General features: G+C 35.7%; 1 protein-coding gene and 1 long non-coding RNA gene across 6 annotated transcripts in view; one reads left to right on the top strand and one right to left on the bottom strand.

Moving 5' to 3' along the window:
• Positions 1 to 17,254: 17,254 nt before the first annotated feature.
• Positions 17,255 to 106,661, bottom strand: LOC110824378 (Zinc finger, C3HC4 type (RING finger) family protein). 5 transcript variants are annotated; one of them, XM_088222070.1, is made up of 13 exons: positions 105,991 to 106,661; positions 99,006 to 99,738; positions 83,477 to 89,442; positions 72,890 to 74,397; positions 58,319 to 58,582; positions 50,172 to 50,392; positions 44,549 to 44,820; positions 28,069 to 31,093; positions 27,864 to 27,996; positions 20,729 to 21,246; positions 19,717 to 20,625; positions 18,595 to 18,780; positions 17,255 to 17,843 (listed from the first exon to the last, which is right to left on the bottom strand). In XM_088222070.1, exons 1-13 carry the CDS (start codon positions 106,332 to 106,334, stop codon positions 17,646 to 17,648), a joined length of 14,277 nt encoding a protein of 4,758 aa, XP_088078196.1. In that variant the 5' UTR covers positions 106,335 to 106,661; the 3' UTR covers positions 17,255 to 17,645. The 5 variants fall into 5 exon arrangements, with proteins under 5 accessions (XP_088078196.1, XP_088078197.1, XP_088078198.1 ...); XM_088222071.1 differs by having other exon boundaries at positions 50,172 to 50,317; XM_088222072.1 differs by lacking the exons at positions 99,006 to 99,738; positions 105,991 to 106,661 and adding an exon at positions 96,806 to 96,871.
• Positions 106,662 to 117,542: 10,881 nt separating this feature from the next.
• LOC148253393 (uncharacterized) overlaps positions 117,543 to 122,936 on the top strand; it is a 6,369-nt gene continuing 975 nt past the window's right edge. The window contains exon 1 of the long non-coding RNA XR_015821801.1: positions 117,543 to 118,085. This is a non-coding gene — a long non-coding RNA (uncharacterized LOC148253393). The remainder of the gene's footprint in view (positions 118,086 to 122,936) is intronic.

Here is a 122,936-nt window from a genome sequence, read left to right as displayed (position 1 = left end):
ATTTGTTATTTGATAAAATAAATTGCATAGTCTTTCTAATTTCTTTGAACAAAAATATATAATTTCAAAATATTTTTAAAGAATACACTTAATTTTGGAAAAGAAGATTTTATCTCCGTTATATTTTTTTTATTAAAAAAAATGCAATGAATCTAAAATCTAAAATATTAAAAAATTCTTTTGGTATCGAAATAGATATTCTCATAAAATATTTTTTCAAAGAAGACTGAGAAAAATATAAAAAAAAGTGTAAACAAAAAACAAAGTGGGAGATAATTGTGTACAAATAAAAGAGCCACCACAATTTTTTCCTTTCATCTGAATACAACAATGTAGGTCTGCTTCTTCTTCTTTCCTATTTCTAACATAGTCGATTGACAACTCAAAATAATAATTAAACTTTGTGAATACTCTATCTATTCTCTCTTCTAAAAATACTTTCCAAGCAATGATAAAAGAAAACTTACCAAAAATCTGACGAGTTTTAAGGAGTTCTTTTTGTTATTTTCTGATTCGGGGGGTATGATCACCATGGTTAAAATCATCATTCACATGCAGAGTAAGTACTCTAGCATTAGTTAGGTTGCATTTAGGATAAATTTTGATTTTGGCTTTGCCTTTTGCATTTCAAAAACAATTTTGCAACCAACAAGAAAAAATAAAAATTATTTTTTGGGGAAGCTAAAGTAAAAATACATTTTTGATAGATTTGAACATAAAATCTATAATTTTTAGTTTTTTAAAAATAACTTTGACATTTAATCTCAACAGTTACTTTAAGCAAACACACAACTTTTTATTTTTTAAAATAATAATACTTTCTATAGTTATTTTTACTAAATACCAAACAACTTTTCATTAAAAACGTCTTCAATGAATATCTATTTTAGAAACTTCTTCAAAACTTACCGCACAAATTATATATAATGGTCCCGGAAATTTAAATTGAATATATGTATTAAAAATCTCAAATGCGGAAGCGTAATAAAAATTTTGATTAACATCTCTTACACAATAACCAAAACGTACTCAAAACATGAAGGAATAAACTAATTAAAAGAGATACTTGAAATAAGAACTATAAATATAACTATGAAGTCTTTAGGCGTCCCCTTCGCCGTCTTCCTGCGGAACGGACTCGGGAACAACGTCTTCCTGATATGAAATGGTTAAATAAGGAATGAGCTACACCAGCCCAGTAAAAACATTACACTATCTCACTGCCACGGAAGTAAATGTGGGTAAAAAACAAAAATGACCAATGAAGCATAATTTATAACGAACTCGTTTATTAACATAAAAACGTTTACTGTCCACTTACCTCGGTGAGGTCCATGGAAACAACATATGAAAATGATAACCTTATAATATTATGAAATCATACACACTTTATAATATAACACATATAATACATTTACATTTCAATCATCAGAAAACAGATTTCCTCTTTTACCAGCCTATTAGTATCCATGGGGATCCATAGAGGGACCCCACTACACGTGAACCATTAATATTTACAACATGATTTCAGAGCCGCCCCCATACCCCGTCCGGTATGGGCGCCAAAACCATGAACCTCAATACCCCGTCCGGTATGAGGGTGAAACGGGCCGTCCCCATACCCCATCCGGTATGGGCGCCAAAACACATAAGGTCTCCATACCCCGTCTGATATGAGAGACCACGTTCCTGGGTTCCTTACGGACCCGGTCCGTCCACCATCTCCCAGAATATGTAGTCAGACTGTCCACATTATCCACTCATCAATTCACATAACCTTTTTGCCATTTTTCTTGGTCTCACTCATCCAATCATACACAAACATATAAACCAGTAATTGACACCAAACAAGACAACACAGTATCGGGTTCACCATAGTACCAACCATAATAAAAGAAACCACGATTCATGCATAGCAGACCATAAAATAAATACATCAGACATCATGCTGCATTTAATACTGAAAAATAGATTAAAAAATAACAGACCAACATTGTATCAGACTCGGGCTCCATTGGTAACCTCAATCAATTATACATCTATAAAGTCTCAAAATACCATTTAATTATTTATTAAGCTTTAATACCATGATAGGAAATAGAGTGAGAGATTCTTACTTATTTCAGAGTCTGAATTCGACTCTACAGTGCGCCTACAGGCTATCCCTAATTTTTCTAAATATTTTTTGGAAAACTGAAACGCACTACCAGTACCTGCACGTGTCCCCAAAATTCCTAAATCAGACCTAGGACCCCTTTCGGCCAATATCGAAATTCTGGCACGGCGGCTCCGCCGTGCTTTGGCGACGACGATTCATCTCGAGTTGGTCATTTTCGGTCGAATTCGGCCACACTTGCATCGGTCCCTGTGATAAAACAACCATAGGGCCCTCGGTGGGCCAAAAAATCACAAAAAACCAAAACTTACCGGCGGCGGCTCCTCCAGCGTGAGTCGCGTTTTGATGTTTGGCTCTGATCAACCTGTAGAGAAAAGAACGATGATCACAGTGGTATAAAATTTGCATCGAACGGAGGCCAGAAGGGCCTCATCGGAGGCAAAAACAGAGGGGGGGCGTGGTGCCGCCGCTGGGCTTTGGCTAGATTTTTTGGGCGTTTGGCTCCAGTTTGGCCATAGGCGGACTCAGCATCGAAAAACGAGCCAAGAGGAGAAAATTTACCTCGATCGGCGGTCGGAAACTTTCCCGATGCGGCGGTGGGTGGCGGCGGCCGGCTCCTCCTGCGTCTGGTTCTTCTTCTCCGGCGAGGCGCTGGCGGCTAGGGTTTTGTGGTCAGGTGTGGGTGGGGTTATTTATACCCTTTGCCTTTTAATCTCAACCGTCCATCAAGATTAAATCTAGACCGTTCGATCGCGATTTAATTGGGATTAAATCTGGACCGTCCATCGCGATGCAATCTGGGCCGTCCGTGCCTGATTGAATCTGGGCCGTCTGTACGCGTGAATCTGGACCGTCTGTGCTCACGTTTGATCTGGGGCGTCCGTGCGCGTGGGAACGGATCTGGATCGTCCGATCGCGCGCACGCAGATCGCCCACGTGGCCCGTCCCGTGTCAGCGCTTTCTTGCCACACGACGTGTCCTAGTTGGCTGGGGCTGCTGACCGGGCTGCTGACGTGGCACAACTTTTTTAAATTGCGTTTTGACCCCCCGATTTTCGATTTTCTTTTCAAAAATACCCACAGAATTTAAATTTTCACCCCCTTTTTCCCAAAATCAATTTCAATTAAATCCAAATAATATTTTTACATAATTTTATCATTATTATTATTTTTATTTTTATTAAATTAAATTGAATTAAATCAAATTAAATTAATTAAAAATCTAAAAAAATTCAAATACAAAAAAAGGAAAATAAAAAATAATAATAATAATAATAAAATCAAGATTAAAATACTTGGGTGTTACATTATAACTATTTCAAATGGTCACTTAAGATTGAACCAAATTCATTAAATGGAGTAATATGTAAATATATGGATACATAAATGTTGGCCCAAATAAAATTTAACTAATAGGAATTATAGCAATATTTAGACAATTAGTGCAACATAAAAAGTGACTAATTCTTGAGAAAAATAACATAAGAGATGTTTACGCTCTTAAGTTAAGTGCTCTTAAATTTATGATGAGATGAACAATTATCAAATACTTTCAATGAATATAATTTAAGTTATGATAATAAATGCAAAAATAAGAACAATTCGAAGTACTAAGTATATTCAATAAATAAATAAAGTAAAGTAAACAAACACATAATCAAATTAATTGCCCAAAAAATTAATCTAGAATTTGTAAATTTAGGAAATAAAGGAAGAGAAAATGCAAACTTGATTTTTATAACGATTATATCAGCCACGGGTACATACTATCTCCTCAAGTCAATCATTCAAGTATTTCTACTATCTTCTTAAACTCTTACAAATGGTTGTTTTTACATGTGCTTAGTTTAAGGTGTTGAGCTTCACAACTCAAGTTGTTTTCTCTTAGTACTCAGCTTACTAGAGTAATATTATCACACCTTTTTTTTTTTTTAACAAACCTCTAAGGATGGAATGAAATATTTAGACATTATTCTCGCAAGATAAAAATTACAAGATGAAACTCAACAAGCTATATAAAGATTTTTTGTTTTCAACACGATTTGATTTTTCATTTATTTAGCTCAAAAAGATTCTTTTAAAATAAATTTTCATTTTCAACCTTCAAGTACTTGGAAGAATAGGATTCATAACAACATCTTACAAAAATTAGATTTTTAAATTGAATCTTAATGAGAGGAAAATATTTATCAAATAATTAAATTAAATTGAATTAAATTTTATCTTTAAAATCTCTCAAAAATTTCTTAGAAAATGAATATGGAACAATATCTAAAAACTTAAAAAAGTTTTTAAATATTGAAATAATTTTTTACATAGCCTCAAGAATAAAATTTAAAAACTTCATATTGAATTTTTCAATATTCTTCAAAGGATCTTGAGATAAAAAAAATAAAAATACTTATTTATATTTAAGGATATTGTTATAAAGACTTACATTTTCAATTTTTTTTCTTTCAAATATATCCATAGAATCTCCAAGTATTACATCATCCACTTCCTTTGTTTTTTTTTCCATATCCAAGGGATCTTAAGCTCTATTTCTATTGCATTAGGTTTCTTACAAATATTCTTGCAAAAACTTATTTAAAGTAATGTTAGTATAAATTAAAGCTTATTCAAAGTATAATTATTCTTCAACATCAATATGTGTACTCCAACAATCTCCCCCTTTTTGGTTGATAGCAAAACTTAATTTATTCTTTTAGCTAATCATTAAATAATAAAAGGCAATAGGGAAAATAAAGATATTCCTCCTAAATGTATGCTTCATTTTTTAAATGACACTCACATTGTGAGAACTCATCATCATGTTAAATAATCAAATACAAACATTGCACATATCAAGGTTATTATCAATCAAATACCCTTAACTTTCTCCCCATTTTTTAATCATCAATAAAAAAGGTGCAAAAAATTCTCTTAAAATACAACAGATACTGAAGACAACTACTGACTACATTTATGATATTACTGTCATTTTAAAATATTTCAAGCATAAATGTGACCAACTACATACTAGATTTTTTTAAAAGAATCTTCTTAAATCATTAATCACAAGTCCCTTTAATATATAGAAGAGAAATAAATCTAAAATATATTTACTATTAATCTTTATTTCTCTTTTTTTGTAATACCCTAAATTAATTTTTTGTAATTTAGGATTTAATTATAAATATAATTTCTTAATTTTTCAATTTTTAAATTTTAATTTAGAGTAAAAATGAAGTAAAATTGATGTAGAGTTAAAATGAAAATAATTTTGGGAAAAAGGGGTGAAAATTTGAGTTCTGACGGTATTTTTGAAAGAAAAATAAGAAACTAGGGATCAAAATATAATTTAGAAAAGTTCTACCAGGTGGGACTTCCCGGTCAGCAGCTCCAGTGAATAAGGACGTGTCGCGTGGCAGCGGACGCTGACACGGTGCCACTTGGGGGGGGGGGGGGGTGGGGAGGGGGACCACGCGGACGATTCGCGTGCCCGCGATTGAATGGCTCAGATCTGTTCCCGCGCGCACAAATGACCTGGATGCGTTTCCTCCCCAAACGTGATCGGACAGTCAGATTTGAACGCGATCAGATGGTTCAGATTAAATGCGATGGACGACCCAGATAAAAAACAAACGGATATAAATAACCTCAATCCACACGAAACCCTAACCCTAGCCGCCAGACCTCTTCGCTGGAGAAGAAGATCCGACTGCCGCCACCTGCTGCTGCACCGGAGCTCTTTCCGACCGCCAAACAAAGTAAAAATTTCTCATTTTGCTTGGATTCAATTTTAAACACACCCATGGCCAAATCAGAGCAAAATGACCGGTCAATTGGCTGAAAAATGCCGGCGAAGCCCAGTGGTGCCGCCGTGGGGAGTTTCACAAAATGCCTCCGGTGAGGCCCTTTCCGATTCCCATTATGTGTAATTTTTTCATCGTTGTGATCATGTGTCCTTCTCTACAGGTTTAATAGAGCAAAACACCCAACCACAATGTGAGCCAGAGAAGCCGCTGCACCGGAAAGCCTCTCCGACAGTGAGTTTTAATTTTTGTATTTTTTCGGCCAACCGATGCCCTTTAACGTATTTTCTTGTAGGGATCGATGCAGAAGCGGTTGAAAATAGCCGACCCGAGGTAGATCACCGCCTCGGGCGGCGGCGCCGTTGTTGGAGCACAGCGGAGCCGCTGTGCCGGAATTTCAAAATTAGTCAAGTGGGCCCTTGGACTGATTTTGAGTTTGTTTGGGACATTTGTAGGTACTATTAGTACGTTTTGATTCCCGAAGAAAAATTCAAGCAACCCGGGAGTCGCCCGTAGGCGCAGTCGAACAGTTTAGCTTTTCGAACATCAAATCGAGTAAAGATCCCTTACCTTATTCCCTATTATAAAATTGAAGTCTAAATAAATAATAATACGATATTTTGTGTGAATTTAGAAAATGTACATAATTAATTATGGATTACTAAAGGAGCCAACAGAAAAAAATGAAGGTTAAACGGTAAAAATTGTGTGATAAAATGAATAGATGAAACAACAGCCTTACTGGATATCCTGGAAGATGGTGGGCGAATTGGGTACATAAGGAACCCTACCGTGAACGTTGTCTCATACTGGACGGGGTATGAAGACTAGATAATTTGACGTTCATACCGGACAGAGTATGGGGACGGCTCACTTCGACATCATACTGAACGGGGTATTGAGGTTTGGTAAATTGATGTTCATACCAGACAGGGTATGGGACGGCCCGTAATTGAGAATGTTGAATGAAAGGGTTCACGTGTAGCAGAGATATCCCTATAAACCTCCATGAATACCAACGACTGATAAAAAGAGCAATAGTTATTGTGGATTTATTGATAATGAACATAGATTTATAATGTGTGCTATGGTTGCTGATTATACATGAAATCATGATCTGTATAATATTATTATTTGTATAGATTGTTTTTATGAATTCCACTACGATAAGTGAACGGTAAATAGTTTTATTTTTAATAAATATATTAGTTTAAATTAAGTGCTCCATTAGTTGTTTTGATTTTATATCAACATTTACTTTTGTGTTGGTGATATAGTGTGATATCTTTACTAGGCTAGTGTAGCTCATCCCTTATTTAACCATTTCATATTAAGAGAACCAAGTTCCAGAGCCTTAACCGCAAGAGAATTGCGAGTAGATGCTAGTTTTCTTTATTTTCCGTTTATTACCTTATTTCTTGTATTATTTTTTCTTAGACTGAATTACGTAGCTCCATTTGATTCTTTAAATTATCGTATAAGGAATGTAAATCTTGAACATTTATTTCATTTTCGCACTTAAGTTAAAATTTATTTTCTTTGGATATTTCTGGAGTGGTTATATTTTTTGTTGATGTACTCATAATTTTTCTTGATTTGATCCTTTTTCTTGAATCATGCTTCCCATGCTAACTAAAAAGCTCAAACTACATCTTTAATATGAAAATAAGTGTCATTTTCCAAAATCAATAATTTACTTTATTTTGTTCAACAATCTTCCCATTTTTTATGGATGACAAAACTTTATTTTTTTTTAAAGATAAATATATTATATAAGAAACATAAAGATAAAAATATAAGATCTCCCCTAATAATAGGAAATCTTACTCTTAGTAAGTGCTCTTTGAATGTAGTTTTTTAAAGCGCACATAATCAACATTTATCAAATGCTTTTAAAATAAAGCAAATTTCTCCAGAAGAGGGTTTAAGACAATCAACATTTATCAAGTATCTCAAGAAAATAGTTTAGAGTAATTGTTTCAATTTATCGAGAAAAAAAAGAAACTCAACAATTATCTCAAAAGTTCTAATAAGGGAGATAGCTTCTATTCCTCATGATATTTTTTTTTTTTTGAAAATAGAAGTATAGAAGTGTATTATTCACGTTGGTATCAATGGGGTACATGTATACATATTATTTACAAGTCAATAAAATGATCAATGACATTTCTAAAATCATCCATCCTATTAATGTCATGATCTAAAAGTATAAAAGAAAAAACATGGATCCATCTTTAATATTACCCATCTCCCTTTTAATACTCTCAAAAGCTCTAGCATCCATTCTTTCAATACAACCCAAAAGATAGAGAGATAAATCAATAATAAATAACGTTTCTTTTCACATAAGCCTGCCCAAACACACAACTCATCCTTAATCGACCCGCCCATTACCCAATTAATTCCTATAAGGTTATACACCATAGTCCAAATATTAAAAACTATAGGGCACCAAAGCAGGATGTGATTGCAAGATTCCTCATGCATTTTACATAAAACACATCTATTAACCATTGGTATACTCCTCCTCTTCATCTTATCAATTGTCAAAATGCAATTCTTGCTCACTTCCCAAGCAAATAAAGCAACTCTAAGAGGGGCCCTTCATCTTCTAGATCTGTTTTGTCGGAAAAAGACATCCTCATTGCCATTCCCACTAGTTAAGTGCTTCTAGAAATTCTTAACAAAAAAAAAAATTTATTTTTACTCATTTTCCACATCAACCGATAATTACAATTCTCAAGTGGGATATGAGATAACATAAGCAACAGTTTTTCATATCCCTCAACCTCCTAATCGTTCAAGTTTCTGATTACATTCACGACCCATTCCCCTTACCACTCACCTCCTCATAAGCCTCCACCACCACCATATTTCTAGAAATATTAAAGGCACAAATATTTGGAAATTGATCCTTTAACCTATCCACATCCATCCAATCATCCAACCAAAATCGAATTTTGTCACCTTTTCCCACCTTCCATTTTGTAAAATCAAAATTTTTTTGGCTCTCCATGTTGATTTTTTTCCATAAGCTCATGCCATGTGGTTTGTACATATTTATGAGTTCCCCTTGCCCATCCACTTTACCCTATCGAGCTTCCACCACTCTTCTCCACAGTCTACCTTCTTCTCTAATGAATCTCCACAACCATTTTTCTTAAAGAGAAGTGTTCATCTCAACAACTGATCTCACTCACCCCAAGACCACCTTTTTGCAATGGTTTCTTTACATTTTCCCAATTCACATGGTGAAATTTTCTATTACCTCCATCATCAACCCAAAGAAATCTGTATTGAATATTTTCTAACTTTCTAGCAATCTTAATCGACACTGTTAAGATAGATAGATAATAAATAGCAAGGTTAAATAATGTACTCTTTATCAATGTTAATATGTCACTTTTAGATAAGTAGTTCCTCTTCCATTAAGCTAATCTTCTATCAACCAACTCAATCACAGGATTCTAAGTCTTCAAGTCTTTATATCTAGCTCCCAAAGGAATCTTAAGGTACTTAATAGGGAATTGTACCACTATACATCCCAACACTCCCGCAAGTTCCTCCTCATTCCTCCTATCATCAATTCTCACCAACTCTGATTTATTGAAATTAATCTTCAGCCTCGACACCACTTGAAAGCATAAAAGCACACTTTAGAGATGAAGCATCATATTTACCCCAAGTTTATAAAAAATGAGTGAATCATCAGCAAAAAAACAGATGAGAAATCTCCACTCTCCCGTCACCTTTGCCAACCTAAATCCCCTTAATCATATTTCCGTCCCTAACCTTTTTTAATAACTCGTTAAATGCTTCCATAACAATAATAAATAAGGGTGGAAAAAGAGGATCTCCCTGTCGCAACCCTCTACTCCCCTTGAAAAAAGAAGAAAGTCCACCATATGCCATCACAATAAATGAAGTAGTAGAAATGCATCTCATCACCACCTTCTCCACTTAACCCTAAAACCGAGAGTAGAAATGCATCTCATCACCACCTTCTCCACTTAACCCTAAAACCGAGCCTCCTCATAATGTACTCCACGAACTCCTAATTCATGTAATCATACATCTTCTTCATATCTAAATTACACATAATACCTTAATCTTTTGTTGCTAACCAACTCATTAGCCACCACAACCGCATCAAGAATCTGTCTCCTACCCACAAATACATGTTGACTCTCAGCAATCACCTTCCCAAGCACTTTTGTAAGTCGTCTAGCCAACACTTTAGAGATAAGTTTATAGATGCACCTCACTAAACTGATAGGTCAAAAATCTTTAATGTCTTTTGCACCTTCCGCTTTGGCAATGAGAACCAAAAAAGTGAAATTGAGTGATTTCATAAAACTCTGTAAAAACAGTACATAAATCCTTTTTCAGAACCTCTCAAAACTCCCACAAAAACACACATTATAACCATAAGGGCCCAGAGCCTTGTCACCTTTGCACTCTTTAAGGCTATCGAGGATCTCTTCTTCCATAAAGACTCTTTCAAGGTCAGTCTTAGTGTTCTCACTTAATTGCTTGAATGATAAATTATCAAGTCTTGGTCTATTGCTCTCATTTTCATCATACAAGTATTGAAAGAATCCTCTGGTTTGATCCCTCATATTCTTATTCCCCTAAATGTGCTGATTGTTGATGAGAAGTTCAACATAATTACATTTTTTTCCTGTGGTTAGTCAAACAATGAAAATATTTAGTATTACGGTCTCCTTCCTTCACTCATCTCTCCCTTGCCTTTTGTCTCCAAAAAACTTCATCCATGTGCATAAAGCTTGCTACCTCCTCCCTCAAAATCTCCGTCCTATTTTTATCAACTTCCATAATCTCCCGCTCCCCTTGTCATATGTCAATGTTATCAATTTTGCTCAATCTATTATTGATACCCCCCCCTCAAATTTTTTCTCGTCCACTTTCACCCATCTCCTAATAACTTCCTTTAATGCCTTAATTTTTTTAGCAATCTTTTAACTCCCACTCCCTTCCACCGTCATACCCCTCCATACACTCTCCACCATGCTCCTAAAGTCATCCATATGTAGCCATTTATTGTCCAATTTGAAAGGGACCAGTCCCCATTTAATATCATCAGGAACCAGACATATCAAGAAATGGTTAGATATAAACATCTACAAAATTTTTTTAGCTCACCCCTGCAAGCTGCATAAGAAAACTGTAAGATATAAAAAAAGATCGATTCTCGAGCATGATGAATCGCTTCTTGGATTAGACCACGTCCACCTTCTTCTTTTCAACGGTAAATCTACCAAACTAAACCTATCCACTACTTCAATATCTCACGACCTCTCCAATCTCCTTAGGACCACATTAAAGTCTTTTCTAATCACCCATCTTTCTCTCCATTTATTTTTGCACACCTCCAACTTTTCCCATAACATATTTTTCTCTTCACTATTTTCTCTACAATACACTCTTGTAAAAGCCTACTCTCTTTCCCTCGAATTATTCAGAAACACACAAGACTTTGTCACCTTACCAATGAACACCTCCTTACATAACAACCGGTCTCCCCTCCAAAGACTTAAAATACCACTTGTCACTCCTGCTGCCGGAAGAACCTGCCACTCCAACTCTCTCATATTCTGAAGACTTTTTGTAATCTTATCCCCAACCTTCTCAAGTTTAGTTTCTTGAATATGTACTAAGTCAGGGTTCCATATTTTCAAGCATCCTTTGACCATATTTCTCTGTTTTCTGTCATTTAACCCCTCACATTTCAAGATATAATTTTTCCTATCATAATCTAGTCTTATACCCCATCCCTCCTCCTTTTTTACTGTTCTTCTTTTTACATCGTAATTAATGGATGATTGTAGCCCTTTTAGTTCTCTATAGCTCCCCTGGTTTCCTCTTCGTTCTCACCACCAACAGCTCCCCTGGTTTTTTCTCCCTTTCTCTCACCTCACTCTCCCTAATTAATCTCAATAAATTTTCCCTCCATCCCCACAAAATATACCCCTAAAAATCTATTGATTTCTTGAATGTTGTTCAAAATCCAGGCATATTGAGATTTACCCCTTAACATCCTTTTAGATTCCACTCTAGCCAAAGCCCCCATTTCCTCTCTTGATTGAACCACCACCATATCTAACGCTTTGTTTGCCTTTTTTACGTCCTTGAAGTCATTGTACAACCAGTTCTCTCCCAATATCTTCTGACGCTGACTGAACTAGGCTGTTAAGGAGCGACTCCTCTTTTTTGGGACTCCCAACCTCTGCCCTATTAGTCAACAAGCCATTTACATTTCCGCTTCTTGAACCTCCATTCCCGCCATCGCCTTTCTCTTATCTGGATATCATACTCTAAATCTTCATTTTCTCTCTCTTCCTGATCTTCTCCCCTAACCTGTTCACACCTTTGAGTACGGGTTCACCGATTTTCAATTCAAATTTTTCTATTTTTATCTTCTGATTATTTGGCTGGGTTAAACCCGATTTCTTAGGCCTCCAGTACCATTTAACACGCTGACTCAATTTTTGCCTCATAACTCTACTCGGCCTGAGTTGGCCAACCCATTTGCCCTTTTCAACCCAAGTGAATCTTCTTCCCCCTTTTAGCCCAATACTCACACCCTTCCTCGGCTCATACCCGTCAAGTCCACCTTTAGCAACAATTCCCCCATCCCTCATATGCTTCTCACGTGATTTATTTAAAATTCAAACTGAACCCGACCTGTATGCCTCCCAAACCTCTTGTTTTCTACTTGACTCCCCTCAACCCTATTATCATAAGCTACCTTCCTTCCAGCTCCCACCACATCCGTAATAGACAATTTGTCGACCACCTCCACTATGACATCCCGAATACCTATGGTTAAAAGGGAGCCAACTACTTAAATAGTTACGAATGCTAAAACAAAAATTTGACATTGAAGTAGAAATAGAAAACCTCTTACAAAACAATCTAAAGTTTAATTCTTACATCAAGCCCATAAGGTGGCAATCTTAAGTATAAAATACAAAGTAGAGTCCTTACGAAATTTTATATCAAAGTACAAAATAACTATTGCACTCAAATTATATCCTAAACAATTATCAAAGATCTGTAAATGGGTCTAGTTGAACTCCAAGGGGTGACTCGAGAAGCAAACCCTCAACTTTCTCAACAGTTTGGGGGAGGGGGGGGGGGAGGGGAAGGGGGGCACGAATTAGGGATGAGTTCCATGTAAACTCAGTAAGGGAAACAATATTTAAAATTACACGACTAAGGTTTAAAAAGTAACGACATGAATAATACTTTTTAAACCTCTTACCATGGAGAATCATCACAGAATGAAATAATTTAATCATTCAAAAAACCCTTGTCTTTATTAGGAAATTCAGTGAAACAATTGTACAATCATGCTAACAACGCCATTACTCAACATTTATGCAGACATATTACATCACATATGATCAAACAGATAGTATCCTTGATAAACAGAGGAATCAATCATACAAATCACCATAGAGATACCAGTAACACAAGCAGCACACTTTGCAAACAGAAGAACCATCATACAAATCATTATTAGTATTCTAAACTATATCTAGGTTGTATTAAGTCTTTTACTGACTTTCACGTAAAGCCATTACAACATATATCATCTAAGGGAAAAAAAGATCCTCGGCTACCCTGTGAATCATCGACCCATTTTCGCGTTATTCTCATTTTTCTATCTAAACTATAACCATGGCCGTACTTCATCATTGTGACCCTACATATGTACCTAATGTGTATTATCTCTCGTCAGAGAAATTATAGATTATCATAGGGAGCAGTTCACCAACACCTTTTTGGAGGGGGGAGAAACAAAAACCCCTTAGAGTTAACAGTTGAATGAATTTTTTCATTATGTTCATTTTTTTATTTCATGCTCACAACAATTTCATACCATATGCATGCCACATGTTCAACGCAACCATACCCGAATCTATCAGGATTCCATAACTTATCCGGTCTGAAGACCCATTTTTACATGTCCAGCTTGTAAGCCTATTTCACGTATCCAGCCCGAAGGCCTATTTACTCGGACTTGACTTTCGGGTCATCATTTTGAACCAAAATCCACTAAAATAACAATTTTCACCATTACTAAGGTAAGGCGAAGGGTCCAGCCCGCATGCAATTTTCAATCATCATGTCTTTGCGCATTATGCGAAATATGTTATGGATTAAACTGTATCAAATATTAAGGGAACTCATGCACTAATCATCATGTTCATCAATGCCGTATACATAAATAAGCATCCATCATAGCAGGAATCTATGCATCGCAGTCACATGGCACGATCATCATATATTATACCGCAAATAATCATAGTATGTTGAGTTTCACTTGAGGAACTCAGCAGGGCTCATTAACATTTTGGGCCAAAGGTCCCATGTACTCGGATTTGACGATTCGGGCTGTTCTTTAAAGCTGGAGCTCCTTAGAATAACCTTTTTTTGTCATTACCAAAAGTAAGACAAAGGGTTAAACCCATGTGCTTCCCAAGCCGTCATTTAAAATATTTTTATCATGATTAATTATCAAATTAAGTCATTAAATAAGTATAAGAACCTATTTCAACAAATATATAATTTCACTAAATTAATTAACTAAAAAAAGGCACTTATAAGCGTAAATAAAAATACTAAAAAATTTCTTACCGTAACCGAAGCTAAGTCTTTAGAGAATGAAGAAAGAGACTTTTGGAGACTCCTGAACAACTTGTAAGTTTCCAACTTTTTCTTCTACTTCTAGCCTTTTTTCCTCTTCAAATTCTCTCTTTCTCTCTTAAGGTTTTTATATCGAAGAAGTAGAGAATGGAAGGAAAAAACGAAGTGCCAAGATGAGTGAAAAATAGAAAGCAAGAGGGAGTGTGAAAGGAGGTAGAAAAAAGGAGCCATTAAATAGGCAAAAGAGGTGATTCGGATGTGCGACAAGTGGCAAAATTGGAGGAGCCAAGTGAAGCAAAGTGGGTGGCCATTGGGCCCACTTGACATGGCTAATCATGCCCGACGAGACAAGGCAACCGCACCGTCAGCTGTTGGTTGTCAACATGCAGGAGCGCACTGTGCGCGCTCAGGCTGCCTGCCATGCGCACAGGTACAACCATGTCATGCACTGTGCGCGCATACCATGCACACAGTTGCGTGCGTACCACGCCCACAGTTGTGCGCAGGGCGTGCGCAATGTGCACTCGCGGGTTTGCCCGCACGGGCTAACTGCGTGTCGGACCGCGGGCTCGTGAGCCGTGGACTTTACTTCCCTTTCGTTGATTTTTTCCCCCGACACTCGCTATTTCTTGAAAATTAAATTAAAAAATAATTTGGGTAAAATTATATAAATTATTGTAAGGCAAAATATCATTAAATTTAAATATTAGTGGAAGTTTAAATGGTCATGAGGCCCAAAATAACAGAGTCCAACGCGCGTTAAATGTAAAGAATTTTCGGGGTGTTACATCTACCATTATATGAAGGTTGATTCCACAGTGAGGACATGGGATGATCTCTTTTCTTCATATGTTTTCATTGCATTCATCAATCACTGATGCCGCCGCCCCCCCCTCCCCCAATCTGCTTCCTTCCTCATCTTTTTGTCAGGGTTTATGAGTGGTTGACCCGTCAGTTCAAACACCATTTTCATCATTTTCAACTAGCCTCCTGCTTCATGTCATTCAAGAATAAAAATGTGTTTTCTATTCTTTCCCTTCTCCTTTGTCAAAACAAGAAACCGGTCATACCTATTCCTACCCAGAGCCACCCACAGCTTATGATCGCTATCAAAAGAGTGCTTCCCCCACGTTCCCCCTCTCTTACGCTAGTAAAAATCAACGAATAAGTCCATCAGCTAATTGATACCACCACTTACCAACATTATCGACGCCCTAAATCCCCTTCAATTCTCGCTAATCCTAATCCTCTCATTTTCCTTTCCCTCATAGATCATGTCAAAAGACTTATGGTCTACGAAATTTTTTTTTTTCCATTTTGACACTATCCCTTACGCTCCTTGGTCAACTTCACTAGGCAACCCTTCCACACCTACCACCTCTACTTCTTTTCTTCCTATGAATGAGATGAATCGCTCCTCCTCTCACTAGAACTTATTCCAACAACTCTTTGGTTAGAAAGACAACAACGAAGAATCCTCGATATCTCTCTTTCCCTCTAAAACTATTGAAGGTGATAATGTTCCTGAAAATTCATTCGAATAGAATCCTAAAGCTGCCCTCCAATCCTTGTTCTCTAGCCTAGACTTGCCATTAATCACCCTACAGGAAAAATTTCCCTCATCAAACATATATATCCATAAACAATTCCTCCTCCTTTCAAAAGCTCCACTCCCCCTTATGATGAGATTACTTCTCTTATTATTCTTTTTATATATTATTTCTCTCTTTATCGTTATCAATCAATAAAGAACATAATCGTTTTGTTACAAGCATAGGGGATCAAGAGAAGGAAACAAGAAAAGGAAAGGATTGACAATTCAAAGGTTTTCCAAATATATTCAAGATGCATAGAAATCACAAAACAGACACAATCCAAATATTGATAAGCATCTATATCATTAAGAAGGATTGCATAAACAAATAGTAAGGTCAAATCTACAAGCAACTTTCCAAACAAAATATTACAACCCATATTAATAAGTATTCAACAAGTAGCTAATCAATGAGACGTGGCTTAAGCATGTGATATTGACTAACAATGGATTAACTACCATTAGTACTTATTTAGAAACATTTTAAAGGCATAAGAACTTGTACAGAGTAAAAACAAAAAGGTGCTAAGGGTTTGTTTAAACAAAAACAATTACCAATAGTAGATTTTCAACCAATAATAAATTTTAAAAAATATACAAGATTTACAAATATAAAAATATACTCAAAACCTAAATCGAAATATTTACTGGTAGAGTATTCACTAAACAAAGTTTCGTCCAAATTCCTAACTGGAGAGCAGTATGATTGGAGCTCACTGGAGAGCAGTATGATTGGAGCTCATGACTCTTGCCTACCATTAACTTCTAACTAGCACTTCAAATCATTATTCCAGAAAAAAAAAATAGCACTTAAAAATCCCGTGACAAACAATTAAATCTTTATTATTTAACTATAATAAATTATTTGATTTAAAATAAATTTTATATTTCAAAGTTATCTTTTCTTAATAAATTTATACTTGCATAGTTTTTGCATTGCCACCGAAATCATAAATCTTCTTAGTTATTTTACAGAAAACATCAGCTCTAGATACTAACACCTCTATAACAATAACTAACATTAACAGAAAGTTAGGGTATAAAATATAAAAATAGGACATATATTAAGGACAAAGCATAAAATATAAACAGCTTCATTTTTCTTCCCTTCTCAATATATACGAACCCGTATATACATCACTACAATATAAACAAGAACAATGAAAATAATGGATGACACATCTCTATAACAGTAACTAACATTAACAAAATTCAGATTCTCACTGTGCTTATGAGTTCCAAAAATCCATTTCTTTTTCCATATTGTTTTGTTACTTCTTCATCCCTCCCATTTGCAACTACCACTATTTCTTCTTTATACCAAGGGAAAAAAACACCTCTATTACCTGGCAAAATGAGGATGGCAACAAGGAGGAGAATATACATGACAGCAATAAAGCTGATACACAAATCTGCAAGCACTGCGTAGAACAGTAAATGCTTGACGATAGAATGAACTCCTGAGGCCCTCATGGTCGGAAGATTCTCATGGTTTTGCTCACTTGAAGCCGACAGAACGGGCACCTTGAGACAGCAGACGAGCATTTCCGACAAAGTACATGGCCACAAGGAATTATGGTCATATCGACTTCATTGCTCAAACAGACACGGCAGATCCATGCCACTTTTGCTGTGTCCGCGTCTTTTGCAGCTACATCTGCCTTTTCCTGCAGATTTATTTGTAAGATTAAAGCTAATATTTTAGAAAGGGAAAAAAAAGTAGACAGAGGAAAGAGCAAAATCAAGAGCACAGTGGGCACAGAGAATGAAAATTTTATTACTTACAAGATATTATAAATCATTAATTCTTTAATCTGTTGTGAATAAAACATACTGAAAAAGAATCATTGTAACATGACAGACCGTGCATAAACAAAGATATCTACTGCTTGTTTTTATCAATAAGACCATCACAACAAAAAATTTCCCAAAACCATATTTGAAAAGCTTGTATTCTTTCACCTCAAACAAAACAAGCTTCTCAATATGTTACCTCAAACATTCCTGCAACCAATCTTTAATTTCTTAATTATCCCTATTTGTGCGCATGGTTGTGCGGTGTATGGGTGTGTGCGCATGCGGACATGGGCATGGGTGGTTTCTGGTGTGTGTGCTTGTAAATGTGTGTGTGTGTGTGTGTGAGAGAGAGAGAGAGATAGATAGATAGCTATATATATATATATAGAGAGAGAGAGAGAGAGAATAAAATGTCTCCTTATTGAAAACAAAAGAGGAAATGACTGTTCATACAACCAATGGTGATAGCTGCCTTGGTAAATAATGGGATCAGAAATCACTATACGATCTATAGTGCTAAGCCAGAAAAATTAAATCACAAAGCACTGGACTGTTGTTATAAAACAATATAATAATGGTCAAAATAATTGTACATTACAATGTCGAATCACAAAAACAAACCTGCTCAAGCAACAATGCTGCTTGTGACTCCTTGAGTTCTTCTTGAAGAGTTAAGTTTCTATGTAGTAGAGATTGCTTATCCACTTCCATGCTAATCCCAGCTGCAGAAAGCATCTCGTGAACTGCCTGAACCAGTTCTGCAGCTGAGACTGGAGCAGCATACTGAAGCTCCTTAACAGGTGGCAGCTATATTTGAAGAATGCCAGTCAAGATATTATCATTACTTTGTCTACAAAGTGCAGTATGCTAGAATAAAACATAATACTGAACTTAAAAGCAATGAACATCAGATTATTGGAAAGAATAGTGAGAATGACCCTACAAAGAAACACTAAATTAGAAAAATGTTAGGACCTATGTGAACACATTAGCTTAGCTAAGTGATGAATTCAGGAATTACACACAAATTTAGCATGCACAGAGAACAGAAGAAGGCAGAAGTAAGAGAGATGTCAAAAAGCAAGGAAAACTGAGAGAAGAACTTTTTGAAACTTGCATTATACATGAAAAGTGAAACTACTAAAAATTCAACATTACAGCTCTCTTAGCATACACAAAGCTAACAACTCTAGTAACTGCACAACTTTTTCAATGACTGGCAACTAATTAAGAACACCCGTTATTGCTAACAATTACTAATCCCTTTTTAGCAGCAAAAATAGTAGATACAAACAAAAGTAAGCATCAGAAAAAGAAAATACTGAGCTTAATAGCCAGAAGTTAACACTGAGTTCAGCATCAAAATCTGGTACAACTCTTAAAGCAAGTCATCTTGAAGAAGACAGTAATAGTAGGCAATCTACCAGAAGAATAGATTGAAAATACTAAAATAATAAGGCGGATACGGGGATATGAACAGAATTATAGTATAGGTGGGTTAATATTTTTGGGTCTTTAATACTCGGACATGACCTTAACGGGTGAGATTATTTGGGAAAAATCATTGATGTTCTAACCGAAATGTAAATATTTTAGACATGGGTGGCACCCCTTGGTGTCGTATATTTAAAACGCTTATTCTTTTTATCTCAAAAAATATAAGATGGCGTTTATGGAGTAGATTGTATGCACATATGTAATTAACCAAAAAACACATATTTAAAAGTTTACAGAGGTCAAAACCTGATAAGTTCTTGGTTTGGCTTCTCTAGAACTTTCCGGTGCCTTGACCTGAGACCTATTATTAATTACTGTAGGAGACACGTCCAGCAGAGATGCTGAGGTACCTTCATTTTCCATCGATACACTTCTGAATGAGAACACTTGGGAAGAAAGAAGAAGCTCAGTCATTGCCGGTGAAGTTTCCACCTTGAATCTGTAGAGAGCTTGGCCAGCTGAAGGTCTGACATTCTCTGGAACTCTCCCATATTTCAACTTGTTCCCATGTTGAGTCCGCCAAGCAACAATTTCTCCTCTATAGAAAGGTCTTGATGGATGAATTTGCACTTGGAGGGCATCTTGAGGCAGTATTTCTTTCCCTACAAAGCTAGTAGGTGTGGCTTCAATTACTCGCTTGACAGGACATAGTCCCATGAAGGTAACAATTGCGGATTCAGAGCCTTCAGGGCAAGAAAACAAAAATCCAATAGGTAAAGGAGCGGGAGAGCCTAAAACCTGGCTCACTACAGTGGCAACAACATCAAGCACAGCTAGGTAACTTGGTGGTTCTGCCACTAAAAACCGCGTCTTTGACTGATTGATGAAGTACAGTGTTCTATGTCTACATCCATCCTCCCACTCTGGAATAATAGAATCCTTAGATACTAGAGTTATATCCACAGAACTTTGGAGAAGCAGAAATCTAGTATATATGCAGTTAACAAACTGTAATTCTGCTGCAACAGAGCGTAGCGAGGTTTCTATGGTTTCCAAAGGTATATTGTTGATAGAAGGAATGTACCCAGCTACGCTATTCAGAAGAATCCAAACAGCTGCCTGAAGAGACCTGCTTCGCAGCTTCTCTCGAATAAGTTCTACCGCAACAGACCCAATGTAATCTAAAGGTTGGATATCTTGTTCACAATCAAGTTCCTGCATGTTCATGGAAAGGTTTCCCAAATGAGCAGACAACATCATATCAGAATCATCTAAAAACTAAATCATAAAGCACTAAGAAGTTACAGAAACAAAATACCTCCATAACAACATCAGAAATTTTTCTGATACCCAAGTCTATGCATATTCTCTCTGGAAGATCTGGGTGCACAAATCTTAATCTAGAAGTGTCAATATATTTAACACAGCGAGATCCGTAAGGATCAACATATACACAAGATTGCGCATGAACAAGTCTGCAGCCATCGTCTGGGATTATTGCATCTGATCTCCAATTGAGTCCATCAGATACATCTAACTCGGCATTACAAACAAAATACAAAATCTCCATCACAGCACGGAGTTCATTTGGATTTAGACGCTGATACCCACATGCCTTCTGGAGAGTCAAAAGAAGATCCTTTGCTGATGCAACTGATAACATGTCCTGAAGCCCTAAATCTTTGAGAATTTTCACAAAAGGAAGATATAGACTAGGAAGTTCAAATGCAAATGGAGATAGATTTATTGTAAGGCGAACAAAAAGGGCATTTGCTATCACCAAGCGTGTTCCATTTGCAGCTGGTATAAATGCTACTCTCTGTAACTCCGATATATCTGAACAAACGAAAATAAAAGCGTAGAATTTTTAATTTGAATAATTATTATTAAGAATATAAATATAAAGTTAGCCACAATCAATTATTTTACATGGTACCAGAATAAGAGGTTTACAGTTTGAATATTGACTATCACCCTATTTGTTTGTCAAAAAAAAAAAAAATCACTATCACCCTATTTCTAATAATTAAATTTCAACTTATAATAGGTTTATGTTTCAACCTCATTTTTTGCCTAGCAGACTTGTTCGTGAAAGAATGTTTGAAGTGTAAATAACATATTATGTTATTTAATATCGGTTTCAGTTTTTTAGATAATTGGTCGTGTACAAAGGTGCATATATATATATATATGTAACAATTTTGTAAAAGGGTATGTTAGAAAATATGCCTATATAATTAAGTGTTCGGATAAGATTAGATTTTCTTTTTCTTTTTTCTCTTTTCTCCTAAAGCTGTATATATAGTGGCAGATTATTCAATAGATTACCACATTTTATTTTCCCTCATGTTATCAGACATATAGAAAAAATATCTTAATTTTTTTTTTTTCACAAACCTGAAATCAGTCTTTATTGCCAGAATTAAATGAAAGAAACCCTAAACATGTAACTGGCCTTTATAGCCAAAGCTCTGTAGCTATCCTACTACTGCATAGCTAGCCTTCATAATCGAAAAACACCCAGCCACGTCTCTTTTTCAAAAGCTGGCCTTCATGGGATGAAGAAGATTGTACGATTATAGCTTGGTTCCAGAACTCAATACAACCAGAAATCCGTATACTTGCATGGTTTTGCCAACTACCAAAGACATTTGGGAGGCTATAAGACAAGTTTTATACTTCAAAGTTCGAGATACAGCCTAAATTTAGAATCAAAGGTCAAAACCACAATAGAAGGAAGTAAATCTATTACAGAATTTGCCAATCTCCTGAAAGATTGGTGGCAAGAGAGAGATCAATATTACTGCACAGACATTAAATTTTTTTTTAAATTATGTATCTGTCTTAAAATCTTGTATCTGTCTTAATATAGTGAGGATAGGTACTCTCTGAAAATCTTGTATCTGTCTTAATATAGTGAGGATACATATTCTCTGAAAATCTTTATTGAGAAAGACAAAGTCTATAAGTTTTTTGGCAAGTCTCAACATGGAATTACATCAAGTTATGTTTCAAATACTGAGGAAAGAAGAATTATCCTTTCTGAATGAGGTAGTCTATACTGTTGTAGTAAAAGAAAGTAGAATGCAGATCATGCTAGAAACCCGATCAAATGAGGGCTTAAGAATGCTGCCCAACAGACCAAAAGTCCGCTGGCAGACCAATAAGGAGCATAGCCACACAAAAGCAACCAAAGCAAGTGTAAAGAATTGAGATAATCTATGGTTCACTCTTTGCCAAAAAAAAAATGGAGACACAACATGAAAAGTGTTGAAAACTACATAAAAGGCCTCTCATCTCCAGCAAAGACAGCAGACATAAGAATGCCCCAAAGAGAAACCATGGATAGACTCATTTGACAAATCAACAAGTGAAAGACAAGACTCCAAACTACAGGGGGTTTAAATAGGAAATTGAAAGATTGAGAACTTGCTCTGAATATGTAGAAAATCCCACAAGTACTAGTCTATTGGCACATTCAGGTAAGTTTCCTATTTCACATAGTTTAAATGCCTCATATAGATCTGTTTGTACATTCTTGGATTATAGACTATTGTATTCACTGATTCTATGAAATATTCCTCCTACTATTAGTACATATATTTCTTGTCCTAATAGCAGAAAAATAACCACTGCAGATGGCTCACTAACCACTATGACAAGAGTTGGGAATGTCAAGATTAGTCTTACCTTTACTTTTAATGATGTATATGTTAAGAATGGTTTGATGTGTATTTGTTGAGTAACATATTTTATTATTTAATTATTTTACTTTATTGTTTAATTAGTTGATATTATATAATTAGAATTTTATGAGAATGATAATCTCATATAATTAAAAATTAGTAAAATAAGAATTTTCTTATTAATAGTATAAAAATTCTGTAAATAATTTAAGTGTAACAATCTAAAAAATGATAAATAAAATTATTTTTTATCCTAAAGCAACATGGCATTAGAGCCAAATAAAGCTATTTATGGTCTTAATAAACCCTAAAATAGCACAATAAATTAGGTTGGTACCTACTTATCCAGAGTTACCCTCTTCACCCCTCTATTTTGGGGTTCTAATTTCAGGATCTTTCCAAACCCTAAAACAACAAAAATAAGCTGAGTAGAAAGAGCGCTAAATCAGAAGAAGAGAGGAAGCAGCCAATCTGGTCACATTTGCTGCAGGGATGAACAGATGCACACAGACATCTCGCCGATCTGATCGCATATGGTGCAGATCTGCCTCGCCATGCCACTGCCAAGATCTGCGCAATCTGGTCGCATCTGGTGCAGGGACAGACAGACACACACAGATGTCTCACCAATCTGGTCGCATCTGGTGCAGATCCGCTTCGTTGTGCCACTGCCAAGATCCGCGCACAGAGCTGCTAGCCGCAACTCACCAGCCTCCGCGTCGCACAAACTCACGCTCCGGCCATCTGCGTCACATAGACGCACAGATGCACCGCCATCTTCTTCCGCCGCGCGTGGGAAGCTTTTCTGGACGCGATCTGCTTCCCTTAGCAGACGCGTCGTTTGCTGTGCCTTCATACACGATTGCAGACACGATCTGCTTCACTTTTCTGGCTGTGCTGTGTCCTGCGGATCTGCCTGAGCTGAGGAAGCAAAACCACGAGCCGAGCTACTTGTGACGAGCCATTTTGGAGCCGAGTTCGAGCTGTTTTTATGCCAAATTCAAGCCTTTTTCGATTCGATTTTGAGTAGTTTTTGAGCCGACATCGAGCCATTTTTGAGCCGAACCCGAGCCAGTTTTTGAGACAAACCGAGCTAAACTGCTACCTGAAAGATCTGGTTTCAGTTTGCAACTTGGTTTGCAAGTTAGACTTATGTAATATACTTGCACCAACTTCAGGGAGGGTGTTAAGTAACATATTTTAATATTTAATTATTTTATTTTATTTTAATTAGTTGGTATTATGTAATTTACATTTTATAAGAATAATAATTTCATATAATTATAAATTTAGTAAAATAAGAATTTTCTTATCAATAGGATAGGAATTCTACAAATATCTTAAGTGTAACAATGTAAAAGATGAGAAATAAAATTATTTTTTCTTCTAAAATCAACAATATTCTATTAATTATTACAACCCTATATATATAGATTTTTTAGAACTGAAAATAAAATAGATACTTAATTATCAATAATGTAATTTACCTTTACACCACTTAATCTAATTTACCATCTCTTTAACATTCTCCCTCAAACTGGAGAGTAAATATAATCTGTCCTAGTTTGTCAATAAGTGTTTGGAGTGCCAGGTTGGTTATGCCTTTAGTTAACACATGCTAGTTGAGAATTAACAGGCATATGTAGGGTACATATTAGGTCACCATCAAGATTTTCTTTGATAAAATGTTTTTCGATCTCGATGTGTTTGGTTGAATCGTGTTACATCGGATAGTGAGCGGTACTTATGACAAACTTATTGTTACAGTATAGGCGTATAGGGTTTTTCTACTTGATTTAAAACTCTTCCAAAATTCTTTTTATCCATGCTAGTATACATACTTCTTGTGTTACTATCCAACTTTGATTTTACACTTGATCTTACAACTATATTTTATTTCTTACTTCTTTAGGTGACTAGATTACCCATAAGGAAGATAGAGTAGCTTATAGTAGATCTTCTGCTTACAGTTGACCTTGTATAATTTGTACAGGATAATTTTCTAAGAGCAATTTGTCATTCTTCTTTAACCTAATTTATTTTTCTAATGATGCTTTTAAGTATTGGAGTACTCTGTAGGCTGCTTGTAGGCACACTTCTTTCAGATTATGCATAAATTAACTTATAACACTTAATGCATAGGCGATATCTAGTATAGTGTGAGATATGTAGATCAATATTCTAACTAATTTATGATATATTTTCTTGTTTACTAACATATATTTCTCTGCAATTTCTATTTTGTGATTAAAATCAATAGGATTGTTAATTAGTTTGCATGCTAATTTGATAGTGCCTTTTACTATATCATGAATGTATTTTTATTGAGAAATAAAAATTTTATATTTGGAGCAAACAACTTTAATTCCCAGAAAATACTTCAGCCTACTTAGTTCTTTAATTTCAAACACTGTTTTAGTGTTCGTTGTTCCTTCTCATAATTTTCTATTACAATAATTTTATCAATATATACTAAGATAGTTGTAACTCTAACTGTCTTTGAGTATTTAATGAACAGAGTGTGATCCCCTTGAACTTGCTTGAATCCCAGATCTATCATCACCCTTATAAACCTGTCAAACCATGCTATTGGCGACTACTTGAGTTCATACAATGCCTTTTTTAGTTTATATACCTTATTTATTCATGTTTATTTAACAAAGTCCGGTGGAATATTCAGGTAGATTTCTTCTTTTAAATCTCCATATAGGAAAACATTTTTTACATCAATCTGTTGTAACTGCCAATTAAAGTGGGCAACTAATGATAACAAGTTTCACATAATGTTTATCTTGATTACTACGTTAATGACTACTGGTAGTCTATCTCATATGACTATATATGCTTTTTTCCCACCAGTCATGTTTTACATCTCTTAATTGTCCCATCTGCTTTATATTTGATTGAGAAAACTCATTTACGTCCCACAGATTTCTTACTTTTGAATAGATACACCATTTTCTAAGTATGATTTTTTTTTCAAATGTTTGCATTTCCATACTCATAGCATTTTCTTATTTTTCACTTGACAATACCTTAGGTACTGCATAGGGATATGCTCATTATTTTAACTTATAAGGAAATTTTTATGGATTGAGTACTTACCAAATTACACAAATTTTGAGATAGTATACAATGTGTGTTTAGTATGTTCTCTTGTACCTTTACGACGTGCAATAGATATCTATCATTATCAGAGACTGTATAAGTTTCGGAACTTATCCTTTCCAGGATCAAATTTGGATTCTTGGACCGATTTTGGCTCAGTACTCGAAATCATCTTTCTACTCGTATACACCTAAGAAAACTTAAGGTCTGGTATGATATTTTGAGATAACAACCCTACAAACTCAAGTAGCGCATTCTCTTTCTTGTTATGTTCATCAACAGTGAAATAAGCAAGTTCGTCAGTCTCAGTGTTGTTCTCACCTCTTTTAGACTCACGCACCACTTTGAGAGCAGCCATATTTTCACTGTAATCTTCATAAGTAGTGATTGTAGAGAATAGAAATAAAAATGGAAATGGAAACTTGAAGAAACTAAGTCCCTCTTTACTGACACTAACCCTAACTCCAAATTAAATGCTATTTTCGAAGCTTGAGGAGAGAGAGAGAGAGAGAGTTGAGCTGCATAAAGAAGCTTGTGGCGCGAGAATTTCAATAAAACTATAAGCTTTCTTCTTGCTTAATATAATTGCAAGGAGTTTTGCTTTCTTTTTGTGCTTTTTTATTTTTGTTTGATGGCTTAGAAGAGGAAATTGGAGATCTTGCGCCAAAAAGGAGATGTATCAAAGAATAGTTAAGAAACTTACTTTAAGTCACATATAAGGTCATACGACGCATATGTATAGAGCATAATAAGTCAATCCCAAAAAAGACCTCCGAGCAGCTTATAGAGCTGTTAGATTACCTAAAATGATCCCCAAGAAAAGGTATATTCTTCAAACGACACCGAATTAATCTTGAAAGCCTATACTGATGTTGACTATGTTGAGTAAGTAGTGGATAGAAGATCTAACATAGGTTACTGCATATTCTTAGTGGAAGTCTTGTTACATGAAAAAGCAAAAAACAAAATTCGATGGCATGATCGAGTGTATAATCTGGATTTGGAGCAATAACACAAGGGGTATGCAAACTGTTATGACTAAAGAATCTTAAAAGATCTGAAGATTAAGTAGGATAGACTAACGAGACTTTATCGTGACAACAAATCTACGATTAGCATTACCAACAATCAAGTAAAATATGACAAAATTAAACACATTAAAATCGAACAGAAATTTTATTAAGAAGGAAAACCAAACAGTGGCTAGATCTGCACATCCTATGTGTTCATCAATTATCAATTTGGAGAGTCGCTCACTAAAACATGAGCAATCCAGTATTTTAAGCTATTGTTTCAAACTGCAAATGGACAATATCTATTCATAAACTTGAGGGGTAATGTTGGAAAGTATATATATATTACTTTTGAAAAAGGTATATTAGAATTTTTTTTTTTGAAATAATTGTTGAACAAATAAATGGTATATTAGTAAATATGCCTACATAATTAAGTTATTTAATAATAAACACAGGTCAGAATTAATTCTTCACAATTATCAAAAAAGCAATTAATTGTGTTTGTGATCTTTTTCAAATGAAAAGAAGGGCAGTGGAACTTATACACCACGAAATTAATAGATTTTGCCATTTAGGGGCGTTATTGATGAGAACAACAAATAGAAGACAAGATGTAAATGGCAGAGGAACAAGGTAGAGTAACCTGAAGCAGAGAGGGAATCCCAAACATTAGCAAGATATTTCAGAACTTCACAACAAGTTTCGTCAATGGTCATCATGCCTGATGCAATGGGCCAGTGAGCAAGTGTGTCTTCACCTCCATTTCTTCCAATTACCTGAGGCAAAATTTAGTTAAATAATCTTCTCTAATAATTGCAGGAGCGTGAAAGCAAGTTATAGCCTCTTACCTGTAAATGTCTCAGGACTGTAGAAAAAGCAGGAGGGCTCCTAAGCTGGAGCGCAGCCCATGAATATTCAGGTGGAATAACATTCTGTCTGGAGAGAATAGGAGCAGAACTCCAAGCTAGAGGCCAATCTTTTGACAGAATAGCTTCACTGTATGAGGTAAGCACTCTCCTGCCACCCTTCTTGCCACCAACATTTTGGGGGCCAAATTCAGCAGGCACAAAAGCAATCTTGCCAAGACTACTACAGAAGCTATTGCTATAAAGGACGGCAAAATTTGAGAATACAGCCTCAACAACAGATCCAGCCAACATCCATATTTCTTTAGAAACTTGATCTTGATAGTGTGTAAACTGACTCCCAAAATCATCAGTTGTAGTTGACCTCATCGACTCAACTCCAAGAAATGCTACTCTTTTCGCGCATTCAAGCATAACATCAGCCTCCACAGTTGTTCGAAGACCAAGTTTCTTTAGAATGCGAAGCCATCCATCTGTAGTAAACCTTTCTCCAGGAAATCTTTTCCTCTCACCAGAGAAAACAGATGTTAGCAAAGCATCACAAGGATCAAACAAATCCTTTGGCTTAAACAGATCTGGGGAAAATTCATCTGTATTTCTCACAAATTTAGCCTCCCTTAAAGCTTCAACAACAGTAGAGTCAGCTTGGAGGTCTTCCCAGTTAGCATATAGATAAATTAATATATCCTCCTGCTCAGCCTGAGACTTGCTTTCAAACCCAGGCAAACCAAATCTAACAAAAATCTGTTGATCTTGCAACTCAGGGACTCCAAGTGCTCTAAGGAAAGAGTATTCAATTGAATTTGTGGGATATGAAAAGCAAGCCTCATCATGTGGCTTAAGGAATGAATTTGCAGAGACTATACATAGATCTTGATTCTCCAATTGTGTGTACGACCCCACAGCAGTTTTATATATTGGAAGTGAACGTAATACTTCAAGCTCTTCTCTTTTATATCTAGAGTTATTGGAAAGGAAATCATTTGCAAAAAGAGAAAAAAGTCCATCTCGAACTGAAGATGAGAAATAAGTAACTTCAGCAAAGTAGCCAGCTTGTTTAGCTGCAAGAAGTTTGGATGCAATTACTTGCCCTAATGACTGACCAGGTGACGGATAACAATTGCAAGGAGCAGCACAGTCCATAAAAGAAACATCAAAAATAGGAATATTGTACTGGTTCAGCAGTGATAACAACCAAGGATACCTATTTCTGACTGCATCAAATGCTGATGCATAAGTTTCGATTGAGTCAGATGTGAAAGTTGGATTGGCTTCTGTATCACCTACATTCCTAACATCATTGCCAGAGGTTGGATCTAGAAATGGAGGTGGAATGAAGACCAAATGGCGCTCCCTTACACGGCATAAAACTGGCCTTCCAAGAAAGGCAGGAATTAATGGCCATTCAGAAAAGACTGAAAGGTCTTCTGATGACCCACTAAAATTTTTCCAGAACAGTTTTATCCACTCAGGTGACGGACAACCTTCACTGCCAGAACTGGATGTGCTCTCCCATGAAAACCATGGAGCCATATTTGATCCCATCACATGATTTACCCAGTTATCTTGAAAAAGTAACCTCATATTGTCAGCCAATAAGCTAAGGGAGAAAGTCTTTACTTTTAATAACATGTGAGTAGCACATTTTGAAAAAATATCAACCAGAATTAATCTATCCAATACTGCTGGGTCTATAAACTTTGCTGCTAAAGGTGACATCAACATCTGCTGCTCCCTCTTTCCAAACCAAAGTTCATTAACACCTAATCGAGCTAGATGATTTGCAGCAGTTGGACATGGTAAGCCTTTCAACTCTCTAGTTACGTATAGTAGCATGTGGTCTCCATTTTGTATGCCACTTCTACTGCCACCAGCAACACTGCTTCTTTGAACTACTGGCCCTCCAGCCCGACCAATGTCTTCAACAACCCCTCTGCCAAAATCAAATAAAGCCTTACCCAAGCTTGTCATCATTTCGAGAGCATCACCTGAACTTGTCACACTCTGTGAAGCTGAATCGTGGAGACTCCTTGTACTAGATACTGATACAGAGGCAGAATCATTGCCCACTTCAGTTGTTGCTCTGTCAATAGAACTAGAATTTATTGACTCCCTTAACGCATCATTTCCATGAAAATTTGTTGATCCAGGGAACTGAATATCAGACAAGCAATACTCAAGAACATCAACATAAGTAGCAACTGATCGCATAACAATAGATGTCGATGAAATCCGAAGAAGATCTCTAACCATCTTAGGTTTGACTTCTTGAACCGATACTCCCACTGCCTGGATTTCAGCTAACAACTCCCAAGGCACTGAAAACACCGGATAATGCTCCTTAACAAAGCTACAAACTGTATCTGGAAGCAAATTTCCAGCTACTGAATTCCCAGGTTGCGAAAGGAACATCCCTTCTTCAGCCTTGACTAAATTTCCCGAATACAGCTGCCATAAAGGAAGGTCAGCAACACGAGCATAAAAAGGCCTTATAACTTGTTCAATCAGGCATTTCCAATCTGCCTTAAACATTTCTGATGCTAAGTTATTGGCATCACCAGGCTGATTAATTGAAGCATGTCCATCAGACCTTGGCCAGAAAGAGTAAAGTTGGCTACTGCAAGGCTTCAAAGACAAAGCAACTGAAGTTGACTCAATTGGAGAAGTCAAAGACTCTCTTCTTAACTTCTGCATTTCTAGCGCCATTTCAATGTAGGAATCACGAACGCAAGACATTAACTCTCTGTTCCACGCTTCCATCAACTCATCTACAGCATCAAGTTGTGCCTCAAACAAAATTTGGATATCCTGGTACTTGAAAAGAAAACGACCACCATTATGACGGACAAGGAAACATCCAAGGACAGTAACAGGTAGGATTACAGCACCAGAGAGAGGCAGAGGGGACATGATGGAGCTTGGTGGATGATCATCAGTTGGGTGGCCATTGCGGGATATATGTGCTGCCACTCCAGCTACAGGTGTCAAGTTGTATGCAACATACCGCCTGCCAATAAGTGAGCAATATCATGTCAATGACACATCGGTTCATAAAATACCACAATGCTAGGAGGAAGCTAGAGGGATACTGAAATACAAGCCATTACCTTGATTTCTCTAGAAAATTAATCGAGTTGGACCAAATTATATGCATACAACTTTTTCAAATCTTTATTTTCAATATTAGTATATGCTTATGCATAAAAACATGTGTAGCAGTTGAAAATTAAAACACTAGCTAGAAAATAAAGTGATCCTTAGATAAGATAGTGATCCTTAAAAAGAAAAACCCTAGATAAGACAGTGATCCTTAGCCAAAGAGTTTGAAGAGAACAAAATTTTCTTTCTTGAGATTGCTCTTCATTTCTACTTCTTTATGCGGCTTCAGCCTTCCAAGAGGGGCTATTTCGCAGGTTTATGACTCCTTTTTTTGGAGAGAAATAGGAGAGAATCTTTAAGCAACAGTCTGTTTCAGTCAATCTTTGAAACGTAGCAGTGTTCTTTTTCCTCTTTTGACGCTAAAGTCTGTCCTTTTATACAATTTCCTTTTTATTTTCTACACAAAGGGATTGGAATGAGCTTGTTTTGAAGTAGATTGTTATCCTCCTGTCACCCTCCACCCACTTTTTTCTACTTTGTCCTCTTTCTCTAGGATAGGTTATCCTCTAAAGCATTTGTTTCTTTAGGGGATTCCTCTTTCTATGCTCCACGATTGGCTCTTTTTTCCTGCTTGCATTTCCCATTTCTTCATCTAATAAATTTTTTAATAAAAAATATACTTCTACTCCAAAAAAGATTTTGGTTAACATACAAACACATAGAAGTTGTTATGCATAAACATCCATATATATATATATATAAGAATAAGAACTAGAAAATACTGTTGTGAAACAAATTGAATGTCAAATTATTATTAAAAAATATATTTTCTTCAGATAAAGAGAAATAGGTGTTTCAATACTAAAAAATATGAGTAATAAAATCAGCTAAGGATCACATTAGTTGAAGTCTCTCTAAAATTTCATACAGACCTCAATTGAATCATAAAATAAATAACAGTGAGTAACATTGTAACAGATGGCCATCACAAAGTAACTCGATCAATTTAACCACTTTTTCTATATTTCTTGTTATGGTCAAGTGGAAAACGGGATTAAGAAAAAGACCAAGACACGAAAATGGATCATACAGCATATGAAAAATTACTTCAGAATGATATATAGTAGAAGAGATGATACACAAAATTATACAGCAAACTAAATGCATATTTTAAACATATTTTAAACCTCATATATACAGGTTTTCTATGATGAAAAAAGTAGATAGTTCATTACAATTAATTACATAGAGTGCAATCTGCTCTTATAACTTTTAACCTAATTCACTAAATAGAGTATAATAGACTCTATACCTTTTAACCTAGTTCCTCATTTCTCCAACAATGAATAGAAAAGATGAAGGTGGGTCTCCTTGCGTCAAACACCAAATAACTTAACCCACTCCTGAAGTTTCCCATTCATAATTGCTAAGAAAAAGGTAGAGAACATGACGTGACCGTAAGAAGGCATCCTAGTTACCCGGTAAGTAACAATCAGAATTCGTGCCAACCCAGAAACAAAATCTGGAAGAAACCTATACCAAGAAAATGAAGTTGAGATTCGACGACAAGCCCCAATCCTGTGAAGCCCGAAGATCCAGTTCGTGCAAGATTAGATTGGATAAGGTGGATCATTAATGCCATCAAGACCAGGAAACCTTATGAGCCACCAAGACAATCAGCCCAAGAAAGTATTGAAGATGATGAGTTGTGAGCTTTCAGTTGATTCAGGAAGACGAAGGTGGCGCATCCGAGGCCGCACATGGAGCGGAAGCATCCGTGGGTGGGTGGGCGACTCGAGTTACCTGACAACCCCACGGCCCGCTTGGCCTAGCCCGCAGGCTAGCAGGTTCCACACCAGAGGAGAACAAATGGCCCATGCCGCATGTCCATGTAAGTGGGCCGATGGGGGCCTAGTGAGGCGACCTGAGGGCCGGCCCTTATCCCAAGGCTCGACCCAACGAGTCCGCACTCAATGGAGAAGCCACCGAGCCGATCGAACGGCCCAGTAAGTAGGCCGCCGCAACCGGTCCAACAGCAATTGCGGCCCTTATCCCAAGGCTCGACCCAACGAGTCCGCACTCAATGGAGAAGCCACCGAGCCGATCGAACGGCCCAGCAAGTAGGCCGCCGCAACCGGCCCAACAGCAATTGCGGCCCTTATCCCAAGGCTCGACCCAACGAGTCCGCACTCAATGGAGAAGCCACCGAGCCGATCGAACGGCCCAGTAAGTAGGCCGCCGCAACCGGCCCAACAGCAATTGCGGACCTAGCTGAGGAAAAGGTCGAGCGGGCCGCGGAGCCGTAAGGCCCAAGGGCTGCACACGCACGGGGCCCGGTCCAAGCTGCATGCACGCAAGCGGGCTTCCCTAGCCCGCACGAGTGGTATGTGTGTGACGTGTGTGGGGAAGGGGAAGAGATGGCATGCTTTTGGACTTCTTTTTACCATATGCTCCATGTGAGTTTTAAGACCAAATTCAACAAATTCACATGATAAGTATCTTTTATTATTTAATATATTTAAAATTTTAAATCTATCCAGGAATTAAATTATATAATATTTTAATTTTAGAGTTATCCCAAGATATTATTTTATTATGTAATTTTAATCCTAAAACCTTATCCTATTATTATTTTAACGTAAATTATATTCCTATGATTATTTAATTAATTATCTTATATTTAATTAGAACAAAATAAATATTTTATTATGTAATTATTCTAAAATTAGATAAAATTTTATATAAGATATTATTTTATTAATTTTTTCAAGAGATTGTAATCATCTAAAATTATCCCGATGAAGGTTAAAAATAGGTCTTTACCCATAGGTTGTAAACACATTCAATTACAATCAATTTGAGAGAAATTCTTGAAAGTTTAAACTTTTCTTCAATTAGCATTTTACTAATTTTTAGCTTCTTCAAGTTCTTTAAGAAGCATAAATCTTCAAAAGTCTTATTAAGCTAAGAAATGGGGATCAATTTATCGGTAAGTCCGTAGTGTTTCTCCTTTCCTTATTTTATTTTTTCTAATATTTATTTTTACATTCCTTTTAAAATTGTAGATTTAATTAAATGGATGGATTTTCTAAACGGTTAAGTTTCGGTATTGCATACATTGAGTGGGTTATAAAAGTTGATTTAATCCTCCCTATATCCTCTCACATCAGGAAAAATAGCTTGGATCTATCTCCTCCATCTTGACCCGAACCCCTTTTCCTCCATGACTATCCAAGAATCTGCAGCTCACTGGTATTGGCATTCCCTTCCTTAACCCATTTGAGTTTAATTTTTTGTCTAGAACCTATTTCCTCATAAACTAAGACCAATTCTAGTTCGTTCCTCAACTCTACAAGTCTCCTTTGTTCATAATAAATGTTGCCCTCTAGATCTAATTTATTTAAGCTATTCAATTCATCCAAAATACTTGTCTTTTCACAAAGATATTGCCGATTTCCTCCTTTCCATTTTTTAATGATTTCTTTCAAACTTTGTAGCTTGCTCATAAACCTAAAGCCTTGCTAATTGAGACCATCATTCTGCACCTACCCTACCCCCACCAAGTTTTTGAACCCCGGGTGATTCAACTACATATTCCAAACCTAAAAGGTGAGGTACCCAAATTAATGCACTGAGATTCCAAGAGAATTGGGAAATGATTAAAAACTGGCCTAAGAAGAGTTTCTTGTATTAGCCTTGGGAATGTTGTCCTCCCAATTGTAGAGACTAGAAAGCAATCCAAACTTGATGACACAATGCTCCGTCTATCAACTAATCAAGTGAACAATGCATTACTTAATGATAGGTTTCTAAGACCATTTTCATAAATGAAGTTATTGAAATTATGCATAGTTTTAGTCATGCCTCATCAACCTCCCACCTTTTCCTGCAAAAACCTACAAGCATTGAAATCCCCTCCTAAGCACCAAAATTTGTTGCAAAATCTTGCGAAATACGATAACTCCTCCAAAAAAGAAGACCTCTCTATACATAATTGGCTCATAGACACTGATGAACCACCAACATACCTTTCCTTTTATGTTTAAGAGAATTGGGAGTGAATAGCTTCCCTCGACTGTGTCTATGTTGGTGGCTATCATAGTATCCCAAGTAATCATAATTCCTCCCGAAGCCTCAACAGAGGGTATATATGCCCAATCCTTAAACCTACCATCTCGTATGCTCTTAATGTGATAACTATCAACCTTTTCTCTTTTAGTATCCTAGATCATAACTACTACAGGGGTAGCTATCGCTAGGATTTCTCCAATCTTCTTCTCTTCATCTAGCTTCCTAATTTAAAATATCTTTATTGGATTGTATATTTACTACCTTTGTCCCTATATCACAGAAGAAACAGTGAGGTTAGAGGTACAAGACAAGAAAGGAAATTTATTGTTAAATTCTGTGAAGTTGCCCTCAGGATTCTGGTTAGGATCCTTTCCCATTTTCAATATCTACCTTCCACTTCCTGCCCTACACTAGCAATCTGACCCTCTTCCACTTCCGTGTCACTCTCTTTCCTTCTTTTACTCGTGATAGGAATTGGAGCTCCTTGCATCTTGATTTAGGTTTTCCAAGCTTGCTCTAGCTCTTTTTCTTCTTCAACAGCAAGAGAATTGGAATATGAACAAACATTGTTTGTCTCTATTATGAGATCAAGGTTGTTATCAAGCTTTCTGTCACTGTTTTTCATTGTTTCTAGATGCTTCTGACTGCACAAACCCTTCAATTCCACTACCGTTTCCTCCACTCACTTCCTAAGTTCAGAAAAGTCTAAATTTTCTAAGGTTCAATCGACAATCATTGCCCTCCCCCAAGTGTCGATGGAGGAACTAGTTATTGATATTTCTGACAAACAATGATCGACTTCAATCTTTCTTTTCCCTTCATTCATTGTTGAGAATCTGTCTAGTTCCCTTTGGCATCGGCTTCAACCGTACGATTCAGATGCTCAACCATTGATGGGGGGCTCGCTCGAGAGGCTGGGTTGGGAACTGATTTTTTTGGGTACCCATCTCCTAACAATTCTCTCTTCAACCCACAATGGTCTGGCCTGTCTCAGCTAGATCTAGGTTTGGGCGCCTGGCCTTATGCCAGGGTTCCACCCTAGCCCCTTATAAATGGCCTCGCTATAACTCAAATGTGTGGTATATGCATTGTGGAGCTACCTCACCGAGTGTTTTCTTCTTAAATCAACCAGTATGAGTAATGAGTAGTTTTCTACAACTTTTTTCTTTGTTGCAATATCCTCTTCCCTCATAATCGACAAGCTACATCTCTGTAGCAAATGACATGGCAATATGCTTGGCAATTTGAAAATTAAATTCGGTTTGTTAGAATATTAAAAAATATTCCATGTATATAATAGTATGATTATCTTTCCAAATATGTTAGCATAATTAATAAGCTGTTTTATGTTGGTTACTATATCTGAATCCATCTACATGTATATATATCCCTATTCTCATTTCAATAAGAGATATGCAAATATTCAGTATTTTTCCTTCACTACCTTTTTACATGGTATCAGAGTTAAAGTTAGGGTTAGGGTTTTAGGAGTCAAATTTTATCAGATCAAAAAAAGGGTTAAACAACCCGTTCCCGACGTCGGAGGAAGTCGACCAGCAATCTCCGGCCAGTTTAGAGTATGGCCATCATGTTGATGTACACAGGAGAAGCCGAAACGGTGGTTTGCGTAGCGGAGTAAGGCTATGCGTGTCGAGTTTGCCGGAGGAGTGTATTTTGGGCATTTTGCTTTCCCGTTCAAGGATAGAAGCAACGAAACGGCTCGGTCAACTGGCTCGATGCACGAAACCAAAAGGCCTAAGAAAGAAAAGGCGCAGCGAAGTAAATTGCGCAACAGAAAGCGATTCTCTGCTCTCCGGCCCGATTTCAGCTATTTCTACGAGTGTCATTCCAGATTAGGGCTGGTATTAAAGTTCTCCGGTGATTTCCAGCCGAAAGGAGGCTGTTTGGTAGTTTCAAACGATGGTGTGTGTAACTCCAGCGGCGGCACGTTGTTCTCTGACGACGGCGCGTGCAGCGGCGCAGATCTCTGGTGGTTGACAATGAGGTTCTGGTAGGGTTGTTGATACCCGCACGTGAAGAGATACTCTGTTTTCTCAGATTTTCTGGTATATTTGCAGTGATTTTTTTAGTATTTCTACTTATTGTGTTTTTGGTATTTTGAATGGCATTTTTTCGTAATTTCTGAATTGAAATGGATGATAATATTATCTGTTATTACTGTTGTGAACAAAAACATATAAAGGAGTATTGTAAGAAATTGTAAAATCGTAATCGGATAACACAGGCCGCTAATATTGTTGTTGCTACTGATAGCTCATCTTTTAAGAGAACTGTTATGATTTCAGCTAACGAATATGTTAAATTTACTCAGTATCAAGAATTTATGAATAAATTTTCTACTCTTATTGAATTAGAGAAAAAATGTTTTATCTCCTCCTTGAACAGATGGGTGATTAATTTTGGTACTATAAATTACATGACAGGTAATCCTAAAATTTTTCTAGATTTCGACCACACAAAGTATCTTGTCCTATAATTATTGCTGATGGGTTGATCTATAACATTGTGTGATCGGAGACTATGAAACCAATATCATCTATTACCCTGTCATCTCTGTTAAATCTACCTAAACTTGCCTTCTAATCTCTGTGAATAAGTTTATTAAACATTTGAATTGTTATATTACATGTTTTCCTGATCACTGTATTCTTCAAGATTTTATGACAAAGTAGATTATTGGTAAAGAAAATGTATCAGATAGTCTCTACATTCTTAACACTTGGGTACTTCGATCAGTTGTCTACTCTAGTGCTATCTCTCCATTTACAGCACATTACTAATTGGGACATCCTTCTCTAATTGTGTTGAAAAAGTTATGTTCTCAGTTTTACGATGTACTCTCACTGGATTGTGAGTCATATCAGTTTGCAGAACATCACAGAAGTCTGTCAGGTCTAAAAGTCAATGGATGAGCTGAGTCTGCTTTTGAGTTATTTCACTCTGATGTTTGGGGCTCTTGTCCTATTTCATCCAAAACTGGGTTTAAGTATTTCGCTACTTTGGTGGATGATTTTTCTCGAATGACATAAATGTATTTTACAAAGAATCGCTCTGAAGTATTTTCTCAGTTTTGTGCCCTTTGTGCTAAAGTCAAGACAATTCAAAGTTTATGTCCATGTATTGAGAACTTAATAATACCAAAAAATATATATTAGACTCATTTCAAAACTATATGACTCAACACGGGATCCTTCACCAATTCTCCTGTGTAGATACACCATCTTAAAATGGAGTTACTAAGAGAAAGAACAGCTATTTACTTGAGACAGTTCGAGCCCTCTTGTTCCAAATGTAAGTCCTCAAGCAGTTCTGGGCTGATGCTGTTTCAACGGCATGTTCTTAATTAATCATATGTCATCTACAGTACTTAATGGAGATGCTTCTTACAGTCTTCTTTTTCCAACCAAATCTTTGATTCGGTGTAACTTAAGATATTTGATAGCACCTATTATCTTCGAGATGTGTGATGTATTGAGACAAAATTGAATCCAAAGTTCTTGAAATATGTACTTTTAGGATATTCTTGCCTTCAAAAAGGATACTGGTGCTACTCTCCATATCTCAATAAAATTTGATATCAACTAATGTAGTCTTTTCAAAGAATACACCGCTCTTTTCCTCATTGTCTAAATCTACAAATCAGATGATAGACGATGAGTGGCTCATCTATAGTTTCACACCAGGTATCTCTACTGAGCAAACAAATAACTGTACTTCTCCAGATGATGTGTCTCCATCCCTACTTGAGCAAGTTGATGATAGTGTTCGTGTGCCTCTGATCCAAGTACCACCATCAATTGTTCATGTTTATTGCAGAACACAATAGACTAATAATACATGTCTTGCACCAGATCGGTCGTCATCTGAGTCTATCTAACAGGATCTTGACCTTCCCATTAGTCTTCGTAAAGGTAAACGTCAGTGCACCATTCCTACGTCAACTTATCCCATTGCTATAATTATCTCATATGACCATCTGTCTCCTTTGTTTAGTGCTTTAATTATTTCTATATATTCAACTTCTATACCCAAGACAGTTAAGGAGGCTCTAAATTACCCTGATTGGCGTAATGTCATGCTTGAGAAGATAAATGCTCTTGATAACAATCATACCTGGGATATGGTTGATTTACCCAAAAAAAAAGGTTGTAGGGTGCAAATGGGTATTTGCAGTCAAAGTGAATTTAGATGGCTCTCTGGCAAGACTTAAAGCTCGACTGGTAGCGTAAGGTTATGCTCAGACTTATGGGATGGATTATTCTTATACATTCTCTCCAATTGTCAAACTTACTTCTATCCGTTTATTCATATTTATTGCAGTCTCCTGCGATTGGCCCTTACACCAGCTGAACATTAAAAATGCATTTCATAGTAATCTCTTAGAAGAAATGTATATGGAGCAGCCACCTGAGTTTGTTGTTTAGGAGGAATACGGAAAAATCTGTTATTTAAAAATATCTTTGTATGGTCTGAAATAGAATCCCCGTGCGCGTGATTTGGCAAGTTTAGTGAGGTAGTCTGTGAATTTGGATTGAAAAAGAGCAAATGTGATCATTCAGTCTTTTATAAACAATCAACAACTAGTATCATACTTCTTGTTGTTTATACTGATGATATTGTGATTACAGGAAATGACCATGCAGAAATGTCCTCTCTCAAGTCATTCTTGCATACCAAATTTAATACTAAAGACTTGAAACAATTAAAATACGTCTTGAGGATAGAAGTAACAATTATTATAATATTATCTACATAGACAATTAGAATAGTGACCATATCCTAATGATATTTAATAAACAGGATATAATCAACATTATTTTGTTGATATCTAAAAAATATCATAACTTTTCTAAACCTTTCAAACCATGCTTTTGAAACTGTTTCAACTCGTATAAGCTCTTTTTTAATTTGAAAACCTTCTCTTGTATTCTTTCATCTTCACATTCAATGAAAATTTTCATGTGTACTTCATTTAAATCTTCATGGAGGAAAATATTTTTCACATCAAACTGTTGTAAATTCCAATTAACGTTAGCTGCACAAGATAGTAGTATTCTTATTGTGTTAATCTTCGCGACAGACACAGGTTTTCTAATAGTGAACTCCATAAGTCTGAGTAAACCCTTTAGCCACTAATCTAACTCTATACCTTTCAATCGACCCGTCTACTTTCTGTTTCACAGTAAACACCTATATGCAATAAGCTATCTTTTTTCCCAGTGGAGGTGAAACAAGCTCCCAAGTTTGATTCTTTGTTAAAACTTTCATTTCTTCAATCATAATTTTCTTCCATTTAAGATCTCGAAGAACTTCTCTCTAATCTTGTGAAATAGAACAGAGAAAACAGACAAAACAAATACTCTGTAGGAGGCAGATAAAGAGTCATAAAAAATAAAATTAGATATAAGTGTTTAGTACAATACCGAACTCATGCAGCAATGAGTTTATCCACATCATCAGATAAATAACAAAATAAATGTAACTCATTAGTAATTCAGGAACTGAGGAAGATTCTTGACCTAGGTCAGACTGCACAATGACCTATGTTTTATTCTTCCTTCAATATCTCTTCAAGTCTGATTTATCTATGTGCCCCACATTACCTCTTAAATGAAACCTTCCGAACTAAAAATCTCCTCCTGAATATAACTGTCAAGAGTTAACAAAATGGGTATAACCTCTTCTTTCTCAGTCCCCCTGAAAAGGTGTTGGATTTGGATTTAAAGAGCGCTCAGATTTTCTAAAAATAACATTCATAATCACAAAGTATCTTCTAGATGAAAGATGATAACATTTGTAACCTTTTTAAGTAGGGAAATATCCAACAAATACACATTTAAGAGACTTGGATTCGAACTTGTCCACATTTCTAGCATAGACAAAAACAAACACATCCAAACATTTTTGGAGGAACAGTTCATGATTTTTTTCCGTCCAAAACCTCTAAAAGACTTCTAAAATCAAGAACTCCTACAAGCATTCTGTTGATAAGATAAGTAACCACAAAAACTGCATCTCGTAGTAACTTTTGGATAGATTCATGATAAACATAAGAGACCGAGTTACCTCCAATACGTGTGTTATTTTTTTCAGCAACACCATTTTGTTCACTAATATAGGCACAACTCATCTGATGGATTATCTAATTTAACTCCAAGTAGGCACGGAAACTCACCATCCATATATTCTATACCGTTATCTTTTCTTAAAATCATAACTTTAGCATCAAAGTGCATACATATCATTTTATGAAATAAACAAAAACATGAGAATACATCACTTTTTACTTTGAACAGATAAATTCATGTTAATTTAGTATAATAGTCAATAAATTAACAAATCATTTATGACCAGATAAAGAGATATTCTGAATAGATCCCCAAACATAAGAGTAAATAATTATAAAAAGGATAAACCTTCAATGATTACTCACATAATAAGAACTACTTCTATGTTTAGCTAAGTTCATATACATTACAAAATAAAGATTTCATGAAAGTTTTTTTAAACAAACTGCTATAGAACTTTTCTAAAATAAAAAAAGATGGATGTCCCAATTGTCGATGCAACTATACAATTTCTTGATTGACCTCCGTGTTGTCAAAGGTAGCTTGGTTCCCAATTATACTTTGACTTTTATCCAAGATATATACATCATTCTGCAGTTTACTAATATCAATCGTATTCTTTGTTTGAAGATCTGAAAGATATAATAATTTGGAAAAAATTCAATTTTCCAGTTAAAATCTCTAGTGATGGCACTAATGTATAAGAGACTGTTATAAAAACAAAACACATAAAAGACTGAAAATAGAGTAATGGTTGGAGTACATTTATTCGAATCTATTCCAAATACAGCAATATATGATCTATCTGTTTTACGAATATTTTCCCGGTTAGTACAAGGAAAATAGGCTAGGAAATCCTTAAAAAAACTTGTCATGTGTTTGTTAGTTTTAGAATCTATTATCTAAGTATTAGAATTGAAAATAGCAGGGAGATAAGCAATACCTGATTTTACCATTTTTGACATACCAATAACTGATGAATTGTTGAATTGAGATATGAGACGCTTCAGGTTTTGAATCTCCTCATTTGAAAAAGCTCCAATAGTTGATGAAGGGTTACTTAAACTAGGAACAACCAATTTTTTTACTCCTATCATTATTTAAAGCAACTTAAGATAGAAAAAGAATAATTACCAACAGCTAATCTCAATGAGATAAAAAAGACCCTTTTATCAGCATCAATACAAGTCGAAAAAACAGAGCAACCTTGAAGAAGATGATCGAAAATAGATCTTTCTAACAAGGCAGTGGCTTGGATCAGCTCAAATCGGCCCAGCTCAAGCACACGAATGGCTTGGCGAGAGCTGGACGTCTCTGTGCGCAGAAGGCTGGAATGGCGCGGCGGAATGCGGCGAAACTCAGCAATGGAACGCGCGGCAGCCACGTGAATGAATGCTGAAAATGCGCAATTTGAGCCGTAACGCGTGTGAAAAATGCTAGATCTATCCCAATCGAGAATTTTTGGCGGCCTTCCGACGATTTTTGGGCCGAATGGAGTTTTACTGGCAGCATGTGTGGCTCACACACATGAAAAGCAGTGACCGGATTCTAGGAGGGCAGCCCGGCACTGAGCTGTAACTTCGTCTAGGTGGATGGTGAGATTAAATCTTAATAGGTGGGTACCAACTTAGCCTATTTGTGCTATTTTAGAGTTTGAAAAAAACTATGAACTTATAACTCTAAAATAAACTTATTATGGCTCTGATACCATCATATAGATTTTTGGAGTAAAAGAAATATTCATTGTTATTTCTGATACACTTTATATTGTTATACCTAGGGAATATATAGAGAATTTATATTTATAGATAAAGAAATTACTTTTCTAGTAGGATTCTAATTAACTACACAATCTCAACTAATTAAGCAACAAAATATTCTAGTCAACAGATTGCAACCATCTTCTTCCACCCACTCCCTTCCCTTCCATTCCCCCTGGGATCCAAGTCCTCAAAATTGCCCTCTAAATTCTACTACTCCATATGCCTCTCCTGCACATTTGTGTTGAGAGCTATCATCAAGTACCCATCCTCCATGCTATACATTGGGCTGTACAGGAGTCCTTCCTCCACTAAGGATATTTAGACAATTCCTCAACCAATCGAATTTTCGCAACCAAAGGTGAATAACAAAGTGATAACGCTTTCTTTCCTCTTTGATTGTCACTGCCCCCTCTTCCCCCTGTTCAAGGTCTCTCCATTTCGTGAATAATTTTCTTTCCACCAAGAATACCACTTGTTGGTACCCTAGCGTCACATTTGCATCCTGGAATTCTCACCAAAACAGCTATAACTAATTAATTCTAATGAGAAACATGAACTAATTGATGATTGTCTTGAGTCTAGCATAATTGATCAGTACACTTTTCATCTCCATAGATAACTCTTCCTTTGTGCAAGATTGCATAATGTTTAGCTAACAAAATCTAGAAAGATATCCACCTAGACCGGCAAAATCAAGAAATAAAAAGTAATTCAATACCATGTCTATCAGCTTCAAATTGCAATGACATGTATTGAAATACATATTAATAATCTTCTTTAAAAAAAAAAAAAGATTAGTGTTCTATTTACAAGAAGCTATCTATAGATTTATAAATCTGACTCTTACTTATATAATTATAGGAGCATAATCTTGGCTGATTAGAGACAAAATCACACAAACCCCTTATAGGCTTGTTTGACATTTACCTAATGTTAAATGAAATCCATTCTTTTTATGACCTCTTTAAATACTGCTTCTGTGTTCTGTTTCACTAAACTCATGATTAAAGTCATGTTGGCAAAATCTGCAGTTGGCATAACAAAGAGCCAGGCAACAGACAGAAGATAACTTAAGGTAACAATTTTGCGCTCTAGAAACCATCCAATGGATGTATGGGAACTGCAACCATTCTCCTGCTACAAGAAAAAAAAATAACACTTAACTTAATTTCAACTGCCTTTCACAAATAAGAAAAATTTACCCCATTGGCTAAATATTTTAAGAGCCAAGTTCGCTGCTCAAAACCATTCACTTTCCTCAGCTTAAGACATTAATATGGTTCCAAGGAGAAAATATTTTTCTTTATTAGAGAAACATAAATTTCAACTGCAAGCCACAAAGTAATTTAAGATAGAAGCCCAAAAATACTTGAGATTTGTATCCTCATTTTCAAAATGCAACATGAATCAAAGAAATATGTCCATTAGTTTCCAACATACCTATCAAGAGCCATATTTCTTGTTTGACCAGAACCGAGGCTGAGCACAACAAGCCATCTGTCTATTACTCTACGGTCTCCCAAACACAAATTCACATCTATTACATGTGATTTTGTGGCAGAACTTGAGCTACTAAAGAGCCTTGATATTTGAAACTTCCTCCACTTCTTTTCTGAAAAAGGATTCCTCATAATAGCAGTTGATGAATCAACAGAAACTGAATAATCCTGACATGGCTGTAGAGATCCTTGCTCCCATGTTGAAAATGAGACCTGGTTTTAGAAATATTGTTATATGTTAGGTTTATAGTTTTCCACAGAAAAAGTTTCCCAGAATTAACAAAACAAAAAAATGGACTAATATATATTTCAAATTTTCAAGTAAGGTGCTGAAGAATATGGACCATTAATGAGTTTGAAAATCTAGCGTGCACTTATTGAGAAAACTAAATAGAAGAATGAGAGAGAGTATGAAGAAAGACTAGTGGATAGAGTTCCGGTAGGGAGAAGGGGAAGTCAATAGGAAATTGAAGACGTCAGAATTTCCTGGTTATAACAAGAGGGCAAGATATTAAGATTACGCGAAGGGTAGAGAACAGTGACGAGGAAAGGAAAGGGAATAGCAACCATGATGGCTCAGGAACCGAACAGTGATGAGGAAGGGAAAGGTAATAGTAACCATGATAACTCAAGAACACAGTTCTAATATCTTGGCCATCTATCTTTAAAATCACGCGAATCAATTGCATTCATTCTATGATAAATCAAAAACCGGATCAATGTCCTTAGTAAAACTCATTTATGATTAGATTCCTATAGGTAAAATGAAATAAAGGTGAGAATCTCATATGAAGTGCAGAAGTATGAACTACTATGTATCTTATTGAATATTAGAGTCCATTATATATATTAATAAATATAATAACAAAAGGAAACAATATTAATTACAAAGATTACAAGAGTCAGGATATATTATCAATATAACCTCTACCCTAATGAAACCCTTTAGTCAAAGTAATGCTCTCCCTTAAGTTAGTGAATAGGTACTATTCATTCCTACCTGGAAATAATTGCCAAAAATATAATGTTACCTAATCTTTTAGTCAAAATATCAGCAAGTTGTGAAGTGGTTAGTACGTATAGAGTACACATCAATCCACCATCCAACTTTGATTTGATGAAGTGTCTGTCTACTTCAATGTATTTAATTTTTTCATGTTGTACTAGATTATAAGCGATACTAATTGCTGACCTATTGTCACAGTAGAGCTTCGTAGGTTCATCCTATTAGATCTTTAAGTCTTCAAAAATCATTTTCAACCATGAAACCTCACAGACCCCTTGAGCCATAGCCTTTAACTTTGATATTGTACTAAATTAGGCTACTATATTCACATCTTATTTCTCCAATTTATTAGATTCCTTGTGAGAAAAATACAATACCCAAAAGTAGATCTCCAGTCAACTAGTGGTCCAACATAGTTCGTATCTATATGCTTCAAGATTATGTCTTCTAAACATAATTCCCTCCATGGAGTACCTTGCAAGTAATGGAGTATTCTGTATAGGTTCACTTCTTTGAACTTGTGCATGAACTGCCTCACCACACTTACTACACATGCAATGTTTGCACTTTTATGTGACAAATATATTAATTTCTCCACTAGTCCCTCGTACTTTTTCATGCCCACATCTAGGTCTTCTTCTACCAATCCCAACTTATGATTTAGATAAATGTGGTTGCTAACAGACTTACATACTAGTTTGCAAGTTTCCTTTAAAAGATCATGACATAGTTTTGTTAGGAGCTAAATATACCTAACATTGAATAGGTCACCTTTGTCCTAAGGAAATATTTTAACTTCTCAAATTTTTTAATCTCGAACTCCCTAACCAAGTATTGCTTGAGAGCTACTTTTTCACCTTCATCATTTTCTTTAACAATTATGTCCTACATATACCAAGAGGGTTTGGATTACCTTTAACTCTGATTGCTTAATAAACAAGGTATGATCTCATTTACTCTGTCTATACCCTATGGATGGCATTACCTTCACATCTCTTCCAAACCATGCAGGAGGAGGTTGTTTGCATATTTTGTTTGTAGTTACTCCCTTTGTGAACTCGAGGAGAATCTCCATATAAATTTTTTCTTCTAATTTCCCATAAAAGAAGGCATTTTTCACATCAAATTGTTGTAATTTTCATTTGATGTTAGCAACTTATGATAGTAAGGTACGTACCGTATTCATCTTTTCAATGGGTGCAAATGTCTATTGGTAGTCAATTTCGTAGGTCCGGGAAAACCTTTAAACCAACAATCTCTTCTTATATATTTCAATTACTCCGTCAGACTTATATTTGATAGTAAATATCCATTTATAACCTACCACTCTTTTTCTTTTGGATAGATCCACTATTTCCCATGTCTAATTTTTTTTTAAGACATATCAACATTTATGATATTTTTCCATTCATCACTAGTTAACACTTGGAATAATATTATGGAAATAGATAATGTATTCATATTCATAACAAACTTGTTATTTTCAAGGGATATGAAATTTAAATGATAGAGAGGATGTTTAGTGCACTCTTTTGTCCCTTTTTAAGTGCAATAGGTATGTAAGCAATCATAAAAAATAGTGGTATTAGAGTTTACCTCATTTCCAACATTCGACTCAGATTCTTGACTTATTTTGATTGGATTCTAGGTTCTTATGTCTTGAATAAACCTAGAGAACCGTGAGTCTAGTTTGGGCTAAGGTTCAGACTCATTCCTTAGAGGTATGAGGTTAGGTTTGCATTATGGGCACTGGGTTTTGTGTAAGATAGTTATTATAGATGATGTATTGCCTAAAGATAAAGGAAGATCAAAAGAAAGTTGATCCTTCTTATCTTCCAGTGTAGTAGTCTGCTCTAGAAGATAAGATTTATTAAAGAAAGATTATGCCCAACAAATATGATATTAGTGGATACAAAGGATTTTCGGTCATAGGATAGTAACATTTATATCCTTTTTAGGTGAACAAGTATCCCACAGAAACACATTGAATGGCTCTAAGGTCAAGTTTCCTCTTCGTGACTAATGCATATGGACATAAGCAATACACCCAAAGACCCGAGGGTACAACATTATTGGAAACTCTTACCTCAGAGAAGGAGGCAAGAACTTCCATGAAACTGCACAGATTTAATACCCGTGATGGTAATTAGTTTTTTAGCTAGATCGCAGTTAATACAACTTTCCCTTAGTATTGCTTAGGAACATGGCCTTGAAATAAAAAAGTTACAATAGCAGTAAGCAAGTGGTTGTTTTTTCGTTTTACTACTCCATTTTATTGTCGAGAATAAACATAGTAAAACCTACGAACAATTCTTTATTTTTGAAAGGATGATAATTTTTTGCTAAAATAATCTCGAACATTATTAGTTCTAAAGTATTTAATTTTATCCCAAATTGTGTGTGGATCATAGTATAAAACTGGGGAAGAGTATGACTAAGTTCATCTTTAGACTTCAATAGAAAACCAAGTTTACTAGAGCACAATCATCAATAAATGAGAGAAACCATCAAGCCTCAAAAATATTAGCAATATTTGAGAGACCCAAATATCACTATGCATCAAAGTAAAAGGAAAGTTATTTTTTTTATTATTAGGGGAAAAGTTACGTCAGTGTTTTGCCAATTCACATACACTGCAATGTATGTTCGTTATTAAAATAAAGAAATAAAAAAGGAAACATAATTGAAAATAGAGAAAGGAGAGTGTCTCAATCTTCTGCAAAGTGTATCTATCTAGTGTACTGATTAAGAGGGCACTACGTGATATTTCATGTGTATCCAGGAGGTATAACTTGTCCCAAATCTCAGCACATCCAATTATCCTCTCCAAGGCTTGATCCTTAAAGTCTCAATAAGGAGAAAAGATTACTTTAAAATTAAGGTTTTGTTAGTTACTGATATAAAATTTGTGCACAGTCGAGTAACATGAACAACATCAGTAAGAATAAAGGAAATGGTGAGTTCTATGCCCTTCACTCCAGAGTTTTTCCTTCTCCCTGTGAATGGTTTGTGCGTGTACTTGAGTTTTCTGGGAATTATTCTTGTATTTTCATTTTTTACCGGAGGTACTACATTTCCCATGTAATTTGCAACACTTTTCTTTAGTGTTTAGTTTTTTCATGGAAGGTAAAGATTGCTCATGTTTTCCCCTCTAGAGGATGAGTTATCAGTGGGACTGTGACTTTTTTTCTGCTAGCATCACTTGAGGCTTTTGAAAATCAAGGCCAAACTATCATTGGAGTAGGATTTTAGCATGACCTTTCTCCTGCTTTTTTCTGCAGTAACAATAGAGATTACCTCATTATCAGCAATGAGTAATTCCTTTTTTTCCACAATTTGAACTCTAACTTGATCAATTCTAGGTTGAGTCCTGCCATAAACTCGTAGGCACAATCCTTTTCCACGAACTGCTTTCAAGCGGGCTGCATTCTTGCTGCACTCCATAGTGAGGGAGTAGTACTAGAACAACTCCTACAAACAATTCTTCAACATTTTAGAATACTCAGTGGCCTATTTCCTTACTTGATGGACAATATCTTGACGGTCATGTCATAAATTTGGGTCACATTCTTGACTCTAGAATAGATCTCTCTGATCATGTCATACACTTCCTTTGTAATAGGCAGGAACACCACGGTTTTACTTATTTCTATCTGCATGGAAATCCACATTCAGGTCATAATCATTGAGTCTTTTTCATCAAAGCATCAAAGGTTGGATCTCTTGGCTTTGTTCCAGTTCCAAGAAGTTGGTTGAGTTTTCCTTTTCCCTTGAAAGTGGTACAGATTAATTGTGACCAAATTAAATGTGAGTCTTCACAGTAGATCAGTAAGTCATTTGAATTGGGGGATATTCGTCATTAGTTTGTGATGTAACCTCAGACATATTTTAAAAATTTTAGAGCAATTAAGGCTGAAAAAAAAAATCAGAAGAAGGTTGAAGGCAGCATGCAGCGAATTAGTGGCTCGTCTGTGTGGCTGGTATGATTGGCTAGTGTCTAGTGGAGCAACTGCATCTGGAGCGGCAGAGCAACAGGGGCAATTTACACAGGATCTTGGCAACTTGGACAAAGACGCAGCAGCAAGCTGTGCGACAAAGGAAGCAGAGCGCGTGGCTGTGGTTGGTCTGGGCAGAAAATGGTCGTGATACCATGTGGAAAAATTAGTTGTTGTGTATTTTATTAAATATTAGCGCCATCTACATACAAGTGATAGTAACAACAAAAAGAAATAGTATAATTACAAAGATTATAAAGATCTTAGATATATTACCAATATATATTTTACTCTAATTATAGCCTCATGCACACTTCTTAACAGTAAGCAATGTCATCTTTCAAATTGATTACTTTAAGCTATTTAAACACAAAGTGAATTTTGACACAATCTTCTTCCTCTATAGCAATATATCAAAGAGATCTATTTAAAATTATTTGAACTCTACATAGACCAATACTTATCTCCTGTCACAAGGAAAGGTTGGGAATAATATATGCCAATACTATAATCTCCAAAAGATACACAGATGCAATATAAAAAATAACTTGCACCAATTATACCTGCAAAACTGACTTCAGATAAATAAGCATTCTAGATGCATGCTCCAAAAATCTATCAGATATTTGCTTTATTTTCTTATATCCCAACTGAAGTCCATCTTTCAAGCATTCTGATGATAGAGGCATGCGTATTATAGTAGAATCCACTGGCAACCATGACATATTCTGATTAATTAGCATAGGGTAAAACTGATCATGAAATCGCTCCATCAAATTATTACCTGAGAAGACATCAAGAATTAAAACAAGAACAACAATGATAATATCTTAGGCAAGTATCCAATTTAGTCCCCCCTAACTATGACCAATACTAAATTTTCGCCCTAACTTTTTTCTATTTCGAAAAAGTCCACGAAATTTCTGAAGAGTGTTCAAGCTTTAAGTCGTTAATTTTTAGATGGAAAAACCGGTAGACTCAAGGTATGTTTGGAAAGAGAAAAAAGGCTCATAGTCCAATTTTTTTTGTTTTTTTTCTCAACTTTTTACAACTTTTTTAACTTAAAAATAATAATAATCAAATTCTTTTGAGATAGAATAATAGTTACATTTAAAATTAATTTTAATTAAAGTTTTTCATCTTCTTTAGTTGACCTCTTGCTCATCTTCTCCTTCTCTGATTAAGCATGATGGAAATGAAGTTTCAGTTATGCAAAGGGAAGTTTCAGATTTCAAATCCAAAAATACAAAATCAAAATCATAAATTAAAAATAAAAGCCAATTTCTCCATCCTTCCTCAACAACTTCGGTAAAATCTCCATTTACTTTTGCTCTCAATTTCAACACCAGAAAAGAAACAAAAATAAAAGAAAAACGACGTAGAGATCCTCTCTTAAACCCTTCGTAGTTCAAGTATTCCACCAAATCACTCTCAGAATCACCTGTGTTCCAGCCAATTTCTCCTCCTTCACTCTCTGTTCCGTAAACCATAGCAAAGAAGAAGAAAGGAATCTCGATTTAGGAACTGTCAAAACTCTCCTTTTAGCTCTTTTTGTTTCCTTATCTCCCTCAAAATTGATTATAACCCCCTCCTCTTTCTTGACCCTACAGGACGAACAAATCTGAAACTTCCTTTTGCATAACGTTTCTCTCTCTCTCTTTTCCATTTTCTCTCTGCCTATCTATGGATCTCTCTCTATCTCTCTTTGTTGTAAACTATTATATATATTTATAAACATGTATATCAGAAAGTATATATCACATGCAAGTAGGGTTAAATTAGATTAAAGGATTTACTAGTGAAACATACTCTTATGTAATTCATTGTAGATTTCATTTCCTACTCTCAAGAACTTGTATATATAAGGTCATGCTGATGAAGATCAACATAGCACAGGCCATAATGGGCAACATGGAGGACTATCATGGTGTCTAGTGGACCAATCACATGATTGTGAGCCAAGAAACTCAAGCAAACCTTTCAAATTTATATCCAAGAGTGGATTAATGAACAAGAAAGGCTTAGGTTAAACTTGGAAGCTAGTAAAGGAAGGAGACTAAATCCATTAGGCCAAGGGCAGAGGCAACAAATCAATGTCCTACAAATTAGGGACACCCAGTCAACTCATTCATGAGAATTCTTAATCTTCTCCAATTCATCATAACCAAGGCCAACAAGGAGTTCTTAAAGTCTAGACAATCAGCCATCAGGATCCTACAAACTACAGAGTCCTTAAAGTCTTGAACTCTTAGGTACTTCACACTTGGAAGCCGTTCATTCTTCTTGGAAAACTCCTTGCCAATAACTTCTCTCCTAAAGCATATGCAACATGTGAAAATTAAGGATCCTTATCTCATAATATCATGGCCGGTTCTCATCTTTAATCTAATGAATAAAAAGAGTCCTTACTCGACAAAGTTGTGGCCGGATTTCATCTTATTCTTCAAGCAATATTGACTAGAATATTTCATTGCTCAATTAGTCAACATAGCACAGGCCATATTGGGCAACATGGAGGACTATCATGGTGTCTAGTGGACCAATCACACGATCGTGGGCCAAGAAACTCAAGCAAACCTTTCAAATTTATATCCAAGAGTGGATTAATGAACAAGAAAGGCTTAGGTTAAACTTGGAAGCTAGTAAAGGAAGGAGACTAAATCCATTAGGCCGAGGGCAGAGGCAACAAATCAATGTCCTACAAATTAGGGACACCCGGTCAACTCATTCATGAGAATTCTTAATCTTCTCCAATTCATCATAACCAAGGCCAACAAGGAGTTCTTAAAGTCTAGACAATCAGCCATCAGGATCCTACAAACTAAAGAGTCCTTAAAGTCTTGAACTCTTAGGTACTTCACACTTGGAAGCCGTTCATTCTTCTTGGAAAACTCCTTGCCAATAACTTCTCTCCTAAAGCATATGTAACATGTGAAAATTAAGGATCCTTATCTCATAATATCATGACCGATTCTCATCTTTAATCTAATGAATAAAAAGAGTCCTTACTCGACAAAGTTGTGGCCGGATTTCATCTTATTCTTCAAGCAATATTGACTAGAATATTTCATTGCTCAATTAGTCGAAATATTTTTTTCTTTACAGTCTTTTTTATAAGAATATAATTAATAAATAGAATCAATTAGAATCTTTACAATAATGTAAATTTTCTTACTCGTAAATAGAAATTTTGTATATATATCTCAATTGTAATATCACAAGTGGTATGAGAAAATAAAGTAAAAATTTCTTCATGTAAAACTCCTACACGGTATCAGAGTCAAATAAAGCTAATTTAAGATTCTAATTTTAAGGATTTTCTCAAACCCTAAATAGCACAAAAAACTGAGTTGATACTCTCCTATCAAGGTTTCATTTTGCCACCATCCCAAATGGAGTTGCTACCTCACTGCTAGCTTGTCGCCTTGCTCTGGTGACCATTTTTCCGAGCGCATGAGCCACACGCACCACCAAATAATGGCCTTCTTCCAATGGATGAGCCAAATCAACCATTGGTTAACCGAGTTAAAACCTCATACGACACATCGCACTACTACCAGACACACAGATCTGGCCTATTTCAGTGTATTACACGTGTCCTCGGCTCGCATCACACTTGTTTTCGTCTCTATCTTCAAGTGGCTGCTAATCACAAGACACATTCACTGCCGTGCAAGCCGTCCTGAGCCGCCACTGTGAGTCATGCTGGTCAGCGAACTCCGTCACGCGCAGAGCCCTCACACAAATCCATCTCTTCTGCGCAAAACCATCCAGCCTCCTTTGGTCGCGCAGATCTGTTTTTGCCGCCAGTTCCACCATCGTTTCTGACCTACCAACCTCATCTGCCAGTTGATCGCTCTAGTCGCAAGCTGTCGCCATTTTCCAGCCTAGTCAGCCTCTTTTGGTTCCTGAGCATATAGCCGCCATTTTTCCCGATCTAGTTTTGCCTCCATTGGTATTGATTAGAAGGTGTGTTCTATCCCTATAAGATTAGCAAGTAGGTATTACTCTTTCTATGTCTCTATTTATTTTAAACAATGAAATAAATAAAAAAATTGGTTGTTCCTATTTCAAATAACTCTTCATCAACTATTGGGGTCCAAACAAGAAGATTTAAAGCCTAAAGCATATCCTGTCTCAACTCAACTATTCATCAACTAGTGATGCATCAAAAATAGTAAAATCAGATATTGCTCATCTCCCTATTATTTCCAATTTGATACTTAGATTATAGATTTTAAAAATAACAGACACATGATAAACTTTTCTAAAAACTTCCTAACCTATTCTCCTTGAAATACAAAGGAAAATTGTCCGAATGGTAGACGGATCATATACTTTTATATCTGCAACAGATTTCATTAATTATGCTTCCATTATGACTATGTTTTCAATCCTTCATATACTAAATTTTTCTGATAATCTTTTATCTATTAGTGTTCTCACAAGAGATCTTAACTGTAAAATTAAATTTTTTTCTGATTATTGTATCTTTCAAAATCTTCAAAAAGGGAAGAGAATTGGCACTGTTAGACGGCAGGATGGCGCATATGTCTTGAACAAAAGTCAAAACATAACTGGGAATCAAGTTGCCTTTGACAATATGAAGGTCAATCAGAAAATTCTACAGTTGCATCAACGGTTGGAACATCTATCTTTCTTTACTTTAAGTAAAGTTATATCCTAGTTTGTTTAAAATAACTTTTATAAATTTTTTATTTTGTAATGCATATGAACTATATAATAAAAGGAGTTCTTATCATGTGAATAACCATAGAAGTTCTATGACTTTTATGACTATTCACTCTGATGTTTGGATACTTACTCAGAATACTTTTTTATCTGTTCATAAATTTTTTGTTAATTTTATTGTTTATTATACTAAATTAACATAGATTTATCTGTTGAAAGCAAAAAGTGATGTGTTATCATGCTTTCAGTCACTTCATAAAATGATATGTACACAATTTGATGCTAAACTTAATATTCTAAAAATAGATAATGGTATAAAACATATGGACAGTGGATTATATGTCTACTTTGAGCCTAATACGATAATTCATCAGACAAGTTGTACCTACACCAGTGAACAAAATAATGTTACTAAAATAATGCAATTCTTTTAGTCACTTATCTTATCAACAGAATACCCCTAAAAACTATTGATTTTAGGAGTCCTTTGTAGATTTTGCAAAGAATAAATTCTTATATTATTCTCCCAAAAGTGTTTGAATGTGTTTATTTTGTCCATATTAGCAATCCGTAAAAGTTGGAGCCCAAGGCTCTTAAATATGCATTTGTTAGTTGTTTCCCTACTTAAAAAGATTATAAGTATCACCGTCTTCTGTCTAGAAGATATTTTGTAACTATGAATGTTACTTTTAAGAAATCCGAGCTTTATTTTGGTTAAAGCCAACACCATTTCAGGGGAGAGTGAGAAGGAAGAGGGTATGCCTAATTCATTAACTCTTAACAGTTATATTAAAGGGTTCTACTTTGGAAAGTTTCATTCAAGAAGATAGCGTTGGGCAACTGAAAAGACCAGACTTGAAGAGGTCTTAAAGGAAGAATAAGACAAAGAAAGTCACATGCATTCTATTTCAAGTCAAGAATCTTCCTCAGTTCCTGAAAATACTGGTGAGTTACCTTTATTTTGTTATTTATCTAATAATATAGATAAACTCATTGTTCTTAAAAAAGGAGTCAAGTCTTGCACTAAGTACCATATGCCTAACTTTATTTCTTATAACTCCCCCTCTTATAGAGTTTTTGTCTTATTTGTTTTGTCTGTGTCTATTCCACAGGATTGGAAAGAAGCTCTATAGGATCCCAAATGAAAAAAAGTCATAACTGAAAAAATGAAAGTTTTAGCAAAGAATAAAACTTGAGATCTTATTTTACCTCCATCAAAAAAAAAAGATGGTCGGTTGCAAATGGATGTGTATTATGAAACACAAAACATACAAGTTGATTGAAAGGTAAAAAGTTATATTAGTAGTTAAAGGGTTTACTCAGACCTATAGAGTAGACTATCAGAAGATATTCGCATCTGTCGCGAAAATGAATACAATCAAAATATTGTTATCTTGTGCAGCCAACTATGATTGTAACTTATAACAGTTTGATGTGAAAAACATATTCCTCTATGGAGATTTAGAGAAGAGGTATACATGGGGATTTTCCCTGAATTTGAAGATGAATAAACACAAGGGAACGTTTGCAAATTAAAGTCCCTATACGGGTTGAAACAGTCTCAAAGAGGATGATTTAAAAATTTTAAAAAGAGTTATGATCTCTTTTGGATATCAATAAAGCAATGTTGATCATACTTATTTATCAAACATTGCGATAATAAGATCACTTTTCTCATTATTTATGTAAATGATATTATTATAACTAGAGATAATACAAGGAAAATGCCTCGATTGATGAACATCTTACTCAAGAGTTTGAAATAAAAGACGTAGGAAAACTGTAGTACTTCTTGGAAATTGAAATTGTCATATCTAATAAAACAATTTTTATTTCTCAAAGAAAATATATCATATACTTATTAGAAGAGACTGTTATGATGGACTGCAAGCCGGCAGAGTCTCCTATTGAAAGCAATCACAAATTATAAGCGAGAATTGGTACATCAGTAGACTTGGATAGATATCAGAAATTAGTAGGAAAACTTATTTATCTCTCACATACCGAACCTAATTTAGCATATACAATTAGCCTGGTGATTTCGCACGTGCATGATCCTCGCGAGCCTCGTTTACATACCTTTTTTCATATATTATGATATTTAAAATCTACATCAGGAAAAAGTATGTTCTTCTTCAAAAATAGTCACTGTAAGATAGAAACATTTACAGATGTTGATTGGGCTGGATCTACAGACGTTGATTGGGTTGGATCTTCAGATGTAGGAGATTAACTATTATTCATTGCACGCTCGTAGGAAGCAACCTGGTTACTTGGAGAAGCAAGAAGCAGAATGTAATTTTTTATCATTACATTGCAACACTTCCATAAGTTTTTGCTTAATCACCAAGTCATTCACTCTTTCATCATTTTCTTGTTCTTCACATGCTATTAAAGTTTAAGATATGTTCGGTTCCTGTGTAATTGCATATTCGAGAGTTTCTTTATTTTTTTATCTTAATTTCATATACATCAATCTTATCACTTAAATTCTAGATAACTAGTTTTATATCTTTCAGCCATTTATAACAATAAGTATCATGTTGCTCCTGTGACTTCTTGTTTACTGCAGAGAAAACACATTCTTTCACTATTTTAGATATTGAGAAATAATTTTCAATTTCATTTGATAACATTTATCATATACATAATGTCCTTGGGGGGAATGTAGATCCTAAATAACATCTTCTACAAAATTCATAGGTTACCAAAACTCGCAACCTTGCAGAATGTTGATAATTTTAATTTTCTCAACATATCCATATCAATCAAAAGTTTCGTATAAAGTATATTGTAAATCATTATTCGTAATTGAACTATCTACTCCATATAATGTAACTAAAAAAACTCAACTTATATTTCAAATCAATTCAATGCTCCTCTAACACCAAACACATTTTATCCAATATCAACTTGCAAAGTGAATAAAAAATTAAAATATGAGTCAATTAACCTCCGAAAGTGAAAGAGCACATCTATAAACCTCAAGAATCATTATAAAAATACTTAAGACAAGTCTAGAGGTGACTGAACCAAACAAATTGAACTAACTCGAGTCAAACCGATTCGAACCAATCAACAAATTACTTCAGAATATCAAAAGTCACGTGCATTGGTCACATGTGAGAGTCACGCTCTGACTTCTACCAAGTCTTTAGTGACAGTCTACTAACAAAAAACTCAACTGGATACACCAATGTCAGGTCTTGAGTCAGTGGAAGGGTCATTTTTGACAAAAAAGTGACAAGGACAACTTCAAGTGGAGAGTGTAGCCATTTCCAACGTTGGTGACTGTTGAAATTTGGTGGAGGACTTGACCTGAACTCCTCTAAGGTGAACATAACCAGCAGTATGCATCACCGCCTAATGGTGGCTGAAAATTATGTTGGCCGACAGTTGTTGTCTTCTCTCTCCTGTTGCTCTCGGCAGTTGTGGTAGTATTTTAAGGTTTTTTTGTTTCTTTATTTCTTTTTGGGGGGCGCAAGAAGGTCGAGATGAGAAAATTTGGGAAGCATGGTTTGCTGATTTTAGGTTCTAATACCAACTGATATAGGACAAGGAGAGCTTAAAAACAAAACTTCGAAAATTTTATTAAGAATAAAATCTGGAGATTTTCGATCTCAATAAATAAAACAATATCTCAATATTTAAATAATAATTATAGGTAATCTACTTAAAAACTAAACTAGTAACCTCATTTATGGGCACCAAAAACATTCAAAATAGGAAATCTAGAACATCTAGTAATAGGAAAATAAGTTAAATAAAAAGAATTATAGAAATAAGAAATCTAAGAAATGGAAAAATAAATCTTTCTATTTTCTTATTTTAAAACTTTCCAATACATAGAAAATGAAATTAAATTCATATCCTTTTAGTTAACTTCCCAAAAATTTTATGTTCTTTTACTGGTTCTACCTCATATCTCCTATTACTGGAATATGCAAACTTTAGAAGCTTCCTATTCTGCATCAGAAATACTAATGGATGATGACATATAGTTAAATCACAAGAGTACCTATCAAAGAAAACATTTTTGCTGCAGGAGACTGGCTTGAAGGTGCAGAAAGTGCAAACCCACGAGGATCAAACATATAAAAATAGCCAGCAGAAGCAATTGACAGGAGATCACAAATGAAGTAACAACTAAGCAGTCCAAGACCATAGTTGAGAGTCTCATCTCGAAGTCTCCATGGCGGAAGGAGCTGAAGACTGCTTACCTCCTCTATGCTCAAGCTGGCCCCTTCCATAATGGCAACTAGTGCTGGCCCTTGAAATTCACCTATATCAGAAGACAAGTTCAGAATGACTGTTCAATGCACTACAGGAAAAAAGCTAGACAATGAAGCAATCCAAATAATAAAAAATGAATTAATATCAAACAATAGATAAAGGACAAAATATTTTCACATAGACCCAAAAAGATGTTTACATTATATGTATATATATGTACATAATGAAAAAGAAGAACTCTATTGAAGAGACAAAGATGTTACAGAAGAGAAGGGGAAGATATGACATCCTACAATGATAGAAAGAAAATTAGAAAAACATACAGCAAGGATTGCAAGATGTTTAAGATAATAGGTGTGTGTATATACATGTGTGTATGTCCCAACTTATGTACATATACATCAAAACTCATACGTATGTATATATGTACTTGCGTGCGTAATTATGTATGTAATGTATCTATATATGTACTAAAATGGATGACATACGTATGCATCTAGATATGTAAGAGTGTATTATTTCACAAAATAAGTTATTTTATTAAAGATAAAGGACTTTAACAAAGAGAAGAGACAAGATATCCTCTAATCACCCAAAAAAAAGGCAAAAAAAGAAGCAGCAAAATAATACAAAAATAGAGATCCAACCCCTTTGTAGAGTAGATAAAATAAAATTTATGCATCCATTTGGGGCAACTGTTAGTTTTAACTTTTGCATTTCAAAAATACTTTTACAACCAAACAGGAAAGATAAAAAGTGTTTTTTGCAAAAATCAATGCCAAAATCTACTTTTATTAGGTCTAAATGAAAACTACATTTGAAACTTCAAAAAATAGTTTTGATTTTTAAAAGCTACAATTTGAAACTCTTTTAAAACCCATAAGTTACAGCAGTCCTAAACACTAACTTGAAAAGAAAGATTTTCACATAAATTTGTATCGTATGTTTCAACTTTCAAGAATACAATGTATACACAATTCCATTCTAAAGGAAAGGAAACTAGCAATCCGAGAAGCTAAGGCAAAAAGGCTGATACATACAAAATAAGGAAAGAATACATCAACTATCCTTAAAAGAGTAATTTGGCATCAAATTACCATTTAATACTGGATACCAAATCACCTTTTAATACTGGGTATCAAATCACACTTTGTTACGAAGGACTCCAATAAAGACCATCTAATATTTGGTATCAAATCACCTTGCAATATTCGGTATCAAATCACACTTTATTACCAACAATTCGAAGATAAAGGCATCCTCTAAAAGAAACATGGGCAAAGAAGATGATCTTTCTAAACAATTGAAGGCAACTGAAAATCAGTGCTTAAAAATTCTTGCATTCATTCCAACCAAATGACCTAAAGTCCAGCAAACACCCCTCAGCCGCCCATAACATCTAATGATCCCCGTCCTCCCTATTCAACACATTGCAGTAGTGATCCAAGTTAGGTCAAGATACTCTTGCACAACCCCAAACATAGAAAACAATCTATTTCACAACTTTCACACCATACAACAGTGAAGACCTAGATGATAATTTCCCAGTGAACAATAAAAACACATCAAACAACTGTTGGAGCTTTATGAGATCTCCACTTCAAAAAAAGTCATTTGTTATGAAAGCTCCAACCTTGAAGAGTGTTTTCACCTTCAAAAAATTATAAGAAAAAAGTTTGATGTGGATATAATGGTTGTCAATACAATACTTAGCAACCTGGAAAAAGAAATTTTTATCCAAAGGGAGAAGGCTTACTCTCATCAAGAGCACACTCTCCAACTTGCCTATTTATTATCTTTCGGTGTTCAATATTCCAACTAAGGTCGTGAAAAAATTAGAAACAATACAATGCAACTTCATACGGGGAGATGTGGATAGTGAAAGGAAAAAATGCCACCTTTTCAACTGAACTGAAGTCAAAAAACGGGTGTGGGATGGCAGTTTGGGACTGAGAACTCTTGTCAAATTAAACAAAACTCTCCTTGGGAAATGGATTTGGAGATACTGGAATGAAAAAGAATGTCTATGGAAAAAGGTTATTGATTGCAAATGGTTTCGTGGTGATCAAAGGAACTTATCACATATCAAAAAATATAAATATGGCATAAGTCACTGGAAGAACATCATGAATATCTGCCCAGCTTTTCTAAATTGTACTGTCTTGGATCATTGGAAATGGTTACAAAGTTCAATTTTGGAACGACATTTGGTGCGGGTCAGCGTCTCTCAAGACAGATTTCCACAAATTTATGCCATCTCTAGCTTCAAAAATGCTCTTGTTGGAGATGTTGTCCCTCCTAGCAGCCTTGACAGTTGGAATGTTACTGTAATGAGGAATTTACATGATTGAGAAATTGAAGAATATGAAGCTTTCCTTCTAACTTTGTCACACACTCAACTAAAACATCAAGATGACAAGTTGCGCTGGAAATATAAGAGTAACGGCCAATTCACTGTCAGTTCATTTTATGATTTTTTGGATGACCGAATAAATTGCAATCAAAAAAGTTCCCAGCCAAAATCATCTGGAAATCGGGTGCCTCACCCGGGATATCTTTTTCACATGGAAAGCAGTTAAGAAAAAAATTCTAACTTTGGATAATCTCATGAAAAGAGGAATACCCATTGCAAACAGATGTTACCTTTGTAAAATGGGTCTGGAATCATGCAACCATCTTCTTCATTGGTGCCCAATCTCTCACAAACTTTAGACAATGGTTCTTGGCCTACTGGGGCTATGTTGGGTCACGGCAAACACTGTCTCCGGTGAATTATTTTGGGAAGGTATCGGCAAAAGAAATAAGTTTTTCAAACTCATCCCTCTCACTATATTTTAAATCATTTGGAAAGAAAGAAACAAGCGTGTTTTTTATGGAAAAAAACTTGACATCAATACCTTAAAAGACATTGGTTCCATTATTTTGGTACTACTATAATAGGACACGATATTGATAGTAAGAAATTTTTTAGAAAAAATAAATTTTTAATTTTTATTACTTATATTTTGTTTACATTTAAAAAATATATATAAACTGGTTATTTTTATTTTATTTAAACTCTAATTATAAGATATAATTATACTATTAGAACTCTAACTAATATAATATTCTATTTAGCATAAAATCCTTATCAACACTCCCTCTCAAATTGGCGTAAAAATATCACACATGCCTAACTTGCAAATTAGGTTCTGAAGAGATTTGTTGCATAGTCATTTACTAAAAATGTCAACCACCTGATTACCATAAGATACATAATATAAGCATAGAGAGTCAACAACCACCTTCTCTTTTATGAAATGTCGATCAATATCAATGTGTTTTCTCATGTCATATTGAACTGGATTATGAGCAATGTTAATTGCTGCTTTATTATCACAAAACAGGGATAGTTTCTCATCTTCAAATAGTTTTAACTCCTTCATTAGCTTTTGCAAGCATAGTACTTCACATATTCAAGTACTCTTTCGGCCATTGCTCTATATTCTGCCTCAGTACTGGAGCGAGCAACCACACTTTGTTTCTTACTTTTCCATGCGACTAAGTTGCCTCCTACAAGTGTGCAGTAACCTATAGTTGATCTTCTATTATTTAGGGATCTAACACAATCAACATCTGTAAATGCTTCTATTTTAAAGTGACCATAGTTAGAAAAGAGCAGACCTTTTCCTGATGTAGATTTCAGGTATCGTAATATGCGGAATACAGCATGTAAATGAGTCTCACGAGAATCATGCATGTACTGCCTTACAAGACTAACTACATATGCTATATCAGATCTGGTATGTGAGAGATAAATGAGTTTTTCAACAAGTCTCTAGTATCTTCCCTCAACTGATGTATCACTACTTGCTTGTAATTTGTGGTTACTCTCAATAAGTGATTCTGTCGGTTTGCAATCCATCATACCAGTCTCTTCTAGTAAGTTTAGAATATACTTCTTTTGAGAAATGAAAATCCTTTTATTGGATCTGACAACTTCAATCCCAAGAAATATTGTAATTTCCTAAATCTTTTATTTCAAACTCTTAAACAAGAAGTTTTTTCAACCGAACCATCTCTTTTGTATCATCTCCAGTCATCACAATATCATCCACATAAATAATGAGAAGAGTGACCTTACCCTCACGATATTTGATAAATAAGATATGATCCGCATTGTTTTATTTATATCCAAAAGAGATCATAACTCTTCTAAACCGTTCAAACCATACTCTTGAAGACTGCTTCAATCCATATAAGGCTTTTTTTAATTGGTGAACTTTTCTTTGCGTCCTCTCATATTCAAATCCAAGTGAAACATGTACACCTCTTCCTCTAAGTCTCCATGGAAAAATGCATTTTTTACATCAAACTGCTGTAAATCTAAATCAAGATTAGCTACGCAAGACAAAAATATCCTAATTGTGTTTATCTTCACAGCACGTGCAAATGTCTCCTGATAGTCAATCTCATAGGTGTGAGTAAATCCTTTAGCCACCAATTTAACTTTGTACCTTTCGATTGATCCGTTTTCTTTGTGTTTTACGGTGAATACCCATTTGTAACTATCTTCTTTCCATGTGGAGGTGAAACAAATTCTTATGTTTCATTCTTTCTCAGTGCTCTCATTTCTTCAATCATGTCTTTCTTCCACTTGAGATCTCCTAGAGTTTCTCTTCAATCCTGTGGAATAGACACAGAGAAAACAGATAAAAAATAAATCCTATAGAAGGGAGATAGAGAGTCGTAATAAACAAAATTAGATATAGGGTGTTTAGTGCAAGTTCTCGTTCTCTTTCAAATACCAATAGGTTTATCTGATAAATCACGAGAAAGATATCTTTTCAAGTCTGATTTATCTATATGTACAGCATTATCTTCTTGACTAAAACTTTCTGTAATAGAATTCTCCTCCTAAAGATGATTCTTAATTGTTACCCAATTAGGTTGATCTTCCTTCTCAATCTCCCCCTGCAGAGATGTTGGATTTAAGTTGAACTAAGACCCATTCTCCCTAAAGGTAACATCCATAATTACAAAATATTTTATAAATGGTGGATGATAAGATTTGTAGCCTTTTTAGATAGAAGAATATCCAACAAATAAACACTTAAGAGCTCTAAATTCTAACTTATCCACATTTCTAGTATGAACAAAACACACACATCCAAACACTTTTGGAGAAACAATGTAGAAATTTTTTTCTTTCAAAACCTCCATAGGACTTTTAAAATTCAAGACCCGCAAAAGCATTCTATTAATAAGATAGACAATTGAGAGAACTGCATCTTCTCAGTAACTCTTTGGTAGATTCATTGTAAACATTAGTGGCCGAACTACCTCTACTATATATCTATTTTTTCTTTCAACAAACTCATTTTGTTCACTTGTATAAACACAACTTGTCTGATGAATTATCCTATTTAACTCCAAGTAGGCACGGAATCCACTATCTATATATTCTGCACCATTCTCAATTCGCAAAATTTTAATTTTAGCACCAAACTGTGTACATATTATTTTGTTGAAAGATTGAAAACATGAAAATATATCACATTTTGCTTTTAACAAATAAACCTATATTAATTTAGTACAACAGTTAATAAAAGTAACAAACCATCTATGACCAAAAAGAGAGGTATTCTGAGTAGATACCCGCATATCAGAGTAAATAGTCATAAAAGAATCAGTACTTATATTATTACTTAAATGATAAAAGCTCCTCTTATGTTTAATAAGTTCACATGCATCATAAAATAAAAACTCTATAGAAGTTCTTTTAAATAATTTATAATATGATTTTTCTAAAACAAAAAAAGAAAGATGTCCCAATTGTCGATGCCATTGTAGTATCTACATATTGACTTCTTTATTCCCAATGGTTGCTTGATTTCCAAGTAAGTTAAGATGTCTATCCAAAACATATAAGTCATCTTACAGTCTACCAATGTCAATCTTTTTCCTGGTTTGAAGATCCTAAAAAATGCAATGATCAGGAAAAAATTCAATTTTACAGTTGAAATATCTAGCTATAACACTAATAGATAAAATATTATTAAAAAAACTAGACATAGGTAAAACTAAAGACAGTATAATAGTAGGAGTACAATTAATGGAACCTGTTCCCGACACAGGGGTGTATAACTCATCTACTATACAGACATTATCCCTTTCAGAACAAAAAGAATAGGTTAAGAATTCTTTAGAACAGTCTGTCATTTGTTTATTAGCTCCAGAGTCTATGATCCAATTATTATGAGTGGAAATAAGATGAACAATACCTAATTTTATCATTTTTTATACGGCAATAATTGATGAAGAGTTAAGTTGACTCAAAATGCGTTTCAAATTTTGAATTTCTTCTCTGAAAAAGACTCCAACGGATGGTGAACCAGGTGTTACCCAGTTTCAACAAAATTAACTTGATCTCTTGTGGTTCCACCTCTTCTTCCTCCCCGACCTCTAATTGGTCTTCCATACAACTTCCAACAAGTTTCCCTAATGTGTCTTGCCTTGCCACAATAGTTACACTTCCATATATCTCTGGATTCACCAGACTGAGCAACTAATGTAGCTTTCTCAACTAGTGCAATGTAAAGCATGGCATTTTTTCTACTCTCTTCTCGCTGAACATAAACATAAGTTTGTTCCAATGAAGGAAAGGAATCCTTACCAAGCACTTGGACCCGTATTTGATCATAATCGATGTTCCCAACTAAAAAATTATAAATTTGTTTTTTTCTATCAATTTCTGAAATTTGACTGCATTTACAAGACACTCTGTTTGAAAATCTTGATAGTAATCTAACTTCTGTCATAATTCGTTTAATTCAGAAAAATACTGAGAAATAGTTCTCTCTCCTTATTTTGTGTCATGAACTTTATTCTGGAATTCATAAATATAGACATCGTCACCCATCTATGAATATGTAACAGATGCTGCATTTCATCTTCTTTCGGCAATGTTAAGCAACAGATATCTTCTAACAATATGGGGTTGTATGGAATTTATGAGCCATGACATTACCAATGAGCTCTTAGAGTCTCATCTATTATATTCTAAACTACCAACATCTGATTTCTTCATCACATCAGTAATGTAATCCTGCAATCCTCTAGATTTGATGAACAATAAATAAAATCTCAACCAACTAAGATAATTAGTATCATCAATTTTTACGAGATTGATTTATAATGAAAGATTATTAAAACTAGTAACACTCACCTTTTTTATTTCTACCATCTTAAAATGCTAAAAATAAGAAAAAAAAATACCCAGTAATGAAAAACAAACCTCCTATTTGCACCAAAGAGCTAAAAAATGCCAAAAAAAAAAAGAAAAAATGACAAAAAAGGGAACCAGATCTGGTTCGGCTCTAAATGGCTCGGGTTTAGTTTTAAAACGGCTCTAAGTCAGCTTGGCTCGTCTTCTTCGGACATATCTCTGAACGTACGCAGAAAAAGGTAATGGTGTGGCCTTTTTTACAGGCGTCTGTTGATGTGCAGCTGTAATTTTTTACTAGCACTTGCGGATGTGCAGCTTTAACTTTTTACCAGCATATTTGGATGTGTGGCTGCACCTTTTTACTGGCGTTTCAGATGTGCGACATTTTTTACCAGCGCGTGAGGATGTATGGCTGCAGTTTTTTTACCGTCGCCTCCAGTGTGCTGTTGTACCTTTTTAGCGTATATGAATGTGCACCTGTTACTTTTTATCGACGCTTCTAGAGTGCGGCTACACTTTTTACCAGCGCTTCTAGAGTGCGTCTGCACTTTTCATCGACGCTTACAGAGTGCAACTGCACCAATTTACCGGCATCTCTAGAATGCGGCTACACCTTTTTACCAGTGTCTCCACTGCCGCTTAAAATCACCGTAAATACCATAGAACACATCGGCAGGATCAAATCCGTTTTGGGTGGTGATGAGAGTATATCTGGATAAAAAAATATCAACCCAGTATATTGTGCTATTTTACGGTTTGGAAAGAATTCTAAAATTATTTTATTTAACTCTGATACCATGAAGTTTTTTAGAGAAAATAAATTTCTAATTTTTATTACTTATGATTTGTTTGCATTTAAAATATATATATAAACTGGTTATTTTTATTTTATTTAAACTCTAATTATAGAATATAATGATACCATTAGAACTCTAATTAATAAAGTATTACATTTAGCATGAAATCCTTATCAACAGATAGTAAGGTAGACTTTGCTTCTATTGTAGATATACTTATTGATATGTAAATTTTGTACATGTGCGATGCCCCATTGCCACCTATCATTAATACACTTCCACATTTTTCTTTCAAAAAAAATAGTAATAGTGGTTGCCAATGAGAAATTAAAAAAAAAATGATTTGGAGGTGTAAAACTTTGAGGATGAAAGACTCCAAGTAACATCACAAGTCTGAGTAGGATAAAAGTTTTCAAAGAAAGTTAATCAAGGACACCAACTTTGTTGTTCCCTATCGTTAAGATAACAAAAAAAATGCCAAGGTCTATCAAGCTAATCCATAAAAATGGAGGTAGGTGTAAAATGTCTAAAAGGGAAACTATAAGCAAGGAAAATGTGTGGAAAAGCTATAGGTCGGCCACTCACTCAACCACTTTGGGAAAAAATTTCTGTTTCCCCAATTAGTGCGAAACTCTATTTTTCCTAATCAGTGGAATTCCTATGTTTTAGATATGAGTTTACGAAAGTCATCATTTTACTTAAAGTTTACAACATGTTACATAAATATCTTCCATGTTGTTCACAATCATAATAATCTATTCTCCCAATTTTCCTCAAAACGAATAGCAAAAGGGCAACTCTCCCCTCCAACGATCCTTCCAAAAGATGAAATAGGAAGTCACTGCCTACCTTGTGATAAAGGGGAAAAAGAATCACAATCACAAACTAACATTCAACTAAGACCACCTGCCATGATCATGAAAAAAAATAATGGGGAGAGAAGATCCCTCTATTTTACTCCCCTCTACCGAGAAAACCTAGATTTAGGATCACCTTTGACAATAGCCACTAGGGGTGTTCACCAGTCCAGATTGGATCGCCTGAGCCCAATCAAAAACCGAATTAAGAAATGGTTCAGTCTTGTCCGATCGCAGACGGAACCAACCAACCTTTTCTTTTCTATATCTATTTTAGTAAAAAATTGAACAAAAAATAATTAAAAATTAATATACATACACATTAGTATATGTATATATGTAATCTAATATATATGAATTTCTTTATTAAAACAAGAATAAAAGTAGATATAGATATTTATATATAGCCATTGCTATAAACACATGTGAGTCTTTTGTGTATATATATGTACACACACTGCGACATGCATGCATGTTTGCAATGTGTGTGTATATATATATTAATTTTTTACTTTTATTAAAACAAAACAAAAATAGAAATTAATATATATTTTAATTTACCACCTAGAGCCTTGGGATTAAAGAGTTCAACGGACATTCTCTCCACATACTAACCTAATCTATACATAATAAATCATTTTGTCCCCAGGATATTTAGGTGCGTATCAGTCATCCATATTCACAGTCCAACTTGCAGAAAATTCAATCCAAGAGCATTAAAGTGTGTATGTGAGGGTTATTCATGAACTCAAAAAGGATATAGGGGTTACTATCATCAAAAGAGTTCTATGTTTTGGTGGATGTTACTTTCCATAAGCATGACTCTAACTTCATCACTCCTTATCTTCAAGGAGTGAATTTGATAATGGACGATAAGAATCTTTTACTAAACTTGCCAATATTACCTGTAATTAATCAAGAGTCTTTACTTCATTCCTCTGTGTCAACTCCTATGTCTGAGCCAGAACATGACATTCCTCAAGAAACAACAGGCAGGGGCCCTGCCTTTGAAATGTGAGATTTGGCAAAGATAAGGTGTTAAAAAGGAGGAAGATGATGATCCTAGAATCTATGGACTCTCCAACTCCAACCCAGATCCTGAGAATAAGGTAACAATTTTCTAATCCTTCATAGCAAGATGAAACTGAATCTCGTGTGAGCAATAATGCACAGGACCTTCGCTTGCTATGAGGAAAGGGACTAGAGAGTGAATAGAACAACATTTATACCACCTCTCACATTTATTATCATTTAAAAAAATTTCCATCATCTCATAAGACCTTCCTTGTTTGCCTGAACACAATTGTAAATTTCACTACCTTATCTTACGCTTTGTCCTGTGAGAAATAGGAACAATCTACTGAATGTGGAAATGGAGGTATTAGATTAAAAAAAGTATAGGATGAAGTTGTCGGCAGCAAAAAAACCAGTAAGTAGTAGGTAGGCATATATAGTAATGTATAGAGTAGATGAATCGATAGAAATATACAAGGCAAGACTTATGACCGAAAGATATACTCAAATTTATGGAATTGACTATCTAAAGACCTCTGCTCTGGTTACAAAGTGAAATACTGCCAGAATATTATTGTCATTAGCAGCTAATTTTGGTTGGAAATTGTAGTTGTTTGGTGCTAAAAATGCATTGATGCATAGAGAACTAGAGGACGAAACTCATATGGAGGTCCCACCAGGTTATAGACACAATTTGGCACCTATTTTCTCCAAAGTCAAAGAAGGCCTTGTACGGACTTAAGCAATTAGGTATAATGATCATGGGATATAAGGAAAGCCAAGGGGACCATAAAATATTAAGTAAACACTCACCCTCAAGTGATTATGACAGGAAGAGACAACATCAAAATCAGCACTTGGCTAAAGAGTTTGAGATCAAGGCATCAGGCCAGTTGAAATATTTTCTTGGAATGAGGCAGCTCACTCTAGATAAGGCATTTTATGTCCCCACAGAAGTATGTTACTGATCTTCTCAAAGAAACGACCAAGACAACATGCAAACCAGTAAGTACTCTAATAGACCCAAATCTTAAACTGACAAATGTAGAAGAGGATTTAGCAGTAGAGAGAGAAATGTGTCAATGCCTGGTAGGAAGACTCCTATATCTATGTTACACGCGATCAAATATAGCACATACAGTAAGTGCGATCAGTTAGTTTATGCACAGCCCTAAAGAAGTCCATTTATAGGCAACTAGCCAAGTGTTGCAGTATCTTAAAGGTACACCAAGAAAAGGCATTCTCCTCAAAAGAAATAGAGGTTTAGTTCTTGAGGAATATATAGGCAATAGTTATGCTGGATCAATTATTGACAAGAGGTCAACCACCTCATATTGCACTTTTCTTGCCAATAATCTAGTACTACAGATGAGTAAAATACAGAATATGGTAGCAGGGTCAAGTGTAGAAATAGAATTTTGGACAATGGCAAAGGGTGCAGGTGAACTGCTTTAGATAAAGATCATTTTAGAAGATTTAGACATTACATGTGATGGTACAATGAAACTCTATTATGATCATAAGTTTGCCATCAGCATAACTCATAATCTGATATAGTATGATCGAACAAAATATATTGAAGTTGACAAACACTTCATCGAAGAAAAATTAGGGAGTGGATTGATTTGTACACCTTATGCATCCACACATCACCAACTTGCTAATGTACTTAACAAAGAATTAAATAGTCTAGTTTCAGAGTATTATTTTCAAACTGAGAATAGAAAACACTTATGTGAAGGTTGAGGGAGAGTGGGAAAAAACAACTAATTGCATGTATATAATTTTTTCCTTTTGTAATAGATTATATCCCTAGAATTAGATTTATTTAATTAGATTCTTATGGTAGAATATTTCATAAATCATTAGATCTTAAAATAATTAAGTTTCTTTTTCTATAGTTAGGGCTGCAGTATATATATGTGTAACTTTTGTGTATTATCCAATGAACAAGACAATCGAATTCTCCCAAACCTTCTATTCCCTCTCATCGACTCGATAGCACAATTTGAACTTTGAACTTTAGACACTTGTGAGCTTCCTTAACTGTCTTACTAAAAGTCTGGCTGCCACAATGAGATTTTCACTCGCATTTTCTGGAAGGCCAAAGTCTCAAAGATTAAGCTATTTTTCTGGACTATTTTCCAAATTGACTCAATACTAATGATCTGTTGCAGGTTCGCTAAACTAGTCGGACTATTTTTTTATGTATGTGTTATGTGTTACACAAAAGTTGAGGGCTTTGGTGCAAATTGTCTGCTAAACTTTGGCTACATGGGAATGGTTCCTTCTTCCCTTGAGGATTTTCTTTTCGTGAACCTTAAGGGAGGTAGTTTGTCCAGTGGAAAAAAAAATAAACAAATAAATAAATAACAGAGAGAGAGGTAGTTTGAAGAGATGCTTCAAAGAGGTGCTCTCTTTGCTAGTCTGCAGATGTTTTGGTTAGAGTGTGATGTTAGGTTGTCCAAAAACTATTATTTACCTCAATCTTTCCTTTCAGACAGGTTGATCTTCTTTGCATCTTTGGGCCAAAGCTCAAGGATTCTCTAAGGACATCTCCTTAGTCACTTTTCAGTGAGATTGGGAAGTTGTCTTGTGCTAATACTTTTGCTTTTCCCCTTTCCTTTTTGGTTTCTTTTTTATGAAGGATTCCTTGTCCTTTGTTGTAAGAGTTAATCTATTCTTTTTAATAACATTTCATTTTCTATTTAAAAAATTCAAATATATACAAAGAAAGCCCATCTTTCTCAAATTAACAAAAAGATGAGACATGATTTTTAAAGAACCTAGAATTTCTCCCCGACCAGGTTGCTTCACCCATAGGCCACAACCTAACAAACAACTCCTCTGCAACACTCTATCCTCTTGTTTCTTACTAACACCGGTAAGAAAAGTAAAAGAGGCTTCAATTTCTAGAGGAGAAATCCAAGAAACAATAATAAGTACCAAATAAAAAATATTAAAGTTTCCAAGCCATATCAAAATGCAAAAAGATATGAGGCTTAGCATCATGAAAACATATGGCACACAACCCAGGAGGCTGAAGCACAATTCAGCCTGCGAACTTGGAGAAAATCATTCATATTAATCTTACTAGAACCATAATCCAGAATAAAAACCCCAATCTTAGAGGGAGCAATAACCTTCGCAAACCATTTATCAAAGGAATCATCATAATTAGAAAGTACGAGTCAAGAAGCCAAAAGAAAAGATTTACCCGATGATTCCAGAGACCAAACTCTATAGTTGGATAAGGAAAAAAAAACTGAAGCAGATAAAGATAAATAAACTGAAGCAGATAAAGAATCAGCAATTTCCAATAAATTAGTAAAGGTTGTGCACCTAAAGAAGACAAATACCTGAAGCGGATAAAGATAAATAAACGGATCATAAACTAATCACAAATTTGTCAGTACATGCAGACTACAAGTCATTGATATGTGTGAATGTTGTAATGAGAATACTCTCATCTATTGTTTTATTTTTTTATAGACCACGATAGTGTATAAGGAAAGCCATGAAAACATTTTTACTCATGTACAATATATCATGGCAGAAATGTACAAAATGTCCAGACAGATTACCAGTTCCTTTTTTTTCCCGGGCGAAACGGCAAGTCCAATAAGCAGAAAGTAGATAAGAATAAATGAATTCTTAGATTTCCTCACCTGATGCCATACCTAAGGAAAGTGATTTCTTTTGTCTGCAGAGACGGCTGACATAGGGTGTGTTTTTGTTAGATTTTTAAAGTATTAGCATTACTATTCTTCTAATCTTTTTGGGGCATGAAATGGCAGGATCTTCCATGCGCATATTCACACCACGTTTTAACTTTGAGGTAGAGGGGTGTTCTTGGCCTCGTAGTGGGCAAAAGATCATGCCAGTTTTCCATGGGCTGAAACTCTCTTCTCTTTGTTTCTTCTCTATGTTCTCTGTTCTCTATCTTCAAGGAGGATGTCTTATCTCCGTCTTTGAATTCCCCTCTATCTCATGAAATTTTCCTTTTCCTCTTGTTGATCTTTCTAAGAAAACTTTATTCTCCTTCCATTTACCCAAAAAAAAAATTTAAACATTGACCTGTCCAGTATTATGATTGGATCACTCTATAACACGACAGACATATTGTACCTGCTATCATAATTGCATATCTTAGAGCCTCTTATTACTTCCTTTCTAACGTAATTTGAACCATCAACTCACTGAAGTATTGGGATCTAAAAGAAAATGGATTAAGATAAACATGAAGATGGCTACATGTTGCTGATCAAACATTCGCAAAACCTGAAAATGCACACATAGATGTGCCAGCAGCTAAAATAAATGTAGCATAGACACCTCCAAATAATATAAGGATCATCACCCACTGCTTACCTTAACATCCTTTTGACCTTCCAAGTGGCAAAAAGAACATGAGAATGACCTATATTTTATATCACTGATTATCTAAACAAACAAGAAACTGTAAAACTAGTACCAGTTACCTAAATTGTGCTGCAGCAACGTCTGGCGAGCATGTTCTCTCTTGTCAAAGATTAGGTGGAGCTTTTTAGCCTTACAGCAATCTGCCAGCTCAAGGAGGTCAAACAACAAGAAATCACTGTTCCCATAAAATTGCAAAAGCTCCTTCACTCGTTCAGAGTCCATGCATGGAAGATTTTTTGTCATCTCTTCATCTACCAAAGAGATGCAGCGAAGCGACTTTACACCTAACCTGTTAGCCAAATCATTGCCAATACTTGAATGCACAAAATGTTTCCCAAGGACAGTGCTTTCTACCCATGGTGCATCCTTATAAACAAGATCCTCCACTGGCACCAAAATTCCAGAAAAATCTGGAATTAACAATGAAATGTTATAGGCATCAAAAGATGGCTTTTCTGAATAACAGTCAGCAACTGCTTCAAGAACACGGTGGACAAAGCTTAACTGATCAGATGAAAGTGGGAACCCTTTCATATCGTCCTCTAAGTGCTTTAAAACATGCAGGTAGTCATGAACATCAAAACTAAATCTAACACCTAATTCAGTGAGCAACTCTCTAAATTCTGATAACTCAGACGGGACAACATATAGATAAGGTGTAAATTTCACAGGCGAATCAAAGGCTAGAGCATCAGCAGATACAAAATCATCCCCAATCCACACCCAAGAAACACCATTAAGAGCTGATCTTAACACCAAAAAATCATCAGTACCAAGAAATTCCTGCAATTTTGAATAAAGATTAGGAATTCCCTTTTGCATAATGCCATCAAAATCAGGTCGCATTGTAGAATGTAATTTACACTGTCCATAGGATTTGGATAGCTCAATTAATTGTGTGGATAAACCATCAATATTTATGCGATCCATCCAACCAAGTTTTTGCAGTAGATATAAGGAGCTACATTCACCGTCTAATATATGCATTGTGGCAGACACCACAAGCATCTGTGATTTTGGTCTTATATTATCCGGACATGCCACCAGGGTACAAGATTTTAACCACGGCAATCCCTCTAGAGGCGGATCAGGACAAATAGGGCACCAAGAAATGGCCTTCATATGGGACCAAAACTCATCTTCAGTTTCACCATCAATCAAGTTGCCTACAAGATAATCAATATCGACATCTTTGCTCCGGTCTTCATCTTTAATTAAAGAGTTATCGCAGAAAGTATTGCCATCTAAAACATCAGTTCTCCAACCAATAATGCCGTATGTATATTCATCATGATCTCCCACATGTTCCTTTGCAGAGAGCTTGACTGAAAGAGCATCTAAAAGTGCAAGCAATTTTCTCCCATAATGTGGTGCTTTTAAGTCCCTAGAATCATTCAAAATTGACACTGATCTAGCACAATCAAGGAAGCCCGAAAAGTCCAAATTTCTTTTGAGACCAAGGCTAACTAATGTATCTAAAATCTTGGGATCAGAGAATTTTTCAGACGGAAAGTAAACTTCTCTATGAAGCACCTGCAGTAGTTCGGGAACACGAGGATCATAAAGCCTGCCAAAAACATAATAGTGAGATAAACAATAAAGCAACTTTTTTTAACAGAGAAACAACAATGCAATGTTCTTTTTTAAATAAGAAAAGAAGCTCCATTAGAAAGAAATGAGAAAACACAAACATAGAGAATAAGGCATCCTTCTCAACACTTAAAATTCAGAAAACTACACCTCGCTGGACACTCACAAAAAATGGATTTTCACAGTAAAATCCTGGTACAAAGGGCTTTTACAGAGTGCTAATAACGATGGTACATTCCCGTATAAACAAATTTGGACGGATTTCCTTTTTTTCTTGAGAGGCAAGTAGAGAGTGCATTCTAACAACTGATAAACTGAGGAGGGGCTTAGTTCTGGTTAGTGCGTGCTATATCTGCAAGCAGGCGGAGGAGAGTTGTAATCACTTACTACTATGGTGCCCTATGGTGTATATGTTGTGGACCATGGTGTATAATTCGCTTGGGATAAGCTGGGTGATGGCTGGCTCTGTCAGGGAAGAGTTATGGGCTTGAGAATATCTAAGAGACAGGTGTATTTTTGCTGATTTGATCCTACTTACACTTATATGGACTGTTTGAAAGGAAAGGAATAGAAGGGCATTTGATGGCATAGATGATGTAAAAGGTTATGATGTTTTTAAAAATAGATGGCTTAACATCCTAGAATTTTTGTTGTTGGGTCATCCTCCTATGTTTTTTGAGGCTCTTAGAGTCTATTTTTGTTCTGAGAACTGAACTGTAATAATTGTACATGGTTTGCAACCCTTGGTGCTTATAGTAATATACATTTACACTTTCTATTTCAAAAAACCAAATTACTGTTAGAATAATTTCATCAACATATATTAAAGGAGCTGTAACATTTTTTGTCTCTAAGCACTTGATAACCAGAGTGTGTTCTCCCTGAGGCTGTTTATATCCCAAACTTATCATCACTCTTGTGAATCTGCTAATCCAAACTCTTGGTGATTGCTTGAATTCATAAAGTATCTTCTTCAATTTACATATTTTTTTAATCCTACTTCTGCAGCAAAACCTGGTGGAATCTCCATGCAGTAAGGCATTTTTCACATCATATTGTCGTAATTTCCAAACAATGTAGGCAACTAACGGCAACAAGATTCGCACTAAGCGCATCTTTGATACCGGTGCAAATGTTTCCTAGTATTCTATCCGATAAGTCCATTATAGACCTTTGCCACCAATCTTACTTTATACTTCTCAATTGCCTCATCTACTTTATATTTGATTGTAAACACTCACTTGTATCCCACATTTTTTTCCCTTAAGTAGGTTCACCAATTCCTTTAGGTAGTGACTTCATTTCCACTTCAATATCATTTTTTCATTTCTCACAAGATAATATTTTTGATACAGTATCAGAAACAGACTCAGCATTCAAACTTGTAAAAAAAATTTTGTAGGAATGTAATTACTTATAAATGACACAAAGTAGATAAAGAGGATGTTTAATGCATTCCTTGGTACCTTTATGGAGTGCAATAGGTACATCAATATCCAATAGTATAGATTTTCCAAGACTTACCTCAGTTTCAGTACCAAGGTTGGATGCTTGGATCAGTTTAGTCTTCAGATTCTTTCTCCATGTATACACTTAAGTAAAGCTATGATCAAGAATGGTCGCTCGAGTGGATAAGTTTTTCGATGGGTACTGAATACTTTTGGTATAAACGCATTTGTAAGACATAAATATAGAAGGCAAGACAACGAGTAAATAAGAAGTTGGAATTCAATTAAAGATGGAATCCTAATTAGTATTAAATTCCTAAATAGTTAGAATCCTAATTAGTATTAAACTCCTAAATAATATGTAATTTTCCATTAGTATTAGATTTCTAAATAGTATAAGATTTTCAATATTTTAGTAGAATATTCTTAATTAGATTTAGATTCCTAATTATATTAAAATTCTTAAATAAGAATTGTAACCTTTATATAAAGGGGTATGTTTGTTATTAATAAAAATAAATCAAAATATTATTTAAATTACGAGATTAGAGTTCTTTCTAATGAGATCAAAGATAGAAGCTCCCTTTGATGAGTTGTAATCTACTTTCACAAAATATGTCGCTCTCATAATAAGAACAAGAGTATTAACCCTTTGTTAGAAGACGACTTTATTATTAACCGCCAACTGATAAGATCCTGATTTCAAAATCATAACAAATTGATATCAGAGCCTAACACAATAGTGACTCTGCAACAAAAGATGATTTGCGATTGATGCTCCAAGAAGTCCTTATACCACAAATGAGGCACGGACCCCAGAGACTGCAAACAGCAACCAGCCCCAAGAACAGCCACCTCAAGCGCTTCACTACGGAAGTCAGTCGTAGAATGCAAACAATCCTCCAAGTAACGAAGTTGTTCCTCGCTACACTAAATTAGACTTTCCAACGTTTGACGGATCTGAAGATCCCCTAATATAGCTGCATCAGTGTGAAAAAATTTTTACCAACCAACACACGCCAGAATGGGATAAGGTGGGATTAGGTGCCTTCCATATGCTTGGAGAGGCGCATTTGCGATACCAACAATTAGAATATGAACAACCTACACTCAACTGGACTGCATTCAAACATTATTGTTCTCTGATATTTGGGCCGCCAGCCGAAAGTAACCAGTTAGAGGAATTGGTAAACTAGAAACAGATGAAATCAATTGATGACTGCCAACAGCAGTTCCAATAAAAACTGACAAAACCAAACAAGTTCGCTCGAGTTGATCAGCATGTAAGTTTGTTCATAGCACGACTAATTGATTGTCTCCGCTTAGAGGTCGAGATACAATCACCCACCACTTGTGCACGCAATGAATATGGTCAGAGCTTTTAAAAGGAAACAACAGTTGTGAATTATGACCAAACACAATAATAATCCGTGACCAAGCCTAACAATTCAATTCAGAAAATATTAGTTCTACATGGCAGCAACATTACAACACAATCTGATAATGTTTTCTCTCCGATTATAAAGAAACTAACAATGGTAGAAATGGCAGAAAGGAAGCTGAAGGGGTTGTTTTATAACTGTGATGAGTCGTTTGTTTCGAGTCACCAATGTAAAAAGTTAATCTAACTGAGGATTGAATGCGACACTGGATAACAAGTTAATCTGACCCAAAATGTTATGAACGCATTTATAGAGCATAAATATAGAAGGCAAGACAACGACTAAATAAGAAATTAAAGTTCAATTAAAGATGAAATCTTAATTAATTTAAATTCATAAATAGTTGAAAGTCTAATTAGAATTAAATTCTTAAATAATATATAATTTCTCATTAGTATTGAATTCCTAAATAGTATAGAATTTTCAATATTTTAGTAAAAATATTCCTAATTAGATTTAGATTCCTAACTAAATTAGAATTTCTAAATAAGAATTGTAATCTTTATATAAAGAGGTGTGTTTGCTATTAATAAATAAGTTAGAGTATTATTTTAAGTTACGAGATTGGACTTTCTCTAATGAGATTTACGGTACCAGCTCTTTTTGATAAGCTGTAATCTATTTTCACAAAATAATTCGCTCTCGCATTAATAATAAGAGTGTTAACCTTTTGTTAGAAAACAATTTTGTTGTTAACCGCCCAATGACAACATCCTGATCCCAGATTAAATTTTTCTCTTTGATGGGAATTAGTTTGAACAAAATTCAATACATCTAAATATCTAAACAACCAGATAATTTGACAATTATTTTTAGGTACAAATTGGAGAGAGCTTCATAGGATAACCACAAGTTGTGGTCCGCTGCGCTCGGATTGGTTGGTCTATCTTGGGTTAGGAATGAATCTATTTTATCTGAACTTTTTGCTTGGGAAGTCTTTGGCAACAGCAAGAAAAAGTTCAAACTCATTCCTCTCACCATTTTTTGGGTCATTTGGAAAGAAAGAAACAATCGATCTTTTGAAGGAAAAGAAGTTGATTTTAACGTCATTTTAGACAATTGGTTTCATTACTTTGCTTCAATTATTTTAGATCATACCATTGACTGTCTAGATGACTTAGGCTATATTGTTGATATGTTAACTAATCTGTAAATCTTTGTATACGGATGGTGCCCCCTTGGCACCATTACTCAATACTAATCTTACACTTTTATTTAAAAAAAAAAAAAAAAAACAGCTTGCTTGTGGTATTTATGTTGGAGTGTTTGGCAAAGGTAGTAGGGTAAAGTCAGCGAAGAAATATATATACTTATTTTCCAATATAAGCTTTCTTAGAAGATAAGACTAGATAAAATATGATTCTTGTTCAATAAATGTAATATACACAGACAAATAGAATTTTGTATCGGCAGATGGTAACATTTATACTCCTTTTTAAAAGAGTAGCACACAAACATACATTTCAGAGCCCGGGGATTAAATTTTCCTCTTTGATGGGAATAAGTATGAACAAATGCAATATACCTAAATATCCAAATGACCAAATAGTTTGTGACAGTTATTTCTAGGTACAACTCGGAGAGTGCTTCATAGGGTTTTTAAGTCTAAAACACTAGAAGATAAGAGGTTAATCATCTAGGTGACTGTAAGGACTACTTTGCCCCAATATTATTTTGGAAGAAGAAGACTCTAATAGTGCCTAGAAGGTGACTATTCTTGCATTTTACCATTTTATTTTGTTGTAAAATGTGGACGCAAGATGATTCATAAAGAATTCTCTTGGTGGAAGAATGATAAAAGTATATAATCAAAAAAGCCTTTAATGTTGTTAGTGCAAAATCTTTTTATGCAAGTTTCAAATCGGATTTTTATCATCTTGCAAAAGTAGGGTGTTATATGTCTAACATCATATTTGCCTTTTAGTAAGCAAAGTCAAGTGACTCTAGTTCAATCATCAATAAATGACACAACCCGTTGAGTTTTAAAATATTAGGTACGTATCAGTAAACAAATATCACTACGAATTAATAAAAATGAACTAAACCTCTTCTATTGCTAATTGGAAACATTACACACTTATATTTGGAAAACTAACATATATCGCAATATAAATTTCTATTATCTAAATTCTTAAAAAACAAGGATAACATAATTTTTAAATGGAAAAAGGCAGAGGTGCCCAAGTCTTTTATGATAGAGCAAAAATTTGTATTTAAGATTGGTAGTAACAGCAAAGAAAGATCCCTCAGGGGCATTCAAGTAATAAAGCTTGTTTCTGACTTCAACACGTCCAATCATCTTTCCCAAGTTATAGTCCTAAAAATCATAGTTAGAAGAGACAAATATTACTTTGCAGTTCAAAATTTTTCATAACTTATTGACTAACATAATATTGGTGCACAATTTTTGAACATATAACACATCTTCTAGGACCATGGTAAGATTTATGCTTAATGTTACCCTTACACGCAATAGTACTGAAAGTGCTTAAAAGTATTGACTGTATGATTAGTGGTTCTTGAGTCTATTATCCATGAATTTTCAAATAGTTTATCTAAGGCATTCAAGTAGTGTGAAAAGGAAAACATACCTGAGTGATTTACTATATGTATGCATGTGGGTTTCTCAAAATCTTCTGAGCGACTTTACAACCATTCACTTTAAGCTTTAAAAGCAGTGAAATCAGCATATTTCTCTTCCTCTGACTAGTTGACCACATGAACCTGTTTGAAAGTTTTCCGTGGGATAATTTTGTATCCTCATTCATTACTGGAGGTACTCGGCTGGCAATACAGTTTCCAACATTTTTTTATATTTCTAGATTTCTTACAAAAAGTATACTAAAGATTATCTCTAATATCTACTTCAGGAGATGAGTTTTTAGTGTGACTCAGTTTCTTTGTCTACTGACGAGGTCTGGAGTCTTATGAGACTAGGGTGAGTTACCAATGGAGTGGGGTTCTAGCATAACAAATCCCTTCCTCTCCTTAGCAGTTATAATAGAAATTACCTAATTGAATGATAGTATTTCCTCTTTTCCCAAAATTTGAATTCTCACTTAATCGTGTCAAAATTTAGCCCTGTAAGAAACTGATAAAGAAAATTTACAATAGAGCTATGGAATTAATCCCGTTCCTATGACAAATTTTAATATATTAGAATATTCATTGACTGACTTGATCCACATCTTTACAGTAAGGTCATAAATCTGTGTTGCATCCATGATTTTAAGATAGATCTTGTCGATTATATCCCACACTTCTTTTGCTATATATAGATATATCATGATCGTTGATTTCTAGAGTCATGGAATTCCAAAACCACACCATGATCATTGAATCTTCTTCGTTCCAAGCACCAAAGATTCGTTCTCCAGGTTTTGGTCCAGTGCGTAGAAAATGGTTGAGCTTGCCTTTTCCCTTAAGGGTGGCAAGGATTAATTGGGAGCAACTCAAATCATCTTTGTCTATGAAACGATATGCAGTCTGAATTGGCTAAAATTCGTTGTTATTCTTATGGAATTCCTCATATGAGAGCTTCTTCCAGTATTCTGCAATGTTACCTCCAACATCCTCTAAAAGTTGTGGGTAATTAACATCAAATACAAAAATTATAAGACGAGTGTTACTAGCTGGACAAAAAGGAATCACAACTATTGGAATGTTACCTCGTTTGAAAAGTCTCCAATAGTTGATGAAGGGTAATCCAAACTAAGAGCAACCAATTTCTTTACTTCTACCATTATTTAAAGTAACTAGAAACAAAAAATGATAATATATAGTAACTAATCTCAACGAGATAGAATACACCTTCTGACCAGCACTAACGGAGGCCAAAAAGCAACTGCGAGCCTGGAGGCAATGACCAAAAACAGCCCGGTCCGTCGAGAAAACAGCAGCAGACGCAACGGGTCAAATCGGCTCAAGGCGGGGACAAACAAGATCATAGTGGTCCGTCACACATAATGGCTAGATCTGGACGTCTCCGTGTGCGAGAGGCCAAAAAACATTGCGAAAAGCTCTGACCAGCAGATGCGGCGCGGCTCAATGCGCAGACGAAGCAGATCAAGGTAGCTCGGCGTGCAGGAGAGCCAGATTGGGTCGTCTTCGAGCACACAAGGGCCTGAATGGCACGGCGGAAGGCTCCAACCAGCAGATCGGTCGAATGCGCGGCAATCACATGAAGACAAGAGTCGTGAGGAGCAATTTGCGCTAGATCGCATGCGACAAGCCAAAAAAAAAGTTTGAATCTAAGCATCTGGCAGCAATGCGATGCAATTCAAGCCAGATCGGTTTCTATGATGGCTGTGGCTGGTAGCATGTGTGGGTCACACGCTTCTACTGCGTGCAACACGTGTGGCTCATGCGCGTGGAAAAGAGCCACTAGATTCGGCTGGTAGACCATTTGTGAGGTTGCAACTCCATCTGAGATGGCGGCAGAAGTAGATCTTGATAGGTGGATACCAACTCAGTTGATTGTGTTATTTTAGGGTTTAGAAAAAAAATCCTAAAATTAAAAACCCTAAAACAACCTCATTTTGGCTCTAATATCATGTAAATTTTTTGTGAAAATATTCACTTATTTTCCTATACACTTATGATATTACAATCAGGGTATTTATACAAAATTTCTATCTACGAATAAGGCAATTTACATTATTGTAGGGATACTAATTGATTTTACTAAATTAATTACATTATTATAAAAGAAAAAATATATGAACTAATGAAGCACAAAATATTCTAATCAAAAGGAACAGATGTAGATAGAAAGTCAAAGCCGCACAGACAGCTGCACCGTGGTGCACCATGCAAGGGAGTCACGACTAGCTATGCCCAACTGTTGTACACGTGGCAAAAGAGGTTGGGCGCGTGGCTGAAATAGGCACAGTCTGCATAGTCTCATCATCTCTTAAGGGGACCAACCGACCGACCGAGTTGGGTTGGGCATCCATGTAACAAAACCTTTCTTCTATACAAGAATCTCATTATTGATCATAACGGACAATCTATTGGCAAATTAAAAATTAATAATTTTAACACAGAAAAAAAAAAAAAAAAGTCACTAAGATAAGAGCTACATAAGCAAACAAGAAGGAAAATCTAGAAAAGGTGAGGCAAGGGGCCCTCCATCTGATGGAAGATTGTGTCCAGGATCTGGCAATGAAAGCCTTGTTTCTTCTAGTCAGCTTGTATTAGCACATGCTTTATTAAAAATAGTCATTCCATTACCACCATTCCTTTAGTATTTTCAACGGTATTTGAATGGTGTGGTTCTGGCAGCTGTCAACCGAGCAACTCTTTCTGGCTACTTTTGACCGTGCGAGATGGGCTAGGGTCGACTATGAAGGTCGACTTGTGTTGGAATAACAGACTAGAAACTACATGGCTAGGCTACATGTAGACAGAGGATAGATGTGCAACTGGACAGAGTTAGGTCGACTGAAAGCGTGGTTGAAGAGTTTTAGAGCTAGCGATGAAGACTAGTCTTCGTGCTAGTGGCTGGTTTATGGTGGCAGTGGCTGGGTTTTGGCGGCTGGCAATGAGCACTAGGCCCTAGGGTTGTATTAATTCAGCAATGAAGGTGGGTTAGGATTTGTGGATGAGATCTAAATACATTTTCTTATAACTCTGATACCATGTAAAGAATGGTTGAATGTGTACTTCATTGAATATCACAAATCTATATATACAGATTTCTAAAATAGAAAATGAAATAGATAATTAATTACATAAGCATGTTCTACTCTTATACTCTTTAATCTGATTTACATAAAATACATTTTTTTTAACACATCAAAAAGGTAAGAAACAAAAAGAGTCCTCATGTTATCACATGATGAGCATATCAGGAATTTGAATAGTAGAAATTGTAATATCTTAATATCACATCAAAAATATATGATTATTGAATTTTATATAAAAATTGACGTCATAAATTATCAATAACTTGAGTGTGAGATTTTTAGTGCCAGAGGTTTGAGTCCAAAAAATTATTGAATCGGTGGTTCTTAGACTTCGAACTTTAAGTTAAATGACTGTTTGTCCAAATATAATGGAAATATGTACAGCTTGGTCGCAGTAATTGCTAAATTTTTGTTGTGCACATAAGGGGAACACGAAAAGAATTATAATGCATTGTTAGGATTCTAAAAAGTAAATAAACCTGGATGGTTGTTGCCAAGATCCATCTGCTGCCAAAACAAAAGGGATTGCACAAAGTGCAGATCTAATGGAGCTATCCTCTTCAATCAGAATCTTCACATCATGTAGAATGGCTGAGAGGGCTCCCTGCTGTGAAAGGAATTCTGCCATACGATTGAGTACATACACTTCGTAAAATTCTGCCCTCGATGGCTCATGAATATTTAAATATTTTCTAAGAATGATTCTCTCTCTTTCTGATTCAGTGCGTATAAAATCATCGTCCACAAGATTCTCATGGATGCTATTAGGCTTCAGCCACTTAATGGGTCTACTCAAACTAACTAATTTTCTGCTTCTGTACGACTCAAATATAGGGAGGTGTTTAATGATGTTAATCTGAACATGATCCATTTGCTCCTCAGAAAACCATTTTAACTGAAGAATAAAACTCCGAAGTTCATGCAGCTCCCCTTCTGATGCATCATTGAAAAGCTCCTCAATATTGTCTGGTTTACCACCAATTGCTAGAAATGCATTTAATATGCCACTTGCAGTTGGTGGTTGAACATAATTTTCTAATTGGGGATGTCCTATAAGAAGATCACATCTCAAGAATAAGCATCCCACCTTTAGCAACAAAGAACACATGTTTTCATTCCATCCATCATTTCTTACCACATTTGAATTTTCAACTAGCTGCAAAAGATAATTGTCTTCAACTGGCAATATGGGCCACTTGGAAAATACTGAGAGGTCATCACAGCATGACTTCAAATAACTCCAGAGCAATTTCATCCATTCTAAATTTGGTTGGCCCTGTTGACCAGGGGCCCAAGTTACCTTTTTAGAAAAATGCCAGTCTGCTGGAAGTAATTTCAAAAATAGCTTCTCCAGCAAATTGCATGAAAGGAAAAAGATATTTGATTCCTCCGTTTGGGCTATATCACATAGTTTCTTGTGAACTTCTTCTGGAATTCGATAGTCCACAAGTTGATGCGGAAGTGAATCCTTAAGAAGCCCATACTCATCATTCCTAGCAATATAAATTCTTTCAGAAGCCCCACTCTTCTCAAATGTTGTATATGAACCATCCGCAAGTGGTAACAAAGGTAAACCATACAGTATATCAGGTTGAACACGAACTCCTAGGTCAAGTAAACAATACTCAAGGGTCAAGATCATTGCATCTCTCTCGAATCCACGTTTTCGCCGAATTAACAAAGCCCTTAACAGTTGGGGTGTCAGAAAATGCAATGATGGGCAGAACTCCATAAATTGGTTAACAAGTGACTTCGAAAGAGTAACAAGAGGGAGACCAGCACCTGATAGCACCTCTATAAGCTCATGAGCCTTATCAAAGTTAAAATCAGGAAAAACAGCTTGTTTTGTTGAAATCCATTGTCCACCTCTAGCCTTCGTGTATAAGACCCGAAGGCCACAATCTGCTATGAAACTATAGAGTTTCCACACCAAAGATGCCCAAGGTTCTAATTGAGTTTTTATTGGCCAGAAAGAGAAGAATAAATCACATGGGCCAAGCTCAAATGCAATTTTTGCAAGCAACTGACCATAAGCAGGGGCAACAACCTCCTCAAGTAGGTAAAGATTCCAGTCTGACCGCTTTTTTCCACCACCAGCCATGTCATTACCAAACCAGATATCTCTCCTGTTAGAGGAAAGTTCAAAATATGCATTGACATGTGTTGGAAGGCCAGTACTAATAGGCAATGGCAAAAAGCAGAAGGCACGGCCCTCGAAATTCCTTCTACTCTCAATGGAAACTGAAGAGGCTTGAAAGATATTGCAAAGGAAATCATTCTTCATATTTCGAACATCATCTACTCCTCCATGCGTTACAGAGTGTATATATGCAGCAACACAAGCCCAGGGGAGTGACTTATGAGATTTGTCAACAACTGTTAAGTTCTTTTTTGTTCCTCCAGTACCTAAACATTCACTAGTCATCCAACAGTGTGAGATACAACTGGAAGAGCTTTGCTCTGTCACCACAATCTTCTGACATTTGTAAGGCAAATCTTTATCAATGAATCCATTTAATTTCTTCAGCAACTCATCCTTATCCATTCCAGCATTATGATTTCCAATAATATTAAAAACTTGGTATAGTGAATTAGATTCCATTTCCGGCTCACTTACATGGTCACAGTGTACACGATGCAAAAGCTGCAGTTCAGAACCAGATCCTTCCTTCAGAAAAAGAGAGATAGTTTTCACTTTCCGCAGAAAAAGCAAAGCATCAGAAACAACTTGAGAAAAAGAAGCAAAGAGAGACAACACATCTTCCGGTGCATATCCTTCCTTTTTTATCTGGCTTCTGGAAGCAACACCAGCTTTTCTAAGAGGGAAGCGGAAAAGAGTACCGTGGAAAGTATACTGCAAATCACATCCAAAATGTAAGAATGGAGCAAACTGATCAGGAAACTGGTCCATAATTTTTCTTCCTACAAATTTAATTCGCAGACCTGGGTGAGAAGGAGAAATCCCAGGCAAATTACTGGCATGAGGGTCAAACATAACAACATTTTCTCCAGAAACGAACATGGGAATGTCTGTAAAATGATAGACACAGTTAAATCCCAATCCAAATCTTCCAATTGTAAAAGGTTTTTCTAGTTTGCTTTCTTGGCCAATTCGTGATATTGCATAAAGGTCTTGTGGAGTAAAAACAGAGTCATTGAAACAGTATAGTGCAGGGCCTTGCCAATCGGCCATTTCAGGTGAAAGGACAGAAGAAGTCCCATATTGAGTTTTATCCAGCAGAAAGCTCACCTCAGAAGCTCCTGCATCTTCAGCATTCTGTACTAACTCAAAGAGGATCCCAGGCCCATCTGCATACATTTCTAATATATGTTTAAGTCTTGTGGTCAATGCCTCATGCTGTCCGAAGGCCTCAGCAGCTCCAGATAAACTTAAATTCATGGAATCAGCACTCTCAGCTAGTAGGATTCTACGATGCGAGCAGACACCAAGTTTCTCTGCAACCTCATTAGATATATTCCCGTGTACAAATTTCTGAATCATTTTCTTTGCATTCAGGCCCACAGTACATGGAGCACCAAATGAGCTATCATGATCATCAGAGCCAAGCACCCAGGGAGCATCATTATAAACTAAATCGCTAGAAGGTAATAATCTACCTGAAACATCTGGTAAATAGATTTGGAGTTTTTCATCCAAGTTAGCTTCAGCCAAATGCTGCACAACGAGTATGGCAGCCCTGATTTCCTGAACATCAAGGGGAGTGGTGCCTTTCCTGGCAGCCATTCTACATAAAATATTAGCATAATCAGAAGGCTTCAGAAATTCTCGAATTCCAAGCTCTAAGAACAATCCCTTAAAAACAGCTAAATCCGTTGGTATCACACGTATATAAGGAGCCAGATGAAGAGGACCATCGAGAACGACCTCATCTGAAGTTGCAAAGCCATCTCCTACCCAAATCCAACGGCTCCCTTCAAGAACAGCCTTTACAACGTCCATTTCAGCAGAACTAATTGAGCTTGTTAATATTGAATATAGCCTGGGCATTGCTAAAGCTAGTTCTATCCGGAGCACCTGATCATTCACAATTTCATTGTTTTTCCCAAGCTCAAGCAATTGGGCAGCAATTGCATTCCCTCCTGGAGGAGATAACCACCCAAGGTAATATGATAATGCAGTAGACGAGCATTCACCATCAAGTATTCGCATGCTAGCTGAAACAAGCCACATGTCAATTTGCAACCTTACAAGCTTTGGAGGAGCAACCATAGATGTTACAAGAGGCCACGGTAAAGACTGAAATGGGGCAGAAACTACTACTGGACACCAACAAATCATTCGAAGATCATTCCAGAACTTTTCAAGGTCTGATTTCAAATTTTGAGGCCTAAATGCTGTTGCAGCTAGTGAAAAGAGTTTTTTAACTGATCCTTCATTATCATTCAACTGATTGGGTACCCACTTCATTGCATTTGCTTCTAAGTAGGATAGAAGAACTTTACCCCGTGAATGTGCCCGCTTCTGGTCCTCATGCATTATCCGTTCCACTTGTCGAGCACTTTCAACAACTGTCTCAGGAGATACAGATATTCCAAGGCCCAGACCCTGTAACATGTCCAAAACATGAGATTCTTGGAATGCACCACAAGGGAAACTATCAGAGTCTTCTAACAAGGCATATAATTCTTCCTTGCGAGGATCATATAGCACAGCAGGACATCTAAGACAACCACTAGCAGTTGGAATAAACTCCAAATTTGCCAAATATTCCCTGAAAAGTGTATCCTCAGTACACAACTGGGGCAAGTTCTCCAAAACAGAAAGCATGACACTATCCCGAACTTGAGCTTGCAACTCCCTCACTCTATTTAACACCTTTTCTCTGTAGAAACAAGCCTTCCCCATTCTTTCAATTCCATAATGTCTTAGTAATATCTCTTCTTCACTATTCGAGGAGCTGAGAATAAAATCAAATCCAAGTAGACTCTCAGGTATGTCTAAGGGAGGTAAGTACTTTAGTCCAAGGTCAGAAAAAAGCGCTTCTTGAGCAGATCCGCCTCCATAAATTTTAAATATGGGCAATCTCTTGCAAATCTTTATGTATGAATCACCAATCCTAGTTGCTGTATACCATTTTGGGTCAAGAAGAAATGTACAAAGTTCATCCTTCTCTTCACTTTTCAAATTATGAAATATTGTCTCCGAGATACCATCAATTGATGGGACAACATCAAAAATGGATTCTAAAACACCGAAATAATCAGCATCAGACACATAGTGAATCAAATCTGGATGTTTAACCCTGAATGCCTGGTTAAGTATCTTGCACCCAATCTTCACAAGGATTTCTTGCATTGTATCAGAAAGTTGCTCTGCATTGAGCAGTTTTGACTGTGTAGAAGGTCTATACAAGTGACCAGATGTTGATGGCAGGATGGGCCAATCAGCAAACAAAGATAAATTTTCACATTGGTTACGAAGATACTGCCAAAATAGCTCAAACCATGATGATGATGGATGCTTGTTAAAAGATTCTGGGTCCCAAAAAACCTTACTTTTATATCTCCAATCAGCAGGTAAAAGTCTCGGGAACAACTGAATGAAATACTGAATGCTGAAAAAGACAAGATTTGCTTTTGAGGACTTTGCAATGGCAGAAAGTCTGTTTAGTATATCGGGGGGAATATTCCGATCAATCATCCTTTCTGAAACTTCTTCTAGCAGCATGTACTCCAACTCATTACATATAAAATATATAATACCTTTTGAGCTTTCAGAAAATGATCCAAAATCACCATTTGCTAAAGGAAGTAATGGCAGGTCAGTGGCATGCATACCAACATCATCATCAATCAAATCCTCAAGACAATATTCCAGTAGTACAAGCTTGCAAGATTTGCTCAAACCTGTAACAGTTTTGCATTCCCTAAGGAAGTCACGTATACTACTGGGAGTCACCACTTTCTGTAGGAAATTCGAAGCATACTTAAGAAGCATGTTGAACACAGGTTTGGGCAAATAAACGATAGGCATTCCTAGCAGCAGCAAAGTGTCACGTAGTTCTTCGCTTTTAATGAACTCCTCATCATGAAGAAAAGCTTCAGCTGGAGAAACCCATTTTCCTCCTTCAAGATCTGAATATAGTACAGGTGCATCACTCATGTTTCTGTATACATGTTCAACTAAAATGTTCCATGGCTCCTCAAAAGAGCCACTGGGCCACAGGGAATAATATGAATCAGTTGGACCTAATACTCTTTGCACACCAAGCAGCAAGTGCACCAAAGAAGGAGCCACAACATCTTCTAAAAGAAGTCTATTCCAGATAGAACGAATTTTCCCACTCCTGTCCATGTCAGCTCCATACCAAATGCCACGGCGGTTTGATGAGACCTCAAAGTATCCGTTGATTTGCAGAGTCAAGCCAGTTCGTACAGGCAGGGGAAGAAAACAGAAAGCTCGCCCAAGCTTTAGCATATCATTCTGTAGAAATTACACCAAAATGAACAAAGTTGTGATTTTATTTAGAAAGAACACCTAGAAAAAACATATTAGACAATTCTTGTAAAATGGTAGCCATTCTGCTTTTTTTTCAAAGAATCATTAAATCTAAAACCTAAATTTAATTCACATAATAATAGCAGTAACCTTGCATAAGACATTACAAAAATTCTCAGAAAAAGCTGCTATGATAAGTTCACTAAGGACATAACATGAACATGAACTAACAGAAGAGTTTAGAATAACAACATAGAAACTTTCCGCATGCACATGCACATAAATCCATCCTCACAAAAAAAACATCAGAAACAACTGCCTTCATCTAAATATACATATAAACAAACAACATTGATAATTGTGAAAAAAGTATAATTAATTGTATATTTGTTTCCTTTTGTCAAAAAAGTAAATTCCTAGCATAGGCAAATTTAGTTAGCCTCCTAATTTTGTTAGAGTTTCCTTTTCCACAGTATAAATAACAATGTATTCTTCAATAAAATTATCATTACACTCTTCCACATAGTATCAGAGCCGTAAAAATAATATTCCAGAAACTTTTTCGGACTTAATTGCCAACAAGGCAAAAACTCTAAACCAGCCTTCATGCCGGAAACATTACACCTCACCAGCTGAAATTCATTGCCGACACTCACTGCCGCTCCACAGTGCCCAGCTGCACCCAGCCACTCGACCCAGCAGCACCCAGCATCCTGCCACGCATGTCCTTAGGGAAACAACCCTCACCAGGCCCCTTGTCTCTCACTAACCAAAAATTCAACTTGTTCATGAGGTTGTTTGGTTGATCTTGATCAGGGTTTATCAAAACAGGCTTAATGGCTATGGCACTTCCCTGTGTTACCTCTCTCAATAGGCAAAACTTGACAACTCTGATCATGTTTGTTCCAGGGTACAGAAATGATGCCTTTATCGGATGATTCTGCTTTCTCAAATATTCCTATTACAAACGTAGGTATCTATAAGCTAAAAGAATGTGAAAGAGACGAGACTCATTGGTATCGTCATTGATAACTAGAAACTTACCCTTTTCCTTCTCTAGTATTTGGTTTTTATATAGATCACCATCTCTCTTCAGCAGGTGACACAATTGATGCTTCTCCTCAATCTGCTTACTTATCTGGTCTCCCTGTCAACATTTCTTCTATTTCTTCCTATGATGCTTGTTCCTGGCCGACCTCCTCAAAAGTTCCTTCTTCCTCTATTCTAACATATCAAAGGACAAGGCTGTGGATTCAACTTTCTCCTCGAATCTCCCCTCCTCTGCCACTCTGTCCTTGTTTATGGAATCGAAGGAAGCACCACATGTTGACACGAATATTCTGCTAAATGATTGTATTATTTTTTCCAATATAGTTCTACCATTAATTTCTCTCATAATATTGTGATTATTTAAAATTCCTATAAGTAAAATTTCCTTATTTATACTTAGAAATTCTTATATATATATATATATATATGTGAGTCATTTGTAACAACAAAAATATAGTGGAAATAAAATAAATATTTTTCTCAAATATTTTAGTTTTTTATTTTTAGGGTTTCTTTCAAACCCTAAAACCTTCTCACCAGCCACCCAAACAGAGGGATAGTCTCACCAGGCGGCCAATCGCCCTACTCCGGCGACTATCTCCGACCTACCCGACCAGCCTGCTCTGCCCGACTGCAGCAATTCAAGCGGCATTTCACACGCAGCTCTCTGGTTTGCGTTTCCGACTCATCCAGTCCACGTACTCGACTCATCTGATCCTTTGTTCACAATCCTCTGCTTGCTCTGCCCGACTACAGTAGTTCACACGGCCTCTCGTGCGCAACCCTCTGGTTCACGTTCCGATCCGTCCGCTTGCAGTTGTTCGTGCTGCTTCCTTCTCTGGTTCATGCACAACCGACTCGCCTCGACCCTCTGGCTTCACGCAGCTTCCTTCTGGTTCCTTCACACGACGTTTGGTTCCTTTGCGCACACCCACCCAGCACAACTTTTGGTTCGCACACGGCCGCTGCTCCTTTGCCAGGTTCCCCTCGCGCACAGCGTCTAATTTGTTGGGTTTCCTCGGCAGCTCCTCTAGGTTGCTTCGGTTTCAACTTCTGATTTAGCTTCTGATTCTGCTATTTTTCTACTGTTCTAGCAAAGAGTCATTCATCAGTTTTTTGGTTTTCTTTTATTGTTCAGCCTCCTCTTTCTTTTGCAATCTCGTGTTCCGTTCCAACAAGGGCTCTCTCTGTTTTTGTGAACAGCTATTGCGTTCCAACGCACACTTCAACTCGTCTCTATTTGTAGCGTTTTTGGCATCTTTGGTACTGATCAAAATAACTTTTCTATCTTGTTAAGATTAGCAGCTGAGTATTGTTCTTTCTCTATCTCCAGTTATTTTTTAAATAATTACATGAGTGAAGAAATTAGTTATTCCAAGTTCGGGAAACCATTCATCAACTATTGGTAAGTCAAAAATGTCAACTCAGGTATTGCTCCTCTCCCTACTATTTTCAATTCTGATACTTAAATTATACACTCTGAAGCTAACAGACACATGATAGACTTTTCTAAAGACTTCCTAACCTATTTTCCGTATACTCAATGGAAAAATGTTTGTCACAAATAGATCATATACTCCTGTATCTAGAATAGGTTTCATTATTTGTACTCCAACCATTACACTGTCTTCAATCCTTCATGTGCCTAATTTTTCTGACAGTCTCTTATCTATTCGCGCCCTTACTAAAGATCTTAATTATAAAATTGAATTTTGTCTTGACCATTGTGTCCTTCAGGATTTTCAAATAGAAAAGACGATTGGTACTGGTAGACTGCATGATGGATTATACATTTTCAATAGAAGTCGAAGTGGAATTGGGAATCAAGCTGCCTTCGGAGATACGAATGTCATTAGAGAAATCCTACAGTTGCATCGACGATTGGGACATTCTTCCTTTTTTACTCTAAAAAAATTATATCCCACATTATTTAAAAGCACTTCTATAAATTTCTTATTTTGTTATTCATGTGAGCTAACTAAACATAAAAATAGCTCATATTATATGAGTAACCATTGAACTTTTACCTTTTTTACGACCATTCACTTTGATATTTGGGGACCTACTCAGAATACATTCTTATCTGATCATAGATGGTTTATTACTTTAATTGATTGTTGTACTAGATTAATATGGATTTATCTGTTAAAAGCCAAAAGTGAAGTGTTCTCATACTTTCAGAAATTTTATAAAATGGTATATATACAGTTTGATGCTCAAGTTTTAAGATTTTAAGAACAAAAAATGGTACAAAATATATAGATGGTGAATTCCGTGCCTACTTGAAGTCTAATAGGATAATTCACTAGACAAATTGTACCCACACCAATGATTGCTAAAAGAAAAAACAGACACATATTAGAGATAACTCGATCATTAATGTTCCCTATGAATCTACCTAAAAGTTATTAGGGAGATGTAGTTCTCTCAGCTGTCTCCCTTATTAACAAAATGTCTTTACAGGTTTTTTATTTTAGAAGTCTTATAAACATTTTGCAATGTACAAATTCTTATATTGTTCCCCCCAAAAGTGTTTGAATGTATTCGTTTTGTCCATACTAGAAATGTGAATAAGTTAGAACCTAAAACTCTTAGGTGTGTATTTGTTGGATAATTTCCTACTCAAAAGGGTTACAAGTGTTATCATCCACCATCTAAAAAATATTTTGTGAGTATAGATGTTACTTTTAGAGAATCTGACCTATACTCAACTCCACTCCAACACCTCTTTAGGGAGAGAGTGAAATGGAAGAGGTGATGACCAATTCGATAACCCTTAACAGTCATATTTAGGAGGAGAATTGTAACACCCAGCCTATCACTGTGCTAAAATGATTAGGAAACTCTATTTATTTAGGTTTTTGGCTGTTTCAAACTTAAGTTAATTTACGTTGTTTAGCATTTCTCGATATTCGTGATTTTGATCTACTTTTATTTTTATTTTTTATTTTTATTTTTATTTTATTTTATTAATTTATTTTTATTTTATTTTAAATTATTTTTATTTTATTTCAAATGGAAAAATTTAGAAAAAAATCGGAAAACGGCGAAATGGGATAAAACCAGCTCGCGGGAAAGATCCCGCGAGAAAACTGCTTGCCCGAGCGGGTGCTGGGCCCTATGCGCGCGGACATGCATGCCTAGTGGCTGCAGGGTGTGCGCGTTGTGTGCACCTCCCATTCGTGCACACGGCACGAGATCAAGACCTGCACACGCGTCCTGTTGCACGCAGGCAGGCCGTCTGCGCGTCACTTCGCGCACGGACTGGTGCCGCACACTGTGTGCCCACCGTCCGCACAGCAAGCCTGTGCGGACAGGCACTGTGCGCCTGGGGCCTGCACGCAATAGACTATGCGCACAGCACCCAGTACGCCTAGGCCCTGCGCACGCAGCAGTAGGCCTGTGTGCCTGCAGGCTAGCCTAGAGCACACCAGCCGAGCACTGCCACCTCAAGTAGTACACCGCCACTACCTTAGGTGGCGCACCGCTGCTGCCAGTGGAGGAAATTTTTCTCCCTCATTTTTCGTGCCAAGAATCTTTTTCTCCTCTTTCCTCACTGAATTTCGCTACTTAGTGCGAATCCAACGGTTTTGAAATTCTATAAATTATCTTTCCCCTTCCCTTCCTCTCCACACTTTCATTTCTTCCATTTTTCAAGATTTAGAGAGAGTGAGAGAGAGAAAAAGAGAAACAGTAAAATAGTGAGAGAATAAAAGAAATGAACAAAGTGAAAAAGAAAACATCAAGGTTTCAATGAGAAATCTAATATTACCTTCGACGTCTTAAAGAGTATTTTTAGATAAACAAGTTTAATATGATTGTTATTTTATCTATTTTGCATGTCTCTATATTCAAATGAGTTGAATTGTTTTGATTTTCAAGCATGTTATATGAATTACTGACACTTGATGAATTTGCATATAATAAATGAAAATGTAATCTGTAATAATAAAATAAAGAAAAAGAGAAAAGTGGAATGAAGTCTGTGTGGTCCAAAATATGTCTGTATTGATATGTATATTGTATCAAATGTGTCGTTAAACCCTTTATCTCTAAGGAGTAGCTGTTTCCCCCTCCCCTATCTGATTTAAAAAGATGTAAAATGACCGCTCCCAATAGACGATGGCGTGCCCTTTGAAGAGAGTGGTATCGCACTATCTGTATTGGTCACTCGTGGATAAGTAATGTCATAACTATAGATATTTATTAGGACCACTATGGTTGATATGGCTATGATCATAGATCATACCATAATTTGGCCAGCCAGAAATGGGCCTAAGCAAATTGCCGTATCTGTATCTGATCTGCTCATTTCATTTGGGTAGTTGAAAATTTGTATCTATCCTCATATATAGAAGTTTATAATGACTTCGCAAAACATGATACGAAATATCTGTGCATTTTATAATTTATTTGATTTTCTCTATTATTTGACATGATACGTGTATATTTGATTTTTTGTGTTAACGTACTATTTTGATATTTAAATAAATTATTTCCTTTTTTAGTAATGAGTTAGGTCAACAAGGAAGCTAAACTGTGAGATAAAATAATAAACTTTTGAAATTTTATGATGTTAATTTAATACCGTTTTTTTTACTGAGCATATGAAACTCACTTTTTCCATTTTTCCCATATGAGGAAGAAAATGAGAAATCACATGCATACCTACCCTTGGAAGTCTATGAGAATCCCGTGGATTCACAAGTCTGAGTGCATGACTATTCCCGCACTCTGATAAATTCCAGTAGCGTAGTGAAAGAAATAGCGCTTATGTTTTGTATTTTGTTGCCACTTCTGGGCTCAGTGATGTATGTATTTGGAACATCATATATATTTGTAAGGGATTTATTAAGCTTTGATTCCGCTGCATAAATATTATTATGTACTCATTATTCTGAATCTTTATCTGACACCCATTTGTCTTAATTAGCACCTGCGATGTCACAAGAATTCTATGTCAGAACTTATTTAAGAAGAAAATGTTAGACGACTGACTAAACCAGATTTGAAGAGATATTCGATGAGAGATAAGATAAGAAAAGCCATTATGCAGTCTATCTCGAGTCAAAAATCTTCTTCAGTTCCTAAAGATACTGATAAGTCTTTGTTTTGTGAATTATATAATAAACTCATTATTCTTAGGAAAGGAATCAGAACTTACACTAAGCATCTTATATCTAACTTTGTTTCTTATAACTCCCTATCTCCATACTATAGAGCCTTTGTCTTATCTGTTTTCTCTGTGTCTATTCCACAGGATTTGAAAAAAGTTTTTTGAGATCTCAAATGGAAGGAAAAGATGATTGAAGAAATGAAAGTCTTCGCATAAAATGAAATATGGGAGCTTGTTTTAACCCCCCCAAAAATAGAAGACAGCTGGTTGTAAGTGGGTATTCATTATAAAACACAAAGCAGATGGGTCGACTAAAAGATACAAACCTACACTAGTGGATAAAGGGTTTACTCAAACCTATGGAGTTGACTACCGAGAAACCTTTACACCTATTGTAAAAATGAACACAATCAAAATATTACTATCCTGCGCTGCTAATCTTGATTGGAACTTACACTAATTTAATGTAAAAAATGTCTTCCTCCATGAAGACTTAGAAGATAAAGTATATATGAAAATTCTACCAATATTTAAAGATAAAAGGAAACAAAGGAAAGTTTGCAATTTAAAAAATGTCTTAAATGGACTGAAGCAATCTCCAAGAGCATGGTTTGAATTCCAAAGACATATGATTTCTTTCGGATATCAACAAAACAATGTTGATCATACCCTATTCATCAAGCATTGTGAAGGTATGATTACTATTCTCATTATTTATGTGGATGATATTGTGGTGATTGAAAATGATACAAATGAGATGACTTAATTAAAGGAACTTTTTGTTCAAAAATTTGAAATCAAAGATCTAGAAAACTTGCAGTACTTCCTAGGAATTGATGTTGTCAAATCTAATAAAATAATCTTCATTTCTCAAAAAAAGTATAAACTAAACTTGCTAAAAGATACTGGTATGATGGGTTACAAGTCAGCTGAATCCTCAATTGAAAATAATCATAAATTACAAACAGGCAGCAGTACATCAGTTAATATGAGAAGATATCAAAAATTAATTGAAAAACTCATTTATCTCTCACATATCAAACCAGATATAGCAAATGTAGTAAGTTTATTGAATCAATACATGCATGATTCTCGCGAGATTCATTTACATGTCGTCTTTCGAATACTAGATATATAAAATCTGAACTAGGAAAATGTTTACTCTTCTCCAGAAATGGTCACCTTAAGATAGAAGCATTTACGGATATCAATTGAGCTGGATCTCCGAATGATAGAAAGTCAACCACCGGTTACTGCACATTCGTTAGAGGTAACTTGCTTATATGAAAAAGCAAGAAACAGAGTATAGTTGTCCGTTATAGCGCTGAATCTAAATATAGAACAATGGCCCAATGGATATGTGAATTATTATGGGTACAAAACTAATGAAAGAATTAAAACTATTTAAAGAAGAAAATCTATCATTGTTTTGTAACAATAAAGCAGTTATTAATATTGCCCAAAATCCAGTTCAACAGGACCGGACAAAATGCATTAAGATTGACCATTACTTCATAAAAGAAAAAGTAGTTGATGGCTCCTTTATGTTTATATCATGTGTTTTCTAACAATCAAGTGACAAATATTTTCACCAAAGGACTTTACAACAAAATTCTTCAAAATTTGATATGCAAGTTGAACATACGCGATATCTTTGCACCAATTTCAGGAGAAGTGTTGACGAATATTATGTTTCCTAAATGACCGTATTATTTTTTCCTACATAGTTCTGCTATTAATTTCTCTCATAATATTGTGATTATTTAAAATTCCTATTATAAGAAAAATTTCTTTATTTGCACTTACAAATTTTTGTATATATATGAATCATTTGTAACAACAAAATATATTGGAAATAAAGTAAATATTTTTCTCCAAACTTCTACACCATATTTCCTGTTTCCACCTTTTTGTGCTCAAAACATAGTGAAGTCTAACCATTTTCCCCTCCACCCGTCGCTGGAATTTATGTCCTTTACTTGCAATTTTTTTGCTTGCTCACTACAAAAGGGTCAGTATCTCCGGCTTGAAGGAAACATCTTGGCGTTTGCAGGGTTTGGCAACAATGATGGACTTGAGCTGGCCCCATCCAGCATGTGGCTGATTCCTCCTTTCTCCCCTTGCACCACTGATACCCTCTAGGCACTTCTCCTCCACATCCAATGATTCTGCTTTCTCCTTTCTAGGCCTCCAGGCCAATGGACTTGGAATAATCTTTCGTCCCCAAGCCTCACATATGGGTGTCCTAGGCTTGAGTTTTTTTGGGCTTGCAGTCTAGAAAATGTTGATGGGCCCCTTTTGACACTGAACCCATTTGTGCTTGCTTCCTTAGAATCCATTTTTTTGGTCTTTTACTGAGTAGATTTTGGGATCCATCTTACTCGTCTGTTATGAAAATCATTAGCTGAAATTTGAAGAGAAAAATCTAAAAGTTGTTCATTTATCTTCCCCTTATCCTCCCCTCACCAAATCCTCTTATTTTGAGTCAAATGAAGATTATGTAGAACAATTGTAGAATTCTTGAAAATGGAAACTGATTGGCCCTCTCCCTACTCACCTCTTCCCTGATTGGAAACTATGCTGCAGGCAGAAAGATCCAGATTATATCTTGGACCTATCGGATTATGATTTCCTTCAACCACGTCCCTGTTCTCTTTTCTATCAGCAGTTGGCACCTATAACAATTCTGATCGTTGGTCTCCAAGCTTTGTAGCACCGCCCCTCTACCCTCTGGAATGCAAATTTTGGTTGCAATTCGGGCTCCTCCATACCTTGCTAATTCGAGGAACCAATCTCCTCTATTGTTTTGCACCTCTGCCAACAAATAACCATTCTCCATCCTACATACCGGAGAGTATATAATATTCTTCCCAGTAAAGTAATTATACAGTTTCACAACCATTTTGATTCCAAATGGTTTAGTTTAATCTCGAGCACCTGTTCTTCAATTTATACTCCACCATTCAGCCATTGACCAGCAACGAATCAGACTCGTTCTAAATACCTTACTCTCAATCTGAAATTCATCCCTGAATTTGCCTTTAACTCACATTTCAGTCCCTATTCCATACTCAAAAAATCTTACTGACCTTTTTTTTAATAGAAAAAGAAACTTTATTAAAATAAAAGGAGTGAAGTCTTACTAGAAACAGTAGAAAATCTTACTAACCTTATGAGTATGTTCTCTAATGTTTTTGTGTATAAGCATTTGTATATGGGCACCATCCCCTTAGTGCCTTGCAAATAGATATTCTATTTCTTCTCAAAAGATTTAATAACTAAATAGGAAGGAAAAGCTTTAAAATTATAAAACAAAAACATAAAAAGATTCAAGAAAAATGAGAAAGGGAGGAGCAAGAAGATGAGAAGTGTTGGAGATTACATTTCCATCGGATGAATCATCTGAAATGCATGCTGCAATCGATGCCCATGGTAGCAAGTGAATGTCATATTCTTTGGCTGCAGTAGCAGCAAAAAGACCAATTCTACTAGAAGCAGATGCCATTGTCTGAACTATATAAAAAGAATCAATTCTCCTTTTAGATTGGTACTCAGTTATCTCCTCACTCAGGATACCCAATGAATATGCATCAATTTCTCTATCAGTGGAAATCTGTGACCCTGACAATCTCATAAGTGCCTGCCGATGCCAAACAATGTCAGCATTTGCTGAGCAAATAGAACATGAATAGAGCTTCCTCGGGTCCAAATCTCCCACATTCCAAATGTATATTTCAATAGATAATATATTTTTGAGAAAGAGTAATGAGAAAACCCCTTCATCAAAAAGCTGAGCAAACATCAAAGAAATGTCATCTTCCATATATGCTTGCCTTGATAATCTACTTCTCGCTGCCTGATCTGCATTCCTCAAAGGGAAACGGAATAAAGTTCCCCCAAAAGGACTTCTCATATCACAACCAAAAGCACAATATGGAAAGAACTGGTCTTTATATAGTGAAATGGCTGAAGAACTAACGTACTCAATTCTCTTTCCAGGATTTGCTGCAGAAACATTTGGAAGATAGGCACCTTGAGGATCAAATAGTACCACATATTTGCCACTCACGAAGGAGGGCAAATCAGTCAAATGATACACTGAATTGAACCCAACCCTAAAAGAAAAAAAATTGAACATATCAGAACATAGAGCTATTGAAAAAGAAATTCATACAGCATGAAAATAGAAGAGGAAAGGTTTTCAGGTAATCAAGCAACTAACATGGGCACATACATACTAGCTGTTGAAATATAGTAAGACTGTAGATATGATAGCTCAATGCATTTATAAGAAAATATGTGTATTTATTTTTTCTCATAATACACAAAGCTAATAAGAAAGATCGCTAGGAAATATGTCAACTAGGTCAACCATTTTTGTATGTATGTATCATTTTCTCCTAATAAACATACAAAGAAATATTTTCCCCAAATCAACATCGTGTGAGCCTTGAAGTCTGGGTTTCAAGACTGACCCCTGCTTATCCTACTTATTCTCCTGCCTGGCTGTTTGTGCTTATCTACTTATTCTCCTGCCTGACTGTTTGTATCTGTAATTGTGCTGCCAGTTTATCTCCTTAATCAGCTCTTATGAAATTAAACTTTTAAGAAAATTGATCACCTAACTCGATCATTTAACATGATATCAAAGCATAAACTGCTGTCCTAGTTGGGGAGTTGCTGTTGTTGTTCACTACCCTATTTGAGCAATCAAACCATGCCGTTGCTTTTGAATCTACGTCCTCTTTGAGCTGCCCCAGCATGTGCAAGAGTATTGTTAATGTTCTGCAGGTGCCAGAAAATCTGAATGAGTCGGAAAATCAGAACCAAATAGTTCCCTTCACTGGCAAGGTTCATAGAAGGTTCATTCATGGAAAGAAGCAGCAGGCTTAAAAATAAATTCCTATATTAAATTTGTAATAGTAGTCACCTAAATAGTAAAATAATTTTAGATATAATTTCTAATTTATTTAGAAATCTAAACTTAATTATCATACGTTACTAGCATCTATAAAATTATTACAAAAGCACTTTTTTTTAGATTGAGTTTAGGTGTTGCTTTCTTTGACAAAAACAAATTCTGGATGCATTCCTTATAGCTAACAAAGTGGTTAAAAGCAAACAAGGAAAGTTTTGTTCTGAAGCTAGACTCCAAAAAGGCAAATTGTAGGGTGAATTGGGATTTCTTGGATGTAGTGATAGAGCGAAAAGGTTTTGAATCTAGATGGAGGAAATGCATACAAGGTTGTTTATCATCTGTCTCTTTCGCAGTTATAGTTAACGGTACTGCTCATGACTGGTCTCAAGGTATCCAGGGTACAAGACAAGGTGATCTCCTCTCTTTTTTTCTTTGACATTGGTTGTCGATGAATGGAGTAAACTGCTGATTAGGGGATCAGAATGGGGGGCTGTAAAACAATTTGCATGGTTGAGAATTATACAGCTGAGGCTTATCATCTTCAATTCGCTGATGACAATTTTGTTCCCATCGCATAATAATAGATCTATTACAAATGCACTCATGTTAGTGAATGAGTTTGAGCATATTTCTGGTCTCTGCATGAACATGACTAGAAGTGGTTTGGCAGGAATAAATATAGCAAATAGTACAGTTAGCAACCTTGCTGAGGCAATAGGATGCAAGAACCTAGCATGTCCTATCACTTGTTTAGGCATCCCCCTAGGCAGCAACCCTAGGTGTAAGTCCTTTTGAAGATGGCTTTTTTTTTGTAAAGTGTCTAAGCGGTTGTTAAAGTGTCTAGGCAGTTAGAGAGTCGGAAAAGGGGTCTTTTTTCAATTGGGGGTAGTGTATCATTAATTCGATCATGTCTTTCTAGTATTGATTTCTACTACATGTCTTTGTTTAAGGTCCCTGTGGGAATGATTGAGAGACTAGAGGAGATGATGAGAACGTTTCTTTAGAAAGGGGATGGAGAGGAAAAGAGAGATCATTTGGTGAAATGGAATATGGTGTAAGTCTAGAACATTTGGAGGTTTGATCATCGAAAACCTTATCTAGGAATTTTTCATAATCGGTTAAGTGGTTATGGCATTTACTGCAGGAACCAAATTCTTTTGGCATATAGTGATCAAAAATATCCATAGGACTCTATGGAATGGGCGGGACGCAGTCGCCGGAAGTTCCACTCAACATAAAAACCCATGGAAGGCCATATCCAATTTGCTCCCTGTCTACACATCTCTAACCCGTTACATGTGAAAGATGGCTCCAAGGTCCTTTTCTGGGAGGACCATTGGATGGATGAAGGCCCCTTGAGTAATCTATTTCCTCGCCTATTTTGAGTTTACCACTTCAGAAAAGCCCCAATTGAGAGAATAAGGCTTTTAAAGGCTTGTAATATGGGAGATATTGTAACATGTGAGAATAAGGCTTCTAAAGGCAAGGGGAGTAGAATAGGCAATCCTGAAAAATTATTTTTAGAATTAACTGTTATGGCTAACTGCTTCTGTAATGTTCAAATAGTCTGTCTTCTTCAAGGACAGATAATAAATTATCTCAAGTAGAAAGTTTCCTCACTCTAGAGATCGTAAGATTCTCTCTCTCATATAAGCCCTTAATTCTAATCTACAAATAAGTGAAGCCAGAAAAACCCAAAAGAATGCTTCTCTTTTCAATTTTGTTGTTCACAGTCCCACAAAAAGATCCATCAGTAGGAACCCTAACAAATTGGTTGAATTCCACGTTTGAGAAATTTCTGCAGACTTATTAGGAAGACAGAGAACAAGATAAAATAAACTGTCAAGTTTTTGAGGGAAGATTTGAGGAATTATCAGCCAGAACTGCCTAGCAGGAGTCCGGTGAAGGATGCTGCCAGGCGGACCACCATTAGCCATGCCATACAGGGGCACTAACTCCATTCCGCATTCCGCATGACCTACATGAAGAAGAAAATATCCAGTGTGAGCAGACCCCTCTATGCGCACCGTGTAACCCTGCACAGGTGCCTCTGTGCGCCCAACGCAAACCTGCAGCGGCTGCAAACCACTAGCATACTGAGCGCTCCTTTCTGGATCATTACACCAAACTGGACTTTCCCGTTCCAGTGATTCCGGTGATCCTCTACCCTGGTTGGGAATATGTAAATACTTCTTTAGCCACCTGTTAACTGCCGATGAGGAGAAAGTGTCCCTAGCCTTCTTCCATTTGGAATTGAAAACGCAGTAGTGGTTCCTCAATTTGGATCACGACTGGCCTCTTCTCTCTTGGTCAAAATTTATGAAGTTCTGCCAGTTGCTTTTTGGGTGCCAGTATGGAGTAATAAACTGGGGGAGTTGAGCAAAATGAGGCAAACTGAAAATGTGGCTGAGTATTAAAGCCAATTTGAGTTACTGTTGGCGAAGGCAAGTATACTTCAAAACAGGAAGTAGAAATTTTTTTAAGCGGGTTAAAAATCATATTGCAAGGGAAGTGGCGTTGCAATATGTGAGTGTGTAAGTATCAAAAATATGTATTATGTATTGGAAATTGAAGGAGTCATAAAATGTGAGAATAAGCCTTTAAAGACAAGTGTGCCAGAATAGGCAATCCTGGAAAGTTATTTCTAAAATTAATTATATCAGGTAACTGCTTCTGTAATGTTAAAACAGTTTGTCTTCTTCAATGACAAATTACATATGGAGAATTATTTCAAGTAGAGTACTTCCTTACTCTAGAGCTAATAGGGTATTACTCCCAAACGAGTCCTTAATTCTAATCTAAAACTAGATAAATGCAAAAGAACCAAAAAAAAGCACTTCTTTTCTTACTGATTTCGTTGTTCACCGTCCTATGACAAGCTCCATCAATAGGGACTCTTAACACATTGCCATACAGCTAATCGGGCCTCAATTGTTATCTCCGTCACTAGATTAGAATTCTCTGTCTGCAGCCCCAATAGCTAAGAACCTTTCTGGAACTTTCTGTTTTGGGAACTCAAATTCTCTCATTACAGTAGCTAGTCCGTAGGATATTTACATCAGTTCATCTCTTGCATTAAAAACGTTCTATATGTTCCCAAATCATCCACCAACCTCATATCTACACAAGAATTCACTCACGATATAAATTAGAATGTTCTTTTCTATCTTTCTTACTGTATATTTCATAACCAAATTTTGAAGAACAAGATTAGACTTGCTAGGGAACAAAACAAGTTTTACTATCTTGAAGAATCAGACAAATCGAACTTAGTTAAAAATAAGTTATCTGCCACTTTTCTCATCATCCAATAAAGACTATATTCACTTGACCATTTTATACTTGAGTACCTATATTTCAGAATTTTAAGAAAAAATACATTTTCCTCTTGTTTGAGGGACTGAATGTTGATCAGTTTTATTTTGATGTGTATGAATTTATAGAACACAAATGTGTGCCCTTTCCAATCCATAATCGAAGAAGCTCTGTCCCACTTTACTTGATCCATACTGATATCCAGGAACACTTTTCTAAGTGTATCTAGGTCATAATCGTTTTTTTATATGATGATTGCAAGAGTCTCTCGATTCACAATCAGTTTGCAAAATTATATACAAGCACAAAATATGCTTCCATCCATGATTCACAATCAGTTTGCAAAAGATTCTGATCTGATAAGGCACTTGAGTATTTCAACCAAACTCTATGTCCATTTTTTAAAAAAGAATGATTTATCAATGAATCTTATGCCCAAAACTCCACAACAAAATAAAGTAGCAGAAAGGACAAATTATCTGCTAAACATGACGAGTGTTTCTTTTTCACTAAAATGTTCCTAAAACCTATTGGGAGGAAGTTTTATTTACTGCGACTTACATAATCAATCATCTAGTTTCACGTGCTTTGGGGTTTAAAGCACCAACAGAGACACTTTCTCAATTTATGTCAACCTAAACCCAGAAAATAACTCATCTCAAGAGTCTATAGCTGCACTGCGTTTATCCATTTTCGTCAGTGAATCTGCATACTTTATTCATTTGATTTGATTTGTTATAATTAGCTTTTTGGTTTTTCTCTTTGTAACAATTATACGTACCCATTACCCATGTATATGCTCTTTCTTACTATAAAAGAAATTATGTTTCTCTCTAAATTCCTCAATAGTGGTGGCGCTGAAGCCATTAAAAATTGTTTAGACTTAGTAGGAAACTAAATCTGGAGAGAATGGTGCTTGAGCCAAATTAAAAAGGTGCCTTTTAGGTTTAGTGGGTGACTCAGCATAAAGAAGATTCTACCTCAATGTAATAATATGCTGGTTGTATATTATCTATGAAAAAACACTGCATATTACTTTTCCTCATGAAAGTGAAGTAATTTAAATCCATGGCGCATGGCAGTTCAAATAGTAGAATTGTATCAATCGACCCTAAAACCATTTGTTTGTTTTTCTATCATCTGTATTGATTTGTTTTATTTATTTTAATTTGTGAATTTTAAAACATAACATTCTACTTGGATCACCTGTTCATCCCAACTAAGTGCCTACTATTTCTGCCAACAAGGAACACATAAATGTAAAAAGAATAAATTAAAGACCTTTTCAACCATGTGCTTGGAAGAGGGAATAGAATTTTAAAGAAGAGAAACAGATGTCTCTTCAAGTTGTTTAGCACTGGATGAAGACAAAAAGAACAAAGGAAATCCAGATAATAAAAGACCCTTTCTAATGAGATGAAAAACATGTCTATGACATTAGTTTCCAATACTTTTAAGGAGAGAGGAAGAGATGGATAAGTTAGTAAAAGTGCTGTCTGTTTAAACTTACCATTTGCTTCCCAGTTACCTTTCTATCCTACAACCAAATTTAAAAGAAAAAAGAAATACCACTTGCCAGTTTTTTCCCTCTCCCTATTACTTCATTCTCCCACTAAAAACACCTCAAGGAAAGAGTGGCGGAACATTCTCTTTTCTGGAGTAATAACCCTCCTTCAAGTCAGCTAAGGGAGATTTCACTGAGAGCTTTGAACGGCAACAAGAGAAAACACTGCTTAGACTTCCAGCAATTACACATAAGAACACTTCAACCTTCTCTTGTTGCTTTAGTTCGGAAAACAAGCATCTTTATCATCCAATAAATATGTAGCTTTTTAAAAGTATCTCAACTAGCTTATATACTAACTCCACTCCACATTCCAGTCATACCAAAGCAACACGCCAAAAAAAAAAAGGAATGCATAACAATAACAAAAGAGCTCTATGATCCAGTATATCCCGATCAAAATCCAAAAGTAGTTTCTGTATATTACTAACTGAACAGTATAATCAAGGCCCATTCATCATTCATAGAATAACGCTACACAAAACTCCTTCAGCAGATCAAGAGTGTACTTATACATGCGTGCGTTTATGTAAACGATATGCATATTTATACATAGATTTCTAAAATTACCCGAAACGCCCTGTCTTCCAGGCTTCGCCATGCTTGCTGCTACCCCCAATTCGAGAAATACTAACAAAATCCTGCTCAGTGAAGACCGCGTCGTTATAGGCCAACAATGCCGGACCCTGCCACTGGCCCAAAGAATTGGAAAGCAAAGACTCCGAGCCGTGAGAACGACGGTCTAAGCAGAGGCAGATTCGGGTGGCGCCAGCATCATCGGCGTTTTGTATAAGCTCCTTTAACACGGTGGTGCCCTCCGGGTAGTTCAGAAGGACCTCCCGGATCCGCCGGGTGAGGTCCACCTTTTGCCCGAAGTCTTCCAGAAACACCGATTCTTGCGTCGATGAGTCCATTATCTCCGTCGTCCGGTGAGTTCTGACTTTATTTGGTAAAAGAAGCGGGCTCTGGAATTATACCATGAAGATTGGAGTATGTGCAGCTTTAACAGCGAAAGCTTGCTTGTACTGCAAGAACATGAAAGGAAACCGGGTGGGAAGAGAATGACTTGGCCTGATCGGAATTCGGAGGTAAAGGCCGGCCGAATCTTCTGTCTTTTGTTTTGGTCTCAGCGATTGTCGGTGAATCCTGATGGAATTTCCATTTTACTGCCGAGGAGACATTTCGAATGGGTTTTCTTTTCAGCTCATACTATATGTTTTTTGTTTCCGCATGACTCTGATTGCTCTCTGCACAATTTTAATTTACTTCTTTATTATTTATTATTTATATATTATTTTCATTATATTTAAAAAGTTTAAAAATATATGTTGATCTATAATTTAAATTTAAATTATAAAATTAATAAAAATACAAAGTTTTTACCTTGATAACTTTAGAGTTTTATTCAATTTTTTTATTGAGTGGAGAATTAGTATTTACTTATTAAATTAATTTGTGACATTTTTATCAATTTATTTTCTTGACTTGATTTTAACTTATCAAAATTTTTTTTTATAAAATTTCAATCAATTCATTTAATCATATTATCTTAGTTCTAATTATATATTGATTGCGAATTAAGTATAAAAAATGTTTTAGAGATTAAATTTTTATACTAATTGAAATTGTGTGAATTTTTTATCACATTATTGATCATAGATTCTGCATAATTTAAATTTAAATTATTATTAAAAACAAACTCTATTGCCTTTTTAGATTTTTCTCAACTTATATTAAACAATTAAAGATTAATTTTTTATACGAAGACTTTATTAATTTTGTATTTTACTTATTAATTTATATTCTTAAAATATATATAATTATAATTTATTATTTATAATTTATATTTATTATAAGTTATTTAAATAATTTTTATTTTAATAATTAAAATAATATAATTAATATACAATATTATCACGCACATATGTGCCACACACTTCAAAAACCATCATGCACCAGACCACACAATAAACATAGAATTTTTAGATATCTTACATAATTGTACCAGATCACACAATAATTATAGTGTGTCATACATCTGCACTAAATGAAACAGTAAATACAGTGTACTCAAATTTCACACATACACACACTGATTACATATTTCACATGTTACATATTTCACATGCTTAATAATAAATAAACACACATATAAATACACACCTATGCATATATTACTATAGAGATATGTACCCTTATTACATACATTTACACACATAATGTACACTTATACATGCAAATATTATACATTTACACACACATACTTACATGCACACAAAAAATAACATATTTGTATATATATGCACACACAAGACTTATTAACATGTACACATACACCGATAATATGTACCAATACATACACACACATACAAATTATTCCCACAGTTATATTTGTACACCCACAATCACAATCATGCATACACACACTGATGCAGAACTGGATCAATAATGCAATCCAAAACTCTGTATATACATCAATAATCAGACACTCAAAACCTTAAATAAATCCTCCCTACTTGACTCACACTCAGCAGGGGAGTGAAAACCAAGGTTACAGAAAAAAAATAAAGAACTAGGTTGTAAAAGATGTTGCAAGACTTACCTCGATAAATGGTTCTAATTCCTAGCGCAATAAATCGATCAAAGACTCACTCACTCACTCTTGAAAGCTTGGAAAGTTAAAGTAAGAATACTTAAATTTTATTAATAATATGAATTGTGAATACAAGGGGTGGTGACCTCTATTTATAAAGTTTACCATCCTTATTTGACTTAAATAAGAAAAAAAGAATCCTAATAAAATTCTTAATCCTAAATTGAATAAAAAATTCCATAATTAATTAAAAACAAAAAACAAACTCTTAATTAAATAATTATTTTCTACTTGAGTGGCTAAGACTCTCATTTGGACTCTTCCTTTGTATCCATTTTTTGTCTTGTACTCTAATTCTCTTTCTTTTCATTTTGCAGGTGGCAGCTGGATAGATTGTTCCCTTTCAGAGTTATGAGCGAATCATGAGTGTAGAAGTTAGGTAGGACCCTACCTCCCCTTAACCAGCACAAACTCTGCCATGTTGTGTGATCTTCTTCCTCTTCTCTCTTTTTAATTTTCTTATTATACTCATCTTCAACATTCTTCTTCTCTTCTTTTTCTTATTCTATAGTCATGTAGAATTATTCTTTTTGGATGTAGATTGGGAAACATGTCAATAAATTAAAGGTGGTTTGTGGCAAGGAGGATTCTTATTGAGTTGAGGTGTCACTGCTCTCATAATCTTCCTTCCTCTTTTGCATCTTCATCTGAGCATTCTCTTATGTTATTCTTTATTTGTTTACCTCTGTTTTGCAGGTAGTCAAAGTCCACTGAGATAGCTTAAACCTCCTTAAAGAGAAACATAACTCAGCCTTTCCTAGTTTGGTGTAGCTCCCCCGTGAGTGAGTAGGAATGCACCTCCATATTCTTTTTTTAGTCAAGACTAGATATGGTTGGTGTTTTTCTTGTTTTTTTTTTACCTATTCTTGTAGCTTCTTGGGCTTTAAAGCCGATTTATTAGGTGATCTATCCTTAGACAAAAAGATTGAAAGCTTTTTGGAAGCTTTTGGTACAAACTCGGGTGATAGGTCCCTCTAGAACTTGAATCTTTCTTCCATCTTCTCCCCAACTATCTTATTAGTCTTCTAGGTAAGCATCTTTTCTTATGTCTCTTGTAGCCAGTTTTACCTCATCCTCTCTTTCTTTGAGAGAATTCGTTCTCAAATTGTCATCTATATCAAAAAAGAAAAAATTAGAAACATTAAATATAGTAGAAACTTCGTATTCACCGCGGGTGAGTAGGAATGCACCTCCATATTCTTTTTCTAGTCAAGACTAGATATGGTTGGTGTAACGGCCCCGGAAAATATAAAAAAGAAATGAGTATTTAAATATATCGAATGCGGAAGCGAGATCAAAATTTCAGTTAACATCCCTTACACGAAAAACAAAAAAAAACGTACTTAAAATATAAAAGGTTAAACTAACTAAGAAAGAAAACTCGAAAATAAACTATGCGTATGACTACAGAGTCTCTAGGCATCCCCTTCGTCGTCCTCCTGCGGAACGGGCTCGGGAACCATGTCTTCCTGATCTGAAATGGTTAATTAAGGAGTGAGCTACACTAGCCCAGTAAGAACATCACGATATCTCACCGTCACGGAGATAAAGGTGGGTAGAAAACCACAAAAAGACCAATGGAGCATAATTTACAACAAACTCGCTTATTAACATGAAAACCTTTACCATCCACTTACCTTGGTGGAATTTATGAAAACAATATGAGAAAAACAATAACATCATCATAATCATTGAATAATCTAAGCTGTAAAACATAACACTTATCACGCCTCTTGTAATTCAATCATTGTACAACATATCTTTTTTTTCTCATTTACCAGCCTACTAGTATCCGTGGGGGTCCATAGGGGTTCCGCTACCCGTTAACCTTTAACATTCATAATCAGTTTCCAGGGCCGTCCCCATACCCCGTCCGGTATGGGCGCCAAAACCATGAACCTCAATACCCCGTCCGGTATGAGGGTGAAACGGGCCGTCCCCATACCCCGTCCGGTATGGGCGCCAAAACCATAAACCTCAATACCCCGTCCGGTATGAGGGTGAAACGGGCCGTCCCCATACCCCGTCCGGTATGGGCACCAAAACCATAAGATCTCCATACCCCGTCCGGCATGTGAGACCACAATCCCGGTAGGGTTCCCTACGGACCCGGTCCGTCCACCATCTCCCAGGATATCTAGTCAGGCTGACCCCCATAATACAATTATCAGTCTACACAATCTTTCATTTTTCTTTTCCTTAATCAGCATCATCAATTCACATTTAAACAAGCAAATCGTAATTCATACCAAACAGACAACATACAGTATCAGTTTTTCAGTCATTCAACCCATAATTAATAAAAACGTAGTACATGCACACAAATCTGTAAAATGAACACATCAAACCTCATTTTGCATTTAAAGCTGTAAACAGGCCAAATAACAGTAAATCATCAATCACACTAGACTCGGGCTCCATTAGCAACCTTAAGCAATTTCACACATGCGTTAATTCAAGAAATACCGTTTTATCATTTTGAACTTTAATACCGTGATAGGAAATAGGGTGAGGGGTCCTTACTTGTTTTCGGGATCCGAATACGATTCACAGTGCGCCTGCAGGCTGTCCCTAATTTTCCCTGAATTTTTCCCGGGGAACTGAAACACGCTAACAGTACCTGCACGTGTTCCAAAAAAAATCCAAATTAGGCCCAGGGCCTCTTTCAGCCTAAATCGCAACTCCGGCACGGCGGCTCCGCCGTGCTCCGGCGACGGCGCCGCCGCTGGCGGCGGCGAGTCGCCTCGGGTTGACTGTTTTCGGCCGTTTTTGGCCGAATTCGGCCACACTCGCATTGGTCCTTGTCAGAAAACAACCCTAGGGCCCTCGGGGGGCCAAAAAATCACGGAAAAGCGGAGCTTACCGGCGGCGGCGCTCTCGGGTACGGCGACTCTCCGGCGAAGTTCGTGTTTTGGTGATTTGGCTTCGGTCAACCTGTAGAGAAAAGAATGGTGATCACGGTGATATAAAAATTGCATCGAACGGAGGCCGGGAAGGGCCTCGTCGGAGGCAAAAACCGAGAGGGGGCGCGGCGGCGCCGCTGGGCTTCGGCTGCGTATTCCGGCCGTTTGGCCGGGATTTCGGCTTCGATTTGGCCATAGGAGAAATCAGTGGGGAAAAACGAGTCGGGGGTATGAAATTTACCTCGATCGGCGGTCGGAAATTTCCCCGGTGCGGCGGCGAGTGGCGGCGGGTGGCGGCGGTCGGCCTCTGGTTCGTCTTCTCCGGCGAGCGGCTGGCGGCTAGGGTTTTTGGTCTGGTGTGGGGGTTCTATTTATAACCCCTTGCCTTTTGATCACAGCCGTTCGTTTCGTTTTAATCTGGGCCGTTCGTTTTTGATTGAATCTGGGCCGTCCGTGCGTTTGAATCTGGGCCGTCCGATCGCGTGATTGATCTGGGCCGTCGGATCGCACCCACGCGGATCGCCAACGTGGCTCCTTTCGGAGTGACGCGATCTTGCCACGTGGCAGGCCCCGGTTGGCCGGGACTGCTGACCGGGCCTGCTGACGTGGCTGCTGACGTGGCCCCCCCCCCCCTTTTTTTTTTTTTTTTTTTTTTTTTTTTTTTCCTCCTCCTTTCCGGGCGCTACAGTTGGTGTTTTTCTTGTTTTCTTTGACCTGTTCTTATAGCTTCTTGGGCTTTAAAGCCAATTTATTAGGTGATCTATCCTTGGACAAAAAGATTGAAAGCTTTTTAGAAGATTTTGGTGCAAACTAGGGTGATATGTCCCTCTAGAACTTGAATCTTTCTTCCATCTTCTCCCCAACTATCTTATTAGTCTTCTAGGTAAGGATCCTTTCTTATGTCTCTTGTAGCCAGTTTTACCTCATCCTCTCTTTTTTTGAGAGAATTCGTTCTCGAATTGTCATCTATATCAAAAAAGAAAAAATTAAAAACATTAAATATAGTAAAAACTTCGTATTTACCTAGAAAATCAATTTTATAGGTATTGTCATTGACACATTCCATGACTTAAAAAGGTCCATCTCTCGGGTGTCCAACTTAGATTTCTATTTATGGAGAAATCTTTTCTTTCGTATATGAATCCATACCCAATTGCTAGGTAAAAAAACTAACTTAAACAATCTTCCCATGTTTTCAAATTTGGGCCAACTACAGCTCCCAACAAGGATCCTAAGGTCCTATTAATGACCTCAAGATGATCATTAGTCTGTGAGTAATATGCAATGGAGAATAATAGCTTAGTTCTTAATTTATCCCGCATAACTCTCCAAAAATGACTAAGAAATTTTACATACCTATCACTCATAATAGTTTTAGGAATGTCGTGAAATCTCACAACATCACGAAAAAATAAATTTGCGATATTTGTCGCATCATTATTTTATGGCATACAATGAAGTGTGTCATGTTACTAAATCTATCCATGACGAAAAATATGTTAGCACTACTTCTCCTACGCTTAGGCAATCCTAATACAAAATCCATAGATATGCTTATTCAGGGTGTTCTAAGTACATGTAAATTTGCATATAATCCATTAGGTAGAACCCTAGATTTGGCATGTTTAAATAAAATGTACCTACTACAATTGTGTTCAACATCTTTCATCATGTTAGGCCAATAAAAAATGTTCATGCAATATATCTAGACTTTTGACTACTCTAAAGTGCCCATCAATCTCCCACTATGAGCCTCACACACCAGTAATTCTTTAAGTAAACACTTCAACACACATAACTTACCATCTTTAAGGAGAAACTCATCACACCTATAAACTTTTTGAAATGCATGATGTACACATACATGATTAACAGTAGAAAAATCATTATCATTAACATACATCTCTTTAATACGTGTGAATTCTAACAACTTAGAACTAAGTGTAGAATCAAAGAACACTTGTGAGATAATGCATCAGCAACGTTATTATCTTTACCTTGTTTATACCTGATTAGATATGGAAAATATTTAATGAACTCAACCAACTTATCATGACAACAATGGAGTTTACCTTGGTCCTTTCAATGTTTTAAGAATTCATAGTCGATGTGGATCACGAACTCCTTTGCCCATGAGTAGTGATGTCATACTTCTAATGCTCTCACCTAGGCATTCAATTCTTTGTTGTAGGTTGAGTAATTCAACAGTGCACCACTAAATTTCTCACCGAAATAAGTCACAAGGCACCCTTCTGCATCAAAACTACTCCTTTACCCATATATGAAGTGTCACTTTCAAGCTCAAAAGTTCTATTAAAGTCAGGTAAAGCCAAAATAGGTGCAAAACATAATTTATCTTTAATAAAGTAAAAGCATGCTTTTGTTTTTTAGTCCATACAAATTTTATATTTTTCTTTACCAGTTCATTTAATGGTGCTGTAATAGAACTGAAATCCGTAACAAACCTACAGTAGAACCTTGTTAGACAATGGAAACTCCTTACCTCACGAGTTGATGTCAGGGTAGGCCATACTCTGAGTGTTTTCACTTTATCCTCATCTACTTCAATGCCTTGTGTACTAATTATATATCCCAAAAATATCAATTTTTTACTGCAGAAAGTACACTTATTGACATTGACAGATAAATGTTCTTTCTTAAGGACCTCAATGACAAACCTAATACACTAAAGATGATCCTCTAAAGACTTGATGTATATCAGGATATCATCAAAGTAAACTACCATAAATTTACTTAAAAAAAGGTCATAGAACATGGTTCATAAGTCTCATGAAGGTGCTAGGGGCATTCGATAACCCAAAAACATTATTAACCACTCATACAACTCATAGTTGGTTTTAAAGACAGTTTTCACTCATCCCCACATTTCACCCTAATCTAGAGGTATTCATTCTTAAGAAATATCTTGGTAAAAATAATAGATCTACTCAACTCATCCAACATATCATCTAACCTAGGGATAAAATATCTATAATTTACTGTAATCTTGTTCTTGACTTAGCAATCCACACACATCCTCTAATAACCATCCTTTTTAAGAACAAGCAACACTAAAACAACATAAGGGCTCAAACTCTCTCTCACATGTGTCTTACCTAACAATTCTTCTATCGGGATTACTTCGATAAGTTAAGTGGTTGGGAATTGAAACTTTATGAATAGAGTCAATATAATATTTGATCCCTCATAGTAGTAGTAGACCATCCAGAATCTCCTCCGAGAAAACATTTTCATATTTCTCTAAATGAAAGAAAACATAACTAGGCAAAAACGTCTCAATGTCAAAACATTTAGATAGGCTGCTTTGTACTGAAGTACAATTAAGCTTCTTCACTCATTTTGCTCTCCCTCATATTTAAACACTCTTCTTTTTTTCTCTCCCATTTTGTTTCATTGGGCCTTGTTTATTTTTCTTTTAGGCCTTTTTTATCTCAGTAGGTTTTCTTTATTATTTTTTTCGGCCTCTTTTTCTCTCAATTGTTCTTTTTTTTTTCTTTTCGGCCTCTTTTCTCTTAATGGGCAATTCTTTTTCTTTTTAGCCTCTTTTCCTTTTTTTTTTCTTTTTCTGAATATTCTTCAAATAATTTCTTGATTTTGATTTAATCCGCATAGACCTCCTTTGGAGATAGAGGTGTCAAAATGTACTTTAAGACATCTAAACGTAAAGAGTATTGATTTTTAAACTCATCGCGAGGTACCTATATATCATGTCATGGTGAAGTTAGCAGGATATAACTGGCATGCATGGGAATGATATCATAACATACTTCATCTTTATACTTACCTATGGAGAATAGAACATTGACTTGTTTGTTTGCCCTAACTTCTCCACATTCATTGGGCCAATGTATTCTATAAAGATTAAGATGTTTAATGTATGATAACCCTAACTTATCGACTAGTAGAGTACTGGTAATTTTGGCACAACTGCCCCCATCTATGATCAAATTGCATACATTCTCATTCATAAAACATCTAGTGTGAAAAATATTCTCTCTTTGATTGTTATCCATTTCCATATATTACATATTCAGTGCTCTCCTAACAACTAGGATTTCACCTTGCACTGGGGCTGCTAAATTGTCTTCACAATCATCTAGTGATGTGCAACTATCGTCATTATTATTGTACTCACTAACGCTCTCTATCTCGCCATCATCTCATAATAACATGATCTTTTTGTTGGGGCATTGCGAAGCAATTTATCCAACTCTAAGGCACCTAAAACACTTAATAGAACTTTATTTTTTAGTATTAGCATGTCGTTTAGGGTTACCTTTAGATTTATTAGAGCTGGACTTGTCCTTCCTTTCTTCAAACCTCTTCTTCTCATCTTTTCTAGACTAGCTGGAACTATACTGAGGAGTAGACAAGTAATTTCCTATGGAGAAACCCTTGTTCTTTAGTTGCTTCCAATTTTCATAGTCATGTACATCATCTCTTCTACATCTATATAGTGATGTAGCTCCACAACATTGACCATCTCTTTATTTAGGTTATTAAAAAATCTAGCAATAATGGCTTCTTGACTCTCATAAACTCTGACCCTGATGATCATCATCTCCAACTCCTTATGGTAGTCTTCCACAAATATGGATCTCTAGGTCAATATTTAGAGCTTTTGGTGCAATTCCCTTTAATAATAAGATGAAACAAACTTCTTCCTCATGATGGACTTCATCTCTCTTCAGGTGGATATAGTTTGGTCTCCATCTCTTCTCCTGATAGTGGTCACTTGATCCCACCAAATAAGTGCATAATTTATAAACTTGAATGCTGTTATTTTTACCTTCTTAGTTTCACTATAGTTGTGATAGTTAAAGATCAACTCTATCATTCGTTCTTACTCGAGATAGGTCTCTGCATTATTCCTACCTCTAAACGGGGGTATCTGCATCTTGATGGATCTGATGTCATCGTCTTTCCTCCGAAATTTTCTATCGACCTCACTATTGTCGTGACTCATCATCATCCTGACAGTGTCAGTGTTTGGGATGGCTATGGTTCCTTCCTCCATCTCTCTCATCCATCTTTATTGTTATTCCTTCAATGGTTAAGCTCAGTTCGTTGTACATGTCTTCTATCCTAACCTCCACGTGTTCTTCTAAGGTCATAGGTTCGTTGGCTTCACTAGGTTGTGACATATCTAAAAAAAATATTAATAAAAAAAGAAAAAAAAATCTGTCACTATCACTCGTGTTTACCTTTCTCTATCTTCTTTCGTCAAGTTAAGTGTCAGAATTTGGATCTCTTGAATCAAGATAAGCAAGATTGCCTTTAAGATTCTGTAAAGAATTCTAAATGAGATCTTGTTCTCTAGACGTTCAAAAATAAGCACACAGAAGAAGAATATGTTATGCTTTTATGCTTATAACTAAATAGTTATGATGCAATTAACCACTTATATATAATAAAATTAGAACACTCAAAAAAGAATGAAACTAAGAGTAGAAAAAGACAATCCTTGATTTAAAGCGTCAAGAATCTGACTAATTTCTGTAGATATAACCATAATGCTATACATAATTATTCTACCCAAATAACGGTTATCCTTTTATGACTCACTTGAATTTCTATAATGTAGATACTAATGCAGACTAATGAATGTAATATTGTAAAAAGAAAATCACACACCTTTTTGACTTTTGATGTGGTGGTTGATCGGCCTTGCTTGGACTAATATTTAATATTGGAATTTTCTACTTCAAGATTTTTTTTTACAAAATCTTTTTTTTTTCTCACATAATTTTTTTTTTTCACAGAAGTATTTTCGCTATAACAACAACGGTAAAGAAATTTCTTGAAAAGAAACTAAATACAGTAGCACTTTATACATTGATTGCTAATTTAATATATGAACCAAATGCAAATAGTAAATTGGAAGGATATTAGATTTACCGTAGCCTAAGCTCTAATATCAAGTGATACGAAGCGTGGGATCAACAATGCAATCCAAAATTCTGCATATACATCAACAACTAGAAATTTAAAATCTTAAGTAAACCCTCCCTATTTGACTCACACTCAACAGGAGAGTGAAAACTAAGGTTATATGAAAAGAAATAAAGAACTAAAATTGAAAAGACCCCACAAGACTTACCTCGATAAGTGATTCCAATTCCTAGTGTAAAAAATCAGTTAAAGACCCACTCACTCACTCATTCACTCTTGAAAACTTGGAAAAGTAAAATAAGAATATTTGAATTTTATTAATAATCCGAATTGTAAATACCAGAAGGGGTGGTGACCTCTATTTATAGAGTTAACCATCCGTATTTGACTTAAATAAAAAAATAAGAATTCTAATAAAATTCTTAATCCTAAAATGAGTAAAAGAGACTTGAATTTAATTAAAAATAAAACACAAAATCTTAATTAAATAATTGTTTTCTCCTTCGGTGGCTAAAACTCTCACTTGGACTTTTTCTTTGTATCCTTTTTTGGTCTTAAACTCTAATTTTTTTTTTCTTTTTATTTTGCAATTGTTGTTCTTTTTTTTTAGAATTATGTGTGAATAAGGAGTGCAGAAGTCAGGTAGGGCCCTATCTCCCCTTAACCGACACAAACTCTCCCATGTTGTGCGGTCTTCTTCCTCTTCTCTTTTTTCAATTTTCTTCTTCTACTCATCTTCAGCATTCTTCTTCTCTTCTTTTTCTTATTTTGCAGCCATACAGAACTCTTCTTTCTGGATTTATATTGGAAAATTTTGAGTAAATTGAAGGTGATATGCGACAAGAAGGATTCTTCTCGGGTTGAGGTTTCGTCACTCTCATAGTCTTTATTCCTCTTTTGCATCTTCATCTTAACTTTCTCTTTTATTATTATTTATTTGTTTGCCATTGAGATAGTTCGAGCCTCTCTAAAGAGAAACACAACCTAGGCTTTTCTAGTTTGGTGTAGTACCCATGCGGATGAGGGGGTCTATACCTCCACGCTCTTCCCAAGTCAGGACCAGATATGGCTAGTGTTCTTCTTGTTTTTTTGGACCTGTTCTTGCAGCTTATTGGGCTTCAAAGTCGATTTATTGGGTGATCCAACCTTGGACAAGACGATTGAAGGATTTTTATAAGCTTTTAGCGCAGGCCCAGGTAATAGTTCCCTCCGAGACTTGAATCTTTCTTTTCACTTCTCCTCAACTAGCTTCTTGGTCTTCTGGGTTAACATCATTCCTTATATCTCATGTGTCCAGGTTTATATCACACACTCTCACAACCTATAGATATAGTTTCACACATCATATATAATTTATACACATAATAATATGTCTCCGTATAAGATTAACCCAATCTTACCTACAGTCTGATCAAAAAGGTATCTGAATCCTTAACAGTTCATGTCTATCATCTCTTAATCCCCGTCACCATTTGGATGTTTACTTTGTTTACAACAAAATACAGACATTATTAACGACGAATAATATCAAAAATGATACAAAATGATAGAAAAACTGATTATACTTTTGACACTCAGTCTCCAATCACCATAGTCGCATCACCGCATACCGAATTGACACGCACTACGACATGTGCCACCATTAGAATCAACACGCATTACCACACACACCACTGCCAGAGTCGCCATGTGCCGCTGCCGCTTTGGCTGAAACACCATAGAACCATGGGGAGTCTAGATCTGGAGCAGATCCTGCTGAAAGCACCGGATCTGGCTACCTGCGCCGTCTAACCGCTCCTCCCCTGCGCATTTTTCGCGATCTACCTGCTCTTCCCTATCATACGCCTCACCTTCTGGTTCCTCGTGTGAAACTGCAAAGCTAGTTTCTTCTTTTTGTTGCACACGAACTTTGTAATATCCAGACCTAGGTAAGCAACCCAACCCATCTGTTTTAAAATGATGCAGTTTTGAAGCTAAGCATTTGAAGCTCAAAAAGATGCAACTTTGAGAAACCCCAAAATGACGTCGTTTTAATGAAAAAAATAAATTAACGGTGAAGATTTTTCTCCAAATTCCACGGTTCAGATTTAATGAGGACCGCTATAAATAGGTTCAGAGTTTAAAAAAATGAAAGAAGAAAACCTTATCCTCCATATGATCAGGAAATAAGAGATGAAGGGGAGGTAGCCATGGAGAGAGAGAGAGTAAGAGAGAGAGAGAATATGCGAGGAACAGTGGAGGAACATAAAATCCAAAGCTCCTTTGACATTTTCCACCACCGCCAAGGTAGGTCATAGTAAGCTCTTTTCTCTGAGTTTACCACAAGCCGAGCAATTTGTATCCCATTTCCTACTTTCTTTCTCATCTTTCGTAATAGTAGGTGTATATAAGTGGCAAAATATGTAAATTAAGTGAATAAGCTTTAACATCACCATGGAAATGCACCGCTTGGCTTTAGATTTAAGAGGATAAGAGTAGTTTATACTCTAAATCCCTGAATTTAAGTTAATATAGTGATTTAAATCATTGCTTGTGATGTGATTGTAATTTTGATCATTAGTGTGAATATCCCAGTGATTTCATGATGAATATATGAAAAACATGAAATGATTGAGTGTTTGAGGTGAGGGAGTCGGCTAGTATGGACATGCATGGAGGGTTTCGAGGTTGAAGACTGTGGAAGGGGTTTTGATGTTAGGTCCGGTCGGGTAACCCATAGGGTCCAAATCTAAGCCCATGTTAATATTATTAAACCTCAGCCCGGTAAACCTTTTAAATGGTCTTTTAATAAAAAAAAAAGGGAGAAATAAGTGTAGATGAATCGAGCCCAAGCCCAAGTGGGTATGTATATGTACTGGGCTTAGTAATAAGTTGTGTGATGGGCTTAGTAAAATGAGGAGAGTCGGAAAAGAGAAGGGAAGATAAATGTTTAGGTGGAGTGAGCCCAAGCCTAAATGGAGATATACTGGGTTGAGGAATCAATCTATTTGATGGGTCTAATACTAAAATAAGAATGAAAAAAAATAAAGGAACAGAGTCCAGTCTTAAATGGGTTGATTAATTCAATGAACAATAAGTATAATATTCATTAATTAGAAAACAAATAGTGGCAGTAAGGAATTAGTAATATTGATAAATTAACAAAATGAGTTGTTTCATTGAGCTTTTAGCCCAGAAGCAAATAAAGTAAATTTAAATTAAGGATTATATGGGTTCCTAGTGTGCAACCAAAAAAACAGGGTCAACTACATTTCAAGTAATAAATAGTAATGGGCCATGGTACAAGATGATTATGATGGGCTAGAGATCTTGATGTGATACTGGCTAAAAACAAGCCTCAACCAGGGGAAGACAAAAAGCAGGGTAGTACTGATGATCTTTCGGGAAGCAAAAGGAAACAATTGCGAAGTAATAATACTTTAGACCACTCTATCCCTGATTAAATATCAAACAACAAGGCCAAATCCATCAAACAAAAATCCCAGCCTAAGAAGAAATGATACCAAAAGTGCCTGAAACCCGAAGGGTAACAGACCTCACTACTAAAGAACGACTCAACCCGAAAATTTTGACCCAAGAAGAAAGCCCAAAATATAGTCTAAGTATGATTGTCTGTAGGGTACACGTGTTGCAATGCACATACAGGATACTTGGCCCCCCATATTTCCCGGTATTCTAAGGTCTCAAAAGAGACCAATCGGAACGACCTTATAACCCACCGAAAAAGAGGAAGCAAACAAATTTCTCAACGTATGGACACGGAGACCCACACACGAATGAGACTGCACGCTCGTGCGTCGAGCTTGTAACCCAACCTGCACGACCCACGCATGCACACATCCACGTATAGTCACACGAACTTGTGTACAAGCACACGACAGCGCCCACGCGCACGTCCTGCTGGGTCCACGTGTCAAGCCAAGAATTGGCCTTACCGACCCTATGTGCAGCCCGCAATCCAACCTATAGGCCTGTTTTGCGTGACCTACGCAGGTCGGCTGGTCGACCCAACCCGCACAGGTTGTCCAAAATCGGCCTTTCCCACTTTTAAATTATTTAATAATTTTATTTTATTATTTTTAAGGCTTTTGGACTCTACCTTTTAATTCTCCATGTTTTTAAATTAATTGTCACATTTTAATTAATTACCTCACACATTTTATATGGAAATCATATGAGATAAAACCTATCCTATTTTTTATTATTATTTTAATGTTTATTTTATCTCTACGATTATTTAATTGATTATCTTGTAATTATATGAGATAAAATAAATATTTTATAATGTAATTATCTTAGAATTAGATAGAATTTTATATACAATATTATTTTATTAATTACTTTAAGAGATTGTAATAATCTAGAATTATTATGGAAAATGCTATCAATAAGCTTTTGCCCATAGGTTGTAAACACATCAATTATAAACAATTTAAGAGAAATTCTTGAAAGCAAGCTTAGGTTTTTATTCAATTAATATTTTTTGCTAATTTTTTTAGTTTCTTCAAGTTCTTCAAGAAGTAGGAGTCTTCAGAAATTTTATTGAACTAATGAGCAAGAATCAACTTATTGGCAAGTGACGCGGGAAGGTATAAGGAGGATCGAATCTACTCCTGAAATCTACTCAACGTATACAATACCGAAACAATAACAGCTAAAATAACCCATCTCTCTAATTGAATCTACAATTCTAAAATGAAATCAAACATAAAGATTAGAAAAATAAACAAGGAAAGAAAAAATGTCACAAACTTACTGATAAGTTGATCCTCATTCCTTGGCTCAATAAGACTTTTGAAGACTTCCGTTTCACGAAGAACTTGAAGAAGCTAACTTTAACAAAAATGCTAAAAAAAAAAGTTGAAACTCTTAAGAATTCTCTCAAATTTATTCTCAAATGTGTTTTTTACATCATAAGGGCAAAAGTCTATTTATAACATTTTCCGGTCAATCTAGATGAATACAAAAATATTGAGATAATTAATAAAATAATAATTTAGATAAATTTCTATCTTAATATATGAAAATTACATAATAAAATAAATATTTTATCCTAAATAAATTAATTAAATAATCTTAAGAGATAGACTTACATTAAAATAATAAATAATTTAAAAAATATATTTATTCCATGTGAAATCTATTTAAAACACATGTGAAAATTAATTTTAACACATGAGTATTTTAAAAAGTGGGTTTTAAGCCTTTTTAAAAGGGTTTTAAAATAAAATAAATATTAAATAATATTTAAAAATAAAGGAAAAGAGGGGTCAACCGGTCCGCGCGGGTTGTGCGAGAAAAAGCCCACAGGAGTCACGGGCTAAGGCCTTAGGCCGTTTTGCTGGGCTGTTTGTGGGCCTGTCTACACGGGATGTGCACATTCGACCCTTGGGCTTGTGTGCTTGTGGTTGATTCCGTGCGGGCCTAGAGGGTCGCATGCGTGGGTGCTCTTTGGTGCTCGTGTGCGCGATCCGTGTTGGCACGTGTGAATGTTCGTGGGCTATGCAAGCTGGGTTGTGTGTCCGATGCACGTGTGGGTCTCCTTGCTTGCGTGTGGGCCTCCAGATGGAGGGGTTTTTCAGGCGGTTAAGTTTCAATATTGCATATATTAATTGGGTTATATGAGTTTATTCGATGCTCCCGATACTCTCGCGCGTCAGATATAGAATATTAGTTGAGGAAATTTATTACAACTTTGAAATTGTAAATTATATAAAAAGTAGCACTATTAATGAATATAATACCTTAAATAAATATTAGATATGTGATTTGGTGCAATAATTAATGGAGTAAATAAGCTTTTACGAAATTATAGAAGAGTTGCGATTGATGTATTATGAGAAAAATATATAAATTGTTGGGTGACTATGAATTTTTGGAGAATTTAAATCATTCATGTGTAAAAACGTTTATGCATGAATAAATATGGAATTAGGACTTGCCCAAGAGTTGAATAAGGATGAATTAAGTAGGAATTTCAAGGTACTATATGAAATAAATTATGATCGAGAATACTTGAGATTAACAATAAAGATTCCCTTATCATT

The sequence above is a fragment of the Carica papaya genome, chromosome 6, assembly GCF_054855325.1.
Source record: "Carica papaya isolate Zhongbai chromosome 6, ASM5485532v1, whole genome shotgun sequence".
NCBI lineage: Eukaryota > Viridiplantae > Streptophyta > Magnoliopsida > Brassicales > Caricaceae > Carica > Carica papaya.
This window is presented reverse-complemented; position numbering and strand designations above follow the sequence as displayed.

Bases quoted from the DNA above. Each gene is read 5' to 3' on its own strand.
- LOC110824378 (XM_088222070.1), bottom strand. From the start codon at position 106,334: ATGGACTCATCGACGCAAGAATCGGTGTTTCTGGAAGACTTCGGGCAA. The intron at 44,821-50,171 runs GTATAATTGGTG...TTCTAAAACCAG, and splicing joins ATCTGAAGTCAGTTTTGCAG to GTCTCATTTTCAACATGGGA. The intron at 31,094-44,548 runs GTATGTTGGAAA...ACTTATTGGCAG, and splicing joins AGAAATATGGCTCTTGATAG to GCGGTATGTTGCATACAACT.